The following is a 110,900-nucleotide window of genomic DNA, read 5'->3' as shown; positions in this document are numbered from 1 at the left end:
CTTTTTCCCTTTTCCCTGTTTTTTTCTCCTTTTTTTAAAATTCCTTAAAAAAAAATCTCATTGTGTTTATTTTTTCCTAGCTATTACTTTTTTCTTGCTTTTATGTTTTCTATTACCCTTTTCCCTTTATTTGCTTCTTTCTTTTGTTCTGGATTTTTTCAGATTTTTTTCCTGCTCTTTTATTCTCTTTTTCTCTTCTTTTGTTTCGTTTTTTCTCAGCTTTTCACTACTTTTTCATTTTGGTATTTTTTTCTTGTTTGTTCTATTTCCCCCCCTTCCCTTTAAGTCATTTTTTGCACAATTTTGCATAATAGTTGGTCGTGTAGGGATTAAAGAAGCAAAAACAACCCGAAGAGCCGTTTGGGACCTGAAAGAACCGGTTCTTTTTAGTGAGCCGAGCCGAAGAAGCCGGTTCTCGAAAAACTCTACTGACTTTACTCAACTTCGTTCTACTTCGACATAGACTTCAAAATACTGCATTTAGAACACAGCGTCAGGAAAACCCGTGTATTTTTACCTTCATGCACAGTAACTTAATTCGCTTTTTAATTAGCAATTTCGAGCCCTCATTTTTGTGAGCTGGCTAGATTTTCTTATGCGCGGAAAAGCCCTGGGTAGTGTGCAATTGCGCACACACGCAGCTTAGAGGGAACATTGCTCATACTCGATTTTCTTTGTCTCTGTATTTCGCCAGGAATGTTTTTTTGTATTTAAATTTGAACAAGTGAATGGTTTGACATTGTTTGATCTCGTCTTGCAAACCGTTCCAGAGCTTGACTCCACACACAGACACACACATACTTCTCCTGGTGGTTCTCAACTTTGGGATCATGGATTCTCTACAGCCCCTTAAGTTATAATTTCCTTCTTTCCGAATTAATAATTTATAGATGTTTTCTGGCACTATGTTTTTGTTGACCTTAAATAGCAGTTGTGCAGTGAAAAATTGTACTAAATCATCTAATTTTAAGTAGATTGGCCGGTCCAAATTGTCCCTAGGTGTGAATGAGCGAGCGAGTTGTCTGTCCCTGTGTGCCCTGCGATGGGCTGGTAACCAGTTGAGGGTGTCCCCTGCCCACTGCCCGATGATTGATGGGATGGGCTCCAGCACCCCCGTGACCCTACTGAGGATAAGCGGTGCAGCTAATGGGATCTAATTTTAATAATTTGGACTGCAGGAATAAACTATTGGTATGATCTCGACATGCTACCCTGTGTATGGTTCTAATTGCACGTTTTGGGATGATAAAAAGGGGCTGTAGTGAACTTTTGTAATTAATGCTCCAGCCCTTCTGCACAATATGTTAAGTATGGCAGAATTAGAGAACAATATAATAAATACAATGCATTATAGTTTTAAATGAATTTGGCTTTATTGATTATTGAAATGCTTTTAGATACTTTAGTTTGTATGTGTCTGATGTGTGTTGTCCAGCTTAATTTATTGTCTATTATGACCCCTAAAAACTTGACTCTGATACAGCGTCTATTGCAGCACCATCCATTTTTACTTCTAAATCTTGATTTGCCTTGCAATTACCAAATAATATTACTTATTTTATTTAAATTTAAAGATAATGTATTCATATCCATCAATACATTTGGGTTAATCAATTCATGGTTAATACAGGTTACCAAATCAATATAGTTATCATTTGAATAGAAAATATTAGTGTCATCTGCAAATATTACTAATTTCAATAGTTTTAAAACATTAAACCCTTAACCACTTAGGGGTCTTAGGGGCACTACTTCTTGTGGTTTGCCTTGGGTACGTGCAGTGTGGCTGCACCCATCCCTCTGCAGGCCATGTGTACAGGTCTACAAATTTCCAATTCTAAAGGTACAGTTCGTAATATCTAGTGCCTCCTAGTGGTACAAACGACTTTAATTCACGAAAAAAAACACTGATTTGAATACTAGGAAAATGCACAATACAAGTACAGTACATCATCTCTCGATGATTATGATAAATTGCTGTGATGAATGTTACATTTATATTCATCCACAATTTATTCCATTCTCTGGATGTTGAGTGATTTGACGTAAAAAACATATTTTACGTTATCCGTAACTTTGAATTGTGGTGTATGACGAAGATGAAAATACATGTAACAATCACGATGAAACAAATTATATTGCGTAATCTTTAATTGATTTTAAAATCAGTAAATCATGCCAAATCAATGAACTATTTTATTCGTCGCTGACACTAGGATAAAATAAATAATGTATTTATAAAAAAATAAAAAAACAAAGTTTTTCTGACGAATCAGTTGATCTAAGACCAAAGATAACTCCACCCAATCGGCCTCAACCTACCCGTGACGTATACGGAAGTGCTTTGACAGCTCTGTAAGGACAAGAAAAAGGACACATTTTTCTCCTCGCTTTCATCGACAGCGTTGGAGTGGAAACGTTGCTCAAAGTGAGTAATTCTATACAAATTGTTGTATTTGAAATAGATATAACCGTTTTAAAGCGACTAACGCTTTGCGCGGTTGCAATGTCACGTCTCTTCGCGGCGGCCATGTGCGTGATCACTCACAATGAAAAAAAAACCATTGATTAACATTAATATTCTTGTATTATCGTGTTTATTTATGACACAGAAAAGAATTGTCGCTAAGGATTAACATCATTTTTGTTGTTGTTGCATAGGAAAACTTGACGCCGATGGAAATTGCTAGAACATTTTCTAATTTGGGAGCTCCAGATTTCCATTTATTCAATGTGTTGCTTGAGAAAGCTTGCACGACGCTAATAAAATTTGACAGAATAAACGTTTGCACGTTTTTAACGTGATATTTCTGTGGTTTTTCAGTATTTTAAATAACAAGTTATGGTAAAGTCCTCCCTTAGTAGGCCTATGGTTACTTCCTTGAAGTAGCAGATGTGTGGTTTTATAGTGTAAAGTCATTGAGTAATTAAGCCTGGTTTCCTTATAATTTTGTAACCTATTTGTGAAATTTCTTCTTTGTAAACGAAATACGTTTGTAAGATCATTCAATTGTTGTTGCGTCTTTATCATATTAATGGTTTCAAGTATAGAAAGGGTCGTGTGTCAATAAATTGAAATGGATAGCACATGTTTGGCACAAATTTAGGATTTAAATCGCATCAAAATTTGATTTGGATTTCGCGTATTCACTCATCGTCATGATGGCCTATTGATGAGAAATTACTAGAACATTTCCTGGAATCTTTTACTATGGTGAAATCCTTACGTGCTTGCGGGCGGTTGGAGAAACCAGTTTTTTAGGACTAATTTCTCACTGGGGTAAGTTACAGGTGTAAGGAAGTGGAGCATAAAGGTAGGCGGGGTTAAAGTATTTGTTTGGAACGTAAACAGGTCTGCCAAGACACGCATCAATGTAAAAAAAAAGCCTAATGACAAAGGCTGGTAATCAGATTCAGATTTACTTTATTGTCATTCGTGTACACATAGTTTTATGAAAGTCAAAACATAGGACTAGTGTGAAGGATGTTCTTTGATGTTCTTTGTCCTTTTCAGGGTCAAAATGGATCGCGTTAAGTCTACGGTTAACAACATGGTGAGTTTCAGTTCAGTTTTTAATTCTGTGAACGTAATTGAATCTATTTTGACCTCTTATTTCCTTTTGGTTTCAATAATGTATAGTGTTACTTTCAATTCACCTCATATTCTGTTTAAAATTCAAATGTCTTCACCAAGCTATCTTGAAATGTATTTTTCCCATAACGGTCAGTCACAATGTTACTGGATTACATTGTTGCCTTGCTTAATGTATTTTCACGACCACATAAGTCTCTCCATTTTTGTTCAAATTCACGGCGTGCGCTATTGTGCGGTGCGCCCTGAGTGTCATGTCAAACATCGTAAGTAGCTGAGGACAGCAAGAGGCCGCTAAAGGGTGAGGTGTGTGTGGCCCCGCTAAAGGGTGAGGTGAGGGCGTGTATATAAATGTAGGACATGTTGTTTTAACAACACTGAATATGGTCAAAAGACGTGCCTACAAAGAGCAATTTAAACTGGTGGCCATCACTTGCGTGGAAAAACATGAAATCTGTGCAGCTGCGAGAAAATTGGAAATGAATCATTCGATAGTTTGTACGTGGAGGAAGCTAAAAAAAACAACAAGATGCAGCTAAACTTCCGCGGAAATAAGGCGAGGTGGCCTGAGTTCGAGGAAAGACTCAGGCGGTGGATCATTCAGCAAAGACTGGGGGAGAATCGTTTCGACGGTCGTCATTCGGCTAAAAGCAGCAATTCTAGCAGAAGAAATGAGAATTGGGCATTTTCAAGAAGTCTTGGTGCTTTTGTTTCATGCAAAATCTTTTCATTTGTTCATCCGGACCAAGACTACGGTGTTACACAAACTTCCAGCAGCTAATAATTAAAAGCTGGCAATCTTTCCCTACTACTGCAGCAAACAAATCGCTGAAAATCACATCCAGGCCAGCCACATCACTAACATGGAAATGGTGCAGCTGCCTTTCGGCACCCCCATGAGAGGCCTGGTGGAGAAGGTGACAGGAACCGAAGAGATATGCACAATAGGGTCCGAAAAGTCTTCTTTTACTGTTGTGCTCGGCAAACTGCCCCATATGGTCATTTTTAAGAGAAAGACTTTGCATAAAGAAACATTTTCTGCAGGGTTTCTCATTAAAGCAAATGAAAAGGGCTGGATGGATGAGTGCTAAGGATTGTGTATGTAAGAAGAACAGGTGTGGGGTTTTTTTCTTCTGTTCACTCATCACTGTCGCTCTTGATCTCTGACTATGAGTGCCGATGTAAAGAAGAAAATGAACTCTGTGCTTGCTGTCATCCCGGGTGGCCTGACAAAGGAACTTCAACACTGGACATCGATGTAAACCGGCCAATCAAAGTGAGTCTCGGAGCGGCGTGGGAACGATGAATGACCGATGGACACCACAGTTTCACGAAAAGTGGAAGGCGGCCCTGGGCAGGTTACGGCACAATTTGCGAAAGGATTGTTGTTGCTTGGGCTAACTTGTCTGCTGGGACTGTTGTCCAAGCTTTCACAAAAGCCGGCATATTTACTGAGGAGCCGCACGGCACAGAAAGTGACTCTTAAAGTGAACCATTTGATGGAGATTTGAGCTCATCTTTTCTGGTCAGAAACGGGACGAGGATTTTGACTTGTTTGGTTTGTATAGATTACTGGTAAAAATATGAGTACCAAACTCAGATTTGCTCAAGCTCTTTTTCAAATCAATTTTTATTTGCGTGTTTTACTTTGTAATCAATACTAAATAAACCACAACAAAACTCTTTACTGCTTCAGTTGTACTTTTAAAAATGCACAGTTGTTTGCTTGTCTGTGTTGTTGTAAGGCAGCCGCAGGAGAGGGCACCTGCGCCCTGTCGAGCAGTGCGCCCTGTATATGTTGAATACAGAAATTAAACCAGCTACAGAGACTGCGCCTTAAGCACGATGCGCCCTATGGTTGTGCAAATACGCTAATTACGCTTCCGCTTCCCTTTAGATCAAAAGCGTCCACTACAGCCGGTTCACGCTGCAGCGCGACGAGGAGGCCGATCGGCACGTGGAGATCAAGTTGTCTGACGACGAAGACGCTAATGGCGAGCACACGGAAGCCGCCGTTCACACAGACGGCTCCCCAAGTTTCCGGCCTGCCCCTCGGAACAGTTACGGCAGCAAACGTCTCCTGGTCATCTTGGCACTATGCTTGATGCTCTTCTTCATTTTCGGTGCGGACAAAAAATGAAGATTTAATGGGGTAGCTGTGTGTTGTAGAATTAAATCCTTGGGCCTTGGTCAATCCAGAACAACAAAGACAACAGGCACTCAAGCTTTTTTCACAAATGCAGTAGAATCCGGCACACGCATATATGCGTGTATAATGCGCTTTTTTTTTTTTTTTTTTTTACCCAAAAACAAACTCAAAATTAGTATGCATGTTATACACACTGTTTTATGGTTGTATATTACTGTGTTTTTGCAACGATTGAGTAGTCAAAAACTATTTCTGACCACAACCGCAAGACATTGGACGCAACAGGAATAAAACCCTAGTTGCAGCAGTGAGTGCGCCGATTCCTGACAATAAGACCACCAGTGATCTAAATCATACGAAAAGGCATCCAGTTTTATCGCGTTATCACTCTTTTTATTCACAGTGCAAGAGTTGGAGGTTAGACAATGGAGAAAAAAATAAACATGATCATAATATGTCATATGGTCCACTCCTTGTTATGGAATTTACAAAGCTGTATTTTCATCAAACCAGGAAAAGGCCAAAACAAATTAACCATATTACTAGGAAATGAGTTAACAGATAACTATACTGTATATGTCACACACCCTGAATATCATGTGACCTCAAGAAGATGCCAGAAAGATGTCTATGGTAATACTAGTAAATAAGTTAATTGATAATTTTATGCGTCCCGCACCAGGATGAGGCCAAAAGAATGAAGCCCATAGTTATACTACTGCGTGAAAATATATATAATAACATTGTGTCACGCAACAGGAAGACACCTAAAGAATTGTTGCCCACAGTATTACTAGTAAGAGTAAATAAATGAAAATTATGCATCACGCACAAAGAAGCAAAAATAAAGTCCATAATAATACTAGCAAATTAGTTACTTATGACAATTATATGCGCTCTGCACCAGGAAACTATGGAGACCATAGTAATACTAAATATTGAGGGAAAATATGATAAATGCGTCCTGCACCATGAACAGGCCAGAAATAATGAAGCCCAAGGAACACTAGTAAATGAATACATAACTACATGATCTCTGGAAGAGTAGACAAAAATCCCTTGTTAACCAGTAAATATAATTGGTAATAAATAGGAATATATTATGACTATATACAATATTTTTCACCATGCAATTATAGCTTCAAATAAAAGTGCTAATTAAGCATTATTTTGAGAGGCTTTTTAAGTATGAAATTAAAAGTGCTTGCAAAATGAATGTGAGTGTTAACATGCACGTGTTTTTTTTTTTCCCAGCCATAATTGATACTTTGAAACCATTGTGCTCTTTTGCAGGTTTTTTCGTGGGCACACTGAGTGCGAAGAAGCCCCCTGCGGAGCCTGTAGGCTGCTTCAATCAATCACTCCAAGTGCAAACTTCAACCCAGGCTGACAGCGTCACGGAGCAGGACAAACAGAAAGAGGAGCAGGCAAACGACGACGATGAGGAAATGCCGCAAGAAAAAGTCCCGCAGAGCTGGAACGAGATCAGTCGGCTTCTCGACGACAAGCTCACCGGGCAAGCTTTTGATGCTCGCTTCAAGTAAATAAACGTCAATTGTATTTTTTTTGTTTTTTAATGCATTTGGTTAGTCACAAATAATTTAAATATATTTACTCATGTCCTGTAAATGGCAGTCAGCTGCTTCAATAATCAGCTGAGTGGAGATAAACTATTTAGTTCCGCATTCCATCTGTCACTTGCCAGTTAGACCTATGATTTTCATAATCCAACTAGGTCTCCAGAAAATGCAACCTCACTTTATAAATTAATCAATACGTACTTTGCGTGCCAATAGTAACTATCATGACAAGATAATAGTTATGAGCATCTTAACCCTTATTTTGTGTTAGGCTCTCCTGTGACCCGTTTCAAGGTTATAAAATGTAATGACTGATGTTGCTTGGGCCCAAAAATCTAATTGGGAATATAATGCTATGAATGCATACAATGTTTGTTATGACGTGAGATAAAACTTTTGAGCGATACTTCTTTCTTTTTGGTGGTCAGGACTGAGAGACCCCAGGTTAAAATTGACCAGCTTAAAACTGATAGTAATGCCAGCTCCAGACACATGAGATTTAAAGTAACACTGTGTGTTACATTTTAATGTATATAAGAAATATCAATATAGATATTGATTAATTAGCAGGAAATATGTGAACTTTCATATCAATTTGCAGTTTTTAAAATACCGCATTTAATTTCCATAAGATCAGCTTCACCTGGAGAGTGCTGACAAAAGTCTTCCTGCTACAGGTACCCTAAAAACTAAAACCTCGAGAAAGGCTTGGCAAAAAGAAATAAGAAACGGTGCTGTTTGGTAACTTTGAGTCTCCGAGGTTTGTATTTTTCCTTGTGCTTTTTAGCACTCATTCTCTGTGTCACCACACAGTACAGCGACATCTAATGGTCAAATAATACACAATGTCCCTTAACGCTGTCTTGGATATTGCATAAAGTGCATATTATCATGGGTGGGTTGGTTACGTAAAAATACGTCACATCATTCAATCAACACTGAATGTCACACATGCCTTGGCAAAGAAAAAATGACCACTCATTCTTATCATGTTGCATTATTTTGATTGTACATATTAGTAGCTAAATGCGTCACTTCAAACTTTCGATTGCTCCAATATGTAAGGTCACAGATGCCTTAGCCAAGAAAAATAGAAAAGTCATCCTCTTCAAGTGTTATTGTATTTGTATTAATTAGTAGTTATGATAAATTGAAATTTAGTCTATTTTGCGCACTGAGATTATAAGACGCTTGTCATGTTTTTCATATATAAGGCGCACTGGACTACAAGGCGCATGGAACTTAAGCTACTGTAAAAGCTAACGTATTTAACCGTATTCAAAGAGGTAACAGACGGCTGGGGGATAATTATGCCGGCTTTATAGTTTTTTTGTATCTTATTTCAGACTGATTGTGATTCTCTGAGTATATTCTGAAATGGTCATCATAACTTGACTCCAAAGAGTTTAAAATTTTCAATGATGAGAGACAGGACATATTTCAGTGACTGGTTACATCGTACAAACACGCATTTGTTTATCAAATGTCAGAACATTAATGGCTTAAGGTGCCGTATATTAAAACTCTGTGTACCGTCTTTGTAAGTATCTTGTTTCAATGTGGGCACATTCCGCTTATAGTCGGGTGCAGCTATGTATATACAAAATGTTTTTTTCTACAAAAATTTACTGGGTGCCTGCTTAGTCTGAATTTGACGGTATATACAATTTGTGTTGCTTTCCTTTTATAAGACTTATATGAAGCTCTTAATATTTTTGTGGCTCTTAACATGTTTTTTTTTGGGGGGGGCAACTTTGGCTCTGTCAACATTTTGGGTTGCCAACCCCTGCACTTGTGGTTCTAGTCTTACGATCACAACTTTGGTTCGATCCCCATTTTACACAGTCTTGGTCAGCATTGTTTTTTTTATTGATTAATCTTTGCACAAGTATCTCTCCTGGGCGAGAACACAGCCTTACATTGGTTTAATTACAATGGAAAACTTAATCAGTCAATCAAGACAGGCAACCCAACCAGTTAGAACAAAGAGTTGTCTTCCGGGTTTAGTGTGGCACTTGAGTCTAAAGATGGAATGCAAACAGGGGAGTAGTTTCTGTCACAGCGGGTTTCTGTATTTGGTCAGTGAATATCGCTACACCCTTATAGTGGGTAAAGATACTGTAGATATCTAATTATTGTGCTTTCCTAATGTACATTAGATCTATTGAATTAAAAAAAATGTAATTCTCCATCCCCACTCAGGTCCTTTGACGTAGCGTCCCGCTCTGCGGGCAGCGAGGGTGATGTCCAACTGGCCAACAGTATTTCGGACGAATTCAAGACGCTTGGCCTGGAGAGTTGGGTGGACGTCCACTACGTTCAGCTGCAGAAGCCTGACAGGTGCCCTCAAAAACTCTCCATCTTGTATCTCCTTATTTGATAATGAGTTTATGATGTCCCATGCAGCCAGCATCCCAACACGGTGACTTTTGGAGCTGACATCTTCAAACCCGATGGTTATTTGGCCTACAGCGCCACCGGTAAAGTTCAGGTGAACACCAGCAGCTGTTTTTTTTTAATTTTTTTTTAATTTATTTATTTATTTTTTTTGGGTGGTCGTGTTTTCAAAAATGTCCCGCTAAGTAGAAACATTATTTATTTATTACTAAAGTACAGACCCAATTTATAAGCTCATGTACCAAATAAAAATACTGTACTTTGTAGATTTTTTTTTCTTTACAGATAACTTCTATACTGTCAAATCATGATTTTAAAAATAACCTTACCATTTTTTTGCACAACTTTATGGATTAATGAAACGATCCAATTTCCTTTCGATGATACTTTGCACCATCATTCGGGCGCTATGGAAAACTGCATTTACTTTCCGCTTCTGTCCTTCAGACACCATATATTTATGCGCTATCAAACATTTTTGAAAAAAAACCCCAGGAGCCACAAGGGAGCGCCGCATGTAGCTCCAGAGGTAGTTTAAAGGGGTCTCAAAGTTTAAGTTTGTTGGCGATATAAAGCGTCTTCCTCCCTTAAGCTTGTCAGAATGCAGAATACAAAAGCCGGCTTACACAATGAAAATCCGCAGAGAAGCAAAACGGCGATAAGTTAACTGGGACACAGCAAGCGATTACTTTAACCAGATTTTTTTAAGACCTGAGGCAGGAGTCTCCAAGATACTTGGAAGCCAAGAGCTACTTTTTTGTTACTTTTTCACAGTTGGATATGCACATGTTAAATAACAAGTTTTGTTATTACTATGCTATTGATCGATTTGATTTTTTTTTCCCTCTGTTCATCTATTACAAAGTTACAGGAATTCAACACTGACAATTTTGAGTAACAATTGAGAAAATAGAAGGAAATTAAGGGCTGATAATTCCGTAATCCTCCTTTAAACGGTAGACTCATGCTATGACTGACATTACTTGCATGTCAAAGGATTAACTCGGCAATGCTTTAAGTTAGTGAAAGTTTTTATATGAAGGATACAACACCATTTTGTAATAGTGTGTAAAGTTTATGCACTTTATTTTCTCAAACTTACTGGCACATGGTCTGAATGCACTGTATTTTTGCTGTTTTCACCATCCTTTGGTGGTTAAGCTCGGTGTCATATCGATGACACTACAGTATAACTGTTATGTCAAGTAAAATAACTCTCTTATGTAATCACTGTGCTCACGGTTACTATTAGATTATTACGTTATTACCAGATTGTAATTATTAGAAGTAGGGTTAAAATCAGTTTGAAATCTGATTTACACAGGTGTTCTGAAGCCGTTATCCGGTGACTCCTGACCTAAGTTGAATATTTGTGCTTGTTAGGGTAAGCTGGTGTACGCTGAATATGGCCGCCGTGAGGATTTTGATGCCATAAAGCAGGAAAATGTCGAGGTCAAAGGCAGCGTGGTGCTGCTCAAAGCGGGACGGCTTAGCCTCGCAGAGCAGGTAAGGAAACTTATTTACCTGTAGGATTTTAATAATAAATATAGTTCTTATCATATTGTAAATAAAGCAAAAACGGACCCTGTTACAAAATTATATTCTCTTGTTGAATTCTTCCAAGACTTGATGTCAAAAATTGAAAATAAATGCAAAGATGTCTAGGGTTTGTTGCTCTAGAGAAACCATGATTACATTTTTAAAATGTATTTTTTGTCGATAATATTGTTTTTATATTATATCAATAACATCTGTTTAAGAAATATTTCCATAATCGGTCAGCCCTATCTGGAAAGAAGTTAGTTTCTAGTTTCCCTCTAGAGAGGAGAGGGAGATAAAAGAGGAAAGAAGAAGAAAGGTAATGAGAGGGGGAGAATTAAAGGTAAGGAGAGAAGGAAAGGTAGAGACAAAAAGAATGAAAGGTAAAGAGAAGGAAAGTTAGGGGGGAAGAAAAGAGAGGGAGAGAGAGAAGGAAAGGTAAAGAGAGAGAAGGAATGGTAGAGAAAGAGAGGAAAGGTAGAGAGCGAGAGAAAGAGAGGAAAGGTAGAGAGAGTGAAGGAAAGGTAGGGATAGTGAAGTGAAGGTGGAAAGAGGGAAAGGTAGAGACAGAGACAGAGAGAGAAGTAAAAGCTCAGCTTTCTTTCCTCATCAATGTATATTATAACAAACAACACAAATGCACAATTATGGTAATGAATTATAAAGATGATATATTTTTACTTTATGTATCATTGTTCTACAATAGCTTTGTCTACGTTGTCAAAAGTATTTGTCCTAACTTTTTAGGTGGCTAACGCCGAAGCCCGAGGTGCATCGGCCGTCCTCATTTACCCTGACCCGGAAGATTTCGATTACCGCGCCGACACAGCGCTTTACGGACATGTAGGTGGCGCTCTCAAACTGTCTGCGTCCTTTTTTACGGTCTCACCTTGCGTTCACTTCTCTGACAGGTGCACCTGGGCTCAGGTGACCCTTACACTCCCGGCTTCCCTTCCTTCAACCACACGCAGTTTCCACCAACAGTCTCCTCGGCGCTTCCGGGCATCCTTGCTCAGACGCTCACTTTCAACATGGCCAAAATTCTCAAAGAGTAAGTCTTCCATTAAAAAGCGCCGGGAAGCAAAATACTTGAAACTGAAGTTGTAATACAGTATTACCTTGTTTTTCGCTGGGACTGCATTCCAAAAAGGTCCTATTATAGTCAAAACCCACTAAGAAGAATCTTTTTTCATTTATGAAATACTCCATTATACATTGCTCTTTCTCTCTTGCTATTTCCTTTATTGTCTCTTTTTTTGTATTTCCATCTCTCCCTGTTTCCTTTCTTTTTTTGTCATCCAACCTTTTTTTCCTTGTTTTTTTCATTCATTCCTTTTCACTCTCACTCTTCTTGTCTCTTTCCTTGAGTCGATCTTTCTCCTTCTTCTGTCATTCCTTCCCTCTATGTCCCTTTTCTTCTTCAACTCTCCTCTCCCCTTCTTTTTTAAATTTCCTCTCTCTCTCTAATCCTCTCTCCTTCTCCCTGCCACTCTTTCCATTTCCCTGTCCCTTTCCTTCTTTCTTGCTGTCTCCCTCCCTCTTTAATTCTCTCTTCTCTCTCATTTTGTCTTTTATTGTGTCTCCTTTGCTCTTGCTAGTCTCTCTATCTCTTGCTTTCTCAATTTTTTCTCTATTTCTTTCTTTCTTGCTCTCTTGCTCCTTTTCTTTCTGATTTTCTCTTTTCTTCTCTCCCTCCCTCCCTCTCTCTCTCTTTCACTATCTTTCACTGTAATCTTACCTGTCTGATGTTTTTGCCGATTGTTCATGATGCTTGAGTTGCAGCAAGGTGTGTATATTAACCATTTTTTTCCAGACTGTAAGTTGCTTTTTTTCATATATTGATAGGGCTTGTGACTTGTTCTCGGGTGACACTTCTATGCAAAACTCTTAACACATAATTAGTTTTAAATTTTTATTACTGGTACTGTATAATTTCACTTGTTATGAGATGGTGCCTGAGGTCTGTTTTGATAGTCTCAACCTTACACTGTTGTGGGTATACCTTTTTTAAACCAGGGGTTGTAAACTGCTTATTGAGGAGTTGTTTGCCGGTAAAAGTGACACGGTGGATGAAAAATTGATTGGATTTTGTGATTTGGAGTGAAGTTGAATGAGAGTAAGCATGTTTTTTATGCTAGTTTATCTGAATGTCTCTTAATATGTTGTCTTATTACGAGCGTGTCTGATATGCACATTTTTCATTTTTTGGTTGGTGACACTTCTATCCCGGAGAGGCTTATAGTCCGTAATATACATTAACTTATGTGCAGACGAATTGGCGGCCCCAAAAAGATGGGAGGTGTAGAGAACATCACGGTGGAGGTCAACAACGTGCTAGTCAACACGGAGATCCACAATGTGTTTGGCGTGGTCCAAGGATTCATCGATGCAGGTACTAAACGACCACTCATCAATTGTGACAGACACCATGCCACAGATTTTGATTTAACGAAAAATGTGTGGTGCCCCAGACGAGTACGTGGTCTTAGGAGCGCAAAGAGACGCCTGGGGTAAAGGTTTTGCCCGGGCCACTGTGGGCTCCTCTGTCCTGATGGAGCTTGCCAAAGCCTTCAAAGAATTGGTGGAGAAAGGTAAGAACGGATTTCTGTTCTATATCCGTGAGGTCCTCTCACATTGTTGGTTTTTAGATGGAGTCCGACCCAGGAGGAGTCTGGTGTTTGCTAGCTGGAGTGCCGGGGAGTACGGAAGTGTTGGCGCTACTGAATTTCTGGAGGTAAGCAACTTATTTTGTATCGATTTGATTCATTTGACAATTTACAAAAACATGAGATTTGATCAATGAGAAGGAGCATAAAATGTCTTTTCATTTGTATAACATCATAAACAATTTCTACCTTAAAAAAAATGAAAAGGAGCAGACAAATGTTTTATTTAATTATATAAAATCTTTCAGCAGGTTGTACAGTGAAGTGACAACTTTTTTTATGATTCAAGAAGAAGGTGGCCATGGCTAAATGGAGAAAATCAATTAAATGTTGTTAAGAATAGAGATTTTTTTTTTTTTTTTTTTTTTCTTAAAGCCCAAGTCAAGTCACATTTATTTATACAGTAAGACCAGGGTTATCGCGGTTAATGGGGACCAAAACCACCCGCGATAAGTGAAAATCCGCGAAGTAGGATTTTCATTATTATTATTATTATTTTTTTATTATTTTTTAGACCCGATTAATGGGGAGCAAAACCACCCGAAAAATGGAAAATCTGCGAAGTAGCGACGCCCCTTCAAAAAGGAAAATCTCATCTCATTATCTGCACCGCTTATCCTTATTATTCGCGAGCGAGCCCCTAACCCGCGGCGCGGGTACTTTCGGGCGCGATACGCACGACAAGCTGAGCGGGTCGGGCTCTCCGCGCGGAGGCCGGCCTGTTGGAAGCGCAGAATTTGTACAGGAGTCGGATTTGGGAACACCGGCGCGCGGTTTTGGTGCGGCTTCCGCTTCACCGCCGTAACGCATAATATTGATATAATATTGAGATCCCGTCAGCAAACACGAGCTTTAACGTACGCCACGAGCACCATGCTAAGCCGGGAAGGCTCTCGACTTACTCTGGCCGTACTGAGTGTACTGGTAGCCCACGGCTGCCACTGCTGGGTCCACGCGGCTTCCGCTTCACCGCCCCCTAACCCCCACAGCTCCCCCCTACCCCTTTCCCCCCATTGAGGGCCGTGTAGCGCCATGTAGAGCCATCGCGGCCCGAGCGGGAGACGTGACGTTGGTGACTTTTTCATCCGTGTTAACAAACGCATTTTGTAGAATACGATCGCGCTTTATTGTTTCAATAAGCGTATTATATAGAATACGATCGCTTTTGTCTGAAGCGCAGCAGAATGCGCGTTCACGCGAGGGGGGGAGGATTCTGTACGGGAGTCGGATTTGGGCACAACACCGGGAAACGAGAACGGCGCGTCGTGCTAGGGTCGTCGGCCGAGGGGGATTCCCGAGAAAGTGTGTTTATATATAATATATACATATATCATACAGCGACCCCAGTAGTTTAAACATACTGAATACATTTCAAATTAATCAAAATAACAATACATTCCACAGCTGAGCTCTGCATTTGATGGTCACTCATTTCCGTCATTTAGCCATCTTACACTTATTTTCCACTGGTTCCTTCTCAAGCCACTTGGCTGCATGCTATAGCTGGACACTATTGTTATTATTAGCTGCTTCTGCTTGATATTTCAGTGATACTTGCTTTCCACAACTGGTCGTATTTGGCGAAGTAACAGTCCTGTGATTCAGACATTTAGTATTTACCACTGTTTCTTTCTCTAGCCACTCATGTTAGCCACTTGGCTGCAGGCTATGGCTCGTAGTTTATTACTGTTGATATTGCTAGACACTCTGTGTTAATAAAACTTTTTCTTGTGATCTTTACTGACCTTTTCAGAAGCCTCTCCTGCTAGCTGCTAAAGTTATTAGCTTGCTCTGACCAATTCTAGCTGTTGTTCCCTCTGAGCCACTACAGATTCATCCAGCTAGCTTGGTCAGGGACTAAAGGTCTCTTTCGTGACTCTAGCTGAAATTCATTCTTCTGACGTAAGAAAATAAGGAAGGCTCCTACATTTTTAGTGTTTACTTTTCTAGCCACTCAGGTTAGCCACTTGGTCGTCAGCTATGCCTTGCTGTTAGCTGCTCTTGTTGGTTACAGCAAACTCTTGTGGTGAAATATTACAAAGTGTCACTTAAACTTGGGATCAAAATAATGTTCGTGTCCTTTCAGGGTTACCTGTCCTCCATCGACAGAAAGCTGGTGACCTACATCAGCCTGGACGGTGTTGTCATGGGTACGTTGTCCTGTTACAATCATATGTAAACATTTTGTCAATTAAGCGTATATGTTGCCTTTTAAGGTCGTGGCGGCTTTATGGCCTCAGCCAGCCCGCTGCTTCACAGCTTGCTGGAGGACACCATGAAACAAGTAACCACACCACGCTACACCAAAAGACACAATAAAATAGGACACCACACATCACGACACCTCAACCAAACGACACCAGAGGACACAACACAACAACAAGCGACACCACATCGTTTTTATTTTATTTTTCATTATTGTTTTTTTCCTGGATCTACATAGGAGGCACTTACCTTTTCTCATGTGTTTATTTACATGACTGCTTTTTAATTTAGTCATGTTTTTCTGAAGTTACAGTTCTTTTTACTTCAGTAATATACTTTGAAGTTATATTATTATAAAAAAGCATGCTTATCGAACTATCAGTTTTACTCCAAATCATCAAATACAAAAAAATATTCATCCTCTCGGTTGAATATGCGCCGCCTCCTCTTTCCTCCTCTACATTTCTTACGTAACGTTATTTCCGCTTCTCGCCAGTAGCTTTTAAGCTTAACAATCTATCTGTTTTTCAACCAAATATTTCACTATTTGCATCTTGTTTTCTGCAGAATATTTCATTTGGCTGCACTTTGCCAAAATGCGCACTTCGGCGCCGAAGTGCTCTTTTCGGTGCGGCACTTTGAGGTTATCCCAGCTCAAATTTTCTTTTCTCCCAGGTGAAGAGTCCGCTGGATTCCCGCACTGTGTACGACGTGGCGGGAAAAAACAAATGGGAGGCCAACGTGTAAGTTCCCAAAGCTTACTTTTTAAAAAAGCGCACTCTGAAAAAAAATATTGATTTGTGTCTTTGCAGATTGAGGCCCATGTCCATAGATGATGCGGCTTATCCCTTCTTAGCTGCGGCCGGCATCCCTTCCATCTCTTTCCACTTCATCACTCCCAAGGTGAGAGCCTTGAAGGTCACATGTTTATTTCTCCAGTGACTAAATGTATATCTTGATATAAAATGACATTGTTTATTATTTAGTAGCTCCTAGTGGTAAAAAAAAAACGATATTGATTTAAGTAATGTGCAAAAAGTAGATGAACATTACTTTTTTTTTTAACTAATATGAGCCTTACCTATAGGCGGCTGACAGTTTTTGTCAGCCATATTTCTTAATGAAATGAAATGATGTGCATTTATTTAGCGCTTTTCAAGTCCAGCCTTCCTAAAGCGCTTTACAGTGTGCTTCACATTTCCCAATAGCGGCCATATTGCCATGTAAGGCGCCAACCTGCTTATTGGGGGCATTAGGGGTTCAGTGTCTTACCCAAGGACACTTTGACATAAGCCGGGATTCGAACTGCGATCTCTTGATCCCTAGACGAGCGCTCTACCTCCTGAGCCACTGCCGCCCCATTTTGCTGCTGCGCGTGTGCTGAAAACGTGTCCTTAATTTATTTTATTTCCTTTCATTTTCCTTTTCATTTTTTTTGTCTTTTTTTTCTCTTCTATTTTCCTTTTATTCCCTGTTTTCCCTAATTTTTTCCCTTTTCTCCTTTTCTATTTGGTTTTCCTTTTTTCTTTGATCGTGTTTTGTTTTTCTTGTCTTCCATTTTTTTCTTTTTTTTTCTTTTCCCTATTTTGTTACTCTTTTTTCACTTTTCTAATGATTCCCTTTTTATTTACTTCTATTTTCAATTATTTTTTTATCTTAATTTTCTCTTCCATTTCCTCTTTTTCTTTTCTCTTTTTTCCTTAGCGTTTTTTCCCTTTTGTCTTTATTCCCCTCCTATTTTCCTATTTTCTTTTTCTCTTTTCCCTTTTTGCCGTTTGAACAAAAACCTTTGCTTTTTTTTCCTTTTTATCATTTTTTGTTACTTTGCAAAAAGCTAGCTGCTCTTTGTAGCCCTTTTTTTGGCTTATACATACTACACAATACAGCAACATCCAGTGGGGTCATATAAAACCAACGGTTCCATTTACAGGTGGAAACGTATGCATACTACGGTACCTCCCTGGACAACATGGACCACCTGAACTACAAAACGGCCCAGAAAAGCGGCGAGACGGCGGCTCTTGCAGCTCAGCTGGCCGGACGCATGGCGCTGCGCCTGGTGCACGACCACCTGCTCGGTCTGGATGTCAACAGGTATCGGAAGGTCCTACCCAAAGCCATCAGCCTTCTATACACAAACGTCAGGAAGCTCGTCCAGGTAAGACCATTTTGGGGTTCGTGTTGGGCGTGTTTCTGAAAATAACTCAAATATGAAGTACCAGTGCCAGCCAATTTTTGCCATTCTGACTCATTTTTGAAGGCCTGCAGAAATTTTGACAAATTTAGACATAAGACATAACTAAACAGAGCTTCAACCTTCTTCTTTCATTTAGAAAAAGGGTATTTTTATAACTGTGATCATTGTTTTGTAATCAACAGTTGAACATTTCTAAGTTTTTTAAAAATGCTCAAAACTGATATTTGTGAAAGAATGCATTTCAAGCAGAGCGTTAATTTTGATTGTTTTATATATTTTTTCATTTGTGATACCTCCGATCCAATATCTAAACAACGCTTTCCTTAAACACAGGGGCACTTTTCTTGGAAAAATAAGACGTTCTTGCTAGAACACAGAACTTATGCATGGACTTTGCTAGAACTTTTCAGTGCCCAATTTTTCCAGTGAAGTGATCACACAATTTCGGTCATGGCAATCATGAACGTGCACGAAACGTCATCCGTCTCTGCCTCTATGATGACGAAGGGACTTCCTCATTTTTTTATTTTTTATTTTTAGAAAAAATAAAGCTTTGAAGCATTGACTGGTCGGTTCGCTTTTCTCACCACACTGCTTCACCGCCTACATACTGTCATACGTTTGGTACAGGAAACAAAACTAGACTGGGTGTGTGTACAAAGATCTGTTAAAAGCTTCTCCTGCCATCTAATGGTGATTCATCATACTGAAAGCGTGATTCTTACAGATTACGAGCACCAAAACCTTTATAACATTTTCTTTTAAATTGATAAATAAACATATAGAGATTTTTACGTTTTGGGACTCGGGAACAATGCTTCTGGAAACGTATTTATATGTTATGGCATTGAATGACTTAGTTACTCTTATGTGTTGCTTCATTTAAAAAGTAATTCCGCTACCCCCGGATTACTCTCACCCAATAGTCTGCCCAAAAATGACACTGACACTGCTGCTCTCTGGTGGCTTTGTTTTGCAATTGCATTTCATTTTCACTCTTGAATAACGACAGCTGGTATTCATTGGTACGGCATTGCCTCCTATAGGTCGTGCCCAAGAGGACATGTGCATGCTATTCCTTGACTGGGCACCATGAAATGTGTATTTGTGCAATTATTACGCATCAATTACGACATTTTTTATTGGCCATGCCTAAAAGTAAGGTATTTTTCACTGGTAAATTGTAATTGGAAGAGGTTCCTGCAACTAAAAACGTTAACTACATATAATTTTACCCAAAACTTATATTGGGAGATATTTAGCTTAAAATTATTTACACACAAATTGTTCAGATCCATGAATAAATTTGTGTTTTACTCAATATCTAATATGTCTAGATATACATTTGTATATCGCAAATATATTTGTGGCTCTGCAAAATACATGATTAATACTGGATTTCTTTCTTTAATGGTACTGGATACATTTGAAAAGTGGCTTTGAAAGTCCTTAAATAGTACTTAATCTTGGCCCTGAAAAAGATGTGCGAGCCTTGTCTACTGTACATTCTTACATGTACCCGAGACTGACTGCGGTTGAAGTGGAAAAACATATTACAGAGCCCAAAGTCTGCAGTGAAAAGAAAGGTCAGTGATGAGGACAGACAATTTCAGGAAAAGTGGGAAGTGCAGTATTTCTTTGTTGAGCACAGGGGCGCCCCAACATGTCTTATTTGCGCTGAAAAAGTTGCCGTGCACAAGGAATACAATTTGAGACGTCATTATACAACTAGACATGCTGAGGAGTACGAAAAATACCAGGGAGATGAGGGAGTCAACCAGGCTGCCAGTCTTAAAACATGTTTAATGAGGCAACAAGATTTCTTTAAGAAAGCAACCAAAGAGAATGATGCAGCAGTCGAAGCTAGCTACGTAGTTAGTGAGATGATTGCTAGAGCAGGAAAGAAATTCACAGAAGGTGAATTTGTCAAAAAATGCTTAATACATATTGTCTGTCCAGAAAAGAAAAGGGCAGTTTAAAAACATCCGCCTTTCTGCCAACACTGTGGCAGAGCGCATTTCTGACCTGTCAAGTGACATTTATGATCAACTGCATGAGAAAGTAAAATGTTTCAGTGTATATTCAGTGGCTCTTGATGAGACCACAGACACTGCCCAGCTCGCAATATATGTCCGTGGTGTTGATGACAATTTTGAAGTGATAGAGGAACTGCTCACAGTAATTCCAATGCATGGCCAGACCACCGCTCAAGAAATATTTCACCAGCTATGTCATGCTATTTAGAATGCCGGTTTGCCATGGAAGAGTTTTTTGTGGGAATAACAACTGATGGAGCCCCATCAATGACAGGGAGGAAGAATGGTCTGGTAGCACTTGTTAAAAAAAACTGGAAGAGGGGGGTGTGGAGGAGGCCATAGCTCTGCACTTCATTATCCATCAGCAGGCCCTTTGTAGCAGATACCTCAAGTTTGACAATGTGATGCCTGTCGTAGTGAAATGCATCAACCAAATCAGGTCCGGGGGCTTAAAGCACAGAATGTTCCATGCTTTTTTAGAGGAAATGGAGTCAGAATATGGGGATGTGATCTACTTCATCGAGGTACGTTGGCTCAGCAGGGGAAACGTACTGAAGAGATTTTTTTTGTGTTGAGAGCAGAAGTGAAAGACTTCATGAAGAAGGGGTGGCTGTTCCTGTGCTAAGTGATCCCAAATGGCTCATGGACTTAGCTTTTCTTGTTGATATCACACATGAGCTTAATGTACTGAACAAGAAGCTACAACGCCAGGGGCAACTTGCTACCTATGACAATGTGAGAGCATTCTGCACAAAACATGTGTTGTGGAAAGCCCAGCTCTCTCAGACAAACCTTTGCCATTTCCCAGCATGCAAGGCACTCGTGGATGCAGGCACATTATTTAGTAGTGAGAAGTATGTTAGGGCCGGTTTGAAGCTACAGGAGGAATTTGATCAGATTTGCAGACTTCAAGATGCACAGAGCCGCATTTCAAATTTTTGCGGACCCCTTCTCCTTTGATGTGCAAGATGCCCCTCCTGTGCTTCAAATAGAGCTCATTGACTTGCAGTGCAACTCTGCACTCAAAGCTAGGTTCAGTGAGGTGAGTGGAGAAGCAGACAAGCTTGGGCAATTTTTGAGAGAGTTGACACCCAGCTTCCCTGAACTTTCCCAAGTGTTCGAGCGGACCATGTGCCTTTTTGGAAGCACATACTTGTGTGAGAAGCTCTTCTCCACCTTGAACTTCAATAAGTCCAAGTACAGGTCCAGACTTACTGACGAGCACCTTCAAGCCCTACTGAGGGTCTCCACTGCTTCCTCCCTCAAGCCAAATGTGGCTTGGCTATGTGAGAAGAAGCGCTGCCAGGTCTCTAGCAGCAAGAAGTAGGCAAGAGAAGCCTTATTTAGAACAGTTCAGGTTTAATGTTATATTCATGTTCAGAAAGTTTAAGGTTAAATAATCGTCTGTATCTGCTGTATGATCATTTTCATTTATTTATCTAATTATTATTTTGTGTTAAAAATAAAGGTATTTGAGAACATTGGAATGTTTTATCAGCGCTTTTCTTGTGGAAATCCTGATGCGGCCCAGCCTCATCCAGGATCTGCCTCCAGCGGCCCCTAGGTCAATTGAGTTTGAGACCCCTGTTTTAGCTGGTGCGACTTGTACTCCAGAGAGACTTATTCTGGAATATACAGTTTTTGCGTTCTAGTTTCTCCCAAACTGGTTGTGGTTAGCTGGGACATTTGTGATGCTGGGGGTAAATATGACACAGTATTCGTCTAACTCGCAAATGTTTTTCTCATTTGTGCACCTCTTTTTTGCACCTAATTCAATTTTGCACTTTATTATTGAAATGTTGATTCAAAGACCTTACAACCTGTTTCTTCACCTGTTTATTGTTCCTCAAAAGCAAACCTAGCAAAACCTAAGAGGCTGAAATCCTGCACTGTTGTGGTTTTAATAAAAGAAATAGAATGTTAGGTTAATAAGGATTTCTTGATGATTTCTTGACTTACTTTCTTGACCATTAATTGGTCCCTTTTTATTAAGCAAGTCATGCATATGTAATATTAAGCTCATATTATAATAGTAGCATATAATAAATGCAGAGGGGGAGAAATGACATGTCTATCACGATTATTTGTGTGACAATCGTCTGCAGGAATTCCTTATAATGCCATTTCTACGTGATGCCCTCTATCTCAAAATCGCAATGAAACTTCAATTTGCCCCTTCACAGAGCGGCGATCTGAAAGGCGTGGACCCTGATTGGCTGAGCAGCGCTTACGGCTCCTTCATGCGAGGGATGGCCAACTTGAACACTGAGATCATGAACACGCTCCCGACCGAAGAACGCGGCTGTCGACGTGTCAACCAGAAGCTGATGAGCGTAAGTCAGGGGTGTCCAAACTTTCAGAAAGCGGGCCAGATTTGGTAAGCAGAAAATGTGTGAGGGCCGTCTTTTCAGTCTGGCATTCTTTGAACAGTCTTAAATAAATTCACCCTCCGTGAAAGGTTTGCAATGCTTTGCGACCTTGTAGCATTTTAATTTGACTCGCAGGGTCTCGTGAAAAAGCGGTGCTTTGCTGTTAAAACAGCTCCCAGTTTCTTCAGCTTTTCACAGCATTCACTTCCAGTTAGCTCGTCGTAGTCTGCATGTTTCATCTGGCAGTGGCTCTTGGTATTATATTATTGAAAACCCCCACAGTCTATCGGCAAATTAGGCAGACAGTTTTCGGATTCTGGTTAAAAAAATATTCTATTTCCACTTGTACTGGAAGTAGTCAAGTTTTTTTTTTTTATTTATAGTCTGAAATGGGGTGGGCTAAAATTATCAGAGAGCCAAGGGCATCATCTGGTAAAATGGTGATTTTCTTTTCTTTTTTTTTTTTTTTTTTTTGTTTCTGTACAAAAGTGTTTTACATGGAGGTCAACATTACTGTCAGACCATATATTATTAATTTTATGACAGTCTGCGGACCAGTTAACGTTTTATCACGGGTGCTCAAACATATCTGGCATAAGTCTTTATACTAGATTTCAGGGTCGAGGTAAGATCAGGGCTTAAATATACAGCCCATGGGTATTAAAGCCTGACCCAGCCTTTTGATGTATCCAAAGCAAACCCGAAATATCAATTTTTTTTACTTATTTTTTTGTGAGTACTCTGGTAAAGGAGAGGTGCTTCATGATAACAAATTGAAGCCTGTATTTTGTAACAGAATTTATGTTGAACAGGACTGTAAAAACACATTTTATTTTTTTGTCTACCGACGTTACATTAACTAACAATTTTCCATCACGGACTGATTTTTTTTTTTTTAAGAGTTGACAGGAACATTTTAAGGCCGTTTGTCATTTTTGGCCATACCCGACAGCAGCAGTATGTCTTTAAAAACCTAGTGCGGAACTTTGAGAGAGACAGAGCGATGGGTCATTGCGATCCTATAGTAATTTTGATTTTTAACTGACATGTTTTGGTGGAGGGCAGCACGGCGGTGCAGTGGTTAGTGCGTGTGAGGCACAGTTCTGAGGTCATGAGATCGAACCTTCCCTGCTTCCGTGCTTGCGTGGGTTTCCTCCGGGCACTCCGGTTTCCTCCCACATTCCAAAAACAAGCATGACAGGTTAATTGGCCGGTTCAATTTGTCCCTAGGTGTGAATGAGCGAGTCAGTTGTCTGTCTCTGTGTGCTCTGCAACTGGCTGGCAACCAGTTCAGGGTGTCCCGTGCCCACTGCCTGAAGATAGCTGGGATGGGCTCCAGCACCCCCGCGACCTTACTAGGATAAGCGATGCAGATAATGGTTGTATGGATGTTTTGGTGGTTGACTTTACTTCTAATAATATCGACCAGGTAATAACATAAGATATTTTCTGGACTATAAATTAGTCAGAAATTTGTAAGTGAGCTTTTTATATTTCAAAATACACTTGATAAGATTTGAATATGGATGCAATACTCAAACAAGGATTAACTGTTTACTACCGTATTTGTGCACTATTCAATCAATCGGACCCTGTACCGGTCTGTCGTGGTGAAGAGGGAGCTGAGCCGAAAGGCAAAGCTCTCGATCTACCGGTCAATCTACGTTCCTACCCTCACCTATGGTCATGAACTTTGGGTCATGACCGAAAGAACTCGATCCCGGATACAAGTGGCCGAAATGAGTTTCCTCCGCAGGGTGGCTGGGTTCTCCCTTAGAGATAAGGTGAGAAGCTCAGTCATCCGGGAGGGACTCGGTGTAGAGCCACTGCTCCTCCGCGTTGAGAGGAGCCAGTTGAGGTGGCTCGGGCATCTAATAAGGATGCCTCCTGGACGCCTCCCTTGGGAGGTGTTCCGGGCATGTCCCACCGGCAGGAGGCCCCGGGGGCGGCCCAGGACACGTTGGAGAGACTATCTCTCGGCTGGCTTGGGAACGCCTCGGGGTCCCGTCGAAAGAGCTGGAGGAGGTGGCTGGGGATAGGGACGTCTGGGCTTCCCTTTTAACGCTGCTGCCCCCGCGACCAGACCTCGGATAAGCGGAAGACGATGGATGGATGGATGGAATCAATCGAAAAGCATCGCTGGCCAGAATCACCAAACATTGCGATGTTAAACCACTGATACAGATTCGGATTCAGAACATTCAGATTCTGAATATTTCTTTTCATTGTCAAAAAGGCTAATTAAATTTTGTTTAGAACATCCCTTCATCAAGTAATTAAAATAAAATATAAAATCCACTGATGAAATTTCTAGAATATCCATTAAACCCAAAACGGATTATTTGTAGTCATTATATTTACTCATTATCACGCTATTTTTACTTATGGTGCCAGAAATTAATGTTAGCGAACAGAGAAAACAAAATGTCCTGAAATATATAAATGAATGCAAAGTCCCGAGTCATTATCAGATACATAAGTTGTTTTCCTCGTCATGCTTTTTAACATTTATTTATATCCTTCAGGATGACCTTTTGTTTTCTCAATTCTCTATCATTTTTCTCTGTATGACGATATAAAATCAAATGCCTTCAATCTATTGCGATTGTGGTCAGCACCATTTTTGAACCGATCGATCATCGATACAATTCCTTGTGTGTAACGCTCACCCAAGCTTTTAATTTATTTTCATGTATTTTTTTTTAGGTTTAAAAAAATTGTGCGGTATACACAATTCGATTCGATAATTTAATGTCATATTCATTTTAAATATTTTTTTTTTATTATTATATTACCAATTTATTTCAATGTTTTATGTACTTTTTGTCTGACATTTTTAGTCTGTTTTAATTTCTATTTATGTATTATATTGTAATGACTTATTTTCATTTAATTTTCATTATTTTCTGTAAACTGTATTTTTGAATAATACTAAATTTATTTCATTTGTTTATTGTATATAAACCAGGTGGAGCACAACCTCCTGTCGCCGTACGTGTCCCCCGTGGAGACCCCATTTCGCCACCTTCTTTTCGGCCGAGGCAAGCACACGCTGGGGGCACTTGCCGAGACTACTGATGCCAGCGAGCTCCACACTCAACTGGCGCTTGCCACCTGGAACCTCAAAATGTGCGCAAACGCCGTTTCCAGCGACATCTGGAAATATCATGTATAGGGCTGGTAAACCCAAAAAGCAGCATTTCCCAGATTAGCACTTCTATCGGGTCATTTTTTTAAAGTACCGTATTTTCTTCATTATGAGGCGCACCCCAAAAATTGTTTTGTGTCATATATTTTCGTACATAAAGCACACCGGACTATAAGGACATGAAATAGAGACTACTGTAAAAAAAAAAAAAACTGTTTATTTTTGGGCTCTTTATATATTTACACCTTATAATGGTGCATAGAAAAATCAGTCTATAAGTATATGGCTCATTAAAATCACCAAATATAGTTTCCAACGGGAATCAAACCTGGATCGCAGCGGTCTTGGCACCGATATTTCTCCACTAGCCCTCCAGTAGTACAGATGTCATACTAAGAGGAATTAGAGCTTATCTCATCATCAAACAATTTTTACTCAGAGTGGCAGAAACACTAATTTGCTTAGTGCATTCTGATAGGTTAAACAGTCTCCCCTTTTTACCTGTGTGTGTGTGTCAATAACCTCTCGGTTAACATCTATTTATACATAAAAGAGCTGGGGTAGTATTTTAGTCAAAGACTCAAAATTTAAAAAGGGCTTCCCAGAAGAAAATCTACGAATTTTGGAACAGTTTGTGTGCGTTATCAAGAGCAGCGACTCAAGTTCATAAAAAAAAATGAGTCTCCAAAAGTGAAACACAAGAAATTCAAAACTGATTGACTTGGTGCATTCTACACTTGTGCATCAAAAACCGCTTTCAATTTTGTATCCTTACGTAAAAGAGCTTATATAGTATTTTATTGAAAAACATAGTTTCTGTCTTTTGCTACCTTATTGCCGCAGAGGTGAGAAAGTGGACAGTTTACCTTAACAGAATTCACTAAGCAAATGAGTGTTTCTTGTACCATGAGTAAAAATGGAGTGATAATGACTAATGCCATTTCGTACATCATCTATAACATTGGTGGTCTAGTGGGAAGGTGTTGGCATCCGCGGCACCCGACCCAGGTTAGAATATTATTGCATATAATGTATTGCAATTTATACATAACTATACCATAAATCCTTGCATTGTAACGCACACCCAAAAATATTGTACGCATTTCCAATCTGCAGTATATAAGGCTTACTTTCAAATTTCTGGCTAATTTGGGGTTTTAGGTGCGCTTTATAGTTGGGAAAATACGGCTCAAGTTGTAGTTGACACTCCAATTCAATAGGGGGCGCCCTTGAAAAGGAACTGCTGTTGCCATGAGTTTTTTGTTTTTGGTCATTTTGTAGGGGCGGGGCTTCAGTGCCCATCATGTTACTTGAAAACCTCAAATGCTACTGACGCCCGACCTTTTTTTTTGCCATCCAAACACTGAAAACCTTATTTAATACTTTTATTATCGGAAGCAGTGCCTTCCATAATTATGACGGTTATACCGTTGCACCTGACGGCAGCATCTGCTAAGTGAACTCGAAAAAGTGAAGTAATTTAGCAGGAAAGAAATGAAACGCGAAAACTCGGAGCTTAAGTGAGCAAAATTAGCTTGAATTTGGTTTAAAATGAAGGAGCTCTCTCAGGAATCTCGTCCAATTCTGAAGCGGTTAGTTCAAGTTAGAGAGTGGGGACTCTCAACTCAAAATATGAAAAACTAAACATGCAAAATCTAGCTCTAGTGCACCAAATTATCTTAAACTGGCTAAATAAAATGATTCAAAATGATTAAAAAAAGGTCTTTTGAGGAAAATTGGCCAATTTTGGAGCAGTTTGTGTGTGTTATCAAGCGCAGCGGCTCATAACTCCGAGCTTTAGTGGACAAAGTACAACAAAAAAATTTAAAAGGTGCTCTTCAGGAAAAAATGACAATTTTTAGAGCGGTTTATGCGAGTTTTCTGGAGCAGTGACTCATAATTCCCAAAAGAAACAACTATCTGAAAATGAATCATGAGAAGCTCTTATAATTTTTCATAAATTTTTGAAATAATCTTATAAATACAATGAGGAAAAGATAGAGGTTCTCTCGGAGGAAAAATGTCCAGTTTGGGAGCAGTTGGTGCGCATTATTAAGACCAGTGACTCTCATAATTGAAAGAAGAAACAACAATCTGAAAATTAAACATGATATTCTCCAATCTCAAGTGGATTCAATTATCTTAAACTAGATTAAAAAAAAAAAATTAAAAAGCTCTTGGATGAAAATTGTTGTTTAGAGCATGGACTCGCATAATCCCAAAAAAAAACCAAATCTGGAAGAAAAAAACTCAAAGCTGATGTAGAAAAATGATCTTAAAATGGATAAAAGAACGGAAAAATAATTTCTTGGAGGAAAATTGTCCATTTTTGGAGCAGTTGGTGAGTTATCGAGAGCAGTGTCTCTCATAATGAAAACATTATCGGGGGCAGTGACCCCCATAATGATAAGTGACGGTAGTTTTTGTCTACCAGTGCATGTGAGCGCGGGTCTGTTTTTGTTTTTTATTCGTGTATTTATCGAGAGCAGTGCCTCTCATATTTCACTCCCAAGGGTGGAACGACTTATCGGGGACAGTGTTTCCCAGAGTTTTATACATATTTATTTGTGTGATCGCTTTGCGCTGTTTCTTTGGGGCCAAGTTTCCTTGTAGAAAATGCAGAAATTGTGCAAGATTACGGGGTATCAATCAATCTTTGGACCTGAAAGTAAATATCACATTTTCTTGCAATATTCTGAAATTGTTTTTCTTCTTTTGTTAAACTATTCTTTGTTACGTGTTGCCAATTGTTTCCTAAATAACTTGAACAGAATTTAGGAGGGAAAAACACAAGGTAGTTTCTGTCGCCTGTTTTTCTGATGCTTGAGAAACAGCCCAAAATCGGCGAAACAAACGTTTTGGGTCACTTTGTAGTGGGAAAGAAAAATCATGCTTCAATGTTTGACTTATTTCAATAAATGAAACTCTGAGCTTGGCATTCAGTTGTTTTTGTCTTTATTAAAAATGAGGTTTGTACGTATGTTTTTGTGACTGTTTTATTTTGCTAGTGAATTTAAAAGTGCCGTTTGGCATAGCCGGCGGATGAATTTGGTTGCTGTGCTGAGGCTCTGAAAGGTGGAGCGACCTCACAGTCTCATTTTAGGTATTTTCTAGTTTTTATATTTTTTATTGTCTTTTTATCGATAAATTGAAAGTAACACTTGTGCCATATTTTTCATCTTTTTTCCTTTTAAGTTATTTTGAAACTTCCCGGATCTCGTACTGTGCGGATGAATTTAGCTTCTGCGCTGAGGCTCTTGTGGAGTGAATGGCCTTACGGCAGAAGAGCAATTCAAAAGTTATTTTACTGCAGTTTTCTCTTTTCACGTTAAATAAATTTTGTACGTTAATTCTACCTTTATGCATTTATTTCAACCAGTTATTTTGTTGCTTCTGGGTTGACGAAGCCTGCAGATGAATTAAGCCACTCTGCTGAGGCTTGACTGGATTGCGAAGCAGCCCTGCAAAAATCTTCATCCAGTAGACCAAATAATACTGTGTGTATTCAAATCGGTGCTATAAATAAACATGCGCAATGCAACTTGGGATACATAAATTACCATGATTCTCACGCACAATCAGTGACTTCTGGAAAGAGAAGTCAAACATTTACAACTCTCACAATGTCTAAAAAAATGGCAAAAGTCAAATACACAATTGTAGAGGTTTTAGACCTGTCTCTAAATGGCCACTTATAAAACACCATAACATACCTTTGGAAAATGTGTCAAATCCAATGTTTAGTTTTGCAGATTGCATTAGAATTTGACCTGGGGGCAAGTAAGCCTTCATGGTACTGTTCCAGCTGTTTTCCAGCTAAAATGGTCAGGAGACACTTTTTTACAGGCATGTGATTGCCCAAAAAAATTCAGGCGAGAAAAAAATCTATTTGTGTGTTCCAATTCAGATTACTCAAATTTAGTAGCATTTTCAGTGATTATTTCAGTTTTGGATAAAACTTCAGAATGTTACCTTTCAAAAAAAACACTCCATAGTCAAACGGTTCAAAGACGGCATTCATTTTTGTACATCTTGGATTGGGATTTTTGGCGAAGTTTACATTAAGGGTTATATACATAACTTCTATATTTTAATTATTTTTCTTACGTTTATTTTACTTTAATTTTAACATTTATATACGCTTCCGGGTTGCCGTAGCCTGCAGATTACTTTAGACGCTTTGCTCGGCGAGGTTGTGAAATGGCCCTACAGCAGAGGAATACCACAAAAGACGCGTTATTGTGACATTTATTTTTGTCCTTTTTTAAAATGAAAAAATATATATTCTTACATTTTCATTCAGTTCATTTTTATTTTCCTTCGAGACATTTTAACACTGGGTTGCTCTGGTGCGCGGATGAATTCGGCCGCTGTGATGAGGATCGGCGGGATTGTGAAGAGGCCCCAAAGCAGAGGAGCACTACAACAGTCCCGTTACATTTTCACCTTGTTTTGTGATGAACCCACGCGTTTGGGGATAAATCACTCGAATGGCGATAATTTATACCACGGGGAAGGGTCTTCAAGCCTGCTTTTGGTAATCGGTTTACGCAGTTTAACAACGGAGCTCTGACAATTAAAAACATCGGAACGTAATCTGGGCTATGTGGTAAATTTCATTTTTTTCCATTGAATATAATTTAAATGTTTGACGCCATTATTAAATATTTCTTAAAATTATTATTTTCGGGGGGCGAAAGGGCCTTCGGAATGGATACAATTTATTTTTTTAGTTGCAGGTGGATTTTGTGGACCCGCCCCCAACCACACCAACACCCCCTGACTCCTAATCCGGTTCTGATCTGGTTCTAATCTGGAACAAGCGCAATTCAAAGACAAGGTAAATATATATATTTTTAAAAACATTGTTATAAATATTTTACAAATACTTTTCTGGCTCCCAAATTAAGTTCTTCCGACTGTGGCGGCTCGTAATTAGATTATAAGATTAAATAATTACAGACTGGTGAAAAAAAATGGGTTACGACCTAAGATGCCGTCTCTGAATCGGAAATTTAATTTATTAGAAAGATTGTGTCCAATCGTATGTATTGTTTACAAAATGCACCACTAAACAATCAACACATTTAAAGAAATAGTGGCTTTAAACAGGCATAGCGAATGACGTGGCCTTATCAAAACATTTGTGGATAAATTAAAAAAAAAAAAAAAACGATACCGGAATAAATTTTTGTGATCACAATTCGGGTGAATAAAACTTATTTTAAATGGTAAATTTATATAGCGCTTTTCAAGTTAATGAAGACCTCCCAAAACGCTTTACAATGTGCTTCACACTTGACCATTCACACACACACTCACACACCAACAGGGAGATAGACATGCAAGGCACCTACCTGCATAATGGGGCAACTAGGGATTCAGAGTCTTGCCCAAGGACACCTCGCCATGTAATACGGAGGAGCCGGGAATCGAACCTGCGTCCTAGAGTGTTCTACCTCCTGATGCTAAGGCTGCCTCAAAATCAAAATCCCGAATTCAAAAATTATAGATATGATCACACATGTCTTTCTCTAACCCAGAAATATACCCCCCTCCAGAAGAAAACATAAGCCACAAGAAATCCTAAAATAATCTTTCCTTGTCTACAGTTTTGAAGCTTAGGTTAGAAGTTGAAGGATGTACCCTATTTTTTTGTGTACAACGCACTTTTTCTTTTTTACCTCGAAAAGAATTCAAACTATGGGTTTGCTTTATGAACGACGTGTATTATTGTATTTGTACAATGATTGGTCAGTCGTAAATTATTGCTGACCACAATTGCAAAGCCCTGAATGCAATAAAAATCGAACCTGGGTCACAGGGGCGAGAGCGCAGAATACTAACAGCTAGATAACTAATGTTATACATGACATATGATATATCTCATTATCACACTATTTTTATTCACGGTGCCAGAGACGAATGTTAGAGAATGGAGAAAACAGAAAGTCATCCTTTCTATCTATTTATCCATCTACCTTGGTCATATCCCTCAAGAGGGGTGACCGACAGCAAGACATACAAATACAAAGGAAAGAAAAGGGAAATAAATAGCAAAAAAAAAACACACAAACATTTTTGGACCATGGCCAACCCAATTGCACAAACACCCAAACAAGTTAGGCACCTCGGCACCTAAGTTTGGTCATGCTTTCGTCCCTCCAGATGAAAAGGGACACCAGAAAGCGACCATGTCACTCGGGTCAGGGTGACACAACACACTCTTTTGTTCAACAGCAGGGCCTGACAGCTTTCACTGGTTTACCCCTGCCGCATCATACGGGTGCCCAGCCCATCCTAAACGCGTCCACAATCCCACTATCCTTTCACAACACCTCTCCACTCCTTTCTATCACCAACAAGAGCTCTAGCTTCCGTTATATTTAGACCTCTTTCCTGCAGTGCACTCATAACACCATCCATCCACGTCAATCGCGGCCTTCCTCTTGGTCTCCTTCCATTGACTTCTGCTCTGTAGATCCTCTTCAACATTCGCTCCTCATCCATCCTCTCCATGTGTCCAAACCAACCGAGTACTCTCTTATCAACACGCTTGCTCAGTTCCACGACTACTCCAGTTCTGTCTCTCACAATTTCGTTTCTCAGTCTATCCAATCTTGTCACTCCTAACATAGTCCTCAAACACTTCATCTCAAAAACATTTAACTTCCTTCTTAAATCTGCATTCAGGCTCCAAGTCTCTGCACCATACAACACATTCGGCACAATCACACTCTCATACAGTCCCCTCTTAACATCCGTACTCATACTCTTGTTGCTCATCACTCTCCTCAGAGCACCCAAAACCTTGCTTCCTTGATTCAGTCTGTGCAATACCTCACACTCCATTCCACCAACTGCAGCCACATCACAACCCAAGTACCTAAAGCTTTCAACTTCTTCCAGCACCTGTCCATGCAACCTGATTTCTAACGTCAGGCCCACTCCATCACGTGAACACTTCATCACCTTACTCTTCCCAACATTGACATATAACTTACGCCTATCACATACTCTTCCAAACTCCATTACCAACCTTCTCAATTTTTCCTCAGAATCAGCCACAAGCGCTGTGTCATCTGCAAAAAACAACTGACTTACCTGCCACACTGTTCCACTGTTGTCCATCATGTCTACAACTCTGCCAAATACTCTTGCATTCACCTCTCTCACCACATCATCCATGTACACATTAAACAGCCATGGTGACATCACACACACCTGTCTCTAACCAGTCAACACAGGGAAGCACTCATTTGTCTCACTCTCTACTCTTACACATGCTCTGCTGTTCATATAAAAACTCTTCAATGCTTCCAACAACTTTCCACCCACTCCATACATCACCATCACTTGCCACAACGCCTCTCCATCGACTGTCATACGCCTTTAATAAGTCCATGAAAGCTAAATAAACATCCTTACCTTTTGCAAAATATTTCTCACACACCTGTCGTACTGCAAACACCTGATCCACACATCCTCTTCCTTTCCTGAAACCACTCTGCTCCTCCATCACCACCTCATTCGTTCTTTCGCTCACTCTCTTAATCAAGACTCTTCCATACAGCTTACGGCACAGACAACAAACTGATACCTCTCGGATTGCTACAATCATACTTATCACCTTTACCCTTATACAATGGCACCACACATGCACTACACCAATCAACAGAAACCACACCACTTAAAAAGCATACATTCAACAAGTGTACTAACCAGTCAATCATAGCTGTGCCACCTTTTTTAAGGCATTCAGCAGTACAACCATCCAACCCAGGTGCCTTCCCCCCTTTCATTTCTTTCACTGCCTCTTGCACCTCCCATGTTTTCACAGGCTTCACATTTAAATCACCCAACACGGGCATTCTCTCCATACCATTGATCGCCTCGACTCTCACTTCTCTCCCATCCTCCACATTTAGCAACTCCTCAAAATACTCTGCCCATCTCGTCCTGACTGCACTACCGCTAACCAGCAATCTACCATCCTTATCTTTTACTTTCTCTTTCTTTCCAGACTCACTGTTTCTTACTCTTTTCACTTCTTTCCAGAACACTTTTCTCCTTTCCTCAAAGTTCACTCCTATCTTTCGACACCATTCATCATGCTTTCCTTTTCGCTGCTTTCACTTCCGCTTTTACCAACCTTTTCTTCACTTTATATCTTTCATACGCATTGCCACTCTTATCTTGCAGCCACTCCTCAAAGGCACGTCTTTTTTCTGTCACAGCCTCTGATACCTCATCATTCCACCATTCACTTCCTTTCCTAATACCTCGACCAACTTTTCTCATTCCACACACTTCTTTTGCACTCCTCAACACTGCCTCTTTAAACCACTTCCATTCCATTTCCACACTCTCCATTTCTCTTCTACTAACCCGTTCATACTCTCCCCTTATCCTCTCTTTAAACTCTTTCCTTTTCTGCCTTATTCAACTCTGACATTTTCACCTCTTCCCTCACACTCTTCTTATAACTAGCCCTCCACGATCCATCTATTCTCAGTTTTCCTTCCACATAAAAATGATCAGACATACCACTCATTTCACCTCTGTAAACATGCACATCCAACAATCTACTTAATATCCCTTTCTTAACCACTACATAATCCATCAGTGCTCTGTCCACTATCTTGCCACTATCCACTCTTGACAAAGGTATACTTATTCACGTCCCTCTTTTTAAACAATATATTTCCAATCACCAACTTATTTTCCACACATAACTCAATCAATTTTTTCCCACTCTCATTTCTTCCTAGTCCTCCATATCTACCAATCACATTTTAAACCGTTTCATCACCCACTCTAGCATTCAGGTCACCTAGTATTACCACTTTCCACCCTTCTTTCGCACCTGCCACACATTCGGACAAGTCCTTCCAGAACTCCTCTCTCTCCTCAGCGCTTCTTTCTGAACCAGGTCCATATGCACTTATAAACATCCATACTTCTACACCCCACTTCAACCTCACCCACATTAATCTGGAAGATATCTCTTTCCACTCCACCAGTTTTTCCTTTGCTTACTCACTCACAAGCACAGCCACCCCTTCTCTAGCATGTCCACCCGTCACTCCAGACCTTCTACCATACATACCTCCAAGCTGTATTCACCCTTTCCTTTCATCTTTGTTTCACTCAAGGCTAACACATCAACCTTCCTTTTAGTCATCATCCTTCCGATCTCCTCTTTCTTCCACACAGTCGCTTTACTTCCACATCCTCTCACATTTAATGACCCTATAACTAGGGTTCGCGAGACCTATCGGTCTCCTGCCCCCCTTTCTTTGCCTTGCTGTCTCTTAGGGAGTAGCGATAGAGAGGAGAGGATCCCCAGTCCCCTCGCTCCCTCCACTTTAGTCGCCTCTTACGACACACAGCGGACCATGGCGGGAGAATTATCTTACCTCTCACAAGGAGAGGGCCCCTCACCACAGCGAAAGTCATCCTGAAAGCTATAAATAAGCACAAAAAAGCATGACAAAGTATACAACTCTTTGGTGTATCGGATGATGAATTGTACTCTGAAAGATTTTAAAATAAATGCATTGTTACCTCTATGTTGTTATCGTGTTCATAGTTTACATTGTCAATAAGTTATTTCAATCATGGCCGCACATACTCAACAATGTTTGTCACTGACAAAGCTTAGTTTAAGCTGGGAAAACAAGAAACATAATTGTAAGGATTTTTACTGAACAATTGGGGGAGGCGCATTGTATACAAATAAATATTTTACTTGCCATGAGGCTTTGAGTTACTTGTACTTTTAGGTAAAACGTTAACACCCTATTTCAACATAAAATCATACACACAAATATTTATTTTTATCTACATATATTACCATGTCTGGCAACCAGTTGAGGGTGCCTGAAGATAGTTTGGATGAGCTCCAGCACTCCCACGACCCTACTGAGGATAAGTGGCGTGGAAAATTGATGGATATTACAATGTTTAGTTTGAGCTGAGAATTTTTTAACGATTTTTAATTTTTAAAAAATAACGGGTGCGCGTTATACACAAAATCGTTTTTTCCACCAAATCTTTTTGATGATTATTTTACTATGCACTGTAAAATTGTGTTGTTGTTTTTTAGAAAAGAATGGAATTGTCTTTTTTGTCATTGATAACAACATTATGAAACATTGTATGCAAAAAAATTTGATATGTCACCCAAGGGTAAAACATGTAATATAACTACTTTGGAGAGAAAAAAAGATAAATGACTATCAGGATGTATAGGCCATAAATAATATTTACAACGTAGTGCTGAGAAAAAAATGGCCTATGTGATAATAATAATGCAATGACAAAGAATAGTGCAATGTAGTGATACTGCAAGGAAAATGAGTGCAATAACATTTAGCATCAGCAATTTAGGGTGATTAATTGAAGTTCAAATGATCCCGACCTGCTATATTTAGCCGGTTGGCCTATTTGGAATTTAATTTGAGGCCTTAGATGCGATCAAGCGCGATGGGAGCCTGCGGCTAGTGGTGTCCATGGTAACGACAGGAGAGGGTAGCATCCAAAGAGAGGCGCTACACTCCGGAATAACATGTTTAACGACACAAGGTTTGACATCCACTCGATGCAAGCCGCCTCCCTTAAATGCATCCTGGGAAATGAAAGCACCAAGCTCTCCATCCTTTCCTCGGTATCCCGATTTGACTCCGCCTCCTCCGACAGCTCTGCTGAATTATTGAGCGAGAGGGAAGTGATGGAGGTGGCAGCAGGAGATTGTGACTCAGCTAGGGTAAAACAAAGCAGTGAGCTTATTTTTCTTTAGCTGGACATCCGAATGGGGGACAGCTACGAGTACCGGAGACTCCCCTACGCCAGGGGGGGAGAAGACGCCGACGAGGGCGTCGCAGAGCAGAGGAGGGGGCCGGAGGATACTGCAAGACAAATGGTAAAAGTGGGGGTGGATGCACCAACTCGCTACGTTTTTCCTTTTTTTATCTAGCGTTGTTTTGAATAAACTATTTACTGGCATCCAATCCAGTGTGTGTGACAATGTCAATGTCTGAAGTAGATTAATTTTGATTGTGTTCAAATTCAAAAGTTGCCACAATTTTAATGTACATTGCAAGCGCTGACGTCAAATCCAATCAGATCTGGATTCAAACCAGTTTGCACAATTTGAATGCACATTACTAGCATTGAAGCTACAGTATTTCCAATTGGATCTGGATCCCAAAATGTTTGAACACCAGTTTTTTTTAGACATCCAAAACGGGGACACGCCAATGTCAAAAAGCTCTATTGACATGTTTTTGGAATTTGAATTGTGTGACGATGTAAATGTGTTAAGTAAATCAAGGTTGTTTGGGTTTACATTGAAAGGTTGCTACAATATTAATGTACATTAATGTACAGTATGTTACAAAAGTGAGTACACCCCTCAAATTTCTGCAGATATTTCATCATAATGCTTCCCCCCTCAAAAAACTCAAAATATAGCCATTAGTAGATAAACCCCTAGTAACAAAAGTGAGTACACCCTTAAGTAAAAGTTCCTGAAGTTCAATATTCTGTTTGGCCACCATGATTCTGCACAACCACTTTAATCCACCTGGCTATGGATTTCACCTGAGCCTCACAAGTTGCCACTGGAATGCTCTTTCTCTATGACAACATGACTAAGCTGGGGGATATTCTAGAACTTGTGTTTCTCCACCTTCCGCTTGAGGATACCCCAAAGATCTTCTATTGGATTTAGATCTGGAGACATGCTTGGCCATTCCATTCCTTTACCCACAGCCTCTTTAGAAAAGTCTTGGTCATCTTAGATGTGTATTTGGGGTCATTGTCAGGCTGGAACACTGCCCAGCGACCCAGTTTCTGGAGGGAGGGGATATTATCTGCTCCAGTATTCCACAGTACATACTTGAGTTTGTGTTTCCCTTATAGAAACGCAAGTCCCCAATTCCAGTTTCACTCATGCAACCCCAAACCATGACATTTCCAACACCATGCTTGACTTCAGGCACAACACAACCATGTTTGTACTACACACCTGGTTGCCGCCAAACATGCTTCACACCATCCTAGCCAAATCAATTCATCTTTGTCTCATCAGACCAGAGGATATCTTTCCAATAAGCCATGGCCTTCGTTAACATACTTACTTTCATTTTGTCAATGGGATGTTTCTTAAGTGATGTTCTATTAAATTCTACAGTGAAATCTCTGCAGAAATGTGAGGGGTGTACTCACTTTTGTGACATAGTGTACAACGCTAGCTTATACATCAAATCCAAATGGATCTGGATCCAAATGATTTCAAACACCGGTTCTTGTTTTTTAACATCCAGAATGGGTACTAGAAAAGGTCACACTCCATCGTCAAATAAGCTCTGATAGCATGTAATTGGAATCCAAATTGTGTGACGATAAGTAGATCAAGTTGGATTGGTTTAGAATGCAAAATGTTGCTACAACATCTCAAACACTGACGTCAAATCCAATCAGATCTTGATCCAAACCAGTTTACATTGTTTGAATGCACATCACTGGCATTATCGTCAAATTCAATTGCATCTGGATCCAAATTAGTTTGGACCCGAGTTTTTATTTTCAGACATCATAACGAGGACATCCAATGCCAAAAAAACTGATGGTATGTTTTTTGAATCAAATTGAGCGACAGTGTTAATGTTTGAAGTACATCAAGATCACATCACTAGCATTGTCATCATATCCAATTGGATCTGAATCAAAATGAGTTCTCACACCAGTTGTTATTTCCAGACATCCAAAATTGGGACACTCCAATGTCAAAAAGCTCTATTGACATGTTTTTCGAATCCAAATTGTGTGCGATGTAAATGCCTAAAGTAAACAAGTGTTGGACAGGGTTCACATTTAAAAGTTGCTACAATTTTAATGTACAGTTCATTGCAAGCACTGACATCAAATTGATTCAGATCTGGATCCAAACCAGTTTCCACCATTTTTTAATGTACATCGTTAGCAATGACGTCATAACCATTTAGATGTGCATCCAAACGAGTTTGCGCACTGGTTCCTATTTTCAGACATCCAAAACAGAGACACTCCATGGTCAAAAAAGCTCTGACGACATGCTATTGGGATCATAATTGTGTGATATGGATATGGACCCAAACTAGTTTGCACCATTTTGTGACAATGTGAACGTCTGAACCATTTCAAAATTGATTAACTTCCAACTTCAAAGTTGATACAACTTTTATTGTTCATCACAACCACTGACGTCAAACCTAGTCAAATCTGGATCCAGACAAGTTTGCACAATTTATATGTACATTACTGACGTCAATCCAAATCAGATTTTATTTTCGAATATCAAAAACAGGAACCATAAAAGTTCTGATCATTAGTTATTTAGATCCAGTCCATATCGTGCGAGATTGTAAATGTCTGAAGTACATCAAGTTTGACTGGGTTAAATATCAAATGCTACAATGTTAATGTACATTGCTAGCTTTGACCTCAGGTCCAATTGGACCCGAATCTGATCTAGTTTGTACAACATGGGTCACCAGTTCTGATTTTCAAACACCCGAAAACGAGATCAAGTAAACTTGAGAATCCAATGTCCAAAAAACATTTCTATACTAATGTTATTTGTGTCTGTTCTAGATTTCACAACAATGTAAATGCACCACAGAAACTGAAATGTCAAATCCCATTTGATGGGGATTTGTTCTGGATTATTTGATGAAATCGAGCCGTTAACATCACATCTGGGTTGACTGTTTTGCATTGTGAATGAGATAAAAATTCTGATGTGAATTCAAATTGGAATAGGATCGAATGTGTATATTAAAGGAATGTAAATATAACAAAAATGTTAGTGTTTAATTTGACCAGAATTAGTGCTAAATTCTAAAGTGAAACAAAACCATTAGGATCATATCCAATTTGACTGTTTTGTATTGAGTATATAAGAATATTTCTAATGAACTCAAATGAGAATAGGATCGGATATGTATATTAAAGCAATGTAAACACAGCAAAAACGTTTAACATCAAATTCGACCAGGATCAAATCAAGATTGAAAATCTGTGTGAAATCAAATCACAGAATTAGAGTTGCAAATGGAACTGAGTATGGAATCAAATTGTTTTTTTATTTTATTTGAAAGATACAGGGCGAGGAGGGCACCGAATGGCTCCTGGAGCTCCTGACTGATGTTCAACTACAGCAGTACTTCCTACGGATCCGTGACGAACTCAACGTCACCCGGCTCTCGCACTTTGATTATGTCAAGAATGAAGACCTGGAGAAGATCGGAATGGGCCGGCCGGGTATATGCCTGAAAAAAAAAAAAAAACGGTTCGTGCTTTCACACTGATGGTGTATCTTCTGCTTGCAGGTCAGAGGAGACTATGGGAAGCAGTCAAGAGGAGACGGGCGCTTTATAAACGCAAATCCTGGATGAGCAAGGTCCGTTACGACACGCTTGCGCTATTCAGAGTGAATTTTATTTAGACTTGAAAGATCGTGCAACAAGGTCCATGTCATGTAAAACTGCTAATATTTCAGGATGGATCAGGAGTGGTTCCAAAATGCACAGTTCGACAATCCAATATTACACCAAATTGTTTATTCAGGTTCCAATCCAGATTGTTAGGAATGTAAAATGTACAACACATTTAATGTCAAGTTTTAGCTTCTCAATTTAATACACATTAGATTTAGATCATAAAGTTTACTCAACACAAGCCATTTCAAATTAAATTTGATCAGGATCAGATCCACAATAAACATACAAGCAATAGAACAATTCGACAGTTTGAGTGTAACCAGGTTCCGATCCAGATTGTCAGGAATGTAAAATGTACTCAAAACATCCAACGTCAAGTTTAAAGTACTCAAATGAATCTATATTAGAGTCTGAGTTTGAAGTCTACTCAACAAACGCAAAATAAAATAAAATTTTATCAGAATTCGGTCCAAAATGCAGTTTGGACAATGGAACAGCTCGGTTGGCAGGAAAATAAATTGTACATAATACAACTTGTGTCAAATGTAAGATTCTGTTTGATGAGTTTAAATCTAATTTAATCAGAATTGGATCCACAATGTACTGTTTGGACAATTCAATAAATCAAGTGTAATCAGGTTTCTGTTTGGGTTGGCAGTAATTTAAATTGTACATCAAACAACTAATGTAAAATGTAATGTATTTAATCTAGATATATGATTGCTAAGTAGGCATTTCTGATCAAATTTCATCAGAATTGTATCCACAATGCATTTTGGACATTGCAACAAAGGCAAGTTTGATCAGGTTCCAATCCAGATTGTCAGGAATGTCTAATGTAAACAAACATCTAATGTCAAGTTTTAACTACTCCACTGAATCCAAATTATATTCTAGTTATGAAGTGAACTTTACACAAGCCATTTCAAATAAAATATGATCACAATCTGCATGGTTTAGACAATCCTGTGCAACACCAAAGCTTAGTTAGGAGTCTAAAATGTTCATAAAACATACTCTATTTAATCTGGATTATATTATGACTGCAAAATCTGGTCAACACAAAGCATTTTGAATCAAATGTGATCAGGATTGGATGCACAATGCACAGTTTGGACAATGCAATAACTGAAGTGTAATCAGGTGCTGATTACAGGTAGATTGGCAGGGAAGAGACGTAAACGGACCATCTACTTCCAGGTGTTTCCCGTGAAGCGTCCCGACATCGATTCCCAGACGGCACTCTCACTCGGAGGAGCCCTAGGCGGGTCCTCGTCCGTTGGGGACCCGGCGGCCTCACTCACCTGCCTAATCAGAGAGGAGGAGCTTCAACTTCTGGAGCGCCTTGGGGATGGCACCTTTGGGGTTGTTCGGCGGGGCGAGTGGAGCGCCCCCAGTGGTCGAGTGGTGAGTTGCGTATGTCACTTGAACGGCGTATAAGCGCTGATTTTGTCCTAAATGAAGCTACCTAGCTCTTTTTACCCATGTGAAGTAGGGTTGCAACAATTATTTGAAGTTGTGAGTAAAAATTGATAATAGACTATTATCGCCAGACATGTTTTTCCAGGCATCGTGGAGGATTATAATATCTGCTTGGAGTCGCTCATGCGCAATGGCATGCCTGTCTCTAGCGGTACCGTACAGAAATGGCGGCTTCAACACTATGTATGTGTACCAAAACTTTAAAAGTTTGGTAGCATATCAGCCTGGATACAGCCAATAAAAAGACTACTTGCAAGATTTGAAAATCAGACTTTGAGTGTCATGGCAGTACATCAGTGACGCAGCTCAGTAGCCTAGATGGTAAGGCGCCCGCTTTGAGACTGGGAGGTCGGTGGTTCGCGCCCCGGCCGAGTCATTCCTAAGACTTAAAAAGTGGTCGGCGGCGCCCTCTGTTGGCTGCGGCTGCATCGGCTCGCTACAACGGGTCAGGTGCAATCGACATTTCGTTCTGTGTACGTTGTTACACAGAATGACAATACAAGGAAATTATTATTATTATTATTATTATGAACATTTAAAAATGGCAGTCGGACAGTAGAGTCTGACTCGCCACGGTAAGATTCAAGTCACATACAAGCCAATGCGATTTTGATGACATGCATTGTATATTTTATATGCGTATATTTCACTATAAAAGAGAGCTTGAGCATTATGTGCCCAACAAACATTAGAAATTAAATGCATGCAGTCCGAAGAACAAACATCAGTTGTTAAAATGTTAAAAACAACAATTGTCAATTGTTAAAAGCCTTTGATTTCAAACTGTTGAGAATTGTTAAGCGCTTTTTGTCCAGACCTTGCAGTTGACCACTAAATGTATTTCACAAAATGCACATAATATTTGTTTTATTTATTGTTTTATTGCTGCTCCTGAGCCTGTTCTTAGTTTACAGGGATAAAAATGTTGACTTGATTCAGATGTCAAAAATGTCAATGCAACAAACATGACTTAAATTACCGTAAAACAAAAAGTGCATTGATATTTCTACAGAGCTCGCGAATATTAGGTGTTGGCCCTCCTGTTTGAGTGCCAGTTTGACGAACTAATGTTATAGTAACAGCTCATCACTCAGCCGTTACGTTTAGCGAGCTTTTTGTGCTCTCTCTTTCTCAATCACAAAACACACACGCTTGAATTATGAACTCATGTTATAAGAGCTAATGTCAGTCTCCACCTGAACGTGCTTCCCTAAAACAAGTTTGCTACACTTTTTTGCTATTCTTATGACACACACTCTTTCCCAAACTTTTTAAAATCTCAATATTATCATATGTCTTGATTCACAAGCATGTCAAGAGTTAGCAGATGTGAGTCTGTGTACTCCACTCTAACGTTAATCTTCCTGCTTCAGAGGCTCCACCCATGGTCGCTTATCCAATCAGAAGGCGTGGGGTGGGTAGCATCCAAGACAGAGGGAAGAGAGTGAGAGAGGCTCGGCTGCATCTGTCTCACAACGTTGATATCAACGTCATTAAAAACAATTCTATTGTGTTCTAATCTATTGTATAAAATCGGCCCATCAAATAAATAAAAATTCTGGAACCGATATCCGTCAAATTCCCAAATATCGGTGCCAATAATTAGCCCCCCTGATAATCAGTCGACTTATATTTGAAAGTGCTTAAAAGATGCTTGAATTTGGCCATGAAAAAAAGTGTATGATTCATCCATCCATTCAAAATAGTCATTAGTTGCAGCCCTAATGTGAAGTTACTCGGCTCAAAATAGTTCCTTGCTAGTTCCATAACACTTTTGAAAACTATTCTTTTCTTCTTTGTGACCTGGCCAGCTGTCGGTAGCCGTGAAGTGCCTGAAATCGGGTGTCCTGGAGTCGGCCGGTCTTGACGACTTCATACGTGAGGTGAACGCGATGCATTCCCTTAGCCACCAGAACCTCATCCGACTCTATGGGATCGTTCTCACGCAACCCATGAAGATGGTTGGTACTCGTTTTTTTTTTTATTTCGACGAAAAAAATACCGTATTTTCTGGACCTGATTATAAGGTGCACACTCAAAATATTCCTCTGTGAGTTATTTGTTTTAAATATAAGGTGCACAGGACTATAAGCAGTGTCTGAAACAAAAAGTTACAGGACATCGGGGCAGACAACTCTGAAAAGTTACCTGCCAAGCCATAACGTTGCCTGCCCCATTTTTCACAACTTGAAACACAATAAAACGACTAATCAGAAAAAAAACATTGTTGCAAAATATTAAGGATTGATAATCATAATAAATAACAGAACAACACTTTAAAATTAAGTTTATTATAAATCCACTTATAACATTCATTACATGCATATGACATCGCTGTTTTCCATCTGCCATCAGTATGTATGTGTATTTACTCATCTTCATTCATGCAATGTTTGGGTTGCGTCGTCTGCTACAAGCCAAGTGAACTCCTCTTTCCACGATGCTTTTAATGTACGTTTGTGTTTTGTAGCGTCATAGATTTTGTTAGCTTATTTTGAATCTTTCTTCTGGGGCTGAGGTTTTGGCTTGATTCCTAACCACTTATACATTTTTCTTGTGTTTTCTGTGAGTCTACTTTGGAAAATGATATGCAAATGCACGGCCCTATAACGCTCGGAAAGGTCCGGATGCAAAAAGTTATTCGATGCAGGATTCTGATTGGCTTCCAAGTATGCAAAGTCCCAATCGAACCGAAATTTCCAAACCGAACGAAGATTTCGAAATCGGAATAAAGCAAAAATTTGATTTGGAAAAAAAATAATAATCATAATAAAAAATCTCAAAAAAGTTGTTGGCCACCCGGGCGGAGACGTTTTGTAAGTCGTACGCCCGACGTAAAAGATGCACGTCCCTGGCGTCTGGGCAGACGTTATTTCAGACACTGCTATAAGGCCCACGAAATGTAAACTACAGTTAGAGCATAGATTGCATATAAAAAAAAAAGCCCCTCGGAAAAATAATGTATTTCATAGAACATAAGTTATTGGAAAATTTTAGTTCACAACTGAATTTACTTGATTATTCACAAATGGTTAACATACATAGAGGTATTTTATTGAAATTATGCATTTCCCATTTTATTTACGGTTTTAAAGGGGTCTATAAAGCGCATTGGATTATAAGGTGCGCTTTTAAATTTGTGGCAAATCTTTGGTTGTTGGTGTGCAATGTTCCCTCTAATTTTCCACAGGTCTGAGCGTTCACACAAAGTCGGTGAGCAACGCTTGAAACAACAGTGAGCAACAGCAACCCCCAAGTGTGCCAACTAAATCATTATCAAACTTGACATCACGTTACATTTTGCTGATTTTCCGGCAATGCCAAATTATTTTTCACTTTTGTATGAATTGACTAATGTACGATTGCAAAGGTTGCAGGGCCTACTAACAACATTTGTTTTTACAATTCTTTCACAAGATTTCCATTTCTTTTATTCCTGGTATCTTTTGTCTCATAATACTAACATTTTTGGGGGCTTATTTAGTCAGTTGCACGATACAGAACTGTATTTAATTACACATTTTAGTGGAAGTACAATGTTGGCAGCAAGATTAACTTGATATAATTGGAAATTATTTGAATGGAACACAAACTTTCCTGTTTTTCCCTGTTTTTTCTCCTTTTTTTAAATTCCTTTTTAAAAAAAATCTCATTGTGTTTATTTTTCCTGCATTTTTGTTCTCTATTACATTTTTTCCCTTTATTTACTTCCTTCTTTTCTCCTGGCTTTTTTTCGGAATTTTTTCTGCTCTTTTTTCGCTTTTTCTCTCCTTTTGTTTCGTTTCTTTCTCAGCTTTTCACTACTTTTTCATTTTGGTATTTTTTTATTATTCTTTCTACTTCCCCTCCCCTTCCTTTAAGTCATTTTGTGCACAATTCTACATAATCTTTGGTTGTGTAGGGATTAAAGAAGCAAAAACAACGTGAAGAGCCGTTTGGGCCCCGAAAGAGCCGGTTCTTTTTAGTGAGCCGAGCCAAAGAAGCCGGTCCTCGAAAAACTCTACTGACTTTACTCAACTTCGTTCTACTTCGACATTGACTTCAAAATACCTCATTTAGAACACAGCGTCAGGGGAACTCGTGTATTTTTACCTTCATGCACTGTAACTTTGACTTAATTCACTTTTTAATTAGCAATTTTGAGCCCTCATTTTTGTGAGCTAGCTAGATTTTCTTGTGCGCCGAAAAGCTCTGGGTAGTGCGCAATTGCGCACACACGCAGCTTAGAGGGAATATTGTTGGTGTGAATAACAGTAGAGTCAGTAAAATGGAACAGTTTTTAATAAACATGACTTGACTTGTGTTTTTTCCAATGTTATTTTTAAAACCATTATGCTTTACATATTTATGTGTTAACTATTTTTACTAGTTTTTATTTATTTAAATATTTTTATGTGTTTTTTGTAGATTATATTTAATATTTCTTTCTGTTTTATACTGTAATTATATATATATATATATATATATATATATATATATATATATATATATATATACACATGTATTTATATATACATATATATATATATATATATATATATACACATGTATTTATATATACATATATGTATTGTATTTTCTAATCATAATATCAAAATTATTTATTTTCCTTCCCTGTTTTGGTTGGTTGGATCTCTTAACCACTAGGGTATAGGCACCATTTCCTGTAATGTGTCTTGGGCAAGTACAGCCTGGTGGCGCCCATCACTCTCTAGGCCAACATATGTTCCCTCCTGGTCTTGAACAGGGGGCATTTTGCTTGAAAGGCAAATGTGCTCACCACTGCACTACATTTCTACATTTTGACATATTTATGTATTTCAATTTATATATAATAATTGGTTAGTTGTTTGGTTGGTTGGTTGGTTGGTTGGATGCATTAACCCTTAGAGTTGTAGAGGCACCATTTCCTGTGATGTGTCTTGGGCTGTTCCCTCTCCTGGCCATCATTCTATTATTATTATTTGTCCATATATTTTGTGGGTCACATTTTTATGGTATTTTTAAAATCATATTTCCAGGTGACAGAGTTGGCTCCTTTGGGTTCTCTTTTGGACCGTCTGAGGAAGCGTCAGGGTCACATCCTCATCTCTTCGCTTTGCAACTACGCCGTACAGGTCACCATTTTTATTGAATAATTAGAATGATAATATTACCATAGAATTTGAGCCTTACCTTATTAAAAGTAGCAATACTTGGGTCTCCTCTCTATTACTGTCCTGTGCGCAAGGGATGGGAGACCTTAAGTTTGGTTGCATGGTTTAGCATGTCTACCGGCTGTTGTGATTGTAAGGGGTCTGTATTTTAGTCAGAACAGTACATTAGGTTTTTGTTTTGAGAAAGTTTTTGTCGCACAACTGCGTAAATGTTAGTGCCAATGTAAGTAATATTGACTGTTAATTGAGATTGACAGCTGCAAACACAGCATGCAAACATGCAAAGAGTCTTAATCACAGCTCAATGTGTTACTTATCTCTAATACACATTAACCATCTTTGTTTTTAATGTACAACATGTTCGGAAATGAGTTCATTTTTACGGCTGCATTATTCTAATATTATCAAACAATAATGTCAGGTGTCGTGCGGCATGGCCTACCTGGAGCAACGTCGCTTCCTCCACCGCGATCTTGCAGCCCGCAACGTGTTGCTGTCCACCAACGAGACGGTGAAAATCGGTGACTTCGGCCTGATGAGGGCGCTGCCGTCCCACGCTGACCATTATGTCATGGAAGAGGGACATAAAGTCCCTTTCCCCTGGTAAGCCCAATTACCAAACTATCGGAAAATATGCTAAATGGGTTCAAAATGGACCGTGAGCCTTCATCTTGGATGTCAAATTCAAAACTTCCTTTGATCAGCAACTTGGTTTTATTAACAGTAAGCAAACAATCTGAAAAATACACAAATTGCAGTTAGGGTTAGGGTTACCATCTTGGATGTGGCAAAATTCCAACCTCATTGCATTAGTGACTTGGGTTCATGGAGAGTTAGCAAACAATCTGAAAAATATGCAACTTAGATTAAAATGGACTGATTCAAGACTTTAATTGACGTCATTGGCTCAATTTTGGGTGGAATTTCTTTTTATAATTTTTTTGGGGGGGATTTATTAATAAAGGAACAGGTTCCGTAAAACAACTGCAAGAATGGATTTTTTTTTTTTTTAAAAGTGCCTAACCTCCCTTATAAAAAAGTAGAAATAATACCTAAAAATACAAACATAAATATGATAATTCATATCTATCTATCTATCTATCTATCTATCTATCTATCTATCTATCTATCTATCTATCTATCTATCTATCTATCTATCTATCTATCTATCTATCTATCTATCTATCTTTCTATCTATATATATATATATATATATATATATATATATATATATATGGGCAGCACGGCGGCGCAGTGGTTAGCGCTTATGCGGCACAGTTCATGTCATGGGAACCTGTCGTGGGTTCAAATTCAGCTCCAGACTTGCTGTGCGGAGTTTGTATGTTCTCCCCGTGCTTGCGTGGGTTTCCTCCGGGCACTCCGGTTTCCTCCCACATTCCAAAAATATGCATTTCAGGTGAAATGGCCGGTCCAAATTGTCCCTAGGTGTGAATGAGCGAATGAGTTGTCTGTCCCTGTGTGCCCTGCGATTGGCTGGCAACCAGTTCAGGGTGTCCCCTGCCCACTGCCCGGAGATGGCTGAGATGGGCTCCAGCCCCCCCGCGACCCAAATGAGGATAAGCGGTACGGCTAATGAGATGAGATATATATATATATATATATATATATATATATATATATATATATATATATATATATATATATATAACCTGTACCTTTATTAATGAATTTATTTAAATATTGTGTTAAAATCTTGTAGACCGAAATATATCATTTGGTCCATAATTGACCCAAACTGGGTCATTTTTCACTCTACAGTTTTTTCACAGCACAAGTGACTCTGATGTACCAAAAAAACGATTTTTTTAAATTTCTTGCAGGTGTGCTCCAGAATCACTAAAGACACGGTCCTTTTCGCACGCGTCTGACACTTGGATGTTTGGGGTCACCTTGTGGGAGATGTTCACCCACGGCCAGGAGCCCTGGCTGGGCCTGAACGGGAGTCAGGTCTACATTCATGATAAGACCGCAACAACCAGTGGCAAAAAAAAAACAACCGAAGTTTGTGGTTTTTCAGATCCTGCACAAGGTTGATGTGGAGGCGGAGCGTCTTTGCAAGCCTGACGACTGTCCACAGGACATCTACAATGTCATGCTGCAGTGCTGGAGCCCCAAACCTGAGGACCGACCCACCTTCGTGGCCCTCCGGGACTTCCTGATGGAGGTAATGGATGACACCCTTTTTTGGGGGTTGGATCACGGCACTCATGAGATTATTTTGGTTTCAGAGCACCCCTGCCGAGATGAGGGCCCTGCAGGACTCGACAGAAGAGGATAAACTCCAGATCCAGATGAACGACGTCATCACCATCATCGAGGGAAGGTCGGTCCCAGCGTCTCTGCCGATGTAGAGTTTCACATTTATAGAAAGATTCTGGCAGGCTGAACAGGGTTTAATTGATCCTGCCGGGGTCTCATGAACTTGGATTATTAAAAAATAGAATATTTTTAAACATATATAAATGAAAAGTTATTCCAAATAACTTTTAGATTCATCATTATATAAATATTCGCAAAGCCGATGGTGTGTATTTGTGCTACATATCTCTGTCAATCAGAAGGAATCTTGAACAGTCAGCCCCCCAATAATCCCCCAATAACCTCCTGTAAACCATAGAAGAAGAACCGGCATCCGACCAAAAAGCAGCAGTACTGATATTTAGTACTGTAAGTATTACTGTGAGTATTACATTTAATTAAATGTAAAACTCATATTGGTTATTTGGTGTGTTTACTTGCCGATATGTTACCTTAATATAGTGCAAAATCAGCATTGGAATAAGTCTTTTGTTTTAAATCTAATTAGATAACGAGCAAATTTTCTGTCTTGTTCCCATGCTCTGTGGGTGTGACTTGTTTGCCATGTCATTGATTTCATAACTAGTGTATTTATGATTCAATCATTTACAAGGGGGCAGCACGCCGGCTGTGTAGCAAGCATGCCCACGGTTCTGAGGTCATGGGTTTAAATCCAGCTACCGTCCTTCCTCTGCAGGGTTTGCAAGGTCTCCCCGTGCATGGAAAACTCTATAACGATGTTCATTTAGAGGACGTTTCCCGTTCCAGGGCCGAGCACTACTGGTGGCGGGGCCAGAACCGGAGAACTCTGCGGGTGGGGCAGTTCCCCCGTCACGTGGTGACATCAGTGACCGGCTTGTCGGCCGAGGATATCAGCAAACCTCTCAAGCACTCCTTCATCCACACGGGCCACGGGGACACCGACCCCCACCGGAGCTGGGGCCACGCCGACCGCATCGACAGGTCTGAGAAATAGTTGTGATTGGTTTCTATGCCAATGTCATCTATCTGGTACGTTAGCAATCCAAAGAAATACAAGAAAAACGTTTTAGTGAGTTAAGAAAATGATAGGTGTTTTACAATAACAGTGATGTTTTACTGGCGAGCAGTGTTGTGCCAAAAGCGGCCTCCACCAACAAATATTCTTAAAAATACAAGCTCATATGATAGTTCATGCATTTTCTCTTTTTCAAATCAATATTGTTTTTTTTTTTCCTTCTAATTATCATTTTTACCACTAGGAGGCGCCAAATAATACACACTGTCCCTTTAAGTCATTAGTTCTCCATGGAATTTCCTCTTAGCTCTCGAGGTAAAAAAAAAGGACCGAAAAGAAAGTTAAAGGAAAGGGGCAAGGAACGTAAATGAAACTCGAGAAGAAAAAAGTGATACAAAAGAGGGGAAAAAGACAGAAAAACAAAGAAGGGACAAAAAGAGAAAAAAAAATGAAACTAAAAATAGAGAAAACAATATAAATTAAAAGGAAAACTGAAAACAAATGGGAAAAGGACTAGAACCAAATGAAAAAGCAAAAAATAAACAAAAACAAATGAGAATGAAAGATTAGAAAACAAAAAAAAATGAAAATTAAAAGCTGCAAAAGTAAACAAAATGAAATGGGAAAAGAAGATAAAAAGAGATTGGAAAAGAAAAAAATAATTCACAAGCAAAAGACAAAATAAAAGGTAATTAAAGTAAAAACTGAGAAAAACGAGAAGAAAGGATTTTAAAAGAAACAGAGAAAAAAAGGAAACAAAGAAGAAAAGAAGACAAAAAGAGACAAGCGAAAGGAAAGGGGAATTTGAAAGGACAAAACAAAGGAAACGGAAAATAAAAACTGAGGAAATAACAAAAAAAAACTAAAAATGATTTCAAAATGAAATAAAAACACACAAAATGGAGGAGGAGGAAAAGAAACGAAAGAGAAAAAAAAAGAAAATCAACGACCAAAACCTAACCTTTACCATCAAGCAGCTTCTGCTGTGCGCATCATGGCCCCCAGAGGACAAGCGTGTACAAGTGATTATTTTCAACTTTTAAATTCATATCTAAGGACCTCTTTTGTGCCATGTCTCTCAAACTGTTCTTGTATCTCTCTCCAGCCTCTATTTGGGGAACCCTATGAAGCCCCCTGATGTCCTCGGGATGGACCCTTGCGCTTCTAGACCCACCAAACTCCCCAACCGGGCCAAGAGTAAGTGACTACGTTTGGATTTTTGCACGGAGGTGACTTTCTTACTTTTGCAACTTTTTTCGGTCCACAGAGCAACCTCCCCCTCGTCCCCCTCAACCGGCCATCCTCCTCAAAAGTAAGTGTCCTTCTTTCCCCTGAAAATGTCTGCCCTGCCTTGACGACCCGCCCCCCTGTCTGTCAGAGCCCTTCTACGACTCAGTGATGGAGGACTACGAGGACCAGGAGGAGGTGAAGAGGCCCCTTGGTTTCAGGCTTCGACCGTGGGAGGCGGCCGCTGCCGTCAGGGGGGGCGAAATGTCGCTTATTGACTTCACAGACGACAGCTTCAGCTCGGCCACAACGCCTTCGCCGCTCACTGAAACTTTGCCACACGACCAGGACACGCTCAAGGTACGATTTGGTTGTTTAGCCTCCCAAAAAAGTTCAATGAGTCACAGCATTCAAACCCCTCTTGCTCCCTGACTGCTGTCATCCCTATCGCCTTGGCTGCACACCAATGTGACGATTTAGTGCTCACCAATGTGCGATTTGGTCGTTAAGCCTCCGACAAACAGTATTTGACCCCCCCTGTCTTGGATTGTACTCAATGTGCTGCGATGTCACTTAAGGTAAGATTTAGTCGTCTAGCCTCCCTTCTGTTGTGAATTAAATATTAAAATGTATGGTTTACCAAATAGTTCAAATTAGTTATCCGACTTCATTAACCAAACACAACCTACATTCACCCAACAATGCGCGCTTGTTTCTTGATGGAAGAGATGAACAAGAAAAGCCGACATTTTCACACGGGGGCAGATTTAATTTAATTAACAATTGAACTAAGTGAACTCCATCGAATACGGCCGAATTAGTCGAATTAGTGTCGCTGGCGTCTCTGGGAAACCCTCTCTTCAAGTCCTCTCGCTTCTCCTCTCGGCCCACGTCTTTCCGCAAGATGGTGTGCCGACTCCTCCCATGAGCGTGCCCATGAAACCCAACATGAGCTCCACCACCTCGCCCCGATGTTTGGAAAACTCAAAACAGCGGAGAGCATTTCTCAAACAATGCCTGCCGTCTTCCGTCATCAGGGCCTTTCTGCATCGTCGGATGTTTTGACTATCAGCCTCACGTCCCGTTCCCGCCATTCCTGTAAACAATATTTTCTGCCAGGGTGCCCTGAACTTTCACTGCTCATTGAACTTAAGCCTACTCGGTGAAAATCTTCATTGCACTCAATAAATGTAACTTGTATTCAATCGTTTTAAATCCTTTATAGTCAAATGTATAAAATCCTTCACTTCCAAAAGGCTGCGAGACCAGGAGTCTTTTAGTGGTTCAAACAAAGGCGAGTTCAAGGTGCGTTTTGTACCTTCTGTCTCCCATCCTAGGAACCCCCAACTCCCAGGAAAATTAAAGAGCACAAACAGGACACTGTCAAGGCGTGATTTGGTTGTTTTTTTCGTTCCATCATATTTTCAATCTGACTAACAGCAGTCAACCACCAAAAACCCACCCGCCTTGCTTCTGTCACAGTGCGAAGAGATAGCGCTCATCAAGGTGCAACTTTGTCGTTCAACCTCACCCCAAAACTTTTTGAGAAACAGCATTCGACCAACCAATGATCTAACTTGCTTCCGTCGCTGCTTTCTCCTCGGTTTCCCACATTGGACGGAATGCCGCTCATCATGATGTGACTTGGTCGTTTAGCCTCCCCCCAAAAGGTCAATCTGTGTAACAGTATTTGACCCGTTCTGCCCGCCTCGCTTCTGTAACCTTTTCTCCTTGGCTGCACACAATGTGACGAGATGGTCTTCATCGATCGCCCCTTCACAACCTCACTTTATCTCTATTCGCGCTCAAAAAAAAAAGGCAGGAGGTGGAACGATGACGTCCATTTGGCGTACTCAGTAATTGACCACCATAGACCCCCACTAGTCCCCCACACCCCTAATGGATTTCTTCTGTCTTCTGTTTCTGACAGTGAAGATGTCAAGCTGGGTTGTTTCACTCCATCACCTCGAGTCAAATCAAACAAGCGCACGCTGCTGACGGGGTTACGGAGCCAATCAATTATTTGACTTTAAAAAACTCTTAGCAAGCACACTTGTCTTCTTTTAGAAAGAATGAAAATATGTAAATCATCCCTCTAGGACACGCCCTCTATCCTGGATTGGCCCCTCCCACAGCCGTCCTATGACGAGGTGGCAGCTGAGCTGCAGGACCAATCGGAGGACCAGGAGGTGCGCTCTATCACGAAGGGGGGAGTGGACCAGATCCCAGACCCCTTGGACCCCCTGATGGACCGGACCGAGTCACAGTCGGCAGACCTATTCCAAGAACTCCAAAGAGAGGTGCAAGTTTATCATTAGTTCATTATTAATTATTGTTATTTATGGATCAATGTTCCAACATGAGGGTCCAAGCAGCATTAAAGCTTTAACTCGAGAGTTAAATGAGCTTTAATTAATTAACTGCTGCCATAAAGCTTTATCAGTAGCACGAAAACTTTAAGGTTGTTTTAACTCATCATTTACAGTTAATGCTTTAACTCGAGAGTTAAAGTGACATAAAATCTTTAAATCAAGTATTACAGCAGTGATAAAGCTCTAACTTGAAGGTAAATCAGCATTAAAACTTATTGAAATTGAGCCGTGTTGAAGAGTCATAACAGTTCTAAGAGTTAAGGAAGGAAGGATGAAAAATCGTTTGATGCAACAACAACAAAACTGAGAACAATCATTTAATAAATATATTCTATTTATGACTAAATACATAGTTGGAATTTTTATCAGGTTAAACCTTTAACTCAAGGGTTAAAGGAACATTGAGGGAACTCAAGTATTACAGCAGCAGTAAAGCTTTATTTTGAGGTTAAATCTGTGTTAAATGAAGAGTTCCAGCAGAGTTCAAAGTTTAAATCAAAATATAAGTAGCATTTATTTAAAGTTTTAACCCAAATGTTTAAGTTGCATTAGGACAAATGAAGTTCTGTAAGAAAATAAATGCTCTAGAAACTCAAATTGAGGGTTAAGCAGTATTTAAGAATCAAGAGTTAAAGGTACGTCAATGCTTTTACTCAAAAAGTTAAAAGCTTAATTAATGGCTTTACTCGAGCATTTCTGGAGGGGTAATGGTTTGCCTTGGGGTAAATTAGCATTATAGCTTTACCAGAAGAATTACAGCAGTGTTAATGATCTAACTGATGATTTAATGCCGCTTAAAAGCTTAAAGATTTAAAACTGCATTCATGCTATGTCTGAGGGTAAATTAGCATTAAAGATATGACTAAAGAATTAAAGCAGCAACGAAGCTTAAACTTTTCTGTGAGGTAGAGGCAAACAGTCACTCTAAAATGTTGTACTTAAGGTTATTGCTTTTCTGCATATTAATAAATTTGATTAAATAAAGTTAACTTGGTTGTTCTGAATAATTTTTTCCTTGACAAAGGTCATGGTGAAGCTGCAGGTTCCCATGTCGACCGGCCGCTCCCTCCCCTCCTCGCCACTACCCCTACCGCTGGCCCCGCTTGCCCCCCATCGGCAGATCTACCTGCCTCCGGCCGTCGAGGGGCGCCCAGTCCTGCCCCCCCGCAGCCCAGCTCCGCCCCTGCGCCCTGCCAAGCCTGGCTCCCAGCAGCGCCATAGTTCTGTGTCCCTGGAACTAGAGGACGGGCCACCCCAGCTGCCCCCCAGGGACCGGCCCCTATCGCAACCAGGCTCCCGTTCGTGCTCGCCCCTTGCCCCGACCCTGCCGTCCTCCTCCCCCGCCTCGCTGCCCCCGCCCCCGCTTTCTGTGTCCCCCCGCCGGGTTTCAGGACTTTTGGGCCCTCTGCTGTTGTCGGCCCCGCCTTCCAAGGGCCGGTCCCCATACTCGTCCGGCCTCTCTTTGGACCCTCTGGCCTCCTGTGAGACTCAGGGGACTCTTTCCACAATGGATGGCTCTGCCCGCGCCCCGTTGCCAGAGCGACCGGCTCTACTTGAGAGGTATAACATCAAATACTTGAGCTGAAGCCGTGAGTTAATTGAATTTTTTTGTATAGAAAGTTAGCACATGATTTAAACTTCAAAACATACACACAGATTTTCGATTTTATCTGACTTCCTAAAACTTAATGTTAAACTACTCAAACTGATGAGTTAAAACTGAGTTAAATATTAATTGAAAGGTTAAAGCTTTAACTCAAGTGTTCAAGCAGCAGTGATGCTTTCAGCCAAATCTTACAGCAGAGGTCAAGTTTCACCTTGAGAATAAACAATGTTAAAGCTTTGATTAAGTGGTAAGACAGCTTTAATGCTTTAACTTGAGTAGTAAGACCCCATTAATGCTTTAACTCAAGTGTGACCGCACTGGTTATGTTTTTATTTTGAGGGTAAAACAAGATTTAAGCTTTACCTTTGAGACCATAAATGCGTAAACTTGAGTGACATGGCAGTAGTAAAAAATCATCTTTAAAGCAACATTAAAGCTTTAACTCAACAGTTACAGCACAACTAATTCCTTAACTCAAGTGATACAGAAGCTCTGATTTCTATCTTGAGAGAAAAGCACCTTTAAAGCTTTAATTCAAGTGTTAAAGCTGCATTAATGCCTTAAATCAAGGTTTCATTGAGCATTAAATCTTCAATTAAAGAAATAAAGCTGCGCTTATCTTGGACTAAATAGTTTAAATTCTATATGGGCTTAACTTAAATCTGTGTTAAAGCTTTAACTATGATTGGACACTCCCTGAGAAATTGTATTTTCTTGCGTAAGATAATGCAGAGCTAGCTCGTTACGCAAGCGAATTTAGTTTCCTGGCGTTTTATCACACCCAGGTACTATTTTTAGACGTGGCGAGAAAAAAAAAATCACTCAATACGATCGCTGCTTGACTGATAGGATCCTGACGCTCCACTCTTATTTTTCCTGTAACGTAAAATTGCTTTTGGAAGTCAAATTTCGGATTTGAGGGTTTAAGTTTTAACTCAAAATCTTGATTTCAAGTATACAGCTGCAGTAAAGCTTTATATTGAGGGCAAATCAGTGTTAAATCATTAACTGAAGAATTCAAACAGTGTTCAAGCTTTAACTGAAGAGTTAAAACCGCTTTAACTCAAAGGAGCAATTATTCTAGAACTTAAGTACTACTGCCAGCAGTAAAGCTTTATCTTGACGGTGAATCACCTTTTCCCTTAACCACTACAGTCATAGGGACCATTTACTGTGATGAGCATTGTGGCATCCATACCTCTCCAAGAATATAAGTAGTGTTAAAACTTGAACAGTAGTGTTTAAAACTGCTTTAAAGCATTAACTCAAAAGTCAGAGCTGCACTAATGCTTTAAGTCAAGAGTGTAACATCAGCTGTAAAGATAAGCATTAAAGCTTTAACTGAACAATTCAAGCTGTGATTAAGCTTTAATTGAATAGATAAAACAGGTAGAAGTTAAAGGAGAAATCATTTTTAACTCAAGTACAACTGCAGCAGTAAAGCTTCATCTTGACGGTGAATCAGCTTTACCCTAAAACTATAAGCCATGTTTAAACTTGAATTGTAGCGTTGAAAACTGCTTCAAAGCATTGACTCAAGTGTCAAATCTGCACTAATGCTTAAGCTCAAAAGTTAGACTAGCCATATACAGGTAGATCCGTGTTAAAGCTTTAACTGAAGAATTCAAGGAGGGTTTACGCTTTAAGCGACTAGTTCAAACTGCTTCAAAGCTTTAACTCAAAGTTAAAGGAGCAATCATTCTTGAACTTGATTACTAAAGCAGCAGAAAACCTTTATCTTGAGGGTGAATCTACTTTACCTGAATAATACAAACAATGTTAGAACTTGAACTGTAGAGTTAAAAACTGTTTTAAAGCATTAACTCGAGTCAAAGCTGCACTAATGCTTAAACTCAAAGGTTACACCAGCCATATAGATCCGTGTTAAAGCTTTAACTGAAGAATTCAAGCTTTTTTTACGCTTTAAGTAACAAGTTCAAACTGCTTTAAAGTTTTAACTCAAAGTTAAAGCAGCAATCATTCTTGAACTTGAGTACTACAGCAGCATAAAATCTATATCTTGAGGGTGAATCCGCTTTACCTAAAGAATACAAACAAGTAAAAACTTGAACTGTAGAGTTAAAAACAGTTTTAAAGCATTAACTCAAGAGTCAAAGCTGAACTAATGCTTTAACTCAAGAGTTATATCAGCCGTAAATCTTTGTCTTGAGGGTAAATTAGCAATAAAGCTTCAAACAAACAATACAAGCAGTGTTAACGCTTGAACCCAAACTTAAAATGTGCTTTAAAGCTTTAACTCTTGGGTCGAAGCTGTATTGATTAACTAGAGCGTTACAGCAGCAGTAAAGCTTTTTCTTGAATCAGCTTACATATGCAGTGTAAAACTTAAACTGTAGGGTTTAAACCTGCCGTAAAGCATTCATGAAAGAGTCAAAGCTGCACTATTAGTTTAACTCAAGAGATACATCAATTGTAACTTCCTTACATTGGTCAGAGGTGGGTAATAACGAAGAACATTTACTCCATGACATTTACTTGAGTACGTTTTGGGAAATTTTGTGCTTCTAAGAGGATTTTTAAATCCCTATACTTTTACTTGAGTAAATTTGTGAAGGAAAAAAAAACGTAGTTTTACTCCACTACATTAGGCAGCATTAAAGTCGTTACTTCGTTACCTAATAAATATCCTCCACGTAAGTAAGCGTCTGTCTGACTCCGCTAAGGCGCATTTATTATGACGGACACCTCTACCATGTTTAACCAATCAAACGTAACAGCCTCGTCACGTGACCATATTCAATTTCAGCGGGGGAAATTTTGTTTACGGATGAAACAGAATCGAAAATGTCGTTCAGCAACAACAACTATGAAAACACAGAAGAGGAGGAGCACCCCTGGCCTCACATCAAAAGCATCTTACCCTTAAAAAGGGTGCCAAACCCCAGCTGCAATATGCAAAATTTAACTCCTGAGTTAAAGCTCCATTGATGCTTTAACGCGAGCGTTACATCAGCAATAAAGCTTTATCTGAGGGTTAAAGCTCTAACTGAGGAATTCAAGCAAAGTTATAGCCCAATCTAATGTGTTAAAACTGCTTTAAAGCTTTAACTCACTTAATGTCTGGAATTGTGAGGTCTAACGCTACCAATTCTCCGCAATCAGATATGGAGCCGCCAACATGGCGGCGGTCAAACCCATGATCCAGAACCCGACCAGATCCAGACCCAACTCCTCGGCCAATAACAACAACGGCCGAGCAGAGGAGGACCCTGGCGTGCTAGCCCAGGTAGGAGATGCTCACACTTTTTGCACAATCTTTCACTGATTAACTGCTCTATCGCATCTGAACCGGCAGGTCCGGGAAGCCGTCCACGGCGTCACGCTAGACGAGTGCCAGGACGCTTTGCGAGCTCACCATGGAGAAATCCGGCAGGCCATCCATCACTTAAAGGTACCTCCTGTCACCAAAAATACATTCACTCATAATTAATTGTTTTTGTTTTTGTTTTTTTATTTATTTTTATGCGTAGGTTGAGCAGTTGTTCCGCATTGGTCTGCACTCCCGCCGCGAGTGCGAAGCTCTGCTGCACCGCTGCCAGTGGAACTTGGAAGAGGCTAGCTCTCTCATGCTTAACTCGTACGGGCCCCACTGCAAAAGGTAGCTGGATGCTAGCTTAAATTGAAGAGTTAAAGCATCATTAAAACTTTAACTCAAACGTTAAAGTAGTACTTAAAGTTTAACTATGCGTTAAAGCAGAATGAAAACTAACTCAAGTGTTACAACAGTGATGAAGCTTTAACTTGATGATAAAGCGGTGTTAAAACGTTAACACGAGTTAAAGCATTAAAGTTTTATATTTAGTGTCAAGGCATCATTAAAGTTCGAAAACTAGGGTTAAGGCAGCATTAATATTTTAACCTAAGTGTTACAGTATTGACAGCTTCTTCATGATAATAAAACAGAGCTGAAGCTTCAACTCAACTGTTAAAGCTTTAACTCAGGCAATTATGCAATTTTGAACCTTTATCTTGAGTGTCAAGCTCTAAATCTTGGGTTTAAGGAGCATGCACATTTTAACTCAAGCATTAAAACAATGGTTAGGCTTTATCTTGAGCTTGAAGAAGTGTTAAAGCTTTAAATCAAGAGTTAAAACAGTATTAAAGCGCAATATTTTGCGTTAAAGTATCATTTAGGCTATAATTCAAGGGTTAAAGGCGCATTAAAGGCTTAACTTTAAGAGTTTTAAAGCAGCATTTATGTTTTAGCTCAAGTGTTTTAAGAGCGGTTACGTTTTATCTAGGTTTTGAAACAGTGTTATAGTTTTTAACTCAAAAATTAAAGCACCTTTGAAGCTCAATCTTAAGCGCTAAAGCCTTCTTAAAACTAATGTGAAATTGAAAGCAAAATATGTGTTTTAATTTAAATGTTACAGCAGCAGTAAAGCTTCATCTTAATGCTATAGCAGTTTTAAAACTTTAACTCAAGAGTTAAAGCAATATTGAAGCTCTATTTTAAGTGTTAAGGCATCATTGAAGCTCTAATTCAAGGGTTGAAGAAACATCAAAAGTGTAACTTCAAGAGTTAAAGCATCATTAATATTTTAACTCAGGTGTTGCAGTAATGAAAAAGCTTTGTCTTTATAGTAAAACGGTGTTAAAGCTTTAATGTGATAATTATATAAGATTTAAAGCTCAATCTTGATTGTTAAAGCATTAAAACTAGAGGGTTAAAGCTGCTTTAATGTTTTTAACTCGAGCGTTATGGCAGCGGTCAAGCTTCATCTCGATAGTGAAGCAGTGTTTATGTTTTAACTCACTGGTTAAAATAGCATTAATGCTTTAACTCAAGTAACAAAGCAGTGCTGAAGCTTTAGCTTGATGGTAAAGTTATGTTTAAGCCTTAACTCAAGAGTTGAAACAGAATTCAATCTCTAACTTGACTGTTACATCATAGTTTAAGGTCTAACTCAAGAGTTAAAGCAGCAATAATGTGTTAACTTGAGAGTTGAGACATTAAGGATTTGACTCAAGTATTACACTACTAATTAAGCTTTAGCCTGATATAAAAGCTTTACCTCAAGCGTTAAAGCAGCATTATTGTTTTAACTCAAGTTTTACAGAAGCAGTGAAGCTTTATCTTAATGGTAGAAATGTGTTAAAGCTTTAACTCAAAAGTCACTATTTTTAAATTTAATGTAAAATATAACCAGTGGTATTCTGGGACATCTACAATGTTTTTTGCAGGGAATGACAAGAAAAAAATGGTGATGCACTCAAGGACAAGTGAAGATTTTTTTTGTTTTTACTGTGTTGTTACACAATGGAACTGCATATTTATTTACATTTTGCTCGCTCAACTAATTGTTAAACCAAGTTTGAAAAATAAAGTCACGCATGAGAAAAACTTAAAAACGTGTTTTGCTTTATTCAATGAAACAAAAAACAAAAAAGCCCCATGGAGAAACAATGTTTTTGAAGTTAGCGTTACCGGTTAGCGTAATAGAACCCGACGCAACACTCCTAATTAATCTCACTTGACCGACCCGATCAAATTTTGTTTTGAATCAAATCACATGCAGCCTTTTAGGAGAGGAAATTAAATGCAGAGTCCTCAAAAGTGGCCCACCGCAAATGTCAACTATCTGTTGCATTTGAGTGTGCTTTATTTTGAAGGGCCGGGTTTAAAAAAAGATAATTTAAATGCGAAAAAATCTGAGGAATGATTTAATCAAGACATTTTACTTACGACTGCCTGCATGTTTGGATCTATGTTGAGGGTTAAAGCAGCATTAAAGCTTTAACTCAAGATTTAAAGGAGTATTTATTATTGAACTCAAGTATTACAACAGCAATAGAGATTAATCGTAAAGTTTAGTCAGCGTTAAAGCTAACGAAAGAATTAAGTGTTTCCGCTTTAAAATAAAAGTTGAACAGCCTTAAAGCTTTAACTACATTAATGTGTTAACTCAAGTGTTACAGCAGCAGTAATTTTATATTCGAAATCAGTTTTCTTAATTCTTCCCGACATAAACATTAAATGCACATATTAAAATGAATATTTTACTTTGAAAAAATAATCATTTGACAACTTTTTCCCTACTTTAAAAACTTTTTGAGTCCGACGCGACCTTGGTTCCATGCGTCAAGTTAGAATAATTAAGGACAAGCGAGCGTCTATAAAATAAAATCACATGTCCATTATTTGCCTTTCAGCCTTGAATGTGAATCACGCGTCTGGCTTTTTTTCCCCTTAAAGTGACCTTGGCTAGCAAACGCACGGCGGGCGATAGATGGACTTTTGGTATCGGCCCGTTTCAAATAAACACAGGGTAGTATTGATTGATACCAATCTGATAGTGATGCTATTTTGCTTGGAAAAGTAATCTTAACTTCCCTTGTGTTCATTTATAATTAAGATAAACACAGGAACTAAAATGTTTTATCTGTCTTTATATCATACAGTACATATATTATATAATATTATATTTTTTATCTTAGATAACTAAAATGCAAACTTAAACAGTATAATGCATAAAATGTTTCTACTAAAAGAACCGTTTGAGAGTCAAACCAACAAAAAGCAGCAATGAAACAAAAAACACAAATACTGTATAGCAATGTCAACAAGACAACTAAAATACTTTCCATTACACACTATTTTGAAAATAAAGTATTAAGTGCAAGTATAATAACATAATTGGACAAAACAAACAAACAAAAAAATCTTCCATAACAAAACTCATTAAGAAAAGTCAAGAGACTAAAACCCAAAAAAAAGCAATGAAACTAAAATGCAAATACCACAACATCAACATGATGGATATACTATTTTCATGATGACTGATTAATTTCACTTGTGACCGCTCGTTTGGCGCCAGCCGCTGCGGGCTTCCTGATTGGTTCCCTGTCGTACTTAAGCTCAGTCCTTTCACTTGCTTGTTGTCAGTCCGTCAGCAAACCTCTGTTTCTACAAGGCAAGCACTTTGACTCTGACTCCCGTCTGTCCCGCTTTTTGCCTCTGTTTTTCACTCGTCCGTTCCTGTTTTTCCCGTTTGTTTCCGGCTGCGACCTGTTTTTTGACCCTGACCACGTTTTGCGTCTCCCATACCGGCTTACGACCCGTTTTTGATCCCGACCACGATTTTCCTGTCTGGCTATCGACCTGTTTTTTCTGTCCTCGACACCTTGAAAAAACACCTAAAAAATGCTTTCTGGTATTGTTCAGGGAGCCGGACTGGTTGTGGAGACGGGCCACATTCGGCCTGCACACTAGTGTGGTGACCACTGCTGTAGAGTAAAACATTATATTAAATTGTGCTACTGGTTCAAGAGTCATTTAGTTCATTGTGATTCAACACAGTACTCCTCTATTTCTGTGGCCAGTACCGCTCAGTGCGCCGAGAAATCTTCAGTTCTCAGACATCACCCACAACTCTGCACATATCAGGTTGGACCCGGCGGACAGTAAAGTCACTGGTTATCGCATCAATTGCACAATATTTCAAAAATAGTGTCGGAAAGTGCAAAAAGTGTAAACAATACTGTCACGGTTGCCCATGGCCCTCACTTAGGCCCGCCCGTTTGGTGCCAGCTGCTGCTTGTTGCCTGATTGGCTTTCCTCCTATTTAAACTCTGCCCTTATTCATTCCAGTATGTCAACAAACCTCTGCACTTGCAAAACATGTATTTTGACTCGGTCCAGTATTCTGCTCATGTATCCAGTATCCGGTATCGATCCCGCCTGTCTCGTCTTGTCCGGTATCTTGCTCCAGTATCCGGTATCGATCCCGTCTGTCTCGTCCTGTCCGGTATCTTGTTCCAGTATCCAGTATTGATCCCACCTGTCTCGTCCTGTCCGGTATGTTGCTCCTGTATCCGATATTGATCCCATATGTCCCACCATGTCCGGTATCTGCTCGTGTATCCTGTAACTGGTATCAGTCCCGTCTGTCTTGTCCGGTTTCGATCACCGAATCGCTGGCGTTTGTGTTCCCGCGGATGACTGCCCCGTTCCCGTAAAACAAAGCTAGTGTGAAAACGTTACGAGTCTGGGTCCACCGTCGTTCCGGTTCTGACAAATACCATAGAAAACCTTGTAACACTTTAAAAATAGAATACTTCTACTAAAAAACGGTTTCAGAATTAGTCAAAGTCAAACTCAAAAAAGCAGTGATACTTTATAATAATGTAAACAATGTAAACCACGTTGGAGACCTCTACTGTTGAACAAGACAACTAAAATACCTTCTATTACACAGTATTTTAAAAAGTAAGGTCAGTATTGCAAATAGCATTAACACAATTGGATCGAATAAGAAAATAAAATATTTCTACTAAACAGCTGTACCTAAATCAAGAGTTTAAATATTTTCAATTGCACAATAATAGAAAAAATAAACACAGAAAGTGCAGCTAGTGTGAACAATACAACGTAAAAAAACATTCAGAACTGCATAAATAGAATACTTCTACAAAAAAACTGTTTCAGAACATAAGTCTGTGTCAGAACTCGAAGAGACGGTGGACCCAGACACGCAACGTTTTCACACAAGCTTTATTTTACGGGAATGGGGCAGTCATGCGTGTCAACACAAACGCCAGTGATTCGGCAATCGCAGGGCAGAAGAAGTGAGACAGGGAAGTCAGGTGCGGGAAAACAGGAATCCAAAGAAAGACGAGTTTGAAACCTACATGACAGACGGGTTCGATACTGGATACAGCAACAAGATACCGGACAGGACGGGACAAAAGAAATCGATACCGGATACACGAGCAGGATACAGGACGGGCCGGACGGGATCGATACCGGATATTGGAGCAAGATACCGGACAGGATGGGACAGACGGGATCAATACTGGATACTAGACAGGGCAGGACAGACGGGATCGATACCGGAAACTGGATACACGAGCAAGATACCGGACAGGGCAGGACAGACGGAATCGATACCGGACACTGGAGCAAGATACCGGACAGGACGAGACAGACGGGATCGACACCGAATACTGGGGACTGGAGCAAAATACTGGACAGGGCAAGACGGACGGGATCGATACCGGATACTGGAGACTAGAGCAAAATACCGGACAGGACGAGACAGACGGGATCGATACCGGATACTGGATACACAAGCAGGATACCGGACAGAGTCAAAATACACGTCTTGCTAGTGCAGAGGTTCGTTGACCGACTGACAATGAGTGAATGAGAGAACTGAGCTTAAATAGGTGGGAAGCCAATCAGGCAACGAGCAGCAGCTGGCGCCAAACGGGCGGGCCCAAGTCAGGGCAATGGGCAATCGTGACAGTCTGAGTCAAACCTCAAAAAGCACCAATGTAACAAAAATACAATTACTGTGACACAATGTCGACAAAACAACCAAAACACCTTCAATTACAATGAAAATGAGGTCAGTAATGCAAATATAGAGTCAACACAATTGGATCGAATATATAAATAAAATACTTCTACGAAATAGCTGTTTGGGAACAAAAGTCAAAGAGTCGAACAGAAAAAACAGAAATGTAACGAAAATACTAATACTGTTTAGCAGAGAGCTACTTTTTTGTTACTGATTAGCAGGCTACCACTTTGATAGTAACAAAGTTATCAGTCTGAAAATATCATGTTACTACTATATTGCAAATATGTTATCACTTTTTTACCTGGTTTTAATCTTTTACAAGTTGGGCTAAAACAGGCTCTGTCGACTTTTAATACCCCATAACAGTTGTAAATCTAAATTCCTAGGGAATCACAATGACCCATCACTGGTGAGCTATTTTAAGAAATGGTCTGAGGGCTACTCAAGCGTTCTGGGGCAACCTGGTGCCCGCGGGCATCATTTTGGAGACACCTGCTAAAGAACAATGTCAACAAGACAACTAAAATACCTTCCATTGCACAGCCAACCTTAAAAAAAACTAGAAACTCACAATGATGCATCACTGGTTAGCTATTTTCACAACTGGTCTGAGGACTACTTGAGTGTTCTCAGAGGGCATCTTGGTGCCCGCGGGTACCACATTGGAGACCCCTGCTGTTGAACAATGTCAACAACACAGCTGAAATACATTCCATATCATAATATTTTGTTAATAAATTCGGAATGTTTCTGAATAGCACGAAGGTCTGATCAGTTTGATAAATAGCAACTAATCATGTTGTTTTACTGTGTTGTTACTATGTTATTACCAGGTTAATAACCTCAGTAGGGTTAACTAGACTCAGTCAACCACAAAAATAATATTTTACTAGAAATTCACAACGACCCATTACCGGTGAGCTATTTTCAGAAATGGTCTATGGGCTACTCAGGTGTTCTCAGGGGTAAACCTGGTTGGAGAGCCCTGCTGTTGAACAATGTCAACAAGCCAACTAAAAAACCTTCCATCGCACAATATTTTGAAAAATAAAGTCGGACTGTTTCTGATTAGCACAAAGGGCTAATTGGTTTGATATGTGTTAGAAAAATAACAACTCGTCATCTTTTTACTGTGTTGACACTATAGTATTACTGTTAGGAATTAAATATCACAAATGTATCGTTTACCAAATTGTTTGAATTAGTTATCAGACTCCAATAACCAAACACAACTTACATTCGCCTAATAATGCATGCTCGTTTCTTTATGGAAAAATGAACAAGAGAACGGCATTTACACACAGGGGCAGATTTAATTTCTTAAATAATAACCTAAGTGAGTTCCATCGAATTAGCCGAATTAGTGTCGCTCTTCGTCGAGCCTCTCTCTCAATTGTCCCTCTCGATCTTCTATCTTATGAAGTTCTTCTTCCCAGGTGTTTTCACAAGCTGGCGTCCCGGCTCCTCCCATGGGCGTGATAAGTCATCCCATGGGCGTGCCGACTCCTCCCGTGGGTTGTGCCGTCTCCTCCCATGGGCGCGCCAGGTGCCAGCTTCACTACCTCCTTGCCGAAGGGCGTCGCGATGTCTAAAAAACTCATATCAGCAGAGCTTATCAGAACATCTTCTCCAAAAAATGTCTGCCTTCCTGCGTCACAGAGGCTCCTCCTGCGTCAGCCCTTGTCCCCGTTCCTGCTGTTTTCTGTAAACATCATCCTCCACTAGGTCGCAATTACCTGCCCCACAGCTCAGCCAGTGAATATCTTTTTCATTTAAATTTAATTTTTATTTGATCGTAAAAAATCCCTTGTAGTCAAAATATGTAAAATCCTTCATTACCAAGTGAAAAAATAATTTTACTAGAAAAGTCACAATGAGGCAGCACGGCGGCGCAGTGGTTAGCGTGTGTGCGGCACAGTTCTCAGGTTCAAATCCAGCTACCGGACTTCCTGTGCGGAGTTTGTATGTTCTCCCCGTGCTTGTGTGGGTTTCCTCCCACATTCCAAAAACATGCATTTCAGGTGAATTGGCCGATCCAGATTGTCTCTAGGTGTGAATGAGCGAGCGAGTTGTCTGTCCCTGTGTGCCCTGCGACCGGCTGGCAACCGGTGTCCCCTGCCCACTGCTCGGAGATAGCTGGGATGGGCTCCAGGACCCCCCGCGACCCTACTGGGGATAAGCGGTACAGAAAATGGATGGATGGATGGATGGAAGTCACAATGACTCAGCACTGGTAAGCTAGTTTCAGAACCGGTCTGAAAGCTTCTCAGGTTTTCATAGGGGGCACGGGCACCATGTTGAAGACCTACTGTTGAACTAAAATACCTGCCATTGCACAATATTTTGAAAATAAAGTCAGTAATTTCAATGAAGTCTGAACACAATTTGAAAATTATTATGTATCTTCAACCTTACCACCCACTAACACTATTATATCCAAGTTTTACCCCAGCATCGATAATATCGATATTTGTATCGGTCTGCCCGCCCACGCGCGTTGCTTGCATGGTACAAAAGAGCGACGGGATAATTTGTATGCGACAAAAGACACAATTTGTGTCCTTTTACCGTCGTTTTCCATTGAATTCGTGTTTCAATACTCACTTTTTTTTCACCACGCTTGCCACTGTGCATAGGGAACATGGCAAATATCAACAAAAAAATAATAATAATATCAGTCCTTCTGTCAAATAAGTGACCTTGAGTTTTTTTCCTCTTTGGTTTGAAAAGAAAGTACTCAAATGATTTTCTATTGACACGAGAGGAAATGACCTGTATTTGGTCAAGTACTTGGAGCGCTTGAATGCGAAGTTTAGACGCAAACACCGAAAGTACGTCATTACTATACAAACTATACTTCGTGATTCAAAACCTTTTAAGAACGTAAATGAAATTAATTATGACAAAAAGGAACCACCCAAACTACAATTACTGTAATGTATTTCAAATAAGACACATTGATTCTTTTTTGGGAGGGGGAATCATTATTTAAAGCAAATAGCGTGACAATGCGAATGACGTATGTACTTCATCACAATAACACATTTTAAAGATTGTAAGTGAAATCAATGTAGGACACAGGTGTCAAACAGACGGCCCGCCAGCCAGATCAGGCTAGCCAAGGGTTTTAGTCCGGCCCGCAAGACAACACTTAAAGAAGCGCAAGAGAAAAAGGAGCTGCTGTTTTAAATATGTCCACCTGATGTCACCCAAGCCAAGCACCACTCGCAAAGCAGTTGTAGTAATTTTACTCTCTCTCTCTCTCTCTCACCTTTTTTCTATTTGTCCCTCTTTTTTTCTGTTTCTCTTTTGCTTCTTCCTTCTTTTTTCCTCACGTCTCTCTTCATCACAGAATGCCTTTCTCTCATTCTTGTGCTCACTCTTTTCTCTTCTCTCATTCTTCTTTATCCTTTTCTCTGATTTCCTTTCTCTTTTTATTTCTTTCTTTTTCCATCTCTTTCTTACTCTCTTATGCTGTCCTTTTTCTCCATTTATTTCTCACTTTCTATTGTGCTCTCTCTATTTATCTCACTCTCTCTACCTTTTTTGTTTCTCTTACCATTTCTCTCTCTTCTTTACTCTATCTGTGGGGTCTAAGAAGCAGACCACTGACATGTGGGAGAGCTTTAAATTGGCTAACGGTAGAATAAACGTCAGGCAAAGACTTGTTAAGTTTTTAATGAAAATAATTACAAAAATATAGCCAAATATTTTAAATCAGCTCAAATGCACAATATTATTTTTACTTTGCCTCTAGTTTTACTTTATTCAGTCTTTTTAGTAAAATAAAGAACGCGTAGGAATAAATGAAGAATTTAGTAGATAATTACTATTCATTTCTTAATCAAATTTGTATCGATTTTGGTCAAATAAAAATACTTCACATACTTGAAATAATTTTATTTTAGTCATTTGAATAGTGTACTTATATTTTTTAAAAACTTTACAAAATAACCCTAAAAAACAAGTTAAATTCCTTATCACGAATACAAATTTATTTTACCAATCAAATTATTTTCTACATTCTTTGACTAAATACACATCTTATTTCTAAGAAAGTCTTGGGAAAAAATAAAGACTTTCTCTTACATTCTTAAGAGTTTTGGGGAGTTTCTCGCTTAAAGCAACACTATCATCTAAGGCACTGCTTCTCAACTGGTGGGTGGCGACCCATCTTTCATGTTTAAGTGGGTCGCCGGCCTTTGCCTCGGCAAAATAATGCAGAAAATTGAAAATTACTAGGAGAAACTAGACGGGAACGAAAACTGTAGAAAATAATAAAAAGGACAAAAACAGACGGAAACCAAACTGGAACCCGAATTTAAACAGGACAACAATAAACGGAAACAATACCGTACTGGAGATCTCACAGGAAAACAGGACCAAGTCAGAACCCACATGTTGTGGGGCAGAAGTTCGTTTGACGGGCTGACAAAACAGCAAGAGAGCGCTGAGCTTAATATAGAAAGAAATCCAATCTCTCAACGAGCCGCAGCTGGCGTCCCACGGGCGGGGCCAATTGGGCACCAGGGCAACCGTGACACACACACACACACGCGGCGCAGCCAATTGGGCGCCATGGCAATCATGACATGAAGCCCTGCTTGAAGGTACAGTAAATGGTTTAAAAACTGTATATATATATTTTTTACCAATGTATTGATCTTTGTCATGTACATAAGTAAATGATTATCATTGTTCAGGTACACGTTTTCAATATTTTGTTTATTTTAGTGTGTGCGCGCTGCCCCTACGGCAACTGTTTTGCTTTATTGAATACTGTGTTTAAATGTAATAGAAGACTATAAACGCATGTATGTTAAATAAGACATTTTTTACATTGAGTTTTTTTGTGTTTATTTAAACTTTAATTTGAAAAACATAGTGAAATAATACTACTCACTGGTAATACTACTTCGGATTTTCCGTATCACTTCCTGTTCTGTGATCTAGTTGTCATGGGTAGTCTCAGTCAATGGCTGACAGGACCGTTGCATGTCTAAGCTATCCTCATCCATGTTGAAAGAGTAACAAAGCTGTAGGTTTCTAAAAGTGTTTTTATGATGTATAAACCACTATATCTTATAATAGCTCCGACATGTAAAGTTTATTTTCGTGAACTTATTAACACATGATCTCAATACATTTCAAAGTACTTTAGCAGTGTTTACCATCCAGAAAAGAAAATTAAAGGTTCAGGCACACCACCACTGCAGTCAATTTTTTTCTTTGGTGGTTTAGCTCTGTGTCATATTAATGACACTACAATGTGGCTATTTTAAGGCAGTTTTAGGGGGTCGCTTGTATACGATGTAAGCTTTTATGCGGGTATATACAGTACTTGAAGTCGTTTTGTGGGTAATTTAGATTTTTTTAATAAAGATAGGAATAGTATACCTTTTTTTGCTAAAACTGCACAGCCATTTAATCTGATTTATTTGGGATGTGGAATTATTTTCTTGATTTGGGTCGCAGTTTGTCATTAGGTTGAAATGGTGGGTCCTCAACTTAAACCAGTTGAGAACCGCTGGCCTAAAGCAGTGTTTCTCAACAAAGGACAACAGGCACGTTTGAAAGATAGCATATCTAATTTTATTGTGATTTTGTTGGTTTTATTTCCCCTTTATGTACATAATAATGACAGTTAGTGATTATTATTATAAGGGGAAGGACAAGTGGAAAACGGTGACAACTACGATCGAGTTAAAGGAGGAAACAATCGGGAAATATGAAAATGATGTACAAGTGCCCCGCTGGTTGTTTCACAGCATACACCAGCCTATCACAGTCACCCACCCAACACACAACCTGCCCCTGTAATGGCATTTTCTGCTGTCTGCTCAGAACACAAAGGATACATTGATATCATAGACAGTAAAGACAATTCAATTCTATTTTTTTCTAGTTGTAGTTTTCTAGTTTAATGTTGTATATTTAGCACTTTACCAGTATATTCATCTTAACTCTATTCACCATTGTATTCCATCTCTGCTTTAAGCTACACAATCATATAAGTGTAAATGTTATTTTTAATTTGGGTCGGAGCTTGTCTTTAGGGAGGAACGGCTGGTACTCAAGTCAGACTACTTGAGAACCACTGGTCTAAAGCTGTGTTTCTCAACTGGTGGTTTGTGACCCAAAAGTGGGGCGCAGATCTGTTTTCAGTGTGTTGTCAGCCTTTGCCTTGGCAAAATAATGCTAAGAAGAAGAGAACGGAGGGTCAATTATACTCCTTAAAATTAGATGGTGATGATACCCTGTTCAACTTTGCTACCAGTTCAGTCAATTGTCGCTTTCGAGAGGGACCACATGTCATTTTATTGTGATTTTGTTGGTTTTATTTCCTTTTTCTCCCCATGACAATGGGTTCTAAGAAATTTAGTGATAAGGGGATAGAAAAGTTTAAAACGGGGACAACTACGATTGAGTAAAACGAGAAAACAATAGCAAAATAGGATTTTATTTTATTTTTTGGGGAACGCAGCTTAGGATGAAATGGCTGGTCTTCAAAACAGACTTCTTGAAAACCACTGTCTAAAGCAGTGTTTCTCAACTGGTGGTTCTTGACCCAAAAGTGGGTCGCAAGCCTTTTCCTTGGCAAAATAATGCTTGGGAGAAGAAAACGGAATGTCAGTTACACTCCTTTAAAGTAGATGACAATAATCCCCTGCTCAATCTCTTCTACCAGTTCAGTCAATTGGCATTTGAGAGGGACAGCATCTCATTTTATTGTGATTTTTTTGTTTTTTCTGCCCACAATAAAGGGTTCCAAGAAAGTAAATAATAAGGGAAAGGAGCAGTGGAATAAAGTGAGGACAACAATGATCAGGCTAAAGATGGAAATAACTGTGAAATTCCAAAATGGTGTACAGACGCTGCCCAACTTATGAACGAAATCGTTCGTGAGTTGAATTTGTTCATAAGTTGTTTCAGTGCTATATTTTGTATGGAATTATGTTTAAGGCCTGTATAGGTAACCTGCATTGTTTTGTACTAAAAAATAAACATTTCATAAAATGAATTGCTCTATAAAGATAAATAAAGTGAAGTTTAACTTACTTTTGGAATATGGGCGTTAGGGATTAGGTGACTTCCTCCTCCATGGTAGAAAGTGGGGGAAAGAAGCGATCCAACCATTTTCTCTACCGCATCTTTCTCATTCCACTTTCATTTCAAAGGAAACAGCTTGCCTCTTCTTTACACTTTACACCAACCATATTGAATGGATGCACAATATATCAAACAATAAAAATGTCAAAGGTCTTAGCGCGCTGGACATACAGTATAGAATGTTTACACATGAACTAGGAAGACGACGTAGATTTTTTTTCTTCCGGGTGGATTCTGGGTGATCTCTCACAGCGCCACATGCCGGTAGCGGCAGAAAGAAGCGATAGGGTACAGTCCTGTACTCAGAAAAAGGTGCAAACTATACAAAATCTAACTTACGGTAACGTCCAAATATTTTTTGACATTCTGAAAAAAATGATCGCATCTACCGTTTTTCATAAGTTGAATGGTCGTAAGTAGGGGAGCGTCTGTACTGGTGTCTGCCATTGAAGTGCCGCTTGGTTTAAAATGACGTTAGCTGATAGCATCATTATATGAAAAAACATCCTAAAATAACCAAAATGACAGGTAAATAAAGTGAATGTTCTTTTCTGCAACCTTGCCTTCCTACGCCTCGTCGGCTTGGCTATTGAAACGCTTTTAATGGACAATTAAAGGAAAAAAAACTAGAGGAATCGATGGGAGGACAAGGGTCACCTGAGTGCTTGTTATGGGTGAATAAATATATTTATTTTGGACATTTATCAATATGTATGGATTTGCGAAGACTTACGTGTTGTTTTGTTGCCACGCTCTTTTCAAAAAAATGCATTTATTTGTGGGGGGGGTTTTCGCGCTCGCTTCACTACCTTGACCCGGCAGGGGCCACTTGACGAGATTCCAAAGAAATAAAGAGGCAGCAAGGGCGTTAATTAATGATTGGACAACCTTCCACGCTTGCTTTCATTCGCTGAAAAAAAGGAAGCGAGACGACAGCAGGCGTTTTGTGTCTTTTAGTTTTGTTATTTCTTTTTTCTTTTCTTTTTTTTTTGCTAGCTTTTGTTTGCCAAGCAAAATCATCATGAAGGTCACTTGGCACGTTGATTATTTGCAGAATGAGTTTGCAAAGGAGTTGGAATGGAGAAAATGTTTTGGGGGTTTACAATGCGATTTTGGGGTTCTGAATTTTTTTTCCTATGTCCTGTATTGTTGTAAATGTATTCAAACGTGAAAATTGCATTGTTTTGGTGTCAAAAATATGACTTATGGATGATAAAAACGATGTCATTAGAAGAATTTAAAAGGAGCGAAGAAATATTGTTGATCAATTATGCAAAAATAGTAATTATAAGAACCATAAAAAACAACAATAAATTATTTTTAAAAAATGTTTATATAATTGTTTATATATATATATATATATATATATATATATATATATATATATATATATATATATATATATATATATATATATATATATATTTATATATATATATACATATACATATACCGTATATATAGTTCGATTTTTCTTTTTTACGAGAAATATGATTGATTAAAAAAACATAAAAAACGAAAATATATTATTTTCTATTAATTTGTCTTTACATTCTTTTAATCAGTAATTTGCAAATATTTCAACAACGATATTCCAACGAAACCAACTGAATTAATCATTATTTTTTTCTAAATAAAATGGATTCTTAAAAATAAATAAACAACTTAATTGATTCCCTTCCTGAATTTTTTTTTCCATATTTTTTGCTTAATCAATGATGTTGTTTAAAAAAAAAAGAATGGAAATTTCAAACCCCTTTTTCTTCTCCGGACTTATGCACATGAATTAAATTTCTGAATTATAAGTTCAATGCATGCATGTGACTTTCGAATGTGAAATGGAAAATTATGCATTAAACATAATTATTTAATTTTCCAGTCTATTGGCCTTTTGGGGTCTTAAACATGTAAGATAAGAGGCAAGTTATTGTTTTATTATTTTTTTAATTTGAAAAAAATATTAGTGTAATTTTTAAAGCTCTAAGAATAATTATTGTTAACAGTGTTCATTAAATCCTTGTAATGTTTTCGTCTTTGGGTCTTCAGCGTATGTGTGGAGGATAAAAAAATGATCTAAAAACCTGTCATATGAGTGTATGACGTATGGTATTTTCTGGCCTACAAAGCGCACCTAAACAAACAAATTTGCCAGAAATTCGAAAGTGCGCCTAGTATTCCAGTGCGCCTTAAAGACCGGAAATAAGGTAAATAAAATTAAAAATGCATAACTACAATGCGTTAAGTTAAACTTTAGTAGACACGCAAAATACGGAGAAAAGACATCAATGGATTTTGAACTCGCAAGGTGACCAGGGGAGGAAATCTTCAGGTAAAAAAGTCCGTTCTTGCGGTCTTTCGCTGAGCCCTTTCTTTTCATTTTATGTCTCAGGTTACAAAAGAAGATCCAGTGTGGTAATCAAAGAACAGCAACATGATTGTGCACAAATAGACAAAATAAGGGTTAGGGTTAGGGTTAGGGTTAGGCATCCCATGAACTCACTTTGTCCAATATTAAAAACGGAAAAAACGTATCGTAACTAAATGTGTCAACATAGGGAAACCATTTATTAATTAATCAATTTCATTTTTTTCCTTAATTTTATGTTCTATAAAAAACATTTTTCTAATTTTCTGAAGTTTTATTTTTATATGCAACCTCACTCTTATTGTTGTTTAAATTTTTATGTGTCTGATAGTCGAGTGCGCCTTATACCGTATATGGATAACCCTTCATGAAGGAATATTTTTGAGGGTGCGTTTTTAATAAGGTGCGCGTATTAATCGTGAAAATACGTAGATTTATGATTATTATTGTGTATTTCTTGATTATAAGAACCATAAACAAAAACATTTTATTTAGTGAAGAAAATAAGTATTTGAACACCTGTGTATCATCTAGAATTCTGACCGTGAAAGACCTGTTAGTCAGCAAATTAGAAGTCCACCTGCACTCCATGTATCATCCTGAATCAGATGCACCTATTCAAGGTTGTTAGCTGCATGAAGAGACGTGTCCACCCCATACAATTAGTAAGACTTGAACGTGTAACACGGCAAAGACCAAAGAGCTGTCCAAAGACACCAGCTTGGTGAAAAAAGGTCCACTGTTGGAGCAATCATTAGAAAATGGAAGAAGCTAAACATGACGGTCAATCTCAATCGGAGTGGAGCCCCATGCAAGTTATCACCTCGTGGGGTCTCAATGATTCGAAAAAAGGTGAGGAATCAGCCCAGAATTACACAACAAAAGTTGTGGTTTGGGTTAGGGTTAGGGTTAGGGTTAGGGTTAGAACGCCACAAAAGTTTTTTGTTTTTTTTGAAGGGTCGTCGATACTTCGCAGATTTTCACTTTTAGCGGGTGGTTTTGGTCCCCATTAACCGGGTCTAAAAAAGAATAATTAAAAAAAAAAGATTAAAAAAAAGTTTTTTGTTTTTTTTTTGAAGGTGCGCCGCTACTTCGCGGATTTTCACTTTTAGCGGGTGGTTTTGGTCCCCATTAACCGCTATAACCGAGGTCTTACTGTATAATGGATGCAAGACTGTGTACAAAGGATAGATGTGAAAGGCGAAGGATAGATGTGAAAGGCGAAGGATAGTTAAGAATGATTGATATCGACGCAAAAGATGCGGAGAGGGCAAACCAGTGTATGCTGTCGGGCCTCTTAACTGATATAAAGGGTTGCTTGGCATAGCAACTTACCCCTTCTTGTGCTGGGGGCTTAATGTTCATTGTCAGATTGGGAAGAGCAAAGGGGAAAAAATGCTTTGGTGAATGTGAGTGTGTTCTTGACTCTAGCAACCTACCACTTGGAGGATATCGCTTCGATAGATAGATAGATAGATAGATAGATAGATAGATAGATAGATAGATAGATAGATAGATAGATAGATAGATAGATAGATAGATAGATAGATAGATAGATAGATAGATAGATAGATAGATAGATAGATAGATAGATAGATAGATAGATAGATAGATAGATAGATAGATAGATAGATAGATAGATAGATAGATAGATAGATAGATGGATGGATGGATGGATGGATGGATGGATGGATGGATGGATAGATAGATAGATAGATAGATAGATAGATAGATAGATAGATAGATAGATAGATAGATAGATAGATAGATAGATAGATAGATGGATAGATGGATAGATAGATAGATAGATAGATAGATAGATAGATAGATAGATAGATAGATAGATAGATAGTGTCACAGATGCCATGGCGCCCAATTGGTCCCCGCTGTGTGGCGCCAGGTTCTGTCACGGTTGCCACGGCGCCCAATTGGCCCCACCCAAGGACACCAACTGAAACACGTTGACAGATTGCTCCCTGACTACTTAAACGTTGTCTGTGAGTTGCCTGGTGTCGGAGCGTCTGCGAAACTCCTGCTAAACTCTGTTGTGATAAGTCAAGCCCTGTGAATCCCTGTTTTGCCTTTGTTATTTGCTCTTGTTTTGCAAAGCCCTCTGAATCCCCGTTTTGCCTGTGTTTTTACACTTGTTTTGCCAAGCCCTGTGAAGCTCCGTTTTTGCCTGTGTTTTGCTCCTGTTTTGTTCTTGCCCTGACCTGTTTGATTTTGACCACTTCCTCGTGGCAATCAATCTACTTCCGCGACCAACGGTCCACGGATTGAGTGTGCGCTCATTCCTCTTCTCCCCAACAAACTGCGAGTAACGTTACGCGACTGGGTACTGCTCCCTGTTTCCTGTTCTGGTTCGTGACAGACAGATAGATAGATAGAAAGATAGATACATTTACAAAAAAAGAAAAATAATAACACACACAAACACACGTTGGGGGAGGGGGGCGGTGCATGTGAGGTGGTTCCAAATAGGGGTGGTGGGGGCTGGTTTTTATCCAGTCTCAGCGGCGCAGCGGGCGATAAAAGCGCAGACATGCGAAGAGGGAAAGCACGGAGCGCGCGCACCCGAGGGGCGGAGCTGCCACAACACCTGGGTCCTTTTTCCACACTGAACCCAACCGAACCTCCAGCCAAAGCTCCACCCGGTCCACTTCCCCATCCCAATTCATCCGCCGACCCCCCTTCAACCATGCATACCCCGTGCGTAAATACGCGCGGGCGGCACGGATCGCGTCGCGCGCCTCTTCTTCGCTTTCCTTTTCAAATGGCTTGAGTGAGCAATCCGAACCGAAGCCAACCGAACTCATGATCGACGACTCCCCCTCTTCGGTCGATTACGAGGAGGCGAGCGCGTCGCCGTCCCCGGTGCCGTCCACACTCAGCCCGACGGGTCACCTGCTGGTGGCGGTGTGCTTGGGCTTGATCGGAACATTGGGTTTTGCATGTAATGTTCTGGTTCTGGCCATGTTCGTTCGGTATCGGGCTCTACGTACGCCCATGAACTTGTTTTTAGCGAGCATTGCGCTCAGTGACCTGCTGGTGAGCGTGCTCGGGACGCCGTTCAGTTTTGCAGCAAGCCTGAGAGGACGATGGCTCATTGGACGCGCCGGCTGCGTATGGTACGGCTTCGTCAACGCCTGCTTGGGTAAGATAAACCCCTCATTACAACCTTTTGGTTCTTTTCCCCTGTCTCTGGATACAAGGGTCGCAAACCTTTTGAAGTTGAGAACTACTTTTTGTTATTGATTGGCCCGAAATTAAAATTATTAATGAAAAACGATCTACCCATCTATATTCTGCACTACATATCCTCACTAGGGTCTAGGGCAGGGGTCAAAAACCTTTTTGACCCAAAGAGCAATAAAAGCAAAACATGTTTCAAAAAGACATTGAGAGGGCTACACCATATATTTTCAGACAATATTCAACTGCCAAACACGCTCTGTAGACAAAATCTTATTGTTCGCCACATTTCATTCCACTGTGTGTCATTTGATGATTTAATGAAATTTATGAAATTGTAATAATGCCAAATCCTGTGTCCCAAATCAATGTAAATATGCCATTTACAATTTGTCCATCTTAAGTTAAGAGTGTTGGGGCAATTTTTTCCATGAAATTTGTCCTTAATAACGGTTTCAAAACAATGTGCATGCAAAGTTCTTTTGTAAAAATGTCACAAATTACTGCAAACGATAAGCATATCGTCATATTCAATTTCGGTGTAGACTGCACTGAGCGAGAGAGAGAGAGAGAGAGAGAGAGAGAGAGAGAGAGAGAGAGAGAGAGAGAGAGAGAGAGAGAGAGAAGGAAGTGCCTTGCGCTGTGTGCAGGGATCCCCCCACCTGTACTGCTCACCCAATCAAAGTTGTTTGCCGGCGTTTTTATTTATCAGTTTAAATGGTTTCTTGTCGAACTTCTGTATTAAGTTGCTTCGGCTTTATATGGACCAAAATCGGGATGATATCACTTGACTTTGGAACGCCACAGACAGAGATGTGCAATAGTTACATATGTACTCATGAAAAGAGCCATATATGGCTCCCGAGCCATATGTTCCCTACCCCTGGTCTAGGGGGTGCTGGAGTCCATCCCAGCCGTCTTCGAGCAGTGGGCAGGGGACACTCTGAACTGGTTGCCAGTCAGTCGCAGGGCACACGGAGACAGACAAACTCACTTGCTCATTCACACTGAGAGACAATTTGGACCCGACAATCAACATGACATGCATGGAATTGAATCCGGGAGCTGTGCAGTAACGCACTAACCACTCATCCGCTGTGCCGCCTATTAATTAATACACTTGTACATTCTAAAACAACAACTATTAAAAGTTCCCTGCAGGCCTTTCACGAGACATGTCAATCCTTTTTATCACACATAGACACCCTGCAGTTTGATATAGTTTAGATAGATTAGTTTTATATCTCATGATCATTAGCTCTAAGCTGCCCCACTCCCTTTTATTTTATTATAAGTTATTATTATTTTTGTTTGCTTCTCTCTGGTATACCCATTATCATTAGTAAATTAATGGATTATTGCTGTTAATAAAGGTGGGTTGTATGATTTGAGGTGTCATTCAAAAGTTTAAATTTCAAATTTTCTCTAAAAAAGTATGAGTTGAAAAATGCCCCACTTAGTTCAAAGAGCCTTTATATGTTTTTTTCCACCGTGCCTATCTGCTCTAATCTTCCTTTTATTATCAGTGTTCTGGACACAGAGCGCATTATTCGGAAGTGAAGGAGGCTGGGGTTTGAGGGGTAAAGATTGATATCACGCACGTGATTGAGGATTTCTTTTACTACAGGTTGAAAATGGTGAAAGGAAGAAAAGGTCTGTTTCAAATACATTCTAAATGCCAACCCAAACCCCTAAAAAGTGAAAGAGGAAGCGTTTATTTGAGCAACAAAAGAAGCTGATATGATGATTTCAGCCAAAAGATGGCGTCAGAAAGAAAAATATTTTGTTTCATTCACCACTTTTAATCTTTGGATTTACATGTTGTATAACTACTATACATCTATTGCTTTTCCTATTTTAGTTATTTACTTAATATTTTTTTTAGTTTTCTGGATGGTGTAAACGTGTGACAAAGTGTGTTGTTTAGGTGGGAAATGGCATATATATATATACATGTTGCTTCTCAATGGAGCCACCTATGTTTAGAACTTTAATTTTTCGTTTCACGGTTAAAGAGGAAATGTAAATAAAATATTTGAAATATAAAATACATTGCTACAATGTTATCACCAGGTTGTAATTATTAGAAGTTAAGTCAACCACAAAAAATGTGCTAATAAATAGCACTTTATCTACTAGAAAATCTCTGATGAGCTATTATCAGAACCTGTTTACAGGCTAGTCATGTGTTTGTAGGGGTCCCATGGTAGTGGTAAGATTGAGCCTAAAAAAATCATGCCAACCCGACCCAAGTTGCGGGCATGTAAACCCGAACCCGACGGATTAACTTGATTTAATAAATGAGCCCGAAACAAACCCTAAGCTTTAATTTGCCGCCAAAGTAAACACGAAGCTTTACTCCATACTTCAGCCCCGATCTGTGCATTTTGTCTGAACTAAGAAGCTTGGGGTTTACTTAGGGCTGAGTCCCTCAAATCAAGTGTGCACTGCAAGTGCAGCGCCTAAATGAACAGTTTGGCGAACCAAAGGAAAACTGAACAAAACAGCATTAGAAAGAAAATAAAATTTCCAGATTACAAGCAGCAAATAGTGAAATATTTGGCCAAAAAGCAGAAAGAAAGTTAATAAAGCCTGTAAGCTATTGGCAAGAAGCAGAAATGACGTCTAACGTGAGGGAGGTGGTGGAAGGAAGCCGCGCGTCTTTTACCTCAACTCCGACAAGGAAAATTTATTTGGAATTTGGGTTAAACTAATAGTTTGGTAACCATTTTCTTTATCTAAAAAAACTACCCGAGTTAAAGTAAGTGCATGCAGTGTATATCCTCCACGAAGAAAAAAAAAGTTAAGTCAAGTCTTGTTAATTTGTATAGACCTTAATCTCAAAGACACTCAAAGGGCTGCACAGATCACAGATTATTGCAAACCACAGACTATTATGACACCATCCCCTGATTTAAAACCTACATGAACAACAACCAACAACAACACAAAAACAGCGAGAGAGAAGCCCGACCAGCCCGACTTACTAATTGACGTTTTAAGCCGAACCCGGCCTGAAGTTCGGGTAGGGTTCAAGCCCGGGAGCCATGATCTTACCTCAAGCTCACGGGCACACCATTGGGGTCCCTTGCTCTGGTTCAATAGGGCTCAGAAAACCAAGTGGTTTAATGCCTCTTGGTAGCAAATGTGAGATTGGGAAGATGTATTTTTAGTTGACCATGGCCAAAGGTTGGCAACCCAACATGTTGAAAGAGCCGTGTTGAAAAAAACAAAAGAAAACAAAACATATATTTGGAGTCACACAAAAATAAAGCTTTATATGGGCTTATAAGGAAGGGTTTGGTTTTCCTTTTTCTACCCTATTTTGTTTTTTGCTACTATTGTACCGCATTTTGGTGACCAGTGTGAGGATCAGGACCAGAAGAAGCAAAATGTAGCTTGCTCCAAGAAAAGAAAAAAGTGGTGTATTTTTTTTCTATGTTCCTCTTTTCTGTTTTACCGCATCCTGGTGGCCAGTGTGACATCAGGAGTAGCACAATGAAGCTTGCAGTAAAAATAAAAACAGGTTTCATTTTCTCTTCTTTCCTCTTATCCATTTTTTTTTCAAGTATTGTGCTGTTTCCAGGTGGCCAATGTGGGATCAGGAGCAGCACAATGAGGCTTGCAGCACAGAACAGGGTTTCGTTTTCTTTACTTTCTTCTATTACGATTTTCTTTTTCAAGTATTTAAACTTCTCCTGGTGGCTAGTGTGGGAGCAGGAGCAGGACAATGAAGCTTGTAATAAATAAAATAAAATTCCAGGTTGAATACTTTCCTATTCTTAATGTGTTTGCCTCATAGCTGGCTTGTTGGCGTTGGCTTACCGGCTGACGAGCTATTGTGTAAAAAGAAAAATTAGATTTCATTTTCATCGACTTTCTTATTTCTGATTTTTAATTCTTTTACTTTGCTTGACCTTGGCATGTCGTTAGCTTTCCATGTAACAGGCTCCTGTGTAAAAAACAAACAAAACTATATTTCCTTCTCATCTACTTTCCTTTTTTCCGATTGTTTTTTTTTGTGTTTGTATTTTTTGCTGTAGTTGAACCTGGCAAATTGTCATTAGCTTATCGGCTAATGAGCAATTGTGTGAAAAATCATCTACTTTTTTTCTTTTCTGATTTTTTTTTCTCTGCTATGCTTAACCTTGGCGAGTGGTTAGCTTGTCAGCTAACGAGCTCTTGGTCGCAATTAGCCCATGGTCGGCAGTTAACGGTCGAAAGGCAGAGTAATCATCGGCCTCTTCAGCAAGCTTGTCACTTGAAAAGGATATGTGGCGGGAATCAATTTGCATAAATAAGTATTCAGTGTTTTTAAAAAAAGAATAATTACTTTTAAGTTATGCAACCCATCTTTGTAACTTCTCCCAATGAATACAAAATAAAACACAATTTTTTGTCTTATTCTCAACAAAACTACACAAGTCAGCTTACCGTTAGCTTAACGCTAGCATCATGCCAGCATATCAAATTGAATTGGTGTTGTGATTTTTTTACCGTCGCATATTGTAAAAAAAAAATTGATTAGCAAAGCATGATAAAAAACACAAAGAGGGCATATTCTTTATCTTCTGGATAGAAACTCTTATTCATAAAAGGAGCCACAACAAAACAAAAACTTGCTAATCATTAAAAAAATCACAAGGATTAGCTCTATTTATAAATGGATATAGAGTTTTACTCCCTCCAGGCCAACAGGTGGCTCTTCATTGGGAATTGGCAAGCCTTTCAAATCAACCAGAAATGAGAAAGATGTTCTTTTTTTATTTGAACAAACTTTAACTTATTACGCAAATAAATAGCATTTTAAGAAAAGCTACTAAAAATCCTAAAAAATAACATTGTAAATATTAGCTTTGTGCTATTTGGGGATTTATTGACGTTTAACTCACACAGAGCCAACAGGTGGCACTGTATTGGATAATTGCTAAGATGTGTGCACTAATCAGAAGCTAGATGAAGGTCAAATATTTTTTAAATGCTTTATTGAACATATCCAAAACATTTCCGTACAAACATCTTACCACAGTTTTGCGTGAACAGAACATTCAAATTGTATTACAAATCAAAATACCAATAGAGAAAATGACAAACGACAAATAAAACAAAACAAAAAAACAGGAAAAAAAAACATGCCAGGGGGGAAACAGAAAGTTACATAAAAATGCCAAAATGTTTGCAAATGTTAGTTGTTTTAATGGCCTTCTGGTTCAGGGAAAGCTTTATGGATACAATGTAATGTTTCACATTGGAAGAAGGTAATGAAGGAAATTTTTCTACTTTTGAATTTGCATTAGTGGATGTGGAGTTTCGCCATGATGGTAATGAGATTGACAATAAAGGTTCTATTTGGCTTTAACTTACATGTTTAGAGTCATATATGGCAAGTATAATATTTTTCCAAATTAATTGGAACCCATTGTCAATCTTATCAGCAATAAAGTGACAGATTTTCAGACCATAATTCTTTCACCTCAGGCAGAGCAAAAATAAATGTGTTACAGTTTCCGTATCAGCGGAGCAAAATGTACATTTAACATCTTATATCTTTGTTGAATCTTTCTGCCATATGCAATGTGGCGGGGTTGTTTTTAAAGACATTAACCCAGTACACAAAAAGGAAATTCGAGGGAAGATCCATCCATCCATACATTATCTGTACTGCTTATCCTAAGTAGAGTCGCGGGGGTAATGAAGTCCATCTCAGCTGTCCTCAGGCAGTGGGCAGGCGACACCTTGAACTGGTTGCAAGCCAGTCGCTGGGCACACAGAGACAGACAACTCACTCGCTCATTCACACCTAGGGAAAATTTGGACCGGCCAATTAACCTGACATGCATGATTTTTTTGGAATGTGGGAGGAAACCAGAATGCCCGGAGGGAAGTCACTCAGGCATGGGAGAACATGCAAACTCCAGATAGATAGATAGATAGATAGATAGATAGATAGATGGATAGATAGATAGATAGATAGATAGATAGATAGATAGATAGATACTTTATTCATCCCCGAAGGGAAATTCACATTTCCAGCAGCATCCCTTCGCTGAGAACAATACAATAATAAAGCAAAAAGAATACAATATACAAATACCCAGTGTGACGCGCAAATGCCCACTGTAGCGTGTTATATAGAATAACTAAATAGTGCTACACAGAATACATATTGCAATAAGATTCGGTAATATGCAATGTAGGTGGTGTGGTTTACTGTGGGCTTTTACTCTGCCGGGTAGAGTTAAAGAGCCTCATGGCATGAGGAAGAAAAGATCTCTTCAGTCTGTCCGTAGTACAAGACAGTGACAACAGTCTGTCGCTGAAAGTGCTCTTCTGTCTGGAGATAATGCTGTGTAGTGGATGCGATGGATTGTCCATGCTTGACCGCAGCTTTTCCAGTGCCCGTCTCTCAGCTACTGTTGTTAGGCTGTCCAGCTCTTTGCCCACAACAGAGCTCGCTTTCCTAGCCAGTTTATTGAGACGAGAGGCATCCTTCTTCTTGACGCTGCCTCCCCAACACGCTGTCGCATAGAAGAGGGCGCTTGCCACAACTGTCTCATAGAATATTTTCAGGAGCTTTTTGCAGATTTTGAAGGAGGCCAGCCTTCTGAGGAAGTAAAGTCGGCTTTGCCCTTTCCTCCATAGAGCTTCTGTGTTGGCAGTCCAGTCCAGTTTGTTGTCCAGCTGCACACCCAGGTATTTGTAGGTCTAGACAAATTCTACACATTCTCCTTTGATGGTTACAGGAACCGGGCGAGTTCTGGTTCTCCTGAAGTCAAGTCAAGTCAAGTCATTTTTATTTGTATAGCCCTTAATCACAATTAGTCTCTAAGGGCTTCACAAGTTATTACATATAAGAAGTTTAGGTTACTCGTATGCTATAGAGTAGAAGTGAGTTTTAAGCCCAGATTTAAACATTTCCACCGAGGTTGCAGATCGGATCTCAGGGGGAAGAGCATTCCACAACACCGGTGCCCGGATGGAGAACGCTCTCGAACCAGCGGAACACTTCTTGGCTCTTGGGATCACCAGGAGACCGGCGCTCTCGGAACGAAGGCTTCGGGCCGGGACATAGGGAGAGATCAGATCTGAAAGATATGAGGGGGAAAGTCCATGTATGATTTTGTATAGTAGTAGGAGAACCTTAAAATCGCATCTTAGGCTAACAGGGAGCCAATGCAGGTTAGCCAAAATTGGGGTGATGTGATCGTACTTTTTTGTCCTTGTTAAAAGCCTCGCTGCAGCATTTTGTACCAGCTGAAGACTCTTGAGTCTGGTCATCGGAAGACCGGAAAGTAGTGCATTACAGTAGTCGAGACGGGAGGTAACAAACGCATGAATTATGATTTCCGCATCCGACTGAGAAAGTATAGGAAGAATTTTAGCAATGTTACGGAGATGGAAGAAAGCGGTAGTCCACCACCATCTCCCTGGTCTTGGTGGTGTTCAGGTGCAGGTGGTTTGCGTCGCTCCATCGGACAAAGTCCTGAATCAATTTCCTGTACTCCTCCTCCTGCCCATTTCTGATACATCCCACGATCGCAGTGTCGTCGGCAAACTTTTGCACATGGCAGGACTCAGAGTTGTACTTAAAGTCCGATGTATATAGAGTGAATAGGAACGGAGAGAGCACGGTCCCCTGCGGAGATCCTGTGCTGCTAACCACAGTGTCCGATGTACAGCCCCCCTGTTTCACATACTGGGGTCTGCCTGTCAGGTAGTCAGTTATCCATTCTACAAAGTGTGAGCTAACTCCCATCTCTGTCAGTTTGCTACTCAGTAGCAGAGGCTGTATGGTATTGAAGGCACTGGAGAAGTCCAAAAATGTAATCCTCACAGCCCCCTTAGCCCTATCCAGTGGGTCGATGGCGTGACGGACCTGTAGCCTCAGGTGGTGCAGCTACCTCCACACAGGGAGGCTACAGTAGCCGGACTTGAACCCTAAGCCTCTACACCGTAGGCTGCGCGCTAACCACCCATCTACCATGCCGCCTCAAAGGAAGATCTCATTATTAGCTGCAACCGCTTATCCTCAGTAGGGTCGCGGGGGTGCTGGAGCCCATCCCAGCAATCATCGGGCAGTGGGCAGGGGACACCCTGAACTGGTTGCCAGCCAATCGCAGGGCACACGGGGACAGACAACTCACTCGCTCATTCGCACCTAGGGACAATTCGGACCGGCCAATTCACCTGAAATGCATGTTTTTGGAATGTGGGAGGAAACCGGAGTGCCCGGAGGAAACCCACGCAAGCACGGGGAGAACATACAAACTCCGCACAGGACTTCTGGAGCTGGATTCGAACCCACGCAGGAGGTTCCCAAGACATGAACTGTGCCGCACATGCGCTAACCACTGCGCCGCTGTGGCAATGGAAGATAATAATGATAAAAAATAACATTGTAAACATCAGCTTTAAGTTTTTCATGGATTATTTTTACATTAAACTCCCTCCACGCCCAGAGGTGGTGCTTTACTGTGTGATTTGAAAGCCTTTTAAAGCAATTAAAAGTTAGAAGAAAGTCCAAATAAATGTAGCAATTTAGAGGGATCTAATAGTAAAGATAAAATACCATTGCAAACATTAGCTTTTTTTATTGATGTTGAATTTTCTCCATGCGCTGTATTGAATATTTTTTTAAGCTGTTTAAACCAAATCAGAAAACGGCAGCGCAGTGGTTAGCGCATGGGTTTCGGGCACTCCGGTTTCCTCCAGGCACTCCGGTTTCCTCCCACATTCCGAAAACATGCACGTCAGGTTGATTGGAAGGTCCAAATTGTCCTTAGGTGTGAATGAGCTAGTGAGTTGTTTGTCTCTGAGTGCCCTTGTCATGGAACAGAACAAGGACTCGGATCCAATAGCGTCAGTTAAAGGCTTTATTGTGACAAGATTCGGTGGAGCAGGCTTGGGACGTCGAGCCTTGGCAGTGGAAAGCCTCTTGGGACGATATGGCAACTCCGTGGTGATAACGCGTGGCGAAACGTAGCAGGTAAGTCGGTGGCCGGGACGGAAGAGTAGATCGTAAACTTTTAACAGACAGGGGTCAGGCAACGAGAATCAGACTTGGAATATACATGGACTTGTGGTACCTTGAATGTTGGAGGTTAACTCAGGAAATGAGGAAGACACTCGAACGTCCATCTCTGGACGCTGACAGCTTATGTAGTAGACTTCCACCAATCAAGAGATCGCGTTCCAGCACACCAGCTGATTACCTCAGGTGACTTCGGTTAGGTAATCACGACAGAACCCCCCCCTCAAGGGACGGCTCCAGAAGTCCCCCAGGGAAAAATAAAAATAAATCCAAACACGTCACATGGCAACACCGGTAATCCAAGGGAAAAAAAATCACAGGCCAGTTACAAATAATTCCCCAAAACCCAAAATACATCACCAATAATCCAAAAATCGAGGGCCCAGAGGTCGTCCGATGAACCCTCAGAATTCTTCCGAGTGGATAGAGGCCCCTTCGTCCGCATCTGAAGGGGTGGTAGCGGGTGGGTCTGCCGGTGGAAGAGCAGCAGCGTCGGACCTACGACGACGACCACGGCGTGGTGCTGGTTGGTCAGGATGCAGTTGATGGAATTCTGCCACAAGAGATCGGTCCAGGATCTGCCTGCTGGGAATCCATGATCTCTCCTCCGGACCATATCCCTCCCAATCGACCAAGTACTGGAAGCCCCGACCCCTGCGTCGGGAGCGGAGCAGGCGGCGCACTGTATAGATAGGCTCCCCGTCCAAGGAGCGTGGAGCTGGGGGAGGAGGTGGAATGGGTGCCAACGGACTCTGGCTGACGGGCTTGATTCGGGAAACATGAAACGTGGGGTGCACTCTCATAGATCTTGGTAGACGGAGACGGACTGCTGAGGAGTTGATAATTTTTACTATAGGAAATGGGCCAAGATACCGAGGAGCCAGTTTCCTCGACTCAACCTTCAGTGGAAGATCAGCTGATGCGAGCCACACCTTCTGGCCCACCTGGTACTTCGGAGCAGGACTCCTCCGTCGGTTAGCCCCAACGGCATGAGTCTTGCTTGCCCGAAGGAGTGTGGCCCGAGCACGAGCCCAAGTTCGCCGACAGCGACGTGCATTCGCCGTAGCTGACGGGCAGTTTACTTCCTCTTCTTGACTAGGGAACATAGGGGGTTGGTACCCATACACACACTGGAAGGGGGACATTCCAGTGGATGAGCTAACCAAGGAATTGTGAGCATATTCCACCCATGCCAATTGCCGAGCCCAGGACAACGGTTCACTAGAGACCATGCAGCGAAGTGCCGTTTCCAAATCTTGGTTCACTCGTTCAGACTGACCATTGGATTGAGGGTGGAACCCTGATGAGAGGCTGACAGAGGCACCCAACAGACGACAGAACTCCTTCCAAAACGCGGATGAGAACTGGGGACCACGGTCAGAAACAATGTCCAGAGGGATGCCATGGAGGCGGAACACATGCTGCTGGACTATCAATGCAGTTTCCTTGGCGGAGGGGAGCTTCGGTAGTGCCACGAAATGGACCATCTTACTGAACCGGTCCACGATAGTTAGTACAGTCGTCATCCCCTCGGATACTGGCAACCCCGTCACAAAGTCCAAGGAGATGTGGGACCATGGGCGGCGGGGAACCGGAAGTGGATGTAACAGACCGGCCGGACGTTGGTGGGATGTTTTGTTCTGGGCGCACACTTGACAGGCGGAGACGTATTCCCTAACGTCCTTGGCCATGGTAGGCCACCAGAAGCGTCGGGACAAGAAACTGTGAGTCCGAGCCGACCCCGGATGGCAAGAAAAGTGAGAATTGTGCCCCCATTGGAGGACCTCGGACCGTAAGGGTTCGGAGACGAATAGTCGACCCTCGGGACAGGAGCTGGGACCCGCCTGATCGGGTATCGCCTCTCTGACTCGGGACTCGATATCCCAGGAGACTGCTGCCACCATACAGGAAGCTGGAAGGACCGTTGCGGGACCCTGAGGTGTGTCATTGGAACTCTGGAATTGTCGGGACAGCGCGTCGGGTTTCACATTCCGAGATCCGGGTCTGTAGGACAGAGTGAAGTTAAAGCGGGTGAAAAACAGGGCCCAACGTGACTGGCGAGGATTGAGCCGCTTGGCCGATCTAATATATTCTAAGTTCTTGTGGTCAGTCCAAACTATGAACGGCACCGTTACCCCCTCCAACCAATGCCGCCATTCCTCCATGGCTAGCTTGACGGCCAACAACTCACGATCCCCCACGTCGTAGTTGCGTTCGGCCGGGGACAACCGCCGGGAAAAGAAGGCGCACGGGTGCATTTTCTGGTCCTTGTCCGACCGCTGGGACAGGACAGCACCCACTCCCACATCTGAGGCGTCCACCTCCACTACCAGTTGGCGTGCAGGGTCCGGTACCTGGAGTATGGGGGCCGTAGAGAAATGGGTTTTTAGACGGTTGAAAGCTGCATTAGCCTCGGAAGACCACCGAAATGGCTCTCTAGGACTGGTAAGAAGCGTGAGGGGAGCTGCCACCGAACTGTAGTTCCTGATGAACCTCCGGTAGAAATTGGCAAAACCAAGGAATTGTTGGAGTTTTTTCCGAGACTCAGGGACAGGCCAAGAGGTGACTGCTGATACCTTGGCAGGATCCATCTGAAGGGTCCCCTCCGCCACGATGTAGCCCAGGAACGAGACTGTCTTGGCGTGAAACTCGCACTTCTCTGCCTTAACAAATAAAGAGTTCTCTAGGAGACGACGGAGAACCAGCTGGACATGTTTTCGGTGTTCATCGAGGGACTTTGAGAAAATCAAGATATCGTCCAGATACACAAAAACAAAACGATTAAGCACATCTCGTAAAATGTCATTTACCAAAGATTGGAAAACAGCTGGAGCATTGGTTAATCCGAACGGCATTACCAGATACTCGTAGTGACCGTTGGGTGTGTTGAATGCCGTCTTCCATTCATCACCCTCCCGGATTCGGACTAAGTGGTAGGCGTTGCGCAGATCAAGTTTAGTGAAGACCGTGGCCCCCTGTAGAAGCTCAAATGCAGAGGCAAGCAGAGGCAAGGGATAGCGATTTTTAACCGTGATTTCATTAAGGCCCCGATAATCTATACAGGGCCGGAGTGACCCGTCCTTTTTTCCCACAAAGAAGAACCCCGCCCCAGCAGGAGAAGAGGAGGGTCGAATGATACCAGCCGCCAAGGCATCGGAAATGTACTCCTCCATGGCCTTCCTCTCGGGAATGGACAAGGAGTAGAGGCGGCCCCGAGGAGGAGCAGACCCCGGCAGGAGATCAATTGCGCAGTCATAAGGTCTATGAGGGGGCAAGGAAGAGGCCTTAGCTTTACTGAAGACCTCCCGTAGGTGGTGGTAACAGGCTGGGACCTTGGACAGATTGGGTGGAGCCCTCGTGGAAACAGGATGATTTGGGTAAGGAGCGGCTTGCAGACAGGTTTGGTGACAGTCCATGCCCCATTCAAGTATCGACCCAGTGCGCCAGTCGAAATGGGGGTTGTGTTGCACCAACCAAGGATGACCCAGGACAAGGGGTTGGTTAGGGGAGTGAAGTAAGTGAAATCGGATCTTCTCTCTGTGATTTCCAGACAACTGTAGTTCAATGGGTTCCGTTATTTGAGATACGGTGCCTAATAGGTGGCCATCCAAAGCCCGAGCTGATACCGGGTTAGGAAGGGTTTCAACAGGTATCCCCATCTTGTGTGCGAGTGACAAATCCAGGATATTTGTTTCGGCGCCAGAATCGATGAGGGCATGGAAGGGTTGAGATGTACCAGAAATAATGAGATTTGCCCGGAGAACAGGTCTATCAGTCTTGGGGGACGATAATAAAGCTGAGCTCAATCGGATGTCCCCTATATCCGACGAGCGTTGGCTTTTAACGGGCAATTGACCACCCTATGTCCCTGGCCGCCGCAGTAATAACATAGCCGTTCGGTACGCCTTCGCTGGCGTTCTTCGACGGAGAGAAAGGTGCGGTCCACCTCCATCATCTCATGAGGTGCGGTAGAATTGGTTGGGGGGTTCGGTATCTTACTAATGTCTTGACTTTGCCGGGTGATAGGTTGTCTGGGATCTTCTCTCTCTCTGCGTCTTGCCTGAACCCTACGGTCGATCCGGGCGGTCAGTTCGATAGCATTGTCAAGAGTTACCGGAGGAGCGTGGGAAACCAATTCGTCTTTGATATAACCGGACAAGCTATGGAGGTAGGCGTCGACCAGCGCCTCTTCGTTCCAGTGACTCTGGGCTGCTAGTGTGCGAAAGTCAATGGCATAGTCGGCAATGGAGCGTCTCCCCTGGCGAATGTTCAAGATTGAACGAGCAGCATCGACTGATGAGGCTCCAGAATCAAAAACTTTAATCATTTCCTGGCTAAGCAAATTAAAAGAGGTGCATGCTGTCGCCCCTCGTTCGTATTCTGCCGTTCCCCAAAGGCGGGCTCTGCCGGTCAGATGATTTATCACAAAAGCCACCTTCGCCTTTTCGTTCACAAAGGCTCGCGGTTGTAGATCAAAAATTAGTCGGCAATTTATAAGAAAGGGGCGGATCTGGGCGGGCTCTCCACTGAATCTCTCTGGCGAACCTACTCGTGGTTCAACACTGCCGACCTGATCAGAAAGGGGCGGAACTGGATCTCGTGCTCGTGTTGCCGGGGAAGCTTCGTACTGTTCAAAAAAATCTTGGTGACGTTGTACTTGCCGGATTAGTGTGGATACGTCGTGGACGATTTGTTGTATTGCGCCTTCGGTGTGTTGTAGGCGCTGTAGCGCGGATTCCTGTTCGGCATTTCCGCATCTCTCAGAGGTGGGACGAACTGTCGCTGGATCCATGCTTTGGTTCGAGTGTTCTGTCATGGAACAGAACAAGGACTCGGATCCAATAGCGTCAGTTAAAGGCTTTATTGTGACAAGATTCGGTGGAGCAGGCTTGGGACGTCGAGCCTTGGCAGTGGAAAGCCTCTTGGGACGATATGGCAACTCCGTGGTGATAACGCGTGGCGAAACGTAGCAGGTAAGTCGGTGGCCGGGACGGAAGAGTAGATCGTAAACTTTTAACAGACAGGGGTCAGGCAACGAGAATCAGACTTGGAATATACATGGACTTGTGGTACCTTGAATGTTGGAGGTTAACTCAGGAAATGAGGAAGACACTCGAACGTCCATCTCTGGACGCTGACAGCTTATGTAGTAGACTTCCACCAATCAAGAGATCGCGTTCCAGCACACCAGCTGATTACCTCAGGTGACTTCGGTTAGGTAATCACGACAGCCCTGTGACCAAAGTAGTAAAAGTTGTCAGATAATAAGCTTTTTTGGTTTTATTTGGGCCTCTTTTGCTATCCGATTGGGTTGGATTTAATTATTTTTGGTCGATTTTTCCCAAAAATATTTGCCACAGCTTTTTGGACTTATTACCTTCAGATTGTGCAATTTACAACTTATCACTAAATGTAATGGTAAATGGTCTGCATTTATATAGCGCTTTTCAAGTCAATGACTTCCCAAAACGCTTTACAATGTGCTTCACACGTACCCATTCACACACACTCACACACACACACTCACACACTCCAACACGAAGGAACTCATCCTGGACTTCTGAAGAAACAGCGCTACCCCTACCCCGCTGTACATCAAAGGCGACTAAGTGCAGTCATTCAATAGGTGTATGTATGTACATGTGTATGTTTCCTTTCTTTAAAAAGATCGCCGACCTACAACGTAAAAGACGGTCATAAATCGCTATTCCAAAATGCTGTCTCGATCACACCAACCAATTAAGGAACCAAATGAAAACCTGGAATGTCAGTGCGTTAAAAAAAAGAAATTACTAGAGAAGAACTGTGTCAGAAGGTCGTATTCCTCAGCCAAATCGTTGTCCATTCTTAGAGAAATAAGCGACAGAGGACTTAAAAAGACGCAAAAATAGGGTCTTAAATCACAAATCCAAATTGCTGTCTCAATCAAGGTCAGTCCGTTCAAAAAAAAAAAAAACGACTAGAGAAGTACCGATTCAAAAGGCCGTCCCCATCAGCCAATCGTTGTCCACTCGTTGAAAAACTGGCACCCGCGAGAAGTCAGGTGGTCTCATCATTTCTGATTGCTTTGATTTTGTCTCTACTGCCAAACTGTTTCCAATCAGCAGCTCCAACTTTGGAAGATTTACATTCTATCCGGTTCCACAGAAATCTGTTATTCAGGGTCCAAGGAGACTCAAGGACTTAAAACCGAGGCTCAACCGATTCGTTGCCGATTTGTGTAGCTGAAATAGAAATTTGACGTCAAAAGCCATCAATGATGCTGTGGTTCTAAAGAGCCTTGATCTCAGTAAATTAGTTTTTTTGGGGACTTTTGGACCGCTAAACCATTGCACCATTTGTATTCTGTTTGTTTCCATTCCACCAATTCAATGCCAGTTTGTTTAAATTTGACGTTTATAGCCGTCAATGGTAGTTTGTTCCTAAAGATAATTGACCTCAGCGATTGAGGTTCTTTCGATCTTTCAGGACTCCCTTCTGTTAATTTCCACAGGAACACAATCAGTTAAAAGCCACGTGGTCAAAGAAGACTTAAGACAGAGTCTTAACCAATTCAAAACATCTTCGTAAAGTTCAAATGGAAATTTGACGTCTATTTAGTTGTCAATTGTAGCTTGCTTGAAGAGGTTCCTTTGGTCTGCATTCTGTTCGGTTCACCGCGAACACAATCAGTCAATCGCCACATGGTCAAAAGAGACTTAGGAGTCTCAAACAAATCAAGAGCGGTTCATGTAGTACAAATGGAAATTTTACATCTATAGATGTCAATAGTTGCGTGGTTTTAGAGATCTTTGGCCACAGTGAATGAGGATCTTTGGGAGCTTTTTTGATCGTATTACATTACGCATCTGTTCTGCCATAACACAATCGGTTAATTGCCACAAGGTCAAAGTCAACTAAGGACCCAGTCTCAATCGATTCAAGTCTGGTTTGTATAGGTCAAATGAAAACGTGATACCTCAAATTGTCAATGGTAGCATAATTCCAAAAATCTCAGTGGATGAGGTACAAGTGCATCCTGACTTTTTGGACTTATTGGCAGGTATCGTGTCCCTCATCTCCCTGGCTGTGTTGTCCTATGAGCGCTACTGCACAATGATGGTTCCCAACATGGCGGATGGCCGAGACTTCCGGCCGGCGATGGGTGGGATCTGCTTCTCGTGGTTCTACTCGATGGCTTGGACGGTTCCACCGCTGCTGGGCTGGAGCCGCTATGGACCGGAAGGTCCCGGGACAACCTGCTCTGTTGACTGGCGCTCGCAGACGGCCAACAATGTGTCCTACGTGGTGTGTCTGTTCACCTTCTGCCTGGTGCTGCCCTTTATCGTTATTGTCTTCTCCTATGGAAAGATGCTTATGGCCGTAAGACAGGTGAGGGACTAAAAGGTATGGTTGAGACCAGGAGAACCTGGGTTCTTGGTTTAGAATATTACCTGAACAAAACTAAAACCTGCTGGTGTACATCCCTTGACAGCCAGGATTGGAATAACCCATCCGGAAGAGTTTTTCTATTTGAGATGTTAGAGAGAGTTGAGAACTTCCTTTGATTAGCTAAACAAGGTTGACTCATTCCTGCTCTTTGAGTTTTTTAAAAGGTTTCTGACGTTAGTTCATAATGTAACTAAAATTTTTCATTGAAAAAAAGAGATCTTATGGTATACAAAGTCAAGGAATAGCTAAACTGCTTCTTCCCAATCCTGGTCTTCAAGGGTTTGATCTCAGGTCTTGCAGTTATTAAATGTATTCAACCTTGGTTCCGAATGTTACTGAGGTCCTTCAGAGAAACCATGATAAGATCTTCTTCACCGTCATTGTACAGGAAGTCAGGGAACAGTTTTTTTCTTAATTCAGGTCTTTAAGGGTTAAGTGTTGGGTCCTAAAGGTTTTGAATGTTTCAGTCCTCTACCACACTTGATTCTGATGATCAGGTAGGTCTTCTGCAGATATTGGAGAAGAGCTCTTGACAGAACCAACTAAAACCAAACTATGGCCCTTGAAGACCAGGATTAGAAAATCCCAAGTTTTTTTCTATTTCAGATGTTCTATGGGAGTCTCCAATTTATCTTTGATTAGGTAAACCGGGTTTTCTCAATCCCGGGCCGTAAAGGTTAAGTGTAGGATCTGGCAGGTTTTAGATGATTCCATCCTCCATCCCCACTGATTCTAAAGATCGGGTGGGTCTTCTACAGAGGTTACAGAACCAATTAATACTCAAAGTTTAGAATCAAAGAAGTGCAGGTTGGAGTGTCCAGGAGTTGTTAGAAAACAGAATCCTCCTGAAGTAAACTACTCAGTATGTTGCTTAAAAGAACATTTTTGTCCTCAGTCAGGACCATCAGAACGAAATACTATAACTTTATCTTGGTTTCATTCGACCACAAGTTTTTAATCAAGTCCACCTCAAAAACCGAATGCTTCTACTGAGCAGCCCTAACTGGATGCTGCATTTTGGTTAGCGAGACATGCTAATCCCCATCGGCTAAGCTTTTGTTGCCCTGACAAAGATTTCAACGTAAGGAATGCGTCTTTTGGAAGCGGATTACAAAGTCTTTGATACTTCGTCGTCTATGATTGGTTAAGAAAAATAACCTTTGAGTTAAAAAACAAAAATCCAGGATTGGCATCTTTATTAACATACAAACTATTTGTTTTTCTTTTGGATTAAATGTTAGCGTAAGTAGCAACAGTTGTCAGTATGTGCAACTAATTTCTACATATAGGGTATATTTTGACCCCAAAATGGCAATTAATGTTATAATAAATCCCCTGTTAGCTTCCAATACTGTTTACGGTAAATTAAACAATTTATCACTGTGGTGCGTGTGTGGGATGCTGTCATTCTGTATTTTCTCCTAAGGCAAATTCATCACGCTAGTATTTTCTCAGCAGTTGCGGATTACAGAAAACGCTTCGGGGTTTTGGTTTTTATTTGCGCTAAATAGACAAAACGCTAGTGTTGGTATAAGACTCGTGGACTTATTGAATGATTGTGCTACGTATGGAAACTGGAAAAGGATTTAGTGTTGATCTGATAAAGGCTAGGCTGTGGACAAAATAGGGCTAGATTCTGATTTGTAGATACCATGAGCTGTTAGTGGTTAGCAATGTTAGTTTGGATGTTTCAAATCCCCACTCAAATTCTAGGTCAAAATCTGCAAGTGAATGCTAAAAGATTGTTTGACATCGCTAAGAAGTGTTCTTTTCCACAGAGCCAGTTTTGACGCCAGGAATTAGAGGTTAGCCATGAAAGCTTTGGTGTTTGTTTAAAACGACAGTTAGTCTTATAAATCGATATTTGCTAGTTGCAAAATAACTTTTTGTATAAATGGGAAATAATTTTACGGTGGAATCATTTTTTTTTAATGAGCAATGAGCAGTTAGAGATGCTAGCTTTAATGTTTCATCGGTCAATATTTGCTAGTAAATTCTAATTTCCCGGTATCATTCAGAGGTTTCACCTACTAGCCGCGGAGTTATTTTTGATGTCTTAAAATATTGAGATGTTAGCAGTTAGCCATGCAAGCCTCAATGTTTAGTATTACCAATAGTCCTATGGTTTAATTTCTGCCCCGAAAATGATAAAAGATTGTCCGATATTTCTTTGAGGAATTGTTTTTTCCACATCGACAGTTTTGATGCCAAAAATGAGTAGTTAGCGTTTAGCCGTGCTAACTTGAAAGTTTTGAATCACCACTCTTCTTCTCATTTAATGTCTGTGAGTAAATGATAAAGAATTTTCCGGTGTCTATGAGAAATATGTTTTCCGTTGGGAGAGGAGAGGAGAGGTTGGCGTCTAACAATGCTAGCTTGAACGAGGAACTAAAGTAAGGACGTTGGGTGAAACAAAAAACTCAATCACGCTCCATTTGTTTTTGTGAGCGAGAAGGGGGCGGAGCTCTGTTTGCTCAAGAATTTCATTTAGCGCTCCATTTAGTGCTTTTACTGCTCATTTAAAAAAAAAATGCTACAAATGATTAACGTATCGCCGCGGTCAAGACAAATTCATTTCATAAGGTCGTTTCAAAGGCGAGCTAATCAATGGGGGCACTTTTAAGTGTAAATTATAACAAGTAATAAATATAAGAACATGGGAAGAAAAAACAAATTTGAATAATGAATTTACTAAAATATATGACGTATACTAATGATCATAAAGATACATTGAAAATATAGTTAGATAAATAAATGGTAAAAAAGGGTTAATATAATAATTAGACGTAAATACAAAAACATACATCAGTACTAAATAAGTATAAATTGAAACATGCATTTCAGGTGAATTGGCCGGTCCAAATTGTCCATAGGTGTGAATGAGCGAATGAGTTGTCTGTCCCTGTGTGCCCTGCAATTGGCTGGCAACCAGTTCAGGGTGTCCCCTGCCCACTGCCCGGAGATGGCTGGGATGGGCTCCAGCCCCCCTGCGACCCTAATGAGGATAAGTGGTACGGCTAATGAGATGAGATGAGATGAGATGAGATGAAAAAAATCAACAACTAACAATTATCCATCCATCCATCCATTATCTTCCGCTTATCCGAGGTCGGGTCGCGGGGACAGCAGCCTTAAAAGGGAAGCCCAGACGTCCCTATCCCCAGCCACTTCCTCCAGCTCATCCGACGGAATCCCGTTCTCAAGCCAGCCGAGAGACATAGTCTCTCCAGGGTGTCCTGGGCAACCCCCGGGGCCTCCTGCCGGTGGGACATGCCCAGAACACCCCCCGAGGGAGGCGTGCAGGAGGCAGCCTTATCAGATGCCCGAGCCACCTCAACTGGCTCTTCTCAATGCGGAGGAGCAGTGGCTCTACTCAGAGTCCCTCCCGGATGACTAAGCCTCTCACCTTATCTCTAAGGGAAAACCGAGACACGCTGCGGAGGAAACTCATTTCGGCCACTTGTATCCGGGATCATGTTCTTTCGGTCATGACCCAAAGTTCATGACCATAGGTGAGGGTAGGTACGTAGATCGACCGGTAGATCGAGAGCTTTGCCTTTCGGCTCAGCTCCCTCTTCACCACGACGGACCGGTACAGGGTCCGAATGACGGCAGACGCTGTACCGACCCGTCTGTCGATCTCCCGTTCCAGCCTACCCTCACTCGTGAACAAGACCCCAAGATACTTGAACTCCTCCACTTGGGGCAAGATCTCATCCCCAACCCGGAGGGAGCATGCCACCCTTTTCCGACTGAGTACCATGGTCTAGGATTTAGAGGTGCTGATCCTCATCCTGGCTGCTTCACACTCGGCTGCGAATCGCTCCAGCGAGAGCTGAAGATCACGGCCTGAGGAAGCCAACAGCACCACGTCATCTGCGCAAAGCAGTGACGCAATGTCAAGTCAAGTCAAGTCATTTTTATTTGTATAGCCCTAAATCACGAAGAGTCTCAAGGGCTTCACAGATCATTAAACCATATTACACAGACTATTTTTCAGAATATTATCATACATTCCCCTGCTCTGGAGCCGACGAAAAGAGTAGGTTATTCATATGCTATAGAGTAGAAGTGAGTTTTAAGCTTAGATTTAAACATTTACACTGAGGTTGCAGATCGGATCTCAGGGGGAAGAGCATTCCACAGCACCGGTGCCCGGATGGAGAACACTCTCGAACCAGCAGAACACTTCTTTGCTCTTGGGATCACCAGAAGACCGGCACTCTCAGAACGTAGGCTTCGGACCGGGACACAGGGGGCAATCAGATCTGAAAGATAAGAGGGAGCAAGTCCATGTATGATTTTGTATAACACTAAAAGAACCTTGAAATCACATCTAAGGCTAACTGGGAGCCAATGCAGGTTAGCCAAAATCGGTGTGATGTGATCGGACTTTTTTGTCCTAGTTAAAAGCCTCGCTGCGGCATTTTGTACCAGCTGAAGAGACTTGATTCTAGACTTCGGGAGACCAGAGAGTAGTGCATTACAGTAATCGAGACGGCAGGTAACAAACCCATGAATTATCATTTCTGCATCCGACTGAGACAGTATAGAACGAATTTTAGCAATGTTACGAAGATGGAAGAAAGCAGTTCTAGTACCGGTAATTTTCTTTACATGCGTTTCAAAGGATAGATCAGGGTCAAATATGACACCTAAATTTTTAACTGAGTCACTCTGTGTGATGTGACATTTGTCAATGTTCACAGCAGTTTTTGAGAATAAATCACGGCATTTAGATGGACTAATGACTAACATTTCGGTCTTTTCAGAGTTAAGACGCAAGAAATATAGTGACATCCACTCTTTTATCTCAATAAGGCAGGCCTCCAAATTTCCACAGTTTAGTGTGGCAGATTCCTCCAACGGAAGATATAGTTGAGTGTCGTCTGCGTAGCAGTGGAAACTGATATTGTACTTGCGAATAATATCACCTAATGGAAGCATGTAAATGCTCAAAAGAAGGGGGCCAAGTACTGAACCCTGCGTAACACCACAGGTAACATTAAAGGGCTCAGATGTCATTTCGCCATATTTAACACAGTGCGTCCTATCTGAGAGGTAGGATCTGAACCACGAGAGGACGGTTCCTGAGAGACCAATCCATTTTTCCAACCGTTCTAGTAGGAAATTGTGGTGCACTGTGTCAAAAGCGGCACTAAGCCGTTCGGAAGTCGGCTTCCATGGCCTCACCAAACTCCTCCCATGCCCGAGTTTTTGCCTCGGCAACCGCCGAAGCCGCATTCCGCTTGGCCAGCCTATACCTGCCAGCTGCTTCCAGAGTCCCACAGGCCATGAAGGCCCGATAAGACTATTTCTTCAGCTTGATGGCATCCCTCACCGCCGGTGACCACCAGGGTTGCCGCCGCGGCGAGCACCGACTGCCTTACGGGCACAGCTCCGATCAGCCGCTTCAACAATGGAGGCGCGGAAGATGGTCCACTGGGACTCAATGTCCCCCGCCTCCCTCGGGACATGGGCAAAGGTCTGCCGGAGGTGTGACTTGAAACTTCTTCTGACAGGAGATTCTGCTAGCCGTTCCCAAGAGACCCTCACAACACGCTTGGGTATGCCGGGTCGGACCGGCATCTTCCCCCAACATCGGAGCCAACTCACCACCAGGTGGTGATCAGTTGACAGCTACGCCCCTCTCTTCAACCGAGTGTCGAGAACATGCGGCCGCAGGTCCGACAAAACGATGACAAAGTCCATTATCGAACTACGGCCTAGGGTATCCTAGTGCCAAGTGCACATATGGACACCCTTATGTCTGAACATGGTGTTTGTTATCGAGAATCCATGACGGGCACAGAAGTCCAATAACGAAACACCACTCGGGTTTAGGTCAGGGGGGCCGTTCTTCCCAATCACGCCCCTCCAGGTCTCACTGTTATTGCCCACGTGAGCGTTGAAGTCTCCCAGTAGTATTATTCCCCAGGGGGCGCGCTCTCAAGCACACCCTCTAAGGACTCCAAGAAGGGTGGGTACTCTGAACTGCTATTTGGTGCATAAGCACAAACAACATTTAGGACCCGTCCCCCCACCCGAAGGCGGAGGGAGGCTACCCTCTCGTCTTCTGGGGTGAGCCCCAACGTACAGGCGCTGAGCAGTGAAGCAACTAATATGCGCCTCTCACCACGGACAACTCCAGAGTGGAAGAGAGTCCAACCCCTCTCGAGAGGACTGTTACCAGAGCCCAAGCCTATGTGAAGGTGAGTCCGACTATATCTAGTCGGAACTTCTCAACATCACACAACAACTCGGGCTCCCCGCTAGAGAGGTAACATTCCATGTCCCTAAAGCAAGTTTCTGTAGCCAGGGATCGTCGCGCCAAGGACCCCTCCCTTGGCCGCTCCCCAGCTCTCTGCGCACCCGACCCCTTTGGCCCTTCCTACAGGTGGTGAGCCCATGGGAAAACTAAAAATTATGAAAAAAAAGAAATAAAAAAAACAATAATACACACACATATATATATATATATATATATATATATATATATATATATATATATATATATATATATATCATCTCATCTCATTAGCCGTACCGCTTATCCTCATTAGGGTCGCGGGGGGGCTGGAGCCCATCCCAGCCATCTCCGGGCAGTGGGCAGGGGACACCCTGAACTGGTTGCCAGCCAATCGCAGGGCACACAGGGACAGACAACTCATTCGCTCATTCACACCCAGGGACAATTTGGACCGGCCAATTCACCTGAATGCATGTTTTTGGAATGTGGGAGGAAACCGGAGTGCCCGGAGGAAACCCACGCAAGCACGGGGAGAACATACAAACTCCGCACAGGAAGTCTGGAGCTGGATTTGAACCCACGACAGGTTCCCATGACATGAACTGTGCCGCACAAGCGCTAACCACTGCGCCGCCGTGCTGCCCTATATATATATATATATATATATATATATATATATATATATATATATATATATATATATATATATATATATATATATATATATATATATATATATATATATATATATATATATATATATATATATATATATATATAAATCATAATTCAACTATAACCCATTATATATATATGTGTATGTGTATATATGTTTGTATATGTAAAAAAGTAAAAATTACAATGACGACTAAACTAATACAATTTTGTGTATATATAAATCAATAAGAAATGTATATACATTTTAAAATCAAATGACTTGAAAATATAATATATATACATATATATATATATATATATATATATTAAATAGTAAAGATAAAAATATCTATCTATCTATCTATCTCCCTTGGTCGTATCCCTCAAGAGGGGTGACCGACAGCAAGACACACACATACAATAACAAAGAAAATAAAAGGAAAATTAATAGCAAAAAAAACACACAAAAATTTTGAAACCATGGCCAACCCAATTGCCCAAACACCCAAACAAGTTAGGCACCTCAGCACCAAAGTTGGTCATGCTTTCGTCCCTCCAGGTGAAATGGGACACCAGAGAGCGGCCATGTCACTCGGGTCAGGGTGACACAACACACTCTTTTGTTCAACAGCAGGGCCCGACAGCTTTCACTGGTTTACCCCTGCTGCATCATACGGGTGCCCAGCCCATCCTTAAGAACGCGTCCACAATCCCACTATCCTTTCACAACACCTCTCCACTCCTTTCTATCACCAACAAGAGCTCTAGCTTCCATTATATTTAGACCTCTTTCCTGCAGCGCACTCATAACACCATCCATCCACGTCAATCACGATCTTCCTCTTGGTCTCCTTCCATTGACTTCTGCTCCGTAGATCCTCTTCAACATTCGCTCCTCATCCATCCTCTCCATGTGTCCAAACCAACCGAGTACTCTCTTATCAACACTCTTGCTCAGTTCCACGACTACTCCAGTTCTGTCTCTCATAATTTCATTTCTCAGTCCATCTAATCTTGTCACTCCTAACATAGTCCTCAAACACTTCATCTCAAAAACATTCAATTTCCTTCTTAAATCTGCGTTCAGGCTCCAAGTCTCTGCACTATACAACAAAGTCGGCACAATCACACTCTCATACAGTCCCTTCTTAACATCCATACTCAGAGCACCCAAAACCTTGCTTCCTTGATTCACTCTGTGCAATAACTCACACTCCATTCCACCAACTGCAGCCACATCACAACCCAAGTACCTAAAGCTTTCAACTTCTTCCAGCACCTGTCCATGCAACCTGATTTCTAACGTCATGCCCACTCCATCACGTGAACACTTCATCACCTTACTCTTCCCAACATTGACACATAACTTGCGCCTATCACATACTCTTCCATACTCCGTTACCAACCTTCTCAATGTTTCCTCAGAATCAGCCACAAGCGCTGTGTCATCTGCAAACAATAACTGACTTACCTGCCACACTGTTCCACTGTTTTCCATCATGTCTACACCTCTGCCAAATACTCTTGCATTCACCTCTCTCACCACACCATCCATGTACACATTAAACAGCCATGGTGACATCACACACCCCTGTCTCACCCCTGTCTCACACCAGTCAACACAGGGAACCACTCACTTGTCTCACTCCCTACTCTTACACGTGCTCTGCTGTTCATATAAAAACTCTTCAATGCTTCCAACAACATTCCACCCACTCCATAGATCACCATCACTTGCCACAACGCCTCTCTATCAACTCTGTCATACGCCTTTTCCAAGTCCATGAAAGCCAAATAAACATCCTTATCTTTTGCAAAATATTTCTCACACACCTGTCATACTGCAAACACCTGATCCACACATCCTCTTCCTTTCCTGAAACCACTCTGCTCCTCCATCACCACCTCATTCGTTCTTTCTCTCACTATCTTAATCAAGACTTTTCCATACACCTTACCCGGCACAGACAACAAACTGATACCTCTCGAATTGCTACATTCATACTTATCACCTTTACCCTTATACAATGGCCCCACACATGCACTACACCAATCAACAGAAACTACACCACTTAAAAAGCATACATTCAACAAGCGTACTAACCAGTCAATCATAGCTGTGCCACCTTTTTTCAGGCATTCAGCAGTACAAGCATCCAACCCAGGTGCCTTCCCCCCTTTCATTTCTTTCACTGCCTCTTGCACCTCCCATGTCTCCACAGGCTTCACATTTAAATCACCCAACACGGGCATTCTCTCCATACCATCGATCGCCTTGACTCACTTCTCTCCCATCCTCCACATTTAGCAACTCCTCAAAATACTCTGCCCATCTCGTCCTGACTGCACTACCGCTAACAAGCAATCTACCTTCCTTATCTTTCACTTTCTCTTCCTTTCCAGACTCCGATTTCTTACTCTTTTCACTTATTTCCAGAACACTTTTCTCCTTTCCTCAAAGTTCACTCCTATCTTTCGACACCATTCATCATTCGCTTTCCTTTTTGCTGCTTCCACTGCCGCTTTTACCAACCTTTCCTTCATTTTATATCTTTCATACGCATCGCCACTCTTATCTTGCAGCCACTCCTCAAAGGCACGTCTTTTTTCTGTCACAGCCTCTGATACCTCATCATTCCACCATTCACTTCCTTTCCTAATACCTCGACCAACTTTTCTCATTCCACACACTTTTTTTGCTCTCCTCAACACTGCCTCTTTAAACCACTTCCATTCAATTTCCACACTCTCCATTTTTCTTCTACTAACCTGTTCATACTCTTCCCTTATCCTCTCTTTAAACTCTTTCCTTTTCTGCCTTATTCAACTCTGACATTTTCACCTCTTCCCTCACACTCTTCTTATAACTAGCCCTCCACGATCCATCTATTCTCAGTTTTCCTTCCACATAAAAATGATCAGACATACCACTCATTTCACCTCTGTAAACATGCACATCCAACAATCTACTTAACATCCCTTTCTTAACCACTACATAATCCATCAGTGCTCTGTCCACCATCTTGCCACTATCCACTCTGACAAAGGTATACTTATTCACGTCCCTCTTTTTAAACAACGTATTTCCAATCGCCAACTCATTTTCCACACATAACTCAGTCAATTTCTTCCCACTCTCATTTCTTCCTGGTACTCCATATCTACCAATCACATTTTTAACTGTTTCATCACCCACTCTAGCATTCAGGTCACCTAGTATTACCACTTTCCATCTTTCTTTCACACTTGCCACTAATTCTACCATACATACCTCCAAGCTGTTATTCACCCTTTCCTTTCATCTTTGTTTCACTCAGGGCTAACACATCAACCTTCCTTTTAGTCATCATCCTTCCGATCTCCTCTTTCTTCCACTCAGTCGCTTTAGATAGATAGATAGATAGATAGATAGATACTTTGTTCATCCCCGAAGGGAAATTCACATTTCCAGCAGCATCCCTGAGCTGAGAACAATCGAGAACAATCGAAAATAACACGGGAGCTGCTGGAGTGGCTGCCATTCGTGACGGCGCCGGAAGAAAAGATTCAATTTGAATCATTTACAAACAAACAAACAATTGAATCATGTACAAACAAACAAACAAAATATTCATGTTTCAATAAGTGGAGTGTTAATAAAATATTTCTGATACTGATATAACCAGATAAAACTAATTTTAAGTTACCTGTCCAAATGAATGTTGTGCCATCTCACCTTTCCCACTCTCTCTCCTGCAGTTGACTTGCTGCTGCTCGCTCCTGAAACTAATACTTACCTCTTTGTGTATTGCCTGCATATGGCGACACCCTCTTTCAGCTTGTCTGTCAGAACCTTGATCTCCTCCTAAAATGCTTAATTACTCGTATGCAATAGTACTTCCACATCCTCTCACATATAATGACCCTATAACTAGGGTTTGCGAGACATTTCGGTCTCCCGCCCCCTTTCTTTGCCTTGCTGTCTCTTATTCAAAGTATAATAGATAGAAACAATACCAAAACATATAAGTAAATATGAAATTAAAAACGGGATGACTTAACATAATAATAAAACAAATTTTTAAATTATCATCTAATAAATGATTTTTAATAATTATAACAATGTGTTTTTTATATTTTTAATTTAATATGCAATAATAAATAATCGATTGAAAAGAAAAAGTAAAATATATAAATAACCAAAAATATGTTCAAATATAATAATTTAATAATGAAAAAATAATACAAATTATATGTATAAACAATACAAAATACATATAAATGGGAAATAAATATAAATTTAAAATGAAAGGACTTTTACGTATACCATAAATAATTACAAAAAGTTGGTAAATTATTATGTAACGCGTCACAAAAAATAACGATCATTCAAAAATATAGATGGAGATACAAATATATACATATAACTAAATAATCCATTCAAAATGAAATTAATTTAATCCATAATAGAAATGTTTGTATAAATATAAACAATATAATCAAATGTAATAATTTGACTTCCAACTGGCTGCTGTAATTCTTTTATTTATCTTTTTTAACTTTTGGGTCATCAAAACAAGCGTGACCTCCGCCTCTTGGTGTTATAATCGATGGATTGATCAGATCTTGAGGTCAAATCCAATTCCAAATCCCAATCTAATTAACTCGTGTCTATCTAAGTCCCCTGAATCGCTCGAGTGACGTGTTTGCGTCTTCAGCGTCCGTTTGCGCTTTTTGAAGACTAAAATCAATCAGACTTTGCAATTGAATCAGTGGGAAAGTACGATTTTTCTAAACCTAATTTGGAGCTGTCAGGGCAACTTCAGGATGGGTTTAAATGAACCGGGCTCAGACTTTTATTTTGTCAGTTTCGTCAGTAGTCCATAAATGCTCGATTATTTCTTTTGTTGGACTTCCTTGATTTGAAATTAACGATAATAGACATCGACTTCTTTAACTTGTGTCAATCAATCAGTCAGTGGTGCGAAGAGCGATCGATTCCGTGAGCGGCGATCATTTCCACGCTAAGCCAGTCGACAAATTCACCGGAGAGGAATCGATTTCGCCGGTGGAAAAGGACGAGGAAAGGACGAGTTTGTTCCAGAGGTTCATACATGCAGGGATTAAAGGCATTGAAAGGTCATCGTCTATGATGACTGCTGCCCCAGAGTGACAAATTTTCATACAGCAATTCGTGTCCTGGAAAGTATGATACACATATATTTCGTATATATACAGGTATATATATATATATATATATATATATATATATATATATATATATATATTTTTTTTTTGCTTTTGTTTTTTTCCTTTATGGATGATTTACACAGCATGCACTTTTACTCAAGTAATCATTTAGATGACTGCTTTTCACTTCTACTTGAGTAATATTTTTCTGACGTAACAATACTTTAACTTGAGTAACACACTTTGGCGCTGCAGTTCGGGGCCAAAATGCAAACTTCGGCGCCGAAGTTATATTATTGAGATACATTAATCATAAAGAACAGTCGTACCAAACTACCAGTTTAAAGCGAAGCTGCCTACCTCAACCGAAATGCACATTTTGGCGCTGAAGTACGTATGTATTCATGGGCTTTGGTTGGCAGAGTCTTGAGTTCTTAGTCTCTCTTAAAGATTTTTTTAAACTATATTGAAAATAATTTGTCTGTTCTTCTTGCAGGTACGCAGCGCCAGCTCGGTGGTACCGAGGCGCCGGGAGCAGCGGGTCCTGGTCATGGTGGTCACTATGGTGGTCTGCTACCTGGTGTGCTGGCTTCCCTACGGCGTGGTGGCCTTGATGGCAACTTTCGGACCAGGGCGCTCACTCAGTCCTGAGGCCAGTATCATGCCATCGCTGCTGGCCAAGTCGTCCACCGTGGTCAACCCGTTTATCTACGTCTTCATGAACAAGCAGGTGCCGGCAACTTTTTCTGCACTCACAAAATTTTCCCAGAATCTAGAAAACTAGATTTGGGCTTTTGCTAAATTGAATTTTCCAGAGGAGGTGTAAATAACTGCAAAGAAAAGCTTTATTACTGTGACCATTTTGATTGCATCTGCAGCTACTTGATCAGAAACTTGGTGTTTTTCAGCGCATTATTAGATGTTTGATCACATTCTTTTCTGACAGATACGATACTCAACTTTTGAGTAGCTGTGGATACTGATACCACTCAGGTTCATAGAACCTAAATCCTCTAGTACACTGTCTAATCCCAACACCTTGAGCCTAACCCTCGAAACTACCCACTGACCCTAATACCCTCACCTAACCTCTAAGCCTGACCCTGATTCTCTGACTCTTACCCTCTAAACCAGGGGTCGGGAACCTTTTTGGCTCAAAGAGCCATAAAAGCAAAATATATTAATTTTATTTTGGGAAAGAGCCACACCATATATTATGAGACAAATGTACTAAATTGCTAAACCCGCGCACCAGACAAAAGCTTAGTCTTCAGCACATTTATTTTTGATGATTTGATAAAAATTATGAAAAGAGAATAATGCCAGAGCCCGTGTTCCAAAATCAACAAACATACCACTTTAAACTTGTCTCTTTCTTGCAATTACTCAAGATCGGTTAAACTCATTTTGACCCTTTTTTTCATACATATTGGTATCAAAACCAGATGCAAGCAGTTATCTTGTAAAAACATCACAACATTCTGCAAACATGGAGCCTGATGTGCTTACCTTTGGCGCAGACGGCGTAGGGCGAGAGATGGGAGGGAGTGCTTGCACTTTTTGCATAGCTCCACCCATCCCTCCCACTCACCCAATCAAATAACTTTAAGTTCTCTTTCCGGTGTTTTGGCGTATTTACAGTTTGTTCTGTGGATTCATCATATCTGAACACTGAACACAGATTATATAGTGAGCTTTTATATAAAGGATGCTTTAGCGTTGTACAGGCAAAACAAGTTATTTTTTTGGTGTGACATCTTGACTGTAAATTGTAGTGAAACACGTGCCCTATATATTTGGCGAAGTACTGCCTAGTACTTTGGCTTTGGTTTGGCTTTACGTGTATCTGAACAGGATTAATAGCTCATGTTTTGAACAAGATGGAGAAAATATGCATGCAATCAAATTTGTCTCTGAGCCACAGGTACTCATAGAAAGAGCCGAATATGGCTCGCGAGCCATAGGTTCCCAACCTCTGCTCTAAACTAACCCCTTACCTCTAATACCCTGACCCACACTCTAAACCCCTAATACTCTACCTCCAAACCCCCTGACCATGGCCATAATCGTGATCTTCAAACCCTAACTGCATCCTGTGGTTGGTGATGAAGTACTGTCATCAATGGTAAAAATACAAACCATGCTTTTGGATTTAGCAGATCTTGTATATTGTTGAATGTATTTCCCAAATATCTGTACAAAACTCTTGAATCCCTCAGCTGCCAGGCGCCATTTTAGTGATTACATGTCGCGCACCGCATGGGTCAGCAGATCAATGAAGGCATCTGCTGCCTTCTGGAGCGCAGCTAACAAGCAGCGCTATTTTTTGCTCAGCTTGCGTTTGGGCTGTAATTTGTCATGTCATAGGTGCTAATGAGCAAGCAGATTTATTTTGGGAAACAGAGGTTTCTGTTAGCTATCCAGTTCAGCATTGCAAATTATGGGACCAATTATTGAAACCGTATTTCCGATATTGCCGGTTGACAAGAAATCAAAGGGGTTGAATGCGAACTCAAAAGGAAAGCGGAACCTTTTGTCTGGCTGTGGTTTCTTGTCTTTGTGCTTTCGATCTGTAGATTGATTTCTATAAAAAGGCAACGTTCGGGGGTCAGAGCTGCTTGGCGGTTTCAGTCTTCAGTTCCTCCCAGCCCATCAACATGGCCGCTGTGTGTTGAGGCGAGTTGAAGACTACAATTGCCACACAGAGCCTCAACGACCACTGGACTTTGAAGACCTCAAAGAAAGCTTTGTTACATAATTCATGGGGAAACCTAAGAAAAACAACATGACGGCAATTCAGTTTTTGAAGCAAAATCTGTTTTCATTTGACGGCCAACTCAATGTTCTCGTACAAGAAGCTCAACAACCCATTTCAACATAGTTAAACAGTTTCCAATCACAAGGTGTTCGATAAATAGATTGACCAAAATCCTTCATTTACAGGTCCTAATCTGAACTCCTATATAATACTGCCCCTACCCCTAGACAAACCCTACCTGCACCCTAACCTTACCAAACCCTAAACCTTAGCAAACCCTAATATTAACCCTACCCAAACCCTACCACAACTTAACCCTTCAAAAACAATAACTTTACACAAACCCCTGACCCTATCAAACCTTTACCTCACTCAAAGCCTAATACTAACCAAACCGTTTCAAAACCTAACCTTACCCTAATCCTACCATAACCCTAACCCTATCCATACTAAAACCCTAACCCTACCAAACCGCTCCCATAAAACATTTACACTCACCAGGGAATTCTCTTGAAAACCAAAAGATAAAAAAATTTCCGTAATGCCAGAGGAGAGGTTTTGGCAGTGATGCAGGCCCCAGGGGAAACGTAGTGGACTTCAGGTATACGTGTAAAACAAGAGAGTATACTAAGTACACTACGTCTATCCATGGAGACCGCCAAGACCACATCGATGATACCCCAGAGGTGAAACCAAACACCAACACCACATCTGTCCATTGAAGTTTTAAGGGTCATTCAAATGTTTCCCTGAAAAATTGTTCCTAATCATTCCTGTGTGTTTGTCTGCAGTTCTACCGCTTTTTCAGAGCTTTCCTGAGCTGTTCGGTCGTGGAACGCGGTTCCACGCTCAGAACGTTCTCCAAGGTGACTAAGACACTGCGCACCGTCCGTCCAGAACTGCGAGACTGCCCCGTGTCAGCTGCCGCCCCGTCCTCCGCCCACGCCACCCCGCCATCCGTCCGCGAAGCCTCTGAGGTGAACGTCAAGCCACTGAGTCTCGGGGACGCTCACCAACACAAAGTGACCCTGGTGGCTTATTACAGTGAGTAACGGGTCCTGGGAGAAGATGGTCCTGGAGTGCATGATTCAGACAAAGAGGGTCCTGGACTGCATGACTCCGACTAGGTCCGGGATTTCCAGCCTGACGAAAAAACTGCAAATACCTCAAAGCTTTAAGCGTCATTTGGTTCTCTCGAAGAATTTACATGTCTGTTTCTTGTTTTTTGTTTTGTTTTGGAATCAGAAGTTTAGAATAAGTCCATTTAAAGCTCCTTTATGGTTTCAAAGTTTATCCAGGCTTGGATCATCGACTCTTGGACCAGTTTTGACATGAACATTAACCTGACCCTCAGACCTCAAAGCTCCTCTTCCAGGAACATTCCTAGGACTGAACTTCTATTGGTTCTTTTACCTTTATGGAGATGTTGTTTGAATCTACTTGTCTTCGAACAATAAGAATCATGGACAGGAAGGATGTGAAAGATAAAGTGATGAATCAGGATGTTTACTCACTTCACCAACCTCCAGTTTTTTCATTGTGTGGATTACAGAAGCAGATATAAGCAAAATTATCTGCTAGATAAATGTGCAAATACAAGGAAATGGTCTTTAAAAGCAGCAAAATTATCAGCTACAAAAATACCTTAAAAATAAAATAATTTTAATAAAATATTTCTATCACCCAGACAAATATTTTTGAAATATAGGTCAGAAAAATGTATGATACATGAATCACAAAAATAATCCCTAATATGAGCAGATTTTATTTTCCCAAAAAAGGTAGAAGGTAAATACAAAAATTGCTGGATTAAAATTAAAGTAAAATAAGAAAATTAATTATTAAAATGAACAATTCATTCGCTCGAGAAAAAAAAGTACAAAGTAAAAATAAAAAATTGCAGGATTAAAAGTACAGTAAAATAAAAAAAGAATCCCTGCCACGAACAGATTAATTTACAAGAAAAATAAAAAAATTTGTAAAGTAAATAAAAAAATTGAAGGATCAGAAATAAATTACAATAAGAAAAAATCCCTAAAATGAGCAGATTTTTTGGATGGAAAAAAGTAGATGAAAAATCCCATGTTT

At 40.6% G+C, this 110,900-nt stretch overlaps 3 protein-coding genes across 9 annotated transcripts; all 3 read left to right on the top strand.

Annotated features, from left to right (window-relative positions):
- Positions 1-2,314: 2,314 nt before the first annotated feature.
- Positions 2,315-28,816, top strand: LOC148348235 (transferrin receptor protein 1-like). Its single transcript, XM_088322166.1, has 19 exons — positions 2,315-2,428; positions 3,515-3,554; positions 5,490-5,715; positions 7,035-7,281; positions 9,524-9,661; positions 9,728-9,812; positions 11,102-11,224; positions 12,005-12,100; positions 12,169-12,308; positions 13,528-13,649; positions 13,729-13,848; positions 13,906-13,991; positions 16,010-16,073; positions 16,140-16,207; positions 16,804-16,871; positions 16,941-17,031; positions 18,059-18,286; positions 22,545-22,694; positions 25,699-28,816. Exons 2-19 carry the CDS (start codon positions 3,522-3,524, stop codon positions 25,903-25,905), a joined length of 2,292 nt encoding a protein of 763 aa, XP_088178292.1. The 5' UTR covers positions 2,315-2,428; positions 3,515-3,521; the 3' UTR covers positions 25,906-28,816.
- Positions 28,817-30,036: 1,220 nt separating this feature from the next.
- tnk2a (tyrosine kinase, non-receptor, 2a) lies at positions 30,037-60,896 on the top strand. 6 transcript variants are annotated; one of them, XM_088321998.1, is made up of 22 exons: positions 30,037-30,415; positions 30,618-30,718; positions 36,680-36,802; positions 40,023-40,185; positions 40,254-40,324; positions 41,565-41,771; positions 43,658-43,807; positions 46,868-46,963; positions 47,424-47,605; positions 48,844-48,970; positions 49,041-49,187; positions 49,252-49,346; positions 50,090-50,284; positions 51,424-51,515; positions 51,586-51,630; positions 51,697-51,905; positions 53,645-53,845; positions 54,942-55,477; positions 58,647-58,770; positions 58,840-58,935; positions 59,015-59,142; positions 60,729-60,896. In XM_088321998.1, exons 3-22 carry the CDS (start codon positions 36,692-36,694, stop codon positions 60,733-60,735), a joined length of 2,982 nt encoding a protein of 993 aa, XP_088178124.1. In that variant the 5' UTR covers positions 30,037-30,415; positions 30,618-30,718; positions 36,680-36,691; the 3' UTR covers positions 60,736-60,896. The 6 variants fall into 6 exon arrangements, with proteins under 6 accessions (XP_088178124.1, XP_088178123.1, XP_088178126.1 ...); XM_088321997.1 differs by having other exon boundaries at positions 30,037-30,487; XM_088322000.1 differs by having other exon boundaries at positions 30,037-30,487; positions 30,612-30,718; positions 40,029-40,185.
- A 16,020-nt stretch (positions 60,897-76,916) lies between these two features.
- On the top strand, positions 76,917-110,658 carry tmtopsb (teleost multiple tissue opsin b). Of its 2 annotated transcripts, XM_088322354.1 has the most exons (5): positions 76,917-77,478; positions 93,590-93,918; positions 106,551-106,784; positions 109,604-109,789; positions 109,858-110,658. In XM_088322354.1, exons 1-5 carry the CDS (start codon positions 77,139-77,141, stop codon positions 109,858-109,860), a joined length of 1,092 nt encoding a protein of 363 aa, XP_088178480.1. In that variant the 5' UTR covers positions 76,917-77,138; the 3' UTR covers positions 109,861-110,658. The 2 variants fall into 2 exon arrangements, with proteins under 2 accessions (XP_088178480.1, XP_088178479.1); XM_088322353.1 differs by having other exon boundaries at positions 109,604-110,658.
- Positions 110,659-110,900: the final 242 nt, after the last annotated feature.

The sequence above is a fragment of the Urocampus carinirostris genome, chromosome 18 (assembly GCF_059441175.1).
Source record: "Urocampus carinirostris isolate Australia breed hairy pipefish chromosome 18, RoL_Ucar_1.0, whole genome shotgun sequence".
NCBI lineage: Eukaryota > Metazoa > Chordata > Actinopteri > Syngnathiformes > Syngnathidae > Urocampus > Urocampus carinirostris.
The sequence above is the reverse complement of the archived record's forward strand: the minus strand, read 5'-3'. Positions and strand labels throughout refer to the sequence as shown.

Coding starts and splice junctions, on each gene's coding strand:
- tnk2a (XM_088321998.1), top strand. CDS start 36,692: ATGGGGGACAGCTACGAGTACCGGAGACTCCCCTACGCCAGGGGGGGA. Junction 40,325..41,564: donor GCAAATCCTGGATGAGCAAG/GTCCGTTACGAC, acceptor ATCTACTTCCAG/GTGTTTCCCGTGAAGCGTCC. Junction 55,478..58,646: donor CGACCGGCTCTACTTGAGAG/GTATAACATCAA, acceptor CTCCGCAATCAG/ATATGGAGCCGCCAACATGG.
- LOC148348235 (XM_088322166.1), top strand. CDS start 3,522: ATGGATCGCGTTAAGTCTACGGTTAACAACATG. Junction 9,813..11,101: donor GCGCCACCGGTAAAGTTCAG/GTGAACACCAGC, acceptor TGTGCTTGTTAG/GGTAAGCTGGTGTACGCTGA. Junction 16,208..16,803: donor TGGAGGACACCATGAAACAA/GTAACCACACCA, acceptor CTTTTCTCCCAG/GTGAAGAGTCCGCTGGATTC.
- tmtopsb (XM_088322353.1), top strand. CDS start 77,139: ATGATCGACGACTCCCCCTCTTCGGTCGATTACGAGGAGGCGAGCGCG. Junction 93,919..106,550: donor TGCTTATGGCCGTAAGACAG/GTGAGGGACTAA, acceptor TTCTTCTTGCAG/GTACGCAGCGCCAGCTCGGT. Junction 106,785..109,603: donor ACGTCTTCATGAACAAGCAG/GTGCCGGCAACT, acceptor GTTTGTCTGCAG/TTCTACCGCTTTTTCAGAGC.